The 112,101-nt window shown below is 37.5% G+C and overlaps 15 protein-coding genes, 1 long non-coding RNA gene and 1 pseudogene across 27 annotated transcripts; 7 read left to right on the top strand and 10 right to left on the bottom strand.

Moving 5' to 3' along the window:
- Positions 1-20,500: 20,500 nt before the first annotated feature.
- LOC103319731 (AmmeMemoRadiSam system protein B) lies at positions 20,501-23,520 on the bottom strand. Its single transcript, XM_008221317.2, has 8 exons — positions 23,326-23,520; positions 23,081-23,165; positions 22,867-22,935; positions 22,567-22,679; positions 22,117-22,228; positions 21,876-22,019; positions 21,366-21,540; positions 20,501-20,776 (listed from the first exon to the last, which is right to left on the bottom strand). The coding sequence occupies exons 1-8, from the start codon at positions 23,375-23,377 to the stop codon at positions 20,651-20,653; spliced, it is 876 nt and encodes a 291-aa protein (XP_008219539.1). The 5' UTR covers positions 23,378-23,520; the 3' UTR covers positions 20,501-20,650.
- A 740-nt stretch (positions 23,521-24,260) lies between these two features.
- On the bottom strand, positions 24,261-27,968 carry PHOX1 (Octicosapeptide/Phox/Bem1p (PB1) domain-containing protein / tetratricopeptide repeat (TPR)-containing protein). The gene is made up of 3 exons (XM_008221318.3): positions 25,324-27,968; positions 24,997-25,245; positions 24,261-24,625 (listed from the first exon to the last, which is right to left on the bottom strand). The coding sequence occupies exons 1-2, from the start codon at positions 27,338-27,340 to the stop codon at positions 25,097-25,099; spliced, it is 2,166 nt and encodes a 721-aa protein (XP_008219540.2). The 5' UTR covers positions 27,341-27,968; the 3' UTR covers positions 24,261-24,625; positions 24,997-25,096.
- A 1,206-nt stretch (positions 27,969-29,174) lies between these two features.
- On the bottom strand, positions 29,175-32,169 carry LOC103319733 (calcium uptake protein, mitochondrial). The gene is given in 8 exon segments (XM_008221319.3): positions 29,175-29,541; positions 29,774-30,070; positions 30,454-30,667; positions 30,765-30,848; positions 30,934-31,157; positions 31,574-31,618; positions 31,620-31,642; positions 31,729-32,169. Coding segments are annotated over 8 exon segments (1,410 nt in total). The 5' UTR covers positions 32,087-32,169; the 3' UTR covers positions 29,175-29,376.
- A 3,078-nt stretch (positions 32,170-35,247) lies between these two features.
- Positions 35,248-36,390, bottom strand: LOC103319735 (serine-rich protein-like protein). The gene has a single exon (XM_008221320.3). It carries the CDS (start codon positions 36,281-36,283, stop codon positions 35,606-35,608), a length of 678 nt encoding a protein of 225 aa, XP_008219542.1. The 5' UTR covers positions 36,284-36,390; the 3' UTR covers positions 35,248-35,605.
- Positions 36,391-42,912: 6,522 nt separating this feature from the next.
- LOC103319881 (uncharacterized) lies at positions 42,913-46,436 on the bottom strand. The gene is made up of 9 exons (XM_016791474.2): positions 46,184-46,436; positions 45,715-45,911; positions 45,082-45,263; positions 44,653-44,937; positions 44,495-44,553; positions 44,356-44,392; positions 44,149-44,220; positions 43,727-44,051; positions 42,913-43,545 (listed from the first exon to the last, which is right to left on the bottom strand). The coding sequence occupies exons 1-9, from the start codon at positions 46,314-46,316 to the stop codon at positions 43,168-43,170; spliced, it is 1,668 nt and encodes a 555-aa protein (XP_016646960.2). The 5' UTR covers positions 46,317-46,436; the 3' UTR covers positions 42,913-43,167.
- Positions 46,437-47,632: 1,196 nt separating this feature from the next.
- On the top strand, positions 47,633-49,561 carry LOC103319736 (small ribosomal subunit protein uS17). The gene is made up of 6 exons (XM_089045767.1): positions 47,633-47,773; positions 47,882-47,922; positions 48,120-48,220; positions 48,815-48,959; positions 49,037-49,126; positions 49,266-49,561. Exons 1-6 carry the CDS (start codon positions 47,762-47,764, stop codon positions 49,354-49,356), a joined length of 480 nt encoding a protein of 159 aa, XP_088901893.1. The 5' UTR covers positions 47,633-47,761; the 3' UTR covers positions 49,357-49,561.
- A 2,773-nt stretch (positions 49,562-52,334) lies between these two features.
- On the top strand, positions 52,335-54,355 carry LOC103319737 (flotillin-like protein 4). The gene is made up of 2 exons (XM_008221322.2): positions 52,335-53,306; positions 53,665-54,355. Exons 1-2 carry the CDS (start codon positions 52,380-52,382, stop codon positions 54,175-54,177), a joined length of 1,440 nt encoding a protein of 479 aa, XP_008219544.1. The 5' UTR covers positions 52,335-52,379; the 3' UTR covers positions 54,178-54,355.
- Positions 54,356-57,305: 2,950 nt separating this feature from the next.
- On the top strand, positions 57,306-59,837 carry LOC103319882 (flotillin-like protein 4). The gene is made up of 2 exons (XM_008221474.2): positions 57,306-58,298; positions 59,272-59,837. Exons 1-2 carry the CDS (start codon positions 57,372-57,374, stop codon positions 59,773-59,775), a joined length of 1,431 nt encoding a protein of 476 aa, XP_008219696.2. The 5' UTR covers positions 57,306-57,371; the 3' UTR covers positions 59,776-59,837.
- Positions 59,838-61,289: 1,452 nt separating this feature from the next.
- LOC103319738 (flotillin-like protein 4) lies at positions 61,290-63,058 on the top strand. The gene is made up of 2 exons (XM_008221323.3): positions 61,290-62,230; positions 62,358-63,058. Exons 1-2 carry the CDS (start codon positions 61,304-61,306, stop codon positions 62,877-62,879), a joined length of 1,449 nt encoding a protein of 482 aa, XP_008219545.2. The 5' UTR covers positions 61,290-61,303; the 3' UTR covers positions 62,880-63,058.
- A 2,112-nt stretch (positions 63,059-65,170) lies between these two features.
- LOC148919534 (flotillin-like protein 4 pseudogene) lies at positions 65,171-67,106 on the top strand (annotated as a pseudogene).
- A 327-nt stretch (positions 67,107-67,433) lies between these two features.
- On the bottom strand, positions 67,434-80,304 carry LOC103319883 (uncharacterized). Of its 10 annotated transcripts, none has more exons than XM_089046099.1 (20): positions 79,890-80,304; positions 78,463-79,126; positions 78,267-78,359; positions 78,077-78,168; positions 76,718-77,426; positions 75,484-76,578; positions 75,256-75,376; positions 72,853-74,669; positions 71,756-71,885; positions 71,465-71,585; positions 71,290-71,373; positions 70,402-70,833; positions 69,865-69,960; positions 69,355-69,519; positions 69,021-69,200; positions 68,517-68,630; positions 68,246-68,428; positions 68,000-68,068; positions 67,824-67,868; positions 67,434-67,662 (listed from the first exon to the last, which is right to left on the bottom strand). In XM_089046099.1, the coding sequence occupies exons 1-20, from the start codon at positions 79,983-79,985 to the stop codon at positions 67,528-67,530; spliced, it is 6,441 nt and encodes a 2,146-aa protein (XP_088902225.1). In that variant the 5' UTR covers positions 79,986-80,304; the 3' UTR covers positions 67,434-67,527. The 10 variants fall into 10 exon arrangements, with proteins under 10 accessions (XP_088902225.1, XP_088902223.1, XP_088902224.1 ...); XM_089046097.1 differs by having other exon boundaries at positions 78,077-78,175; positions 78,271-78,359; XM_089046098.1 differs by having other exon boundaries at positions 72,853-74,666; positions 78,077-78,175; positions 78,271-78,359.
- A 1,094-nt stretch (positions 80,305-81,398) lies between these two features.
- Positions 81,399-84,819, bottom strand: LOC103319739 (hydroxyproline O-arabinosyltransferase 1). The gene is made up of 8 exons (XM_008221325.2): positions 84,251-84,819; positions 83,603-83,670; positions 83,296-83,497; positions 83,113-83,210; positions 82,934-83,003; positions 82,678-82,749; positions 82,390-82,503; positions 81,399-81,995 (listed from the first exon to the last, which is right to left on the bottom strand). Exons 1-8 carry the CDS (start codon positions 84,659-84,661, stop codon positions 81,936-81,938), a joined length of 1,095 nt encoding a protein of 364 aa, XP_008219547.2. The 5' UTR covers positions 84,662-84,819; the 3' UTR covers positions 81,399-81,935.
- Positions 84,820-85,302: 483 nt separating this feature from the next.
- LOC148919533 (uncharacterized) lies at positions 85,303-86,395 on the bottom strand. The gene is made up of 3 exons (XR_016124424.1): positions 86,108-86,395; positions 85,932-85,995; positions 85,303-85,584 (listed from the first exon to the last, which is right to left on the bottom strand). It is a non-coding gene; the product is annotated as an uncharacterized LOC148919533 (long non-coding RNA).
- Positions 86,396-88,281: 1,886 nt separating this feature from the next.
- LOC103319740 (neurochondrin family protein) lies at positions 88,282-94,352 on the bottom strand. The gene is made up of 19 exons (XM_008221326.2): positions 94,217-94,352; positions 93,935-94,124; positions 93,675-93,837; positions 93,361-93,497; positions 93,001-93,104; positions 92,780-92,875; positions 92,457-92,550; positions 92,175-92,295; positions 91,830-92,029; positions 91,452-91,543; positions 91,329-91,384; positions 90,846-90,935; positions 90,645-90,744; positions 90,366-90,470; positions 90,212-90,284; positions 89,301-89,464; positions 88,979-89,033; positions 88,733-88,832; positions 88,282-88,595 (listed from the first exon to the last, which is right to left on the bottom strand). The coding sequence occupies exons 1-18, from the start codon at positions 94,217-94,219 to the stop codon at positions 88,777-88,779; spliced, it is 1,899 nt and encodes a 632-aa protein (XP_008219548.2). The 5' UTR covers positions 94,220-94,352; the 3' UTR covers positions 88,282-88,595; positions 88,733-88,776.
- A 2,292-nt stretch (positions 94,353-96,644) lies between these two features.
- Positions 96,645-98,182, top strand: LOC148919532 (uncharacterized). The gene has a single exon (XM_089046598.1). The coding sequence runs from the start codon at positions 96,907-96,909 to the stop codon at positions 97,783-97,785; it is 879 nt and encodes a 292-aa protein (XP_088902724.1). The 5' UTR covers positions 96,645-96,906; the 3' UTR covers positions 97,786-98,182.
- Positions 98,183-99,373: 1,191 nt separating this feature from the next.
- LOC103319885 (uncharacterized) lies at positions 99,374-100,146 on the top strand. Its single transcript, XM_008221478.2, has one exon. The coding sequence runs from the start codon at positions 99,494-99,496 to the stop codon at positions 99,935-99,937; it is 444 nt and encodes a 147-aa protein (XP_008219700.1). The 5' UTR covers positions 99,374-99,493; the 3' UTR covers positions 99,938-100,146.
- A 228-nt stretch (positions 100,147-100,374) lies between these two features.
- LOC103319886 (homeobox protein knotted-1-like 3) lies at positions 100,375-104,155 on the bottom strand. Of its 3 annotated transcripts, none has more exons than XM_016792154.2 (6): positions 102,960-104,155; positions 101,897-102,017; positions 101,621-101,814; positions 101,416-101,547; positions 101,020-101,156; positions 100,375-100,944 (listed from the first exon to the last, which is right to left on the bottom strand). In XM_016792154.2, exons 1-6 carry the CDS (start codon positions 103,680-103,682, stop codon positions 100,905-100,907), a joined length of 1,347 nt encoding a protein of 448 aa, XP_016647640.2. In that variant the 5' UTR covers positions 103,683-104,155; the 3' UTR covers positions 100,375-100,904. The 3 variants fall into 3 exon arrangements, with proteins under 3 accessions (XP_016647640.2, XP_016647641.2, XP_016647642.2); XM_016792155.2 differs by having other exon boundaries at positions 100,375-100,941; XM_016792156.2 differs by having other exon boundaries at positions 100,375-100,933.
- Positions 104,156-112,101: the final 7,946 nt, after the last annotated feature.

The following is a 112,101-nucleotide window of genomic DNA, read 5'->3' as shown; positions in this document are numbered from 1 at the left end:
GATCACCCTCAAATGTTCCTGTTGTAGAAAGTAGGATCAGATGAGACTTCATATGCCCAGTAATTGAAACATAAATTAAAACCAAAACATATGGTAAACCTAAACTGAATCTTAACCAATGATTCAGCGATTTTTTGGCCGAAGGTGAGTGTTTTTCTTCTTCTACAGCAGCTGTATTATCTTGCATCTTTCTGGGAGTTTTTGATTTACTCTTTTTGCCCATCTTATGGATCCAAAAGCTGCATTTCACCCAGATTACATTACTGAGAATTGATAAAAAAGAAAAAAATTCAAAAGAAGAGATGACCTAACAATTGGAGCCCCAGAAAGCAGCATACTCCTTTTGGGTCAGTTAACCAGACCAACTCAGCTTGTAAGAGAATATTTGTTCATCATCAGCTTCATAGCAACCATATTAACATAACACAAACCAAAACAGAAAATGGAAAATACTGATTTTCAGTTTGTATGGAGCTTAGATTCAAGTTTTCCGAAAATCGGCCGCCTAGGCGGGCTAGGCGGGTCCTTTTTATTTTATTTTATAAATAGTATAGCCGTACGGCTATACTCTTGGAATAATATATTTAAAAGGTATGCCGTGCGGCTATACTCTTTCAATAATATATGCCAACCGTATAGCCGCGCGGCTGTACTTCTTAAGTAATATATATAAACGGTATAGCCGGTCGGCTGTACGTCTTAGATAATATATTTAAAAGTTATAGCCGCTCGGCTGTACTTCTTAAATAATATATTTAGAGTATGGCTGGCCGGCAAAACCCTTATTTATTTATTTATTTAAAGAGACTTGTTTGAAGAGGACCAAAGAAGCTGCCACCGATACCAACAGCAATCCTTCAGGGCTTTTCCTGTGGCACCAACTTACCAGAATTGCCAATCACTTCACAATTCAGACAATATGGACCCAAAATGGATACCAAAATCCACTTCGAATACTCTCAAAAATTGTAATTATTACCCAAACTTCCAAGGTTCATCCTAATTTATGGAAACCGAAGAGTGGCTTAGAGTCACTAGCCTTGCCTTCTTGAACACTCTGAATGTACTAGTTTCTTCTCGTGCTGATGCATATTGGAAACTACAATTACTTTCAGACATGGCTTCTACTCTAATGTGAGTCATTTTGGCCCTGCAGATTTTTGTGTGGGGCTGCTGGGTGGGAAAAATAGAGAAGCAAATTGTTGCAGATTCCAGATGGGAAGGAGTTGAGATCATTGTCAGATACTTATATCCAAAGTCAGAAATGTGATTGAAATAGATGAAATAATGATCAAAACCAATATTCTAGATGTAGTTAACTGAAGAACTGGAGTCGAAGTTATGAAAAAAGAAACGCCATTCAAGTTTTCGAAAAATCGGCTGCCTAGGCGGGCTAGGCGGGTCCTTTTTTTATATATATATAATAAATAGTATAGCCGGTCGGCTATACACTTAAATTATAGCCGTACGGCTATACACCTTAAATAATATATTTAAAAAGAAATCTAAGAAAAAACGACATTCAAGTTTTCCAAAAATCGTCCGCCTAGGCGGGTCCCTTGTTTTAAAAAATAAATAAATAGTATAGCCGCCCGGCTATACGTTTTAAATAATTTATTTAAAACATATAGCCGCTCGGCTAAACCATTAAATAATATATTTAAAAAGGATAGCCGCTCGGCTGTACACCGCTATACTCTTTTTTTTCCCCTTTATTGTAATTTAGAAAATTATCCATTATTATCAGGTCATTACCCGAGTCTCTATTGTCCCCTTTTAATTTTTTTACCTATAAATTTGTTATGTATACATTGAATTACAGGCTTTGATATATGCTGGAATTTCTTTTCTGCATGTTTATAATTAAGTTTTGGTTATTAATCAGTTATAATGAATCTGGAAATTCTGATATGCTTTAATGCAACTCTTGTAAAAGGAATATAAAGTATACAACCAGAAAAACATACAAGGAAAAGTCTTAAACTGTTAGGGCTGTGCATCTAAAATAATTGATTTCAGAAAAACTATAAGGAATAGAAATTAAGGAGGATTAAAGCTGTCTAACAGGGTGTATAAATGAATTGGCTTGATTCTAAATATTGAAGTAGCATATAGCTTTGTTTTTTTGGGTGTACAGCAAGAGCACTTGTTACAGAATTTATTTTCATATCGTAATTAAAGAAAGATAATTTCATCACTACAGAAAATAAAATATGAGATGAGACATGTTGTGGTTTAGTCTTGTGATCTAGTTTTTATAAACAGGTTGTGTTCTCCTCAAAAGTGAGAATATAGCATACATACAGTTGTGGGAATAAAGATGTTTTAAATGACAGCCTAAAAGATACTTGAGCTTTTACATGACAACTCACCTTGTTAAAGAACATCAGTTCATCAGTTTTTAAGAACTCTATTCATTTAAATCCTCTGCAGTTTGTTTCAAGAATATCATATCGTTTTTTGTTTAAAGAACACTGACTTATTTGGTTTAGTTTTCAAGTGGTATAGGGTACATACAGTTTGGACACATAAGTATTTTAAAAGCACTTAAGGTACATGTCTGTTTGGATATTTCTTGTGTTGAATTAGTTCATGATAAAGTAGACTTTCTAAGTTTTCTTTAGACACTGATTTCATGTAAATTTGTTAAGAATTGAATTTTTGGTGGATTTATAAAGTTGATACAGATGCACAGAAATTTTCCTGACAGATTCTGGACAATGAGTAAAGACTAATGAATGACTCATCTGAAGCTTTTCAAATGAGCTGTAGTTTTTGCATGATGAACCTATATGTGTCTTCTCATAGACTGCAAATTTTCGTGGTTATTGAATATGGATATTAATTTTGGCAAATTTTTAAGTAACCTTTGTTCTGGAAAAGTTTTGTGCTGGCAGGTTTTATAAAGTTAAGTTTGTAGGTCATTTTAGACCATTAAATAGACATAAAAAGACTCTAAATTTCTGTTATGTGAAGCTTTATGTCTCTAGTTTGATTCTAAGTAATATGAGGTTAATCAAACTAATAAAGAAATTTGTGAATTATTTAAAGTAGTACATCTTAAAAGTGGTATGATATTATCTATAAGATTTTCCTGTGGTTCACAAACATGATCAACGAAAAGAGTCTTAATGACTGGATTTGGACGAGGGTCTTTACACTGTTTATGCTGCCAATTCAAGCTATCAAGTTAAACACGCAAGTCAGTCTCTCTCCCAATTACAAAAAACAGAAAGTGACTAAATCTTTTACTAAATATGAGAATAACAAGTACTCTCTCTCCCAGACATATGTATGAACATATGCAATCACAAAATAGAAGGGAAGACCAAAACTAGAGAGGAAGCATTACCTTTGGTTAATGAAAATTATGTAATCTATGACTTTTGATTCTAGGATACTTCAGTTTGCCACGGAAAACTGGATTTGCCTCAATTATTTGCCTGAGTTCTTTCATCATAGTCTTCCTCATAGACATGATATCTCCACACATAGAGAGTGCCTTATGATCCCTGTTGGATTGAACCCATACACATGTGATGCATTTCTTTGAACAGCTCCTCAGTACCTTCGGCGATAACTTTGAGATCCTTCATGAGGATATCTAACGCCTTGGTGCGACAATTGCTGTCAAGAATGAACCAAAAACATGCAGAACATGGTATTTTTTTAGAGATTGTTTATGTATAGATTATATAAGAAGCTTTAAAAAAATGATGTTCTCACTTGTCAATGGCCTCAAGGAAATTTTGCTTTCTGATATGGAAATAGATCTTCGTTGAGTAGCAATTGTTATTTCTATTTCATATTAACATATTGGAGACATCAAATCAGGTTGAGAGGAAAAATGTGAGGGTCATTTTTTGAAGAATTAAATTTAGTTTTCCTAGTCTGCAAAATGGTTCTTTTTCATTGCTCATAAGTTTGACTCCAGCTATTCAGTTAACTGCATCTTGAATATTGGTTTTGATCATTATTTCATCCCTTTCCAATTGCTTCTCAATTTGCTATACGTTTTATTTATTGAAAAAAAAAAAATAGGGACCCGCCTAGGCTGCCGAATTTTCGAAAATGAATGGCGTTTTTTAAGATTGCTGTTTAAATATATTATTTAAAATTTATAGCCGTGCGGCTATACTGTTTAAATATATATAATTAAAAGAGTATAGCCGTCCGGCTATACTATTTATTATATATTAAAAAAAGGACCCGCCTAGCCCGCCTAGGCGGCCGATTTTTCGAAAACTTGAATGGCGTTTTTTTTCTTCATAACTTCGACTCCAGTTCTTCAGTTAACTGCATCTAGAATATTGGTTCTGATCATTATTTCATCCATTTCAATCATATTTCTGGTGACTTTGGATGTAAGTATCTGACAATGATCTCAACTCCTTCCCATCTGGAATCTGCAACCATTTGCCTCTCTGTTTTTGCCACCCAGCAGCACCCCACACAAAAATCTGCTGGGCCAAAATGACGTCGTTAAATAACAGAAGTCACATTAGAGTAGAAGCCATGTCTGAAAGTAATTGTAGTAAGCATCAGCACCAGAAGAAACTAGTGGAAGACTGAAAAAAAATCTGCTATAGTCTTTAGGAAACTCACAATACCTCTTGATCACTTACATGATGAAGGCATGCTTGCTTCAATGACAGATGCTTTTGCAATTCTACGATCTCCTTATGCAGTACAATCAATGGGGCTAGAGGGGGTGGATTCTGCAGTGTGATCGAGAGATCAGGGACCTATCATATTTATAACTGAAGTGGCGTGTTCTTCACAGATTTCTTCCCATTAAAGAAATCTGTCAAGGTCTTTCTTGAGCACCCAGTCTTGTCTCCATGTTCTGCATTTATTATCACATAACATATGATATCCTTATGTTTAGTCTGTCTTTACACTCTGTATGAGCAACAAGGTGAGTTGTAAATGGACTCTACTTCTGCATTTGACTTGTATTCCACTAGGATGAGTGTAAAGCCCTTATTTATGCTTACATTCTCCCACTAGGGCTAACACTCTATCCATAGCTAAAACGCAGTTGTACTGTATGGCCATGAGTTCACAACAACAAAGTCCTATAATCAAATTCCTGTCGGATGAAAGTATTTATGCAAGACCAGAGGGAGTAATGTTCATTTAAACTTGAAAACATTCCCCAAGATCATGTACACAAATCTTTCATCTACACGGAACGCCATCAAGATATGAACTCATCAAGTTTCATATAAATCTGAATTCTGTAAAATATACTTGAAACTGTAATGAAACATCCACAGGTCCTCTTAAGACTATTTCTAGTCATTTCTTTGAGTTTTGATAATCATGGTTCCTTATCAAATTAACCATACTAAATATTATCAATAATTTTTATCAAACAAACTGAAATACTTGATGTACATTTAAACCAAATTCAATCTTAACGCAGAGATTTTTGGAAAACTTGAATGTCGTTTTTTCTTAGATTTCTTTTTAAATATATTATTTAAGGCGTATAGCCGGTCGGCTATATGGTTTAAATATATAATTTAAAGTATATAGCCGAGCGGCTATACTATTTATTATAAATAAAAAAAAGGACCCGCCTAGCCCGCCTAGGCGGCCGATTTTTCGAAAACTTGAATGGCGTTTCTTTTTTCATAATTTCGACTCCAGTTCTTCAGTTAACTACATCTAGAATATTGGTTTTGATCATTATTTCATCTATTTCAATCACATTTCTGACTTTGGATATAAGTATCTGACAATGATCTCAACTCCTTCCCATCTGGAATCTGCAACAATTTGCTTCTCTATTTTTCCCACCCAGCAGCCCCACACAAAAATCTGCAGGGCCAAAATGACTCACATTAGAGTAGAAGCCATGTCTGAAAGTAATTGTAGTTTCCAATATGCATCAGCACGAGAAGAAACTAGTACATTCAGAGTGTTCAAGAAGGCAAGGCTAGTGACTCTAAGCCACTCTTCGGTTTCTATACATTAGGATGAACCTTGGAAGTTTGGGTAATAACTACAATTTTTTAGAGTATTCGAAGTGGATTTTGGTATCCATTTTGGGTCCATATTGTCTGAATTGTGAAGTCATTGCTGTTGGTATCGGTGGCACAGCTTCTTTGGTCCTCTTCAAACAAGTCTCTTTAAATAAATAAATAAATAAATAAGGGTTTTGCCGGCCAGCCATACTCTAAATATATTATTTAAGACGTACAGCCGAGCGGCTATACCGTTTAAATATATTATCTAAGACGTACAGCCAAACGGCTATACCGTTTACATATATTACTTCAGAAGTACAGCCGCGCGGCTATATGGTTGGCATATATTATTTAAAGAGTATAGCCGCATGGGCATACCTTTTAAATATATTATTCCACGATTATAGCCGCACGGCTATACTATTTATAAAATAAAATAAAAAGGACCCGCCTAGCCCGCCTAGGCGGCCGATTTTCGGAAAACTTGAATCTAAGCTCCATACAAACTGAAAATCAGTATTTTCCATTTTCTGTTTTGGTTTATGTTATGTTATTTTGGTTGCTATGAAGCTGATGATGAACAAATATTCTCTTACAAACTGAGTTGGTCTGGTTAACTGACCCAAAAGGAGTATGCTGCTTTCTGGGGCTCCAATTGTTGAGTCATCTCTTCTTTTGAATTTTTTTCTTTTTTATCAATTCTCAGTAACGTAATCTGGGTGAAATGCAGCTTTTGGATCCATAAGGTGGGCAAAAAGAGTAAATCAAAAACTCCCAGAAAGATGCAAGATAGTACAGCTGCTGTAGAAGAAGAAAAACACTCACCTTCGGCCAAAAAATTGTTGAATCATTGGTTAAGATTCAGTTTAGGTTTACCATATATTTTGGTTTTAATTTATGTTTCAATTACTGGGCATATGAAGTCTCATCTGATCCTACTTTCTGCAACAGGAACACTTGGAGAGCAATGAGGGTGATCCTGAGTTACTTGTTTACATTCCGTGAGTATCCACTTTTGTTGTTTTATGTGTCATCTTCAGGACATGAGTTCAAGAATGCATATATAAACATGAAATGGATGGGGACATGGAGATCCATTGGTTGACTAGTTGTACCCTACCCATCTTTCCATTTTTTCATTCAATGGTAACATGTGTAAGATTATTTCGGTTTTGGTATATTTTACAGTATTAATATGGTTAAGATTATTTTTTGTAACATATAGAACAAGTATATGTCTAGTCAACATGTTCATATTTTTCATAAAGGAACTTGAAGGTATTAAAAATTAAAGTTAATTTATATAGATGTCCTAAGGTTGTGATCGTTACTAAGCTTTTAGACATGATGACTTTATGCTTGTAAAAGAAAAGATAAAAGAAGAAAAAGTTACATTGCTATTAAGGTTATGATATAGCAGATCAATGGGGGCTCAATTTCTTATTTGTTTTTTATGTTATCTATATAACTTACAACAATTCTTCTAATGTCATAAGGATTGTTTTTGATTTGCTTAAAGGATTTACAGGATAAAGAAATTTTAATAAGAAACTTTAATTTTGGAAACCAGTCGGAATGTTTGGCTAACTGAATTGGTTCAAGATTCTCTTCAAGGTTTCAACATTGAAACAATAGAGAATTTCAAGCTTTTAAATAGGAATTAATATGGTTTGTTAATTTCTTTAAAGATTTCTTGTGAATGTAGGACGTAATTAGTGGTATTACAGTTGCTAACATCACAGTTTATGCATAAAGTTTTATCCCTTGACCACTGAATGATATTCCCAGAAAGAATTTTCTTATTTGATAATTTTTGGGAGTCTTATGTATGCACAAGTTTTTGATAGGCCAGACTGGGCATTTGTCATCAGTGTGTTAACTAAATTCCGGTCCAATGTTGGAAACGCTCATTGGAATGCAGTAAAGAAAGTGTTTTAGGTATCTGCAAAAGGCGAAGAGTAACATGCTGGTTTACAAGAGAACTAAAGATTTATGCAGGATGTCCAGATAATTTGAAGTACGTCGACCTCTAGTTATGTATTCTTGTTGGATGAAGGGGCAGTTTATTGAAAGGAGTCAAGGAACAGTTGCATTTTCTTGATGGTTAAAGAAAGATCAAGGAGAGGCATCTCAAGATAGATTACAAAGATACAAAGTCTATGGTTAGATATCCACTTAATAAAGCTGTGCCAGTAGATGTTTTAAGAGCCATGTTGAAAGGATGAGGATCTTGGCAAGTATTCACTCAGCAGAATAGTGGGAGAAGCAATTCATATATACTTGACTTCGTCCAGGTTTTCTTATCTCTGCGTTAAGATTGAATTTGGTTTAAATGTACATCAAGTATTTCAGTTTGTTTGATAAATATTATTGATAATCATTTAGTATGGTTAATTTGATAAGGAACCATGATTATCAAAACTCAAAGAAATGACTAGAAATAGTCTTAAGATGACCTGTGGATGTTTCATTATAATTTCAAGTATATTTTACACAATTCAGATTTATATGAAACTTGATGAGTTCATATCTTGATGGCGTTACCGTGTAGATGAAAGATTTGTGTACATGATCTTGGGGAATGTTTTTAAGTTTAAATGAACATTACTCCCTCTGGTCTTGCATAAATACTTTCATCCGACAGGAATTTGATTATAGGACTTTGTTACACTCATGGCCATACAGTACAACTGCGTTTTAGCTATGGATAGAATGTTAGCCCTAGTGGGAGAATGTAAGCATAAATAAGGGCTTTACACTCATCCTAGTGGAATACAAGTCAAATGCAGAAGTAGAGTCCATTTACAACTCACCTTGTTGCTCATACAGAGTGTAAAGACAGACTAAACATAAGGATATCATATTTTATGTGATAATAAATGCAGAACATGGAGACAAGACTGGGTGCTCAAGAAAGACCTTGACAGATTTCTTTAATGGGAAGAAATCTGTGAATAACACGCCACTTCAGTTATAAATATGATAGGTCCCTGCTCTCTCGATCACACTGCAGAATCCACCCCCTCTAGCCCCATTGATTGTACTGCATAAGGAGATCGTAGACTTGCAGAAGCATCTGTCATTGAAGCAAGCATGCCTTCATGATGTAAATGACCAAGAGGTATTGCGAGTTTCCTGTAGACTAGCAGATTTTTTTTCAGTCTTACACTAGTTTCTTCTGGTGCTGATGCATATTGGAAACTACAATTACTTTCAGACATGGCTTCTACTCTAATATGACCTCTGTTATTTAACGACGTCATTTTGGCCCAGCAGATTTTTGTGTGGGGTACAGATTCCACACAAAAACAGAGAGGCAAATGGTTGCAGATTCCAGCTGGGAAGGAGTTGAGATCATTGTCAGATACTTATATCCAAAGTCACCAGAAATATGATTGAAATGGATGAAATAATGATCAAAACCAATATTCTAGATGCAGTTAACTGAAGAATTGGAGTCGAAGTTATGAAGAAAAGAAACGCCATTCAAGTTTTCGAAAAATCGGCCGCCTAGGCGGGCTAGGCGGGTCCTTTTTAAAAAATATATAATAAATAGTATAGCCGGACGGCTATACTATTTTAATTATATATATTTAAACATATAGCCGCCCGCACGGCTATACTTTTTAAATAATATATTTAAACAGGAATCTGAAAAAACGCCATTCATTTTCGAAAATTCGGCCGCCTAGGCGAGTCCCTTTTTTTTTTTTCAATAAATAAAACGTATAGCAAATTGAGAAGCAATTTGAAAGGGATGAAAAAGCTGGAGTCAAACTTCTGAGCAATGAAAAAGAACCATTTTGCAGACTAGGTAAACTAAGTTTAATTCTTCAAAAAATGACCCTCACATTTTTCCTCTCAACCATTTTGCAATTGTCGCACCAAGTCGTTAGATATCCTCATGAAGGATCTCAAAGTTATCGCCGAAAGGTACTGAGGAGCTGTTCAAAGAAATGCATCACATGTGTATGGGTTCAATCCAACAGGGATCATAAGGCACTCTCTATGTGTGGAGATATAATGTCTATGAGGAAGACTATGATGAAAGAACTCAGGCAAATAATTGAGGCAAATCCAGTTTTCCGTGGCAAACTGAAGTATCCTAGAATCAAAAGTCATAGATTACATAATTTTCATTAGCCAAAGGTAATGCTTCCTCTCTAGTTTTGGTCTTCCCTCTATTTTGTGATTGCATATGTTCATACATATGTGTGCGCACGTTTGTCTGAGAGAGAGAGTACTTGTTATTCTCATATTTAGTTAGTCACTTTCTGTTTTTTGTAATTGGGAGAGAGACTGACTTGCGTGTTTAACTTGACAGCTTGAATTGGCAGCATATACAGTGTTAAGACCCTCGTCCAAATCCAGTCATTAAGACTCTTTTCGTTGATCATGTTTGTGAACCACAGGAAAATGTTCCTTTGCCTCTACCAATTGAAAACAATTTGGAAGTAAGATATGTTCTGGTGACATAAATTTATTTTTCCTAAGTATTTGTCCTCATTAACCAATGATCCTGCTCAATCGGTGTCTACACGTACTTATTTTTGTCCAAATCCAGTTATTAATAGAACCCTTTTCATTGATCATGTTTGTGAAGGGCAGGTCCGTTTGTCTTTGTCTCTATCGACTGGGAACATTTTGCAAGTAAGATATTTTCTGGTAAACAGAAATTCTTTTCGTATTGGTCCTCATTAACCAATGGTTCCTGCTCATCAGCCACACTAGCTGATTTTCTTTATCTTTTTTTAAACAAGATTTTGTTTAGTATTTCTGGTTTCTTCTAAGATTGCTCTAACCTTATCTATGTAGCCTTCACAAGCAACATCAAATCCACTTCCAACTTCTTCTGCTGAGTCAAAAATTTATCTGTAACACAAGATGCGCTCTCTTTGGGAGCAGTATCTCTCAGTGCTGCAAAGAGCCCAGGTATTTTATTTTAGTTCTTCAAGTGATGTTGGGAACTGGTGCCCTCTAATTTATGTTTGAAGTGTATCGTCATTTTACACATTGCATAGTTGTTATTATTAACTTTTGATTGCATTTCTGTGGCTACAGCTATAGAGATTATGAGGTAATCTGCATCAAATTTATGTATAGATTTACATAATAGAACTTATGTTTCTTGACCTTGGTTTTCTTTCATTTGTTTAGGTAAAATCAACTCACTGATCCCGGCCAAAGTCACATGTCCACGGTTGCCATAGCCAATGGTTTGCCCACTACTGTTGCAGGCCGAGTAGTCCAACAGTATCCCATCAAACTCACTATTAAGTGTTATGCTTGTTTTAGGTGAACCACGGAGATCTAACAAAACATGTTACCATTGAATGACAATATGGAAAGATGGGTACAACTAGTCAACCAATGGATCTCCCTGTCCCCATCCATTTCATGTTTATATATGCATTCTTGAACTCATGTCCTGAAGATGACACAGAAAACAACAAAAGTGGATACTCACGGAATGTAAACAAGTAACTCAGGATCACCCTCAAGTGTTCCTGTTGCAGAAAGTAGGATCAGATGAGACTTCATATGCCCAGTAATTGAAACATAAATTAAAACCAAAATATATGGTAAACCTAAACTGAATCTTAACCAATGATTCAGCGATTTTTTAGCCGAAGGTGAGTGTTTTTCTTCTTCTACAGCAGCTGTATTATCTTGCATCTTTCTGGGAGTTTTTGATTTACTCTTTTTGCCCATCTTATGGATCCAAAAGCTGCATTTCACCCAGATTACATTACTGAGAAGTGATAAAAAAGAAAAAAGTTCAAAAGAAGAGATGACTCAATAATTGGAGCCCCAGAAAGCAGCATACTCCTTTTGGGTCAGTTAACCAGACCAACTCAGTTTGTAAGAGAATATTTGTTCATCATCAGCTTCATAGCAACCAAATTAACATAACACAAACCAAAACAGAAAATGGAAAATACTGATTTTCAGTTTGTATGGAGCTTAGATTCAAGTTTTCCGAAAATCGGCCGCCTAGGCGGGCTAGGCGGGTCCTTTTTATTTTAATTTATAAATAGTATAGCCGTGCGGTTATACTATTGAAAAATGCGTGGTCCTCCTCAGATAATAGCCGCGCGGCTGTATCCTTTAAATAATATATTTAGACTGTATAGCCGGCGGCTGTACTTCCTAAATAATATATTTAAAGAGTATAGCCGGACGGCTAAACCTTTTTATTTTTTTATTTTTTTATTTTTAAATTTTATTTTTTGTAGAGGACCTGTTTGAAGAAGACCATAGAAGTTGCCACCGATACCAACAGCAATGACATCCTTGGGCTTTTCGGTGGCACCAACTTACCAGAATTGCCAATTACTTCACAATTCAGACAATATGGACCCAAAATGGATACTAAAAAAAATTGTAGTGATTACCCAAAATCCACTTCGAATACTCTAAAAAATTGTAGTGATTACCCAAACTTCCAAGGTTCATCCTAATTTATGGAAACCAAAGAGTGGCTTAGAGCTGATGAACAATGACCTTCCCAGCACCAACCCTGAAGAGGCTATGTCCTGCTTTGATTTGTCAAAGAATGATTCATATCAGCAACATTTAAGGTAAACCCAATGCATATAGTATTCTTGAAATTTTCTTTTCCCAACCAAAACTTCTGTTTGCAAATTTTTCATGATATAACTCATTGTACTCATAAAAATCTGTTGCTCAAAAAGGCAGACGATGAAGAAAGTCAAGTTTTCTAAAAATCAGCCGCCTAGGCGGGCTAGACGGTTTCTTTATTTTATTTTATTTTAATAAATAGTATAGCCGGACGGCTAAACTCCTTAAATAATACATTTAAGCTATATAGCTGACCGGCGATACTCTTTTTTAATTTTTTATTTTTCTAAATTTTCCTGCACAAGGTTCATTCTTTCTTATGGAACGGATGTTCCTGGCTGCCAATCGCAACTAGTGTAAATTTCTATCGACACCCATTTCTCACCCACACTTTAGGTTCACTCTCTGGTTTTGGAACATGGCCGTAAACTTGAGAATTAAAACTTAAAATCTAAGCTCAATCACCTAACATATCAACCCTGTCAAGAATGGAGTGCACTTAAAATCTAAGCTCCATACCCTAAACTCTGTCAAAGATGGAGTGCAACTTTTATTTCGCTTTGCCACCACTCATCAGGAGCCACTTTTTTGTATGTATGTTGACAGGATTATTGCACAATTCAGAACGGCTGAACAATTCAAGACATCACGTTAACTGATTAGCCAAGTAAATCCTGTTGGCGTGACTTGTGGATATTGACTTACTTTCCTTACACACCAAGGATTCCTATTTTATTTGTAATTGATTTACTTTAATTCCTGATTTCCTACTGTAAATAGATTTAGGAATTTATTATTTACTTGCCCATTCAGGTTTTGTTATATTATAAATATGACCTCCTACAAGGAGAAGAATACATAGAAAATTCCCACAAACAAATATTCTCTTATAGTTTTCATATTTTAGCATGGTATCAGAGCGGCGATCTTGGAATTGCTGACTCTAGTTTTAAACCCCGCCGCCGCTATGGGGTTGATGATTTTTTCAACCCTCATGGAGGTAGCACCGCGACTCCTTTTCTCCTTCTCAACCAACCATACAGGTTGAGTGCCCAAATGGCTCAGCTCCTACAGATGCAGACTTTGGCCGAATTTGATCCTGAATCAGGATCCTATTTTGACGACCCCAACCCGACCTCGACTATGACGACGACGACCCCGACCCCGACTCCGAAGACGATCTCGACCCCAACTCCGATGATGACCACAACCCCGAATTTGTCTATGATTCAGACCTCGATCCCGATTTCGACTTCGACTCTAGCCCCGACTCAGGCTCAGATCCCGATCCGAATTCCTACTCTACCTATATCCTATGCATCTTCCGCTGCACAGATTATGACTTCTCGACTAACGACACCGACACATGGACTAGATTGCGCATATTGTGGTGATCCGAGACACACTCGTGAGACTTGTTTTAAATTGCATGGCTACCCCGATTGGTGGGCTACTCTTAAAGATCGAGGACAATGCAATACGACCAGTAATGGTACTGGTTATGGATTCCATACTTCCGATAAGATTGATTCCAGGAGTTGGATAATTGATTCCGGTGCAACTGATCATATGACGTTTGATCCTGATGATTTTCTGAATACTACACAACCTCGACGAACCTGTATTGCAAATGCCAATGGCGTTACTTATCCTGTGATGTGGCTGTTGCACTCTCATCCTCTCTCACACTGTCTAATACTTTACTTGTTCCATCTTTATCTACTAAATTGTTGTCCGTTAGTCAGCTTACTGAACAATTGAATTGTTGTGTACTCATTTACCCGAGTTTTTGTTTGCTTCAGGATATTCACACTAAGGAGATTCTTGGTCGTGGTACTAAGAGAGGGGGGCTATATTATGTCGATGACTTCAGTCCTGGCATAGCTAACAGTGTGACGCATCCCTTTGATAGCAAACAAAAGCAAATTTGGTTGTGGCACCGTCGATTGGGACATCCGTCTTTTAGTTATATGAAGCATCTTATACCAGATTTATTCTCAGGTTTCAAGGACTCCGACTTCACATGTGATACTTGTATTTTGGCTAAGAGTCACCGTGTGCCCTACCCGTTGAGTACGAACAAGTGTACTACTCCATTTACGTTAATTCACTCTGATGTCTGGGACCTTCACCTATCACTGCTCCCTCTGGTGTTAGATGGTTTGTCACATTCATAGATGATTGTACACGGATGACATGGCTTTATTTGCTGAAGAATAAAAACGAAGTGTTTTCCCGTTTTCAATCATTCCACAAACAGATGAAAACTCAGTTTAATGCTCAAATCCAGATTCTTCGCTCCGACAATGGTGGAGAATTTGTCAATCATGACTTTCAGACTTACTTCCAACAACATGGAATTATCCATGAGACGACTTGTCCTCAGACACCGCAACAAAATGGTGTTGCTGAACGAAAGAATCGACATCTTCTTGAAACCGCCCGAGCACTTCTGATTGGCGCTCATGTTCCTCGCCATCACTGGGATGATGCTATTGTCACTGCAGTTCACCTAATCAACCGCATGCCTTCTGGTGTATTGACTTTTAAAACTCCCTTACAGGTGCTTGCGCAACACAGACCTCTGCCCTCTGTTTTGGTACTCACACCCCGAATCTTTGGATGTGTGGCTTTCGTTCATCTCCACAAAAATCAACGTAGCAAACTTGATCCATGTGCGCTTCGTTGTGTTTTTGTGGGTTATGCCACTCATCAGAAAGGCTACCGTTGTTATCACCCTCCTACCCGACGTACCTATGTCACTTTGGATGTGACCTTTCTGGAATCTGAGCTGTTCTTCCATGACCCATCATCCAATTCTACGCTTCAGGGGGAGATACGAAATGAAGAGCAGAATTGGAGCAACTTGGACAACGAAGAAATTCTCCTATGTACAGAAATAATTGATCATCCCGAGTCTGGAGCACAAGATTACTCTCTGCCGAAAAGCGACCAATCGCCCATTCATAGCGATCAATTACCTGACCCACCTGATCCATACGAAGATATTTCTGATCCGAGTCTCACACCTACAGACAATACAGAACAACAAGATGAAGACCCCCCCTCTAACTCAACAGTACCAACAGACCAATCTCCTGAGAATATCCTTGAGGTAAGTACTCCTACTAGACTTGTGCATTTAGAGGATAAAACTATTGGATATCAATTACCTTTCAGGCAAAATCGTGGGAAGCCACCAAATCGCTATTCACCTGATATTAGCAAGACATCCAAGTATCCAATTGCAAATCATGTATCTACTGAGAAGCTGTCTGAACCACTCAAGGCTTTTGTGCATCAGTTGTCTGCTATCCATATTCCAACCAAGGTCTCTGAAGCATTGAAAGATCCTAAGTGGGTCCAAGCTATAAAAGAGGAGATGAAAGCTCTTGAGAAAAATCAGACTTGGACATTGGAGACTATACCACGAGAAAAAAGACTATCGGATGTAGATGGGTGTTTACTATAAAACACAATGCAGATGGATCTATCGAGCGATACAAGGCAAGACTTGTGGCAAAAGGGTACACACAGACCTATGGTATAGACTATGAAGAAACCTTTGCTCCATTGCAAAGTTAAACACCGTTTATCAGAGTCTTATTGTCCCTTGCAGCTAATTTGGATTGGCCACTACACCAGATTTGATGTAAAGAATGCTTTTCTACATGGCGAACTCACGGAGGAGGTGTACATGGACATTCCTCCTGGTTATAATACTACTCAGACTGGAACAGTTTGTAGGCTACGAAAAGCATTGTATGGGTTGAAACAGTCACCACGTGCATGGTTTGGACGGTTCACCATGGCAATGAAGAACAATGGTTTCAAACAGTGCAACTCAGATCATACTTTGTTCTTGAAACATCGGAAAGGGAAGGTAACAGCATTAATAATTTATGTTGATGATATGATTATTACTGGGAATGATAAACAGGAAATATCACAGCTACAAGACTATCTGGCTACTGAGTTTGAGATGAAGGATTTAGGTGGACTCAAGTATTTCTTGGGAATTGAGGTGGCTCGATCGCAGCGAGGCATATTTCTCTCTCAAAGGAAATATGTCTTGGACTTGTTGACAGACACAGGAATGCTAGATTGCAAACCTGCGGACACTCCTATTGTTCAGAATCATCATCTTGGAGAATATCCGAATCAAGTTCCAACTAACAAAGAAAGATACCAAAGGTTAGTGGGAAGATTGATCTATTTGTCACATACTCGACCAGACATTGCTTATGCAGTGAGCGTTGTCAGTCAATTTATGCACTCTCCAAGTGAAGACCACATGAATGCAGTTCTTCGGATACTTAGATATTTGAAGTCTGCGCCTGGAAAAGGACTTATGTTCTCAAAGCATGGTCATCTAAATATTGATGGTTATTCAGATGCAGATTGGGCAGGTAATGTAACAGATAGAAAATCCACATCGGGTTACTTCACATTTGTGGGAGGTAATTTGGTGACATGGAGGAGCAAGAAATGAATGTAGTAGCTTTATCCAGTGCAGAAGCCGAGTTCAGAGGCATGACTAAAGGGATATGTGAACTTCTTTGGTTAAGAAAGTTGCTTACTGAACTTGGGTATAAACCTACATCAACAATGAATCTCTTTTGTGACAACAAGGCTGCTATAGCCATTGCACAGAATCCGGTTCAACATGATCGTACTAAACATGTTGAGGTGGATCGACACTTCATCAAACAGAAGCTTGAGGCTAAAGTGTTTCAGTTTCCTTTTGTGAAATCCGAGGATCAATTGGCGGATATTTTGACAAAGGCGATTTCCAGTAAAGCATTCCACAATTCACTGGATCAGTTGGGCATTGGCGACATCTATGCACCAACGTGAGGGGGAGTGTTGGCGTGACTTGTGGATATTGACTTACTTTCCTTACACACCAAGGATTCCTATTTTATTTGTAATTGATTTACTTTAATTCCTGATTTCCTACTGTAAATAGATTTAGGAATTTATTATTTACTTGCCCATTCAGGTTTTGTTATATTATAAATATGACCTCCTACAAGGAGAAGAATACATAGAAAATTCCCACAAACAAATATTCTCTTATAGTTTTCATATTTTAGCAAATCCGATAGTATTTCACTATGGAAGGTTCAAGGCCAAAAGCTACTTATCCAGATGCAGTATTCTTCTAATAGGAACTCTCTCTAGTGTCTTCATTTTTTGTTTGCATGTTGTTGAGTCAATTTCCATTCATGTGGGGGATTGTTGGAAAATTTAATATTAGCTAATATTGATTTTCCTATTTGAATAGAAATTAATAAAATTCATTGGGTTAAAGACATGACCCTTGGGTTAAAGACATCTTCACATGGGGGGTGACAACTCTTCAAACCAAGGGATGCATTGTTTGCCTTTTCAAATAAGGATACCTTTTTGGAAAGGGTATTTCATCATCTATAAATAGATCAATCTTCTTGCAGTTTTAAAAATTCAGTTTAATTCTCTACATACAGACTTTCACATATACAAAGCATTAGAGTTTTCATAAAGAGAGGTTCCTGCATAATTAGGTTCAAAGCTCCTTGTGAATTGCAGTGCTTCTTTCACAATGAGGGGAGTCGTTGTATCCTGGGAGGCGAACGCTAGTGAACCATAAGCACCAATGTGGGGCGTAATTCGTCTTAAGGTCAGAGTGTCCAACACTTGCCTCGACTCAATTAAGGTTCTTCTAATTCAATTCTCCTTTTATAAAAATCTGTTTTATATACAGTATTTATTTTATAGCAATTTAGCGCTCATATTTCCAACAGAATACAAGTCAAATGCAGAAGTAGAGTCCATTTACAACTCACCTTGTTGCTCATACAGAGTGTAAAGACAGACTAAACATAAGGATATCATATTTTATGTGATAATAAATGCAGAACATGGAGACAAGACTGGGTGCTCAAGAAAAACTTTCGACAGATTTCTTTAATGGGAAGAAATCTGTGAAGAACACGCCACTTCAGTCATAAATATGACAGGTCCCTGCTCTCCCGATCACACTGCAGAATCCACCCCCTCTAGCCCCAGTGATTGTACTCCATAAGGTGATCGTAGAGTTGCAGAAGCATCATCTGTCATTGAAGCAAGCGTGCCTTCATGATGTAAATGACCAAGAGGTATTGCGAGTTTCCTATAGACTAGCAGATTTTTTTTCTTACACTAGTTTCTTCTGGTGCTGATGCATATTGGAAACTACAATTACTTTCAGACATGGGCATGGCTTCTACTCTAATGTGACTTCTGTTATTTAACGACGTCATTTTGGCCCAGCAGATTTTTGTGTGGGGTGCTGCTGGGTGGGAAAAACAGAGAAGCAAATTGTTGCAGATTCCAGATGGGAAGGAGTTGAGATCATTGTCAGATACTTACATCCAAACTCACCAGAAATATGATTGAAATGGATGAAATAATGATCAAAACCAATATTCTAGATGCAGTTAACTGAAGAACTGGAGTCGAAGTTATGAAGAAAAAAAACGCCATTCAAGTTTTCGAAAAATCGGCCGCCTAGGGGGGCTAGGCGGGTCCTTTTTTTTAATATATAATAAATAGTATAGCCGAGTGGCTAGACTATTTAAATTATATATTTAAAGGGTATAGCCGCACGGCTATACTATTTAAGCAATATATTTAAACAGAAATCTAAAAAACCGCCATTGAAGTTTTCGAAAAATGGGCCGCCTAGGCGGGTCCCTTTTTTTCAATAAATAAAACATATACCCGTTCGGCTAGACTAATATATTTAAAACATATAGCCGGCTGTACTCCTTAAATAATATATTTAAAAAGGATCGTGGCACAGCTGTTCTATACTCTTTTATTTTTTAATTAATTTTTTCCCTGATTTTCCTTTATTGTAGTTTACAAAATTATCCATTACTATTATACCATTATCCGAGTCTCTATTGTTCCCTTTTGATTTTTTACTTATTACTCGTATAAAGAATTCAGCATTTTCCTATTTAGTACTTATATTATACACGTAAGTATTTATTTTTCAATAATACTTTTATTTTCTGTACACGTCTTAAAGACTCAGTGAAATATACTTCTAAAAAATAATAATATATGGGGACAATAAAGCCTTTGGAAGATGAAGATAAATGGGGTATGTTGCCCGTTGGTTGACAGCAAGTTGGAGAGCTGCCAGCCTGTGGAATCCGATTGCATTGTCCCAGCTTGAAAAAAGCCCTTGGTGTGTGATCTCTAGATAATAGAGGCCTAAACATAATAAGATCTCATCTCTAGATAATGCATGTTATGTTGTCTAGGCATTAGGAGCAGTAAATTATATAAATCTAAAATAAATTCAGGACTTCATTGGAAAATTTGCAGTCATGATTTCTTGTAAGTTGTAACTATTCTTTCCTGCGCAAGGTTCATTCTTCTTTCTTATGGAACGGATGTGCCTGGCTTCCAATCAATGTCGTTGACCAATCGCGACTAGTGTAAATTTCGATCGACACCCATTTCTCACCTAAGCCCTAGGTTCACTCTCGGGTTTTGGAACATGGCCAGAAACTTGAGAATTAAAACTTAAAATCTAAACTCAATACCCTAACATATCAACTCTGTCAAGAATGGAGTGCACTTAAATCTAAGCTCCATACCCTAAACTCTATCAAGGATGGAGTGCAACTTTTATTTCACTTTACCACCACTCACCAAGAGCCACTTTTTTGTATGTATATTGACAGGATTATTACACAATTCTGATGGGTCGAGATTGGGTCCAGATGATCTTGATCACATTTCAACCTTGTCACTTGAGCCAGAACTCACCAATCTCTCTTTGACAAAGAAGAAAAGGGTCGGGATGATTGATCGGGATCACTAGTTATAAGTTTGGGCTCGAGTGGGATTGAATCTCTAAGAAAAATTAAAGATAACCAATACATGATCTGATCTGCAACTAAATATAAGAAATCGGAGGGTATCCATTATTAGTGGCAATCTACAAGCAGGAGGAACCCTAGGAGGGTTCATGAAATGCATATTTACTTGAGTTAAACATTACAGTCAATTTGATGAAAATTAAATTGCTTAATGTCACAAAGGAGAATACATCTTCAAGCATCTACCTTTGCCGCTGCAGATGCATAACTTACGCTGCTGTCCCTCATAGTTTTGCACTGACTCGACTGCTCATATCGGAGAAAATTGATCTTTATGCTCGTTGAACAGTTCTTCAGCATCTGAATGCATTGAAATATGATTGAAAGGGATGAAATAATGATCAAAACCAATATTCTAGATGCAGTTAACTGAAAAGCTGGAGTCAAACTTATGAGCGATGAAAAAGAACCATTTTGCTGTCTAGGTAAAATAAGTTTAATTCTTCAAAAGATGACCCTCGCATTATTCCCCTCAACCTGATTTGATGCCTCCAATATGTCAATATGAAATAGAAATAACAAGGATATCTTTAGGTTCCTTTCATTATATTTGCTGCTACTTATGACAGCTGCATCCCTCACATGTTTGCTAGCAAATGCCTTAAATTTGTCTAAACAATCCAGACACAGTAGTATAAAGGTCATTGAAACATGAATGTAACTGGTGTTTTTCATTGATAGGCATAGCCTTTCCAACTCAAAAGAGGAATATAATCCTCAAACAGGTACAAATCGCCTCCCTAATTTTTCAGGCTTTTACCCTGTTTCATCCTAGGGTGTCATATTCTCACATCAGTTATAACATGTAGTATTTTCTTTGCCAAATTTAAGGAACAATATTTGAACTTCTTCCCTTTCAGACACTGAAGCCAATACTTAAGGTACTTACATGCAGAAAAACACTAATTGGGTGGCGCCCACAAATGGTGTTATCAAACTCCAACAGATACTCTTTGAATGCATCTGGATTTCCAGTTTCTATTATATCCATTCCAATCCTGTCCAAAGCCTCAATAGATTTGTGTATGGCCCCATGTTTCTTGTCATAGTGCGTGTAATTAAATCTGAGAAAGAATAACAAGATCAGTCATGGTTAACAAGTATCAGTTCAATTTCATTATTTCAGTCATATGTTGAGCAGCCATGGCCAGGGAAGAGAATTAGCAAAACATGCAAATATCATGTAACATGGCAATGAATATAACCATGAAATAGCATCCATGAAGTAAAATTTAAGTCGAAGCCAAGCAATGCAATAAAAGTCATGTGTGTGTGTGTGTGTGAGAGAGAGAGAGAGAGAGAAGCCCAGAATGCATATGTAGATAGACACTGGCATTTTGGACAACACTCATGTTAGCTAACAAGGACTAAAATCTAGCAAACCATGAATGGAACATACCGAGACCCCCAATGACAAAAATCTGACGACACCGAGAAGAAATTTTGAGGATCATCCACATATTTGCCAAGCAACTGTCCATACATGGCTTCACTTTCAGCCTTAAGAGCACCAACGAGAATGGGTACAACTTTAACTTGGTGCCTGCATCAGTGTCGTCAAAAGTCAGCCATGCCATAAATAACTATAGAAGAGAACTGTGCTATGAACAAAATTAATAAGGATATATTGAAAAACATACCCCTCAAAAACTTTAGCAAGATACGGTAAGTGCATTTCCATGCTGTGTTCAGCCTCATCAACGCGAATATCCATCAGTTCAAATTTTCCAGTTGCTTTTAGCTCCTCAATTACTGATAAGTGAAAACAAACAGAATGTTAGAAAACCACAAATTAACAGGGATGAGTTAACTCCTATAAAAGAAGCATTTGGTAATTCATTGAGAAGATATTTTATGCATTGATTGAAAAGGGAAAATTAGCACAAACAATTTTGTGCTGCTTGAAACTGGCTGGTTTCAAGTGAAATTAACAATGCCCCGTAAATTTTGTTCTAAGTCATGCATGTGCCAATGTGGATTAGAAATTAATTAGTAATTGAAAGAAAAAAGTAAATCAACAGTGCGGAAGACCAAGACAAAAAAATAACAATTCCAAGTTACCCAGATTTAGACAATGAGATTCACACTACCTTCCAAATCGATAGTCAGATCCCCTATGGGGGTCTTGTAAACTGTGGCTGTTGAAAGAGCACACTTTGGAGTGTAATAGTGGTGAGATGGACCAAGAAGGAACACCCGGGTACTGAACAAGCAAGTTTCTCTCACACATTAGCAACAATTTGACAGCTCTTTGCCATACCAATCAATCTTTACAGGTTTAATTATGCGTCAAAGCACAATTACTAGAACATAATCAGCTCGCATTACGATCCTACATTATCAAAATAGCATTAGAGAACTAACGAGAAAACAACAAGAACACAACTCACATGTTTGTTGGGTCTATGTTGCCAAATGCATAGGCAGCAGCACGACCTGAATATGAATAACCTGCATGCCTGTAATTCCAAGGCCAAACACAGAAAAATACAAACAAAAACAAATTATTTTAAAAAATAAAATTTCAGCTTTTATTTTTATTTTTATGAATTATAAGCCAAAATGAAGAAGAGTAAGAAGCAAAGCAGGTCTATGTTAACTTACGGAGCAATGACACCTCGGACATCAGGAGATTTAGTGAGCCCAGATTCTCTCAGCCATCCTTCAAGTTCTTCCGACAACTTCCTAGCTGAAAAATGAAAAATGAAAGAATAAAAATGTATTTTTTTAACACAAATAATCTGATAAATGAATTTTCTCAAAAGCAACCAAATTTGGTTCTTGGGATTTCTCGGCAACCAAACAGATATGAGGAGGGAATTAGAGTTGCGCGAGAGAGAGATACTGACGGTTATCGGTGTACCAGGAACCAGCATGCGATGCTCTTCTGGCTTTCTCCATAGATGGAATTTCGGAGGATGAAGATGAGAAGGAGCTGAAACCCTAATTAATAATATGTGCAAATAATTGAAGTTGTGAGAGTGAGAAAGACAGAATTGAGATGCCTCTCTCTGTGTATGTGTGTGTGTGCAAGTTGCCTTTCTTTATGGGAGAGCTTTGGAGTTGGAGAGACTTGGAGAGAGAGAGTGGTGGTGGGGGGTGCGTGACGTGTTGAAACAAAATTAGAATTTTTTATTTATTTATTTTCAATTTGATTCCGCGGAGCCAAACTTTTGTTGTTTGCACCTTTCTCATCTCACTCCTAATTTTCTCTTTTTCTTTTTTGTTATTGGGTTACAAAGAGATATTCCATTACGGTTTATCTTTCTCATCACCACGTAACATATCATGTGATAAAATAAAAATATATATATATAATTTTAAGTATCAAAGATGAAAAAGTTTTTTATAATCACGCAACGAAAGAGATACAAATCTGTAAATGCACATGACAGCTCTCAGTTAAACCGAATTAATTGATGGTCGATTCGAGTCAGTTTTTTTTTACTCAACCTTTCGACTAATCAGTGTGGAGATACAGGCGTATATATACTGCAGTGTGGGTAAGTTTTTATCATCAGTGTGGACCAGATTTTTGTTTCGGCCTAGCCTGATCAATCGATCCAAAAAAAGATCGAAAAAATCAAACTCTCGTCATGAGTGTGGAATAAAGTGTTTTATCGCTTAAGTTATAAGCCCCAGTACGGATTGGATTCGAACGAAATCCCCAGCATTATGTAGGCTGGCGTCCAATGCCTGAAGCTTATACGATGGTATTCTTCTTAATGCATGTCCAGGGAAGAACAGAATTCAAATTCAATCAAACAGTTGGGGATGAACGAGGTAAAGGAATAATAGCATTCTCTGCTATTGTATAACAATCACAAATGTCACAACAATACAACTTACAAATGACACTCTATGATAAATGACAACAAACTTGGCCCAATAGGCCACAGCAAGCAGCAAAATAATGTTACTGCTGCTTATTCTTTGAATGAACAAATCCAATCATATACCCTATGCCCCCAAAACTTTGAAAATTACCCTAGAGAATCTTACAACAAAACGAAACAAATAAGCTCACTGGCATTTTGCAACCCAGTCACAAACACTCAAATTCAAACACTACGGAAAACTTTCTGTTTGCTCCCAAAGCAAACAAGATGCTGAACCTGAACACAAAAGTCCATTGACAGAAGAAAAGACCTGCAATCACCAAAAAGTAAAAACCAGAGAGGTTATGTTTCATTCAGTATGATATATGATTTTGCACCGACCACGAAGATTCAAAATAGTATAAATCAATGTAAAACATAACATAACCAGACAATGGTTGGTAAACTAACTACTTAGAAGCTAGAGGCATGGATTTTGAGTAATGAATCCGCTTGAAAGTTAAAACTATGTCTGTCTTCGGTTAAACAATGAGCTTTCAACATATTGTGCGGTCTCAAAAATCCATGTAAATTCTATTACAATTCATCCATCTTCTAAAGAATAGCAAGAGCATGCCAATGTTAAATAGTTTTAAAAGGCAGCATGATTATAAAATTCTCAAATTTAAAAAGACAAGTTACCTGTGCAACCACACAGCCTGTGAAAGTTGAACTAAGGCAACCTGAAGAATTTGTTTTCGTGGAAAGCCTCTAAAGGATACCCAACTATCAACAAAAAAATTCAAGCATGCTCCAATATAGAATGAAGTTTTGGAACCCGGCGACGCAGCAACGGCTCCAGCCGAAAAGAGGGAACACCAAACTGCCACCTCTTAGCATCATACATTTCATTCCACGCCTGTATTATCTCATCGATTTTGAAGCCTAAACCTGCATTTAAATGAAAATTGATCGTGTGTTTCAAATTCTAACAGTTGTAAAAAATTTGAATTAACATGTGTCTTTTACCTTCTAATGCAGTTTCATTGGAACAGTGGTTCTTCATCATCACAGCTATATCCGTTGGAGAGGCTCCACAAAGCTCAAACTTCTCAACAGAAACTTCTAAACATTCCTCCCAACTTGGTAGCCCTAGCTTATATTCCACAACAGAACGTTCATACAGCACGGTTCCCCATAAAAGGTATATCTGTGACTTCATATTTGCAGCCTGCTCTGCAGCTTCATCAGCAGATACCTCTTTAAATAGGCCATCCAAACCCAATTTCTGCAACTGCGCTTTATATTTATCTTCTTTGGCAAGTCCATTAAGACGCCGCTCTTCTATCTCCTCCCACATCAGCATGCCCTTCTCCATGCTGTCCTCAGCCTTGTTATAAAGCTGAAGCACCTCCGAAGAAGGCTCCGTTTCTAGCTCAATCTTGCTTCCAAGCGCATAGTACCAACAAAGCTTTGCTTGGTCGAACTGTTGTTGCCCGAGAGCAAGATAACCTTCATAAAAGTCGGGTTTTATTTTCACAGCTTCTTCATACCTACCCTCTGCCTTCTTATACTCTTTCTGTGCCCAGTCATAGCCAGCCTTGATCTGTTCAATAATGGAATCCCTCGAAGCATCTTCTGGAAAGGACACTCGCTTCCTTGCCTTAGACATGTGGACATTTCCCCAATTAAACAATGCCAAAGCCGCCATCTCTTGGAACTTATTTGCAGCAATGTCAAAAAGTTCTTGAGCATCCTCAATTGTTACAGTGTCCTCCATTGCCTCTGAGTATAGCTTCACTCCAAGCTCATGAAGATCCAAGTAAGCATCAGAATCGAACCCAACATGGTTCTTGAATAACCTTGCAAACTGGATAATCCAGTCCTCAACAGAAGTAAACCTTTTCTCCACTTCTCTATCTTTTTCACCATCCCCATTCTCTACAACATTGCTTCGTTCTCTGTCTTCCTTACTCAGCTCCTCATCACTCAATCCCTCATAAATTGGTTCTTGATCAGGACTAACTTCTGCTATAAATAACCTGAGTGACCCCTGCATATCACATGATGATTCAGCTATCCTCAACTCATCTGTAGTAGTGATTGTAACCAAATCGCCCTCTTGGTCTCTATACTTAACAAGAACACCCTTCAAACCAGGAAACCGATCCCTAACTATCCCCCTGACCAACCTCATGCTGCAATTCAATGGCAGTTGTGCCCACCTTATATCCTCTCCAAACACCAACTTGACTGTCTTTGTAACTACTTTTTCTTCCTTAACATGCTTCATAACCACTTTCTCTTCCTCAACATGCTTTGTAACTACTTTCTCCTGCTCAATGGTCTTTGTAACCACTTCTTTATCCTTATCAGCACTCACATTCTCTTCCACAACGACCTTATCCTTCCTCTTCTCCTCAACTTTCTTACCCTTCTTCTTGTTCTTTAACTTCTCTTTCACCACTTTACGAAAGCGGGCAGCAGGAGGCTGCGGTACATTAGCAATACCAATTTCTTTCTCATCAAGAACAATACCCTTTTCACTCATCACCTTCTTCACGCTTTCCAAAATCTCCAATGCACTTAGATTATTTGGTTCCATACTCAAAACAGTATTAACATCTCTCAATGCCAAATCCAACCTATTCAGAGCCTCATAACACTGAGATCTTCTTAAGAGTGCTTTACTGTATCTAGGTGATACCTCTAACGCCAAATTACATTCGTTGATTGCTCGAGGATATTCACCAAGGCCCATTTGCATATAACATGCAGCCATGCTGGTATGTAGATGAGCAACTTCAATATGATTCTGTGGGAGGAGTTTGAGGGCTTTTTCAAACTTTAACATTGCGCCTTCATGATCACGCTTTTGATAAAGTTTGTTACCTTCATCTTTGAGTTCTTGGGACATGTTGATGAAGATTGCAGTGTCTTCATCAAAAGCTTTGGAGTTTCGATCCGAGGGCTTGCTCAGCTTACTGCCAGCATTCCCAGGCTTTTGTACCTCCTCATCTTTCTTCTTCCCAGTTGGCTTCCCCATTGATATTTCAAAAATACGCAGACAAAGAAGAAGACCCCAATAACAGAGCTTTTAAAGCTCGGGTTTTTATCTTATCCAAAAACCCTTTCAGCAACTCATAAAATAAGGAACATTCAAATAGTTCCCTGATAATTAAGCAAAACCTTAATAAACTTGCAGCTGATAAAACCCAATTCAAAAGTATTTAAAACTGTGATTTAAAAAAAAAAACAACAACTCCAACAATTTAACACACAAAATAATAATAATAATAATAATAAACCAACCCAGAAATGGAAGCTTAAATCATTTTCATACACAAAGTTTCAATCAAAACACACTTCAGAAAAAAGCAATAACGAAAGAAAAATGAAAAACCCAGACCCCAAATCCTAATTCCAGAAATGAACTACAGAAAAAAACAATGGAAGGACAACAAAAAAATCCAGTCTTTTTAACCTGGCTTCTGTTCTCAAAGCTCCAAATCAGCAATTGGTGGATAGTGATCCAGAGACAAACAAGAACCCAATCAAAAATTAATTGAATTAGAATGATTGTGCTCTGGAATTGTTGAGAAGAGAGAGAGTGGATATCAATGGTGTCTCTGGCTGCAGAATAAATGCAAGGAAACGACACTTCATTTCATCCTGGAAGGGGAAGTTCTCTCTCCTAGGGTTTCCTGAACGAAAGGTCAACGTTCCAAAGTGGGGTGGTCGTCCCCCACCTTCCATGAGCGCGCGTCTCTCTAACGCCCCTCTCTTCACTCTTCAGTCAGCCTAATTCGTCGGATTTTATGCCCATATTTCTTTTTCCCCGCCATATTTCTTTTTGTCAGTTTTTTTTTTCCCGCCATATTTATTAATATTATTAAATAATTTTCTAGAATTTTGCACGAAAGTCCCAGAAAAATAGAATTCGAGCCAGTAGCGTGTACACCACGTGCCTGAAGGAGCTGGGGCGTTGGAGTAGCGCCCAATCCAGGGGCAAAACATTCAATTACTCAGCTGTAATTAATTTTATCGTCATTAAGGTTAATATAAGATATAAAATCCCAGTGGGCTCCACCTCCCTTCTAGACGACAGAGCATATTCCACTAATCCAGCAAAAGAAGCACTATTAATTCCTCACGTGGATAAATATTTCTCTTTTTATTTTAAGGAATAGTATTAGGTTCTCTCTTCCCATTTTCCGAAGGAATATTAAGCATCGAGACTACACATACATCAGCAAACAGAAACCATCACCTATGGAACTCGTTTCAACCAGTTAATATTCGTAGGTTGACACGAAATGACCTGTGAACGTAATGTAATAAATTTCTAACTGATTCACTCGAAGCGATACACTTCAACTCGGACATTGGTACACCGATATTGCCAGTTTCAAATTGTGTTTGTAAATTTGGTTTTGTAGAGCTTAAAAATAATCGTGGGATGTGATGATTGAGATGAGCTAGCGAGGGGTCTGGTTAGTGGTGGCTCGTACATTAGTTGTGGTTATGGTCGAGAGATAGTGCTGGGTAATAATGGTGGCAAAGCTGGCAATGGTGACCTACATGTGTTGGCAGCTCACATGGCACTGGAAATTTGGAAAGAGCAAAGCAAATGCAAATGCTGGTGATGATAGATCAACACTGAAAATGCATTAGAGATTATTGGTTTAAACGAAACGAAACTAAAGGAATCTGCGAATGAAAGCAAAATTGACAACTTTTCAGTTTCTTTTATTGACCAGCAAGCTAAAGGAATCTGCGAATGAAAGCAAAATTGACAACTTTTCAGTTTCTTTTATTGACCAGCAAGCTACATACATAATAAAGGAATGGTTGCTCGAAAAACATGCGAAACACACACAAAATGGAACTTTTACGTTTTACATTAGATATAGGGGCAAGAGGAGGAGCACATTACAACAGTTGAATGTCACTGTTTGAGCTATAACTTATCTAGCTACTTACAGGTTTACATTTTACGAATTTACAAGAGGATTCATCCCCTTGAACTATCAAACCATATCAACCTAACGTTACCCGTAGGGTCCATGCAGCCAAATCTAATTAGTCGAGAACCATGATTCCTGTATCCACGTGTTGAGCAATGTCCCTTCCCCGTTGGTGTAAAACTCTAACAAACTCGGCTAAGCTTAAATTTCCATCTTGGTTCGAATCAAACACATGGAAGATGATTTCAACCACATTGTCAGTGAGAGATACGCCACAAACCTGATATTCAATCAACACAATCACGATAAATAATTTGGATATGGAAATCTGTTGCCTATGGAAGATAATCAGAACCATATGTCAAATTAGAAAAAGAAGACTTATCAGTGACAACTTAAGGCAACAGTTCCAAAAGGCTCTGTAAACTTCCAAAAAGTTCTGGTAACCTTGTCAAAATGTAAAACATTAGCCATGGACCAATTAAAGAAAGTGACAAACAAGAATATCTTACATGAGAAGCAGCTCGCTGGAAATCCTCTTGTGTTAACATGCCATTTGCTTTTCCATAGCTGAAAAGGGCCAAAGACAATGGCTGCAATTTTTTACGAAGCTCAGCAAAACTTTTGAATTCCTCAAATGTGATGCGCACATCTTTGAGATGTGGTTTATTGTTCAATTCATCAACCCGATTGAGCAAATTGCTTAAATGAGTCATGTCAGCAGAAGCAACTATGGACAAGGCAAAGTCCTTTGCCAATATGGTTCCTCGTAATTTATAGTCATAGTGAGCAAACTCCAACCTTACCATCTACAAATAAGCTCAGTAGTCAAATACAGTGTGAATTTTGAATCAGAACAAATTTCTGGGGTAAAATGCATTCCGAGCATACCATAAATTAAAGGATGCATTATGGCTTACCTCAATTGAAAATATATTAACGCATCTGCTATTGAAATCCACAATAAAAGTTAAGAGTACTTTTTTCTTTTGGGTGGGGTAGCCTAAACCTAAATGAGTAGAAGGTGAGGTAAGTTCTGATATAAACTAGAGGTCAGGCAAAAGCAAAGCAATAACACTAGAGTGGAAGGATAGCACGCATATAATGCACAATGTCAATCTTATGCAATAAAATTGATGTAGTAAACTTAAACATTCTAAAATTCAAGGGAATCACAGAATTGGGAGCTTACTTCATCTTGTAAATCTCTCAAAAATTTGACAAATTTATCAAGTTGGAGGCAATCCTTCCCATCTTTACCAAAAAAGTACTCGACAAGCCCTCCATTTTCTACAGAACCATTGACTTTTAGCCCAGTTCGAAGTCCATGCCTGTGGTTAGCACCCTGTCTATTGCAGGCTCGCATCAAAGCCATCACTTTCTTGAACTCTTCCTTATCGATTTCTCTATGTATGGATATAAACAGTCAAAGTCAAAACCGTAGCGTAAGTAAGGAAGAACAAGAAGGAAAAGAGAATAGCCTCAAAGTTGTTTAATACCAACCCACTATCGTCTGTGTCAAACATTTTAAAGGCGACATAAAAACTTGATTCTGGGATGCTTAGTAGTGTCACAAAGAAAATATATCTGTTACAAAGAACATTGTTAGAGGGGAAAAATATCCTTCATTGATTCATTGTTTACACCAAAGGCCATAAAAGCAGCATCTTACTCTTTAAAAGAAATATGCCCATCATTGTTTACATCAAAAAGCATGAAAAATTCAGAAGGAGAACAGCGCAAATCTCCAGGATTTCTTTCCCCTCTCAAATATCCATCTCTAACAAGGTGGGACTCAGATGGAGGGAAAACCGGAACTACTGCCCTCATAAGATCTTCTGGCCTCATAAGTAACTCTCCCTCTGGCGTACTAGAGGATGCAAAATACTCAAAAACCTTCATGTAAAACAGCATATGTCATTGGACAAGAGGTAAATTGTTCATTAATCAAAGCCCCAATGGTTAAATTTTGCTCAACAAAAATTTAAACTTGACTGTCAAGCATATGCAAAGAGTTTAGGATTTGTAGTCAATAACCCCAGGACATGAGATCTACCTCATCAGCCATTGTCAACTTAACTTATAAATAGTAATCGAATTGTCATAGTTTTTCAAATTTGAAATAAACTTTTTGAACTGTATCCTAGTTCTTGTAATTCTTTTCGACACAAGGCACTTAATTTATAAGGCTTGCTTAACATACTGGTAAATTTGCCAATGACAAAATATGCAAGATTAGGCGCTAATAAACAATTAAGCAACAGAAAATCAATAATTATATAAGCTCGTGTAATCATATTAATATGGATTACCTTCTCAGGCGAACTTCGCAACCTAATGCGTTTCTCATAGTTGAAAGAAGATCTTTCTTCTATAAGCATCTGCAGTAATCCAACACCAAAATCAAACAAACAAATACGATATCCAAAAGAAACTGAAATGCTCAAAGTAACTAGAAATGACTTGCCTCCGAAGAGAAACCTAGCGGTAATTTCGGGCAAAGATAGTTTCTGAAACAAGGAACTCGAAGGCTGATCCTCCAAAGTTTCTCCCGGGACCACCGTCGACCAATCGGCGAAAGTCAAGACCGAATCAGGAGAAGACCAGTAGAGAAGCCCTAGCCCCGAGCCCATAGCGAAGCCCGAGATCCATTTAAGGAAGGAGCCATAAGATGGGTTTTGGTGACGGTTAGAGTCGAAGCTCGAGGCAGTGATCAGAGACGAGAGTGAAGATGATGATGGCTGTGGTGCGGTGGACAAGTGGCGGATTGAGAACCATTGGTGGATGGACGGTGTGGATCTTGTTAGGGATTGTAAGCGGGACATGGGAAAAATTGCACGAAATGTTGCAGAAGTGTGGACGGAGACGACGACGTTGTGAAAGTTAGTTGGAGAAGGTAAGGTGATATATGGGGATTTGGGCTATCTGATTTTAGATTAAAACCAGGGGCCCGCGCGCGTAGTATGAAGGTCGGTCGGTGATTTGGCTATGAGCCTGAAAAGGCCCACGTTTGATTGAACCGAGCCCGTACATTTTAATGTGATTAGCGCTTTTAGCCCAACCCATATTTTAATGCCCTAGCCCAACAAGTTTGACATGTTGTGCCCTAAATGGTAATTTAGACCCAAAATGGAACACTTAGAGATTTTCTCTCCCCTTTTTGAACCCGCGTGAGCCACACAACACACGTTTGAATTTGTTGTCCCTACTTCTAAATGATGGCATTTCTTTTGGGAGAGTACTTCTGAAATGATTTGAAAGCGTTTTAAACAGCCACAAGTAATGTTGCATGGACCCATGTATGTGCAACATAGACCACAAGTGCTTCTGATTGCATTTGATATGAAAATTTAAAAAAAAACCTTACGAAAAATAAAACCACTTTTTAGAGAAGCACCTAATATATGCTTATTCATAAAATGCTTATGAGCATAAGTGTTTTCTTTACAAACTCAAAGAAAACAACCCGAAATAAATAACTTAGGAGGTTTTATGTACTAATTTGTTGAATTCATAAAATCGTATAGCAACTTAAAATCAACCATACATATAATTTATAAGATTTTATCGATTTAACCCTTTTAATTATGAAATGAGAACAGGGGATCGTCCTCCTAAGAACACAAAACTGGGTGGTGTATATGTAAAGTTAAAGATTTCATGAATGTTTGTTGATGTTTTGGTAGGTAAAACATCCCAATATGCACAAAAATACATTGGTTGTTGTGGTTCCAATTCTTAGACCAACGCTTGTGTGACGAGGGGAAGGGCCACAACGCTAAATATTTAAAGTCATTTTCACAACTGTGTAGGCAAAATTGCTTTGACAGTTGTCAGATTCTAGCAAATTAGATTTGATTTTAGTAAGAGTGAGGGTGAGTTATGGGTTGTCGTTGTTGAACCTTTGGGGGACCATGTCAGCATCTAAGCCTATGATGTCTCCATATAGTCGGCTATGTGACAAACACAGAGCCATTATCTTCTCACAACCCAAAGGGGCTAGGGCTTATGAATAATTTAAATCAGTCAGTTATCCCCTAACTCACGTATTGTGTGTACATTTGTATAGATCCATGGAGCAATTCAGTCAAAATGCATTCAAAGTGCATGTCTTGTTCATTCACGTCAATTCGATTTCCACATTTTTCTTACTTTTCGATTAACAAAAAAGTTGTCTTTTAAGAAAGCATGTTTGTTTCTTGTTGTTCTTATCATCATTATTGATATAGTCTAGACATATGGTAGTAAAATTTGCTACTCTTCTCTTCAATTAACTTAAATTATTAAAATTCATACCTAATAATTTCAAAGTGTTTAACGTAAAGGCAGGGCTAAGAGTTTTATAAGAGTTGACTATGATTTTATTTTATTTTTCGTTTAAATGTATGAACTTGCTAAAAATCACTGCTAAGTTCATATTTTCTAAGTATTTGCATGCGTAAAGCACACTATAGCCTAAAGGTGTTTTTGTCCTTGATTTAACGCATAAGAGGATTTCTATAAACGTACAGATGATTTCTAGACATTGATGTATGTGAACCACAATAAATCAACAATCAAAATCTCCCACACGTGTGTGACCAATTAACCGTAACAAACCTTTTTTATCTGAAGAAAAAACGAAGTAGGAATTGCATGTAAATCCTGCGAGTTTGCCTTTTGTTGTGTAGCCAGATCGAAAGGGTCTTAATTGGTAAGCTGTCTTGTTTGGTCCAATTCGAGTTGAGGTAGATTTATTCAGTAACTAAAGATAGGGCGTCGTCAACCTCAAAACTCTTTTAAACATCTCGAGTGACCCCACATCCGTTCCATACAAGAAAAGAAACATACTATCCTTTTCCTATTCCTCCCTTATCCAACGACGTCGTATCGTGGATGCCACTTTCACAAGTAATTCAATGGAAAGAATTGGACGTGTCAACAACCACTCAAAAAAGTTTTGAAGATGCTTTCTCAATCAAAGGTCTGGTCCACATTGAATTTTGATGGTCCATCCAACTCATTCGTCTTGCTTTTCATTTTTTCCTCTTTTGTTTTCTTTTTGGTCCTTGTATTTTCACTTTTTTCCAATCATGGCACCGATCACGCTTGGCGTCAGATTCACGTAAATAAATGCGGCCAGGTCATGCTCTTTGGCCTGTACTTCCTTTTCTGCTCCTCCATCACGTGAGCAATTAACTGTACTTTCACTGAATGTTTTCATTCAATTTCTCCCAAATTGATGCTTTCCTTGCTAGTATTGGGAATTTTTACTGTTTTACTTGAACAATTTGAGCCACATACTCCTCACGGTAACTTTGCTTCATAGAGTAAATATTTTTGTTATTTAACTGCGATTTTTTTCTTTTATTTTATGTTTTAAATGAGATTTTTTATTTTTTTGTAAATAGTCATATAATATTTCTTTTAAAGTCAGGAGTGTTGTAGAAGGTTCATTTGTCCATTTCGTCCTTGGCTTCCACAAATTGAGTTCAAGGCCATATTTTCAAATTTGAAAGCCTTCAAAAGTCCATGAAAATTAGTCAATAACTTCACACCTGCAACAGAACCGCCAAAAATAAAAACAAAAAGTTTGAAATTTTCAAACCAAAGCAACAAATAAGTTAATAAGTCTACAATATAACAAATAATAAACACAACACAAATAGTATTAACAAACAGTAATAATTAACGGAAAAAGAAAGAATATACCTCGCAAAGAGAGTAACGCAACCTTGTAAAGCACTACGGCAGACTGAACGGAACACACGTAACGGAACACGGTAACGATGATGACGACGGCCAACGGAACTGAACTGGGAACGGACGGTGACGGAAACGGCAAACATAACGGATAACCCCAAATGCTGCACACACAAATGGAATGAACGGCTGTCACAAAACCAAACTGAACCAAGTCTTTGCAACTTCTGAATGCAAATTATTACTCTGTTAATTTTCCTTAATCCAGTTTTAATTGAGAGATTTGTTTAGGGAAAAGATTAAATGTCCGAAAACTGTCCTTCCAATTTTCCATAGCAAATCATATCATTCAACTGTACAATATGGAGTTTCTCTTTCATAGTGTTTCGGCGTGACGCTCCGTATCCCAGAGCGCAATACTCGCCGGCTCGACTCGGCCCCTCCGCTTCGTGACTCGCCCGAGTTGAGTTGAGTTGACCTCAGCTAAAACCGTCGGATCTGCTCGGATCAATAGCGGCGGGGCTGTGTGGCTCCGAGTTGACTCACCGGGTTCAAAGATCGGAAAAAAATGAAGAAATGACCGGAAATTAACCAACCTGACCTGTATCTTTCTGTTACTCTGTAAAACAAAATCAGAGAGATCATCGCCGATAGTAACTCAGTCACTTGTCGTCGGTGGTGGACATGGCCGAGAGCCGGCTCGGCCTCGGCTGGAAGCCGGCTCTTCGCCTCTGCTGGTGGGCGCAAGGGCGGATCAGAGCGGTCAGGGCTCGCTTCACCCACTCACCTTCGACTCCACCGATTCGAACCAGCGAGTTCGTCATAGCAGATCTGCGCATGTTCAGCCTGTTCGTTGGATACGGAGCTGCGTTGTGACCTCCGCCGACGTTCTTGTGAAGGCTGCAGCGAAACGACCCCGGATGCGACGTCGGCGAGCACATACAGGTCTTCTTAGGCATCGAGATCGGGCCATTTTTCTTCGAAACGGTGATGGATCGATTCGAGTGATTCGGAGAGATCGAACGGTGGTCGATGGAGAAGCGGACGGATGGAGAAGGGGCGGAGGAGGTGTACAGGTTGACACGTGTCGGGGAAGCGGATCGGTGGTGATGGTGGTGGTTGATCTGCTGATTGTAGTAGTGGTGGTCCTTGTGGTGGCTGAAGAAGGCGGAGGTCGGAGATGAGAAGCTAGAGCTTGTGGACGAAGCAAAGCCCGAAGCGGAAGATGAGATGGAGGCGTTTGAGGCCGTGTAAAACCTTCCGGAAGGTGAGAGCGAGCGCAGAACTGGTCCGCTTGACCTGGTTCTCGCTCTCGATGATGAAGACGATGCTGTAGCCATTGGAGAGTGTTTAGAGAGAGAGCAAGAGATCTAGGAAGAGAGAGGAGGGAGAGAGAGAGAGAGAGAGAGATTGTTTTTTCCCCTAAGGGCCCCTTAGGGCGTTTGGTTTGGCAAACCTAACGAGTCTCAAGGGCCGTTTTTATAGAGAAGTTGAGTGCCGGTGGATGGTAATTCGGTTGAAGATTAGGGGTGGTTTGGGGTTTTCACGTTTGGTGGTTTTTGTAGGCGTTGGGAATCTTATCCAACGGCTGGAGTGATAGGGACTGCGGGAAGAGGACGAAAGTTGGAGCCGCTTGCCCAACAGCTTTTACTGGGGCCAGTGCAGAGCCTGCCACGTATAAATTCTTTGGGAAACGCTAGAACTGAAAGTACGAGAAACCCAATTATGTTCTCTTAATTACGGCTTGCCATTGGCTTGTTCTTCGTGTAATGCCTCAACTGACCCGGACTTTTGGGTTTTATGCGCCCAGGTCCTTAGGATTTATTATTTTTCTATTTATGAGAATCTGTATATTTTACTTTATTTTAATAAGAAGACTGGTAGTTTTCTCAAGGAAGTTTCCTTTTCTTTTTCAAACTTTGGTATGGAATATAAAAAACAAAATAAAATAAAAGTGACTAGAATGTGCTAATTATGGAGTTGGTCTTTTTAGGTTGAATTTCAATTTCATTTCGTTCGGTGAGTGGCTCTGTTTTCCCAAAATAGTTTGTGCACATCTTAGAGGTTAGCATTTTTTTATCACCACATTAACCAAAGATACATGCCCATATATCTCATTATTAATCATAATTAACTTTTATGTGAGAATAAATTTAAACAAAATTAAAAAGGACCCACAGCCCACCCCGACTCTTCTCTCTCTCTTCTTTCTCTTCCCCGCACTCTGTATATGCATTGACTTCAGGAGAGTGGTTTTCATTAGGATAAATTTGCACTCATTTATTAGGTTTTTTTCAATGCTTAAGCTGTGAAGGTTTGGTTATACTTTCACATTTGAATCAATGTATTTCAAACTTCAATTCTGGTCTTTATTCGGATTTCCATGGATTAAGTGTATTTAAGCGTTTAAATATTGCACTGGGAGATTATTTACAAGGGTGAACACAAACATCGACGTCCTCAGTCCAAGCGAGTAAAGGATTCTGGTGGAAATATTGAGGCGAAGAGTGAGAGAGGGAGAGATTGCGGGGGAGGGAATCGAGGTGTGTACTGGGCTGCCGGCTTTTTTTTTTTAATTTTTTATTCTTACCTACACCTTTAATTAATATGGTAAGTAAACATACTCTCATTTAATTCATATGGTGAACAAAACTATTCCCATTCATTTGGTTCTTGTTTTCTTTGCCATATTTCTTTTGGCTCTTATCTTTGTTTAGAGAAATTGCAATCTTCTGATTCACTCGAACAATCAAGAAATAAATTTTATAAGAGGAATAAATAATTATACACGTAGGGTTGGATCAAGACATGGGTTCAAATAACAATGTTGATATCATAAGATTACGAAAATATGGTAACTATGTTAATGAGGTCTAGTCCAGTGAAAAATTATCTTAACTTGCAAATATGTGGTGTTGGATCAGCACTTTGAGTTGGTTCAGTAGTTGGTTTACAAATTTGAAATCAGTAGTTTTCTATGCAATAGTATTTCATTGGCTTCCCTGATCACTTATTATACACTTGCTCACCTTAGATCACTCCACCACATCAGATTTAGATCTTAGATCTTAAATTTTGAAACCCTAATCTTGTTTTCCTCTGTTGCTCTCTATTGTAGTCAATTCTCCTCACTTTTATCAAATGTCACAGTTACACATCTATAATCAACCTTCCACATCACATGATTTGATTTGATCTCTCTAGATGTGTCGAGTCTCATCGAATTTCAACATATTTTACAATACTGAACCATAACGAATTATTATTTTATAGATGAAAAAATAGTTATTATAATAAATGTAGTCTTTAGTTTTTTCGCGAGAACCCCAAAAAAGGGCCAAACTTGTGGAGTGTGACTAAACCTCAAGTTGTTTTGGATGATCCAAGTCATAATTAAGTTGATTGAACAATTTTTGACCAATTTGAATCCTCCCGTCCATACAATTTCATGTAGTCCAATAATATTTCGAAACATGTCATTTAATTTAATAATAAGTATGCAACTAAACATCTATTCTCTATTTATTGTTGTTAACCCAACAATGACACTTGTACTAATAGTTATTGAGTGTGAAAACGATAATCCAAGTCGCACCCTATGATCAAATCGGACCATAAGAACTAGCGTATCCTCACTTTAATCAGATTGGACCAAACTTTGATTTGGTATGGCGGGCTGGCCCGAGTCGAGCCCCATGTCATGGCTCTTTCTTGACTCCGTATTATTAAGTGTTTTTTTTTCAATTTTATAATGTGTACGCTATAAAAATAAGTAACGGTGCTTGTACGGGTACCAAGAAAAGTCCATATATAGCTCCATTTCCAATTCCCCATGTGATATTGACCGTTGGATGTTTAAATGGCTGCTTTCATAGACCGATTAAAATTATATTGGTCAAATACGTCTTATGATTGGAGGGGTTTCCTATTCTGCCGGCAAACACATAAACAAGAGAGAGCAGCGATTTCATTGACGGCCTAATTTATTTGATTTATTTTGGAGTAACTTAATTTGCACACATTTGTCAATGGGTCACCGTCCTATAATGGAAAAATATGTTTCGCCTAACACTAGTATTCGCATATTTTGAAACTCCTAGACACCAGTGTGCGTGAGTAAATTCTCCTCCCTCTTTATATCTTTTGACTCAAAAAAACACACACACACACTTAATCTTTGAAAAGGTCTTAAGGCTAAAGGTGGCTATCTCTCTTTTCTACAAGAGAAGTTATATTTGTATATTATTTCATATTTGACCTTCATTATTTATAAAATCATCACTAATGCTAATGATATAACGTTGGAATTTTGGAAGAAGGTTAAGCTAATTATTATTTCCAGTCTTCACCCACTTGAAAATGGATGATGACTCATTTTACAACTGGCAGCATGTATTGAGGATGTGATGCTCCACCACCTATGTGCTATATACTCAAATGACATTGAGACGTGGTATAAAAGAAAAGGGAGTATGTCTTTGATTTAAAACAATAATTGTTTTTTTCCTGTCAAATAATTTTACATGGTATCATTATGTCGTTAGATTGTTAATCAAAATCGTTAGTCAAATGCAATTACATAGAATAGGGTTTAGGAGTTGAACCTAAAGTCTTTGAAGGAAAGGTACCTCTCTAAGGTGATAAGGTTAGGTGGTGATGACGATTGTGAGGTCAGTTCCCAATATATATGCAGCACATATAGCTCATAGTGATGGATGGAAAGCTCCATAAAAAAATATTCAATTCCTAACCCACATACAACCTAGCCTTGGGGGTCCTAATTAGCATTTGGCAGCTAAAGCTTAATAACAGCATCAATTATAGCCCACTTGCAAGTTTTGCCATTATATATGGCTTCAACATTCAAAGGCCAACGTCAAAGCTTAATAATTTGCTTAAAGATGAAAAAGATGCACTGATCAATATTTTTATTTTTTATTTTTTGTGTGGCAGTAGTATTAACTGTTTGATTTATATCTGTCTTGATATGAATGAACAATCAAGTTAAAAAGTGCATACATGAAGTTAGTTAGAATGGATGTGCTTCTCATTCTGAACTCAAGTTCGAATTTCATCCCTATAGTTTAGATTAAATTAAAATAAAATATCGCTTAGATTAAAAAGAAGATATATTTAACTTTGAGTGATCCAATCTATTAGATCTACTTTTTGCATATGATCCATTTGAAATCTCACAAAGGGTTAGCTAATCATTGAGGGGTTTCAAAGGGATAGATTTAACTTGTCCTATACACACAATAAGTCACTTAACATTTGTCAAATATGGATTGAGTGAAGAGGAAAAAAAAAGTTATTTTAAAACCAATTAACTTGGTACACATCTTTCACTACGTCTTTGTTGTCACTTAGTGCACTTGAAGGATAAGATTATTATGAGTTTATTATAAAAACAAAGTTGAGCAAACTGCTACTATTATCATAATAATATAAGTTGAAATGTCCAAAGAAAGAGATGTGAAGGAGATAATATATTATTGAAAATATGACAACTGTGGTGATGGAAGTGACCCAAAGAAATTAAGTAGAACAAGGTTTTATTGTTTATTGTTGCATAGGGAGCATAGGCTAAGCTGTTTATTGTTGCATAGGGAGCATAGGCTAAGGCTAAGCTGTAAGTTGTTGAAGATGTGGTCTAGAAGAAAAAAGAAAGCAGCCTTTTGTTTTTAAGTGTGACCTTTAACTTTTAAGCATGTCCTAAACTTTAGGCAGCAAGCCCTTGTTCTGTTCCTTCATCAATGGTTTTCATAGGCTTCTTTGTTCATGTCCAATACAGAAGTTAGGGCATATACCATATTGATTGAACAATTCCCTGAAGCTAATTTCTTTCCTTCCAAGTTCAGAAATGGGAATAATATATCTTTCTTGCCTTAAAAAAATAAATAAATAAAATTGAACAGATGATGCAGGTCAATGGGTATGACTTGGTTGCCACTTTGCCCTTTGGCATACTCTAGGGTCAAATGGCTCTTAAATTCTTAATGATGCTACAAGTAATGAATTGATGGAAGCAAAGAAACTTTCTACCATCTGCTACTTCATCAGCTTTGGATATTTTGGTGGCATAGAATAAGATGTTGCATTATATCACCATAACAGCAACATGGGTTGTCTTTCTTACAATATAAGAGAATTAATAGATACTCAATATAAAATTGGTTGGTGGTTGGGAAGGTTCTAAGGTGATTTGTTTTGGAAGAAAAATTAAAGATCCTTAAGGTGATTTGATTTGTATGGCCAAATTGGCGGTTACAAGGCTTGTAAAGGAGGCAACTACTGCCTATTGGTAGCCAAATTAAGAAAGGCATATCATATCAATACATTTATGAGGTGTGTAATTTCTTTGTAAATTGGCTGTCAAGCACATATTCTACTGATAATTTAAACTTCAAGAAAAGAAACTGTGCAAATGTTCTTTTTGCCTTAACCAAGCTGTATTATTGATAATTTTTTTTTGGGCCTGAAGCTGTGTATTATTGAGAGTTCTCAATTCAAACACCAGAGTGGATGAATTGGAGATCATGGTGTCAATTTTGTGTTTTTATGAGACATAAGTGATAATAATGAGTTAAATAAAGGTGGTTGCCCATCCTCAATGTTTCTAGTTTTAAGGACAGGGAAATGATTGCAACCAAAGCAGGTGACATCCAATGATTCAAAGATAAAGAAAGCCAACTACTTTAGGGGAATTTTTCACATACACACTATTAAGGTGCAATGAGAATTCAAACTTGAGGGACCTGCAAGTGAAATTCATAAAAATTTAACTTCCCATTTTATTGTAAAAGTTATTATATATTAATGGGGCCTTTGTTCAATGAGTAACCAAAAGTTAGCTTGTTGATAGAATAATAGGGTTGTGTTGCATTATTTTTTGAATAATTGTTTTATTTTTTGAATAAGTATATTTGAAGATTTATTTGCATTATGTCACAGAGGAGTGCACTGCTTGCAAGCATTATGACTTGTACAATGTACTATAGAAACACATCATGGCAAATCATTCTACTGAAAAATTCACCTTTAAGCATAAGATACAATTGAAACACTAATTCTTTTATATTAATAATTGGTCCCCAAAAAAAATAAAAATTATTGAAGTTATATTATAATTTAAAATTGTTGATTAGGTCAACTCACCAGTACCTGCCCCCACCCACCCTCTTAACATTGAGAGTGAAGGTTGCATCTGAAAGTGGTTAAGCTGATTTTACAGAGATACTTTAAATTCTCTGATCTTGATTAGGCTGCTGTCTGTTTTTAAAATAAAAACATAAAAATAGTGTAATGGAAGGCATAGTTGGGCCAATCAATCCTCCACATGTTGGAGCTACAATAATGGGAAATTTGCTGAATTTTTTTCAACTGAGCACATGGATGGCTGCAGAATGGGTGACCAATTGGAGAAGACAGCTGGGGCATGCATCAACTTTCTAAACCACCACATGCATTATTGAATTTTGTTATTTTTGCTTCTTGTCATTGAAGCCATAATTAACATAGAAGTTTTCACTCTTTCTTTTTTTCTTCCCCAAATCTGGAGACAAATGGAACTTTATCACTAGATTTTATCCATGAGGACCACAACATTTGGTTCATAATTGTAGATTTGCACTTGATTTTGATGGCTTCTAAATCTAGATAAAAATTTAATTAGTAAATTCAAAACACTGAGAATTAAGAAAGGGCAATGATTTCCCCACTCTTATTTTATCCACTTACACTCCTTTTTTAGTTATAAACTAAAAAGGAGTATAAGTGGATAAAATAGGAGAAAAAGGAGTGAGGAAATCACCACTCTTAAGAAATAAGATGTAGGGGGGAAAGAAACCCACATTGGGGTTTCGATCTTGAATGCCAAGTAGAGAGGAGAAGGGGGAGGGCCACAACCATTGTGGTAACCCCGCTCCATAAATTTTCAATCTTTTTGGGTGTTGAGTGAACTGATCACTTTGTTGGGTGCATATATGGAAAGCCCGCTAGATTTTATTATCCATATAACCAAAACATTTGGTTCATAAATTCTGGCTTGCAATTGGGTCTTAAAAGAGTTGGGCCTTCTTAATGGCAAATTGGCAAAAGAATGCAATTGCATACAAAGAAGCAGAAGTACAAAACTAGCATTCAATATGTACAAACCCTAAACCGAATTGAAACCAAATGCCATGTTATAATTTTGAGCCGTGGAATGCTGCAAAAACTTCCATCAAGATTCCTTCTCCCCTTCAGTACCTTGAGCTGATTCAGCCATCAACCCTTTTGTATAAACGCGGTGGCGTCGTTCTCTCCCATATATCACCCACAGTAGGAGTGAGAGCATAACTGAAGTAGAGACCATGACCAACCCAATGTAGATCCATCTACTGTATCGACTTAGACCGGGACAATGATCCCTATAAATGTCACTAAATGTTTCCCTAACAAATGTGCAGTCTTGTAGTTCAACGAGTATAGGGGCATAATTATTCAATGCATTACTCAGGCTTACTCCAGTACTCATCTGACTGTAGAAAGTAGGGGTCAACCGCCCCGTTGTGGTGCAAATCCCGTTTGGTGAAACCTGGCAGACATAGTTCCCCCATACCTGCAAAAATTTGAGTTAAGTATTGAGGTTTCTAAAGTCTTAGCAAAATTGGTCTGTAAATGTAATGCAAGTAGTGCAAAATTAGTCTATGAATGTAACCTCTACTTGCATTACATTTGTAGACCAAACTTGATGCATCAAGTATTTATGTACTAATGTTGCAGAGTTTGGTTGGTTTTACCTCCGTTGCATTGTTTAAGTTCACTTCGCCAGCAGTGCAAGTTCGATCAGCCATGTTAGGAAAAAATGGGTTGCAGAGGATTGGCACCAATGGACCAGATTGATTGAAGTACATTGGCACGAAGTTGGCTGCGAAATTTATGTTCGAAACATTGGTGATGACCTCGTTGATCAAGTTGACTAGTTGAGCAGTTACTTCCTTGCTTCGCAACAAGGTTTCTTGGGTAGTTGTACTGTCAACGCAGGGCAATATATCATCTAATGCTGTATGTGCAGTGGGGTTTTGAACCCATTCATTCATTGCAACACAAGTGTCAGCAGCCACACTAGTATTTCAAAGGGAAGAAAAAGTTAGCTTTCTAGTTGTAAGCCATGCAGATATATCGAAGCAGAAAAGCATCATAACTAAATCATAAGGCTTACTTATGAAGAAGAAGGAATGTGCCACACAAAATGAATGTTCCAGCCACAAGTATCCATCCTGTGATCACCAGGCTGCAACAATTAAATTATAACTGTTCAGTGAGGGAAAAAACAGAAGCATACATTTAATGCAAGTATACTCAACCAAAAAGAAACTAGGCAGTGATAGAAGAGGAAGATGAGGTATTGGAACTAATTCTCACTCACATGTACACAAGTGACTGCATGCCGAAGATTGAAAATACTGGAACAAAATGTGACAATAGAGGAATGAATAAGTACCACAATCTAAGATGTTTGGAAAACCAGAATATAGTATCTTAATAAAGATATCAAAGCAACTCACAGAATCCCAAGAATGTCAAGAGAAGCATGATGGCAGCAATTATGATAAGCGCCAGTCTCCTGCATGTACATTGAGATAATCCAATTTATGATCAGATTAAATCTCAAAGAACCAGGAGAAAAAGAAATGGAAAAAGAGGCCTTTGATTTTTATCTTACACGGAATCTAAGAAATCGCGCATGTCATCTGCGTTCTCCTGTGTTTGCTCAGCAAGGGTACTAGCAGAAGAATTAAGCTTTCCTCCAATCTCATCGATGTCAGTTTGAATGTTAGAAGGTAAAAATACTTGGTCCACTCCAAGCTGCTTGGCTGCAGCGAGATAATCTGATGCATTCTTTAGTTGTTCAACCGTAATATCTGCCTGATGTACAACATACTCCAATGTACTTGTTGTACTACTGTGAAACCTCTTTTGGCCAATGTATAACACAACACATCCAATCCTGTAACCAGTAACCAAAAAATAGCACATCAGTTTTTAAACAACTGCAGCTAAACACCAAGCAATAAATATTATACATACATATATATATATATATATATATAGAGAGAGAGAGAGAGAGAGAGAGAGAGAGAGAGAGAGGTACATTGCCGCAATGGTGAAGAGTATGAGGAATATGAGAGAAAGAGCATATGCCGTCCGAGAATAGCCATAAGTCTGCCTTTTACAGCAAAAGTAGCAGACACAGATGATCAGCAAGCACAAGCCAAAACTCAGGAACCAGATTGCAGCAACGGCAAAGAGGGGAGCTGCAGTAAAACCCACAGACTGCATTCGAACAAAAAATTGAACCAAAAAAAAAAAAGAGTATATGAAAAGAAATTCAAGATTTTAGACTAAACACAAATGAAATGTTATTAAGGTAATAAAAAACATACATGCCAGAGAAACACTCGAAGAATTAAAATTTTACTAGGATATCAGAAAATCAGTTTATATATTTGAGAGTAGGTGATTGGATGCTACGAAAATGGCATTCTTAGTCAACATGAAGTCATTAAGTGCTGAAAATAGCAATTTCGAAGAAGTAAATTTCTATATCTTGTTTTAACTACAAAGCAACAAGGGAAGTAACTTTCTCCCTGATTTCAAAAGCACTTTTATGATATTAAAAGACATTTAGTACAACAAGACGGCAACATTAAAATTCAGCTTTTTTCATATATCTAGAAGAAGAAAAGCAAAAAGCAAAGTTCTTAAAAAAGAGTGATGAACTTACAGCCCAGTAATGATGGTCACTGATATTCCAGCCTCCTGTGTACCTCTTGAACCCATTAAGAGGATCTTTCCTTTGTGTTCTCTGTGCAGCTAACACAATCGATGAGCTCTCAACTGGTTCACCAAAGGGCCCCTCCACAAGGGACCTCCCACTCCCCCATTGAAATCCCACTTCATATTTCTCCCCAAAATCCCACCCTGCAAAAATAAAATAAAATAAAAATAAAAATCAGTACAAATAAGTAAAATGGAAAGGAAACAAATTTGCACATTGATTATAAAGGGTAAGTATTGTTATAATTTTCCACTAAAAAGGAACACTCCATTCAAAGCAAAAATTACAAATGAAGGAGCTTGATAGCAGAGGACAGTGGCCATTGGCCAATGTCCAAGAATGAACAACAAAAATAGGCGCAGCATCAAAGAAACAAAGAACCCAACTGAGGAAATGCGTGGCAAAGTGAAAGTACCTGAAACGGGTGGTGTTTGGAAGGGTGAAAAGTGAGAATCCCCATGAGAGAAGAAAATGAAAGTTGGAGAAGAAAGGAAGAGGAAAATCACCAGAAGAAGAGAGGAGGGCAGAGAACAATAACATAACATCATGAGAAGTATAAGAGAGAGAGATAGAATGGGGAGAATGGAGTGGGAGGGAGGGAGGGAATAGTAACGGTCTTAGAATGGGAATGGAGGGAGAGAAACGTTGGATGCTTTCAGCCCCCAATTAATAATACCAGTGTGGCTTGTTGCTTTCGGTTTTGTGCCGCGAAATATTTTGACAAAAATACCCTCACCATTTATTATTTCATAAGGACATCAAAATATTCTTAGGATAAATAAAATTTAGTTATATTTCTCTTATATATATTGATTATTAAGAAAAAAACCAACATAATTTATTATTTTAAAACATAATGAAAGTGGGATAACTACATTTTTCTTGAAGAATGGTAAATTTTACTCATGAAAAGTTTATAGGGGTACAAAAAATCACGTGATTCACAAGTACATTCTTTAAATAGATGAAATTCATATTTGTTGTTTTGGTGATTTATTTTTTAAAACAAGCAATAATTTTTTATTTTACAATACAAACAATACTAAAAGCCTCAAATACGGTTGATGCATATTTAATGCTCTTAATTATTTGAACTAAAATTTATTTGCGTATGTATATACAGACTTTTAAGTTGGTTAGAATAGATGTATTCTTCTATAGTTCAAATCTCCCTTCACATAGTTTAGATTATATTAAAGTAGTATGTTTGTATAAATTTTTATTTTTATTTTTTTTGCTTATCAATTCCTAAGATTAAATTTGTGAAACAAACAAAAATTTATTTTTTGCATAACCGTAAATAAACACTTAAAAATGTAGGAAAATAAAGTAAGAAAATGTTTCGTGACAAAAATCATGGAATTAGATCCACCGAATGAGAAAGCGTAAATTCGTCAATGTACATCGAGTTTAAGAGCATGAAAAGTGGTCTGCTGCGGAGGTGAAGAAATTCAAAAAGGCAAAAGGGGTTGGGTCCCAAAAACCGCGTCAACCTCTAACGGCTCGCTCCCCAAGGAATTACCATTTTCTTGAGTTTCTTTCTCTTTTTCCTTCTCGTGGGCTGTAATCCACGGGCACGGGGGACCGCAATATCAGCCTGTTTTGTCGGCTTTCTCTTCTTCCCGCCTTCCAAGTCTGGGCCTTAACTGATCACCACACCAAAGCTCTGGATCAAGCATTAAGGTGTTTGGGTTTAACTTAATATTGACCCAAAATTTTAACTTGATTATGTTGTCCCTCCTCTCTTTCTTCTCAAACCCAAAATAAACAGTTGTGAGCCCAAAAGGCCGAAATTAAAAGAAGAAGAAAAAAGGCCCAATTCAAGTTTTTCTTATTTCTGTTCCAAGGCCATTTTAGTCATTGCAGCGATTAGGGTTCCACATATATTCGCCTCAAGCATCACCCTTTTCGTTTCCGCATAGATTAGGGTTTTTGCTCATCAGTCTCCCTTCACGGCGTCGGCTTCAACCAGTCTCCACAAAGCAGCTTGAAAATGGCGGAACAGGTAGATCCCTCTACTTCTCTCTCTAAGCTTCCCTCTGTTAGAAATAGGCTCTAATTCAACTCACTTCGCTGTTACTAATTCATCGTTTTATGCGTGTGTGTGCTTCAGACCGAGAAGGCTTTCTTGAAGCAACCCAAGGTTTTCCTGAGGTAAGCCAGTGGTTTCAAAATCTTTTCTTTTTAGTTATTTCAGAAATTGAGATCCGATATAGCGCGTGTTCTTGTTTATCTGCATTCAGCTGAAATCTAATGATTTTTTTATAGAAATAAAATAACTGTTAAGTCGTTGAGAGAATGAAATGGATGCGGTGGTGGCTAACATATTGATGTGATGTAAAATTTTGCAGCTCAAAGAAGACAGGGAAAGGAAAGAGGCCAGGGAAGGGAGGCAATCGCTTCTGGAAGAGTGTTGGGTTGGGGTTCAAGACACCCAGAGACGCTATTGAAGGTTTAATTTAACCCTTATTTGTTTTACAGTTTACTTTTCTCATGGTTGCTATTCATTTTTGGGTTTTGGCTGTTTCAAATTGTTGTGCATATGGTCCAATTTCCTGTTTTTTCTTAGTCTCTTTGAATAGTGAAGCATTGGGCTATGTTAGCTAGATGTTAGCAGTGGGCTACGATTGTTAGACTGAACTCTTATAATTGGTTTAAACTTATGTTTCTCTACAATGAGCTTAAATTTCAGACATCAAGAGTGTGGATAATGCCTCTAAACTGGAATTGACATCATGTTTTGTTTTGGAATAATGTAGTAAATGTCAATGTCGCTCAATTTAATAGGTAACATCTGCTACGTTTGGTTCATGTCTATGCTTAATTAGATATACCATGAAGTGCTCTGGACTATTACTTATTATTCAGGGATTGAATGTTGCTTGTTAGCATTTCGTGTGTACAGTTTGAGTGTTCTGTGATTTGAGTGGAGTGGAAGGCAGAGTCTTGTTTGAAGTTGTTCTGTAAACCTTATGGTCAAATGACTTGGGATATCAACTTTGGTGTTTATCTTATGGCTAAAAGGGTTGCTTGCCTGTAACTGTAGGAACTTATATTGATAAGAAATGCCCTTTCACCGGTAATGTCTCCATCAGGGGTCGCATTCTCTCCGGTACTTGCCACAGTGCCAAGATGTCGAGGACTATAATTGTTCGACGTAATTATCTTCATTATATTAAGAAATACCAAAGGTGAGGTCATATTACTATGAAAAGGTCAAGTTATGCTTTTTCTTAGAAACAGGAAAATTGATCTCACTTATTTGTAGATATGAGAAGAGGCATTCCAACATTCCTGCTCATGTGTCACCATGCTTCCGTGTGAAGGAGGGAGATTATGTCATCATTGGCCAATGCAGGTTAGATCCTGAACATGTTGGTTGTTAAATCTGTTGCAACTGTTGCTGATTGGTTTTCATATGTTTCGTTCTTTACTTATTTATTAGTCAAAGGGTGTTCTTTTCTGTAATCTGTACTTATGGTTGTTAAATTTTGCAGGCCATTGTCAAAGACAGTGAGGTTTAACGTGTTGAAGGTGACTCCGGCTGGTTCTTCTGGAGCTGGAAAGAAGGCATTCACTGGAATATGAGCTTCTTGTTTTGGGCAGTATTGGTAGTGTTACGTTTGTGCAAGAAGTACATTTAGATTGAGCTACTGTTGACAGATGAACTGTTTTTTGCCATTTTATTTTTATCCTTAAATATTTAATCCATGTACGGTGAATTTTAAGGTTTTTCTTCTGTTGAACCATTATCCTGGAGTTTGATATCCATAATGTCATTTTCTATTCACAATGTTGCCATGCTGATGCTCACATTCCTACTATTTCAGAATGTCCAAGTGGTTTATGTTGTGGATATAGTTTTAGATCGTTTAGTAATCTTGAAGATATATGGTATATGGGTATTTGTTGTCTAATGTGGTCATGTCAATAAGAGAAAGTGGCCTCAACATGTTTCCAATAGGCTTAGTGTAGGTAGAGCTGTGAATGGGTCGGAGATGGAGTGGATCAGCTTGTATCTGATCCTTCACAAGCAAATCCACATACGATATGTTCGATAATTGGATATCTGATCAATCACTGGGAAAAAGAAAGAAAAAACATTGATATGTTATGGGTTGGGTGGGATTGTCTGTTCGATTAGGTGGTGTGGGGATGGATTCTGTAGTTGAGTGACGTGAGAGAGAACTGAGAGAAGAAAACAAAAAAGTTGAAATTTTGACCAAAAATAAAGGAGAAGACAGCTGAAATGAGTGAGGAGTGGCATTTTTTTATTATAATTTCTTCTGTGTTTGGGTCTGGCGTGGTAGGGATTAGTTTAGAGTGGGGGAGATGTGGGGTTATTAATTGGGCTTAATGTATACAATATTGGGCTTAAAAGTAAATTAATTCTATCAATGAGAAGTGCGAAATGTATTAAGTAAGTAAAAATATAATATAATAAATGTTACATAAATCTGATTGGATTATTATCGGATCGGATTAGGGCAAATTCAAATTTGTTTCGTTAACTTAACGGGTTAACGGATTCAGAACATAACCGAATTATTAGATTAAGCTACTAGATACGTCTCCCATTAATTACATTGGATTCAGATAATCATGTTGATGTGGATGATGACTGGTTACCGACAAAAGCTTAGCTTGGGATCAGACCTCAAAACCAACCAATCTTATTGAATGAAATTGAATTAAAACGGGAAAATCTCACTTACAATGATGTGATTTAGTTCAATACAAAAATAACACAATGAAAAACCTGCCCAATTTTTAATTCATCTTTCAGTTTTGTGTGCACCAAGTTAAAATATTTGAGTTCTAGAAAGTTGAAACACACTTGCCACTACAGCACAGTCCCAACTTGTTTGGACTGAGTAGCACCAACAACAAAAAAAGAGACATACATGCAGGGGCCCGTTACCACATTTAAAAGCATCTGTGGCTAGAAAAAACAAAATCATTCTCTTTGAATCATCATATTCATGCATTTTTAAACTATTGAAAATATAAAATAATTTCAAGATTTTGTTTTTAACGTGCCCCTGTCATTGGGTCTGATTTGATTGATCCCTGCACCACATTTAAAAGTATATGTGCTTGAAGTTTTGCCGTAAGTACACCGAGAATGGACACAAATTAGTTCCATAATCTCATGTTTCCCACGTCATGTCCATTGTGCCTCGTGTCCTTCAAGTCCTAGTCGTATCTATAGGAGTGGTTTCGTGCACTTCAACCAACGGTAAGGAAAATATCACAGTTGGTACATATTTACGTCTGCGTTTTCCGTTGTCAAAGTCTTGTTAAGCTTTTTCTATTTGATCCCTGCACCACACGGCAATTTAGATAATAAATTCATCGTGATCAAGACCCCTTCATTAGTCTTCTGAGGAGTTATACTAGAGCTTAAGTATCAAACTCAGCGAAATTGCCTGTCCTGTTTTAGGTCTGCAGACTTGTCCTTCATATTTGTTCTAATTTACATGTCTAGATGAGTTGAGGGAACCTCTCCAAAAGAATGTACCAGCTTTCCACAGCCGTATACATGAATTCTTACCACTATCAAATCCCAATTGTTGGCTCGACGTGAACAGGCCATGCCAGTTTGCTAATTGATTCATATTAGACAACTGGATCGCTTATGGCTTCCTGTACAACGACATCAAGTTTCGATTGCAATCGACGAACCGTTCGTCGTTGACGGTTTCGACCCAATAACAGAAAAGGAAAAAAAACAAGGGAGTTTCACTAAAACACCCAAAATGGAGGTTGAAATTATAAAAAAACCCAACACCAAAACACTTATAAACACACCCAAAACCAATCATTACACACACTCAAAACCCATTTATAAACACACCCAAAAAGTTGACTTTGGAGTTAATTTTGAGTGTGTTTCTATGTTTAAATAGTGCTTGGGTTTTTTTATAAATACATGTCTAGAATTGGGTTTATTTATAAATTTGTAAAAAAACAAATACCGTGCAATTTCGGCTGTTAGACAGGACAACAATCAATGCATATTTTTTAAATTTCGCTGACAATTTCCAGTACATTAAAAAACAGGATTAGAATTCCCCTTGAAAGCTGGAAGCCTGCAACAAGTCGTATGCAATTTCCTCACAATCAATCTATGTTTTTCATTGACAATATCAGGAGATTCACATAACATGTACTCAAATGACAAACAGTTAGTCTACTACAAACAACTATATTTAAACAAAAAAAGATTTATTATGAACAATTCAAAGGAAACTTGAAATCGCTAAAAAGATATTAGCTAATGACATAATGCGGCAGTTGATGTGTATCTAGAGTATAAATTATTATGAATTTTGTTGTTCTTTACCATGCCCCCTCATATGTCTAGAAGTCTATAGACTAGGACTTTACAATAAGAGTAATGCTAAATTAATTTTAAATTGATGTGATTGTCCACTTCATCTGCCACTTAAGGTGTGGGAATGTGATATAAAAATATGGTAAGAGTAGCATTATAATTAATCATTCCTTCCTTGTGTATTGGCTCCTCCTTGTTTATGTATAAATAAGTATCCTAAAAGCCTGACCTTAAATTAGCAGGAAGAACCAAGTAAAAAAGAACAGCCATCACCATGTATAGAGTAGCAAGCCCTTCGGAGTATTTAGTAATCACTGGGATCGGGATAGACGACATAAAGCTTGCGAAGAAGGCATGGATCCTCCCGGGCCAGTCCTACATCATATTCGACATGTCCCCAGTCAACTACACTTTCGAAGTCCAAGCCATGAGCTCCGAGAAGCTCCCCTTCATGCTCCCTGCGGTCTTCACCATTGGCCCCCGCATCGACGACACCCCCAGCCTCCACAAGTACGCGAAGCTCATTTCGCGTCACGACAAGCTCTCCAGCCACGTGAAAGAGCTCGTCCAGGGCATCATTGAGGGAGAGACGCGTGTCCTCGCTGCCTCAATGACCATGGAGGAGGTGTTTAAGGGGACAAAAGAGTTTAAGCAAGAGGTGTTTGAGAAGGTTCAGTTGGAATTGAATCAGTTCGGGCTTTTGATATATAACGCAAATGTCAAACAGTTGGTGGATGTTCCTGGACATGAGTATTTTAGTTACTTGGGGCAGAAGACACAGATGGAGGCGGCCAATCAGGCTAAAGTTGACGTGGCTGAGGCGAGGAAGAAAGGGGAGATAGGGTCCAAGGAGAGGGAGGGGTTGACGCTGCAGAACGCGGCGAAGATTGACGCTGAGACGAAGATCTATGCGACGAAGAGGGAAGGGGAGGGAAAGATGGCCGAGATAAAAGTGAAAGCAGAGGTGAAGGTGTATGAGAATGTGAGGGAGGCTGAGGTGGCAGAGGCGAATGCTGAGCTGGCGAAGAAGAAGGCCGGGTGGGCGAAGGAGGCGCAGGTGGCGGAGGTCGAGGCTGCGAAGGCGGTGGCATTGAGGGATGCGGAGCTGCAGACGCAGGTGGAAAGGATGAATGCCTTGACCAGGACGGAGAAGCTTAAGGCTGAATTTTTGAGTCAGGCCAGCGTTGAGTATGAAACAAAGGTATGTACCTTGTTTTGCTTTATTCTTTTTTTGGAAAAAAAAAAAAGAATATTGAATACACTCATAATACAAATTAAGATGGTAAAATATTCTGAAGATGTTTACTAATCATATATGATGTTCGTACATAATAAGGGAATGAAAATATTGAATGCTTATATTAAGTTGTGAATGTGACGGGCTAACTCTTAGTTGATATATACTTTTCTTTTTAATATTGGAAGAAGAGATTTCGAGTTCAAATGTCATTTCTTTATTGATACAAGAAAATTATAATCAATGTGATTCATAATCACATGAATATAGAAGTGTGATCAAAAGCTATTTTTGGTTAATGGATTATTGTTCATAAACAAAGGTACAAGAGGCAAATTGGGACTTATACAACAAGCAAAAGGCCGCCGAAGCAATTCTTTACCAAAGAGAGAGAGAGGCTGAGGCACAGAAGGCAATTGCAGAAGCAGAGTTCTATGCTCGTCAACAAGTTGCAGATGGAGAATTTTATGCAAAGAAAAAAGAGGCTGAGGGTCTCATAGCCCTTGGACAAGCCCAAGGTGCATATCTACGCAATCTTCTGGACGCAGTTGGAGGCAACTATGCAGCCATGAGGGACTTCATGATGATCAACAGCGGCATGTTTCAAGAAATTGCTAAAATTAATGCCGAAGCTGTGCGTGGACTTCAACCCAAGATCAGCATTTGGACTAATGGGGCCGTAGAGGGTGGCGATGGTGGCAGCAACGGGGCCATGAAGGAGGTTGCTGGAGTTTACAAGATGTTGCCACCATTGTTCAAGACAGTTCATGAACAAACTGGAATGCTGCCACCGGCTTGGATGGGCACTTTGCCAAATTCTGGTTCTAACAATTGAATTCGAGAGTGTCACTATCTGAACTAGCCATTTTGTGTATATTATGTCTTTTAGTACATGTGAGACTAAAAGTAAGTGTGGACGATATCATTCTATCAAAGAGATGACACACAATGTGGTCAGTTGAAATGGTACCGCGTATAATATTGTATTCATATAATTAATTGATGTTGCTTTCATATGGGTATACATTAGCCAAATTTGAATTGCCATTGTAGTACAACCAAAATTGTACCAGCTAGGCTCGTCTCATGATGCTCTTCACATTTGAGGATTTGCATAATGTGGAATCCAATGGAGTCATGCCAATATGAGAAAGTGACCTCAACATGTTTCCTTTGTCCTCCAAGTCCTAATAGTATCAATTCTTGCCCATGTTCGTGCCTTAAAAACTGTGTGAGCGGGATTTATAGTAAATATTTTATATGAAACTGATGAAAGTCTACAAGTCTTGCTAATATGAAAATGATCTCTATTTGGATAGTGAAGTCGTCGTCATCAGGAGCTATATCTTTTATCCTGCTGCTCCGGAAAATGAATTGCTTTTGCTAGTGAGTTTCGTAGCTTTTTTTTTTTTTTCTTTCTTCTTTTTTGATCTTCTTGCATACAAGAAATATTGGGAAATGAAAAATCGAAGCTTTTGCTAGGGTTTTTTTTTCCTTCTACTTTTTGTATACAAGAAATAGAACACAATAATCTTGAGTGCAAGGATAAATCATGTTAAGCCCTTTATATAATGTACAAATCATGTTTTGATTACACGGGAGTGAGACTACTTTACCAATAAACACATGATGGTACAATCTGTCCTCTGAGCTTCATGTCTATATTTTCTTCACTTAAAAATTTACAAGTAGTTAGTTGACCAAAAAAAAAAAAGGTAGTTTGAGTTGGAAGACGAAACCGTTGGCCAGCGTTCCTGGGCCGATATCACATATCCCAAAAGTTGGCCATATATATAAATGAAATCTTTCATCGCAAACTATATGCCAAATTTGCTAATTGGGATTCATTGAAAGAGCCAAATTTCTATGCTCGTCAAAAAGTTGCAGATGGAGAATTTTATGCAAAGAAAAAAGAGGCTGAGGGTCTCATCATGGCCCTTGGACAAGCCCAAGGTGCATATTTACGCAATCTTTGGGATTGGACGCAATTATGCTGCCATGAGGGACTTCATGAGATGATCAACAGTGTCATGTTTCAAGAAATTGCTAAAATTAATGCCGAGGCTGTCCATGAACTTCAGCCCAAGATCAGTATTTGGACTAATGGAGGGGGAGATGAAGGCGATGGCGGCAGCAATGGGGCTATGAAGGAGGTGGCTGGAGTTTACAAGATGTTACCACCATTGTTCATGACAGCTCATGAAAAACTGGAATGCTGCCTCCGACTTGGATGGGCACTTTGCAAAGTCTGGTTCTAACAACTTGATTCTCAATTGAGTTCGAGCGTACCACTATCTAAACTAAGCCATTTTGTGTATCATGTCTTTATTACCTGTGAAACTTCTGTAAGTGCGGGGTACATCTCCATTTCTATTAAAAAGTTGGCACACAATGTGGTCAATTGAGATGTGATACGGATTGCGTAAACATGTATCATTTTGTATTCATAATGTTGCCATTGTGTGGGTATGTATAGCCAAATTTGAATTCCCATTGTAGTGCAGCCAAAATTGTACCAGCTACGCTCGTGCCATGCTGCTCATGCCATGATGCCAATAAGAGAAAGTGGCCTCAACATGTTTCCTATATATGGTCTTTTTATATTACCTACCTTGTGGCCTTTGTCCTCCAAGTGTTAATAGTATCTATGACAATTGAATCCTTGCCAATTTTTGCACCATAAAACTGTATATTTCAGGGTTATTGAGTTCGGATATTTTGCCATATTGGTCATAAAATGACTGCTTGAGGTCCATTTAGTAATGTTTTCGTTTTTTTGATTTATTATAATTTTCTGTTAGAGATATATAAAGGAAATATATGGGAGAAAAGGAGTGATGAAGGAGGAAGGGTGATGAGAGGGAGGAAGAAAATGTGGATGGAATGGTACACAAAATGAAAACTAGAATTGAAAACCAATTAAGTTGTTTTCATTTTCTAGTTTTGGTTTAATTCATATTCATTTCTTTCTCCCTCATCCTCCACCATTCTCATCTCTCTTTTGCAACATGTATTTTCTCTTTGATTCTCTTTAATTTTAAGTTGTTTTCGTTTTCTACTACTTGCATCCTCCTGGCAATTTCCGTGTGGTTTCTTGTTGGAAGAAACTGATGAAAGTCCAGAAGTCTTGCTAATATATGAAAAGGATCTCTGTATGTGGATTGTAAATTCGTGATAATGAGGAGCTCTTACTTTTATTCATTAGTCTCTTGAGTACGTTATCAAGCTGGAAAATGAAGTGCAGTTGCTAGTGATTTGTGACTAAAAAAAAGTGGCAACAATCACCATTATTTGGTGATATTTGGTGACTAAAGCCTTTAGTCACCCTCGCATTATTCACCAAATAATGATGACTGTTGCCACTTTTTTTTTTTTGAGTAGTGTGCAATCTAAACACAAAAATCTTTTTATTTTTTTTTTTTTTAATAGCTTCCTCCGTATAAAAGCAATATTGAAGAAGGAAGAATAAAAAGGGGCACTTAAAAATTTGAAAGTATTTTTAGGTTGAGAAACAAAACTATATCGGCCAGCTTTCCTAGGCCGTACATATCATGCGATATCAAATCCCAATTGTTGGCCGTATATAAATGAAGAAATAATTCATCAAACTATGCCAAATTTGCTAATTGGATTGATTGATCGGTACAGCCAGATTTGTATGGCTTACTTGTGATATAAGAAACCCACCAATCAACCCTCGTTGACATTTCAGGCAGACATTAAAACATATATATATATATATATATATATAACATTTCCCTTTATAACCAAAAACAATTGAATGGGAGTATCACAAGTTGGCGTGTATTTCTTGAAAACAAGGAACAAGGGCAAGTACCATGCAATTTCCACCGTTATTTTTGTCATTGACAATATCAAGCATATTTGTATAACATGTACGTAAGGGCCAAACAATTAATCATGTTTCGTGGCGGACACTATGCCACTCTCAGTGTGTGTGTATATATATACATACATGTAAAATGGTCTTCAATATATCAAAAAACAAGTACCAAACAAGAAGCAAGCATGTATAGAGTAGCAAGCCCTTCAGAATATCTGGTGATTACCGGGGCCGGGATCGACGACATAAAGCTTGCAAAGAAGGGATGGATCCTCCCCGGACAATCTTACATCGTCTTTGACATGTCCCCCGTCAACTATACCTTCGAAGTCCAAGCCATGAGCATCGAGAAGCTCCCCTTCATGCTCCCCGCCGTCTTCACTATCGGCCCCCGCATCAACGACATGCCCAGTCTCCACAAGTACGCCAAGCTCATTTCTCTCCACGACAAGCTCTCCAGCCACGTGAAGGAGCTCGTCCAGGGCATCATAGAGGGCGAGACGCGTGTCCTCTCTGCCTCGATGACCATGGAGGAGGTGTTTAGGGGGACCAAAGAGTTTAAGCAAGAGGTGTTTGAGAAGGTTCAGTTGGAATTGAATCAGTTCGGGCTTTTGATATATAACGCAAACGTCAAACAGTTGGTGGATGTTCCTGGACATGAGTATTTTAGTTACTTGGGGCAGAAGACACAGATGGAGGCGGCCAATCAGGCTAAAGTTGATGTGGCGGAGGCGAGGAAGAAAGGAAAGATAGGGTCCAAGGAGAGGGAGGGGTTGACGCTGCAGAATGCTGCGAAGATGGATGCAGAAACAAAAATATATGCCACGAAGAGGGCCTCGGAGGGGATGATGGCGGAGATAAAGGTGAAAGCAGAGTTGAAGGTGTATGAGAATGTGAGAGAGGCTGAGGTGGCTGAGGCGAATGCTGAGCTGGCAAAGAAGAAGGCCGGGTGGGGGAAGGAGGCGCATGTGGCGGAGGTGGAGGCCGTGAAGGCGGTGGCGTTGAGAGATGCAGAGCTGCAGACGGAGGTGGAGAGGATGAATGCCTTGACTAGGACGGAGAAGCTTAAGGCTGAGTTTTTGAGTAAGGCCAGCGTTGAGTATGAGACAAAGGTATGTACTTGACTATAACGTGGGTAGCTTGTTCTTTTTGTGTTTTGTTTTGTTTGGAAAAAATGATGTTACTCATAATGTTTATTAAGAGTAATGCTACATTTACCACATTTTTATCCCATATTTCTATACCATATGATGTGGAATGTCCATATCATATGTCACATCAATTAAATGAATGAAGTGTATTTTAATAAATAAAATTAGAAAAACATAAACTGGTATTTTACATGATGTGGTATGTATACATCAGCTGCCACATTATTTGGTATAAAAAATATGGTAAAACTAGTATTATTCGTTTAGTATATTATGTGGTATCTGACCAATTAGCTCTTAGTTTGGAGAGATTTTTGAATGTTCGGGGTATACTACGTGGTTGGTGTACCATCTACACATACGACATGTAGATATGTGGATATGTTTTATTTTTATGTCCTATATGTATGTTATACAATATTTCCACATGTTCCATGCGTATTGGATGGTACACCATCCATGTGGTGTATTGGGAACATACAAAAATTACTCGTTCATTTGTACTTTTCTTTCAAAGGTGCCAGTGGATTCTATATTTGAATATATGATCATTTTCTTATTGATAAAAGAAAACTTTCATCAGTAATCATTATACTAACCACAATATTGTATAGCACCATGATTATAATCTTTGTATATTCTTTAGTATATAATCTTGAATATTTTAGTATGTAAATATAAAATCTTTGTTCTCTCAATCTAGGTATACTTAAGTTTTTACTAAAAAAAATATGATCAATATATATGATGCTAATTGGTACATATTATAAGTTAGAAAACAAGAGCTTTATATTTTGTTTAGGAGGTTCCCAAAACATGAAATTTTAGATGACTTGCTTTCTAGCTCGTTTTTGTATAAAGGTTACGGATAATTGTTTATTAAGGCAATGCATGATATCAATGCTTTATCTAACACCAGTGTTCATAAACAAAGATACAAGAAGCAAATTGGGAGTTATACAACAAACAAAAGGCCGCCGAAGCAATTCTTTACCTAAGGGAGAAAGAGGCTGACGCACAGAAGGCAATTGCAGAGGCAGAATTGTATGCTTGTCAACAAGTTGCAGATGGAGAATTTTATGCCAAGAACAAAGAGGCTGAGGGCCTCATGGCCCTTGGACAAGCCCAAGGTGCCTACCTACGCAATCTTTGGGACGCAGTTGGAGGCAACTATGCAGCCATGAGGGATTTCATGATGATCAACGGCAGCATATTTCAAGAAATTGCTAAGATTAACGCTGATGCCATGTGTGGACTTCAACCCCAAATCAGCATTTGGACTAATGGAGGCGGAGAGGGCTGCAGAAATGGGGCCATGAAGGAGGTTGCTGGAGTTTACAAGATGTTGCCACCATTGTTGAAGACAGTTCATGAACAAACTGGAATGCTGCCACCGGCTTGGATGGGCACTTTGCCAAATTCTGGTTCTGACAACTAGTACTCTCAATTGAGTTCCAGAGTGTCGCTATCTGAACTAGCCATTTTGTGTATCATGTCTAAGTACATGTGAGACTAACATAGGGGTGTGAACGATGTCTTTCTATTAAAGAGATGACATACAATGTGGTCAGTTGAGATGGTACAGTGGATTGTTAGAGTATTGTATTATTATAATTAATGTTGCCTTTGTATGGGTATATGTATAGCCAAATTTAAATTGCCATTGTAGTGCAGCCAAAATTGTACCAGACCAGCTAGGCTGGTGTCATGCTGCTCTTCACATTTGAGGATTTGGTTGGCATAATATGGAATCTAATTGGAGTCATGTCAATAAGAGACAGCAGCGACCTTAACATGTTGAACTCTTGCCAAATATTTCTTTTTAGTTGGTACATTATGTGAACGTTTCAGGTTATTTGAGTTTGTAAAATGACTGTTTGAGGGCCTGTTTGGAAACCTTTTTGTTTTCCATCTTCTGAATTTTTTATTTTTTTAATTTATTTAATTTTTGCTTTTTTGAGATTAGAGATAGAGAGGAAATATATGAATAAAGGTACAGATATGAAGGAGGAAGGGTGGGTGTGAGGGAGGTGGAATCAATTGTGCATGTATCAAATGCTATACTTTAAATGAAAACTACTAAAGCTAAGTGTCCGTTTGATAATCATTTCAATTTTAGTTTTTAGTTTTTATTTTTTATTTTTTATTTTTTGTGCTAGAGTATAGAGGAAAAAGAAGGAGAATGGAAGTGAGAATGAGAGTGGAGATGAGATTGAGAGGGAAGATGAAAGGGGAGGATGAGAGGAAGAAGTAACAAAAGTGAAAAACAAAACTAAAAACTGAAATCTATTTGAAATTGTTTTCACTTTTGTTACTCCTCCTTCCCATCCTCCCTTCCCATACCTCCTGCTGGCACTTTCCGTCTTCTTGGAAGAAAATGATGTGAATGTCGACAAGTCTTGCTAGCTAATATGAAAAGGATTGAGTGCAAGCAATCTGTCCTTGTGAACTTCATGTCTATATTTTTCTTGAAAATATTTACAACTAGTTTGAGTTGGGAGAGAAAACTGTTGGCCAGCTTTCCTAGGCCGTGTATATATATATATATGAAATATTTCATCGGAAACAATGCCAAATTTGCTAATTGCGATTGATCGAAAGAGTCCGATTTGCAGTCTCAGATGTCTGGACACCCAAATTAATGTACATAATTAACAAGTCGTATGATACTCAAAAGCATTTCAAGCCGACAAAGAAAGAAAAAAAACTAAAACATCGCCTTTGATAGCGGATAACAAGGAACAAGGGAAAGCAACACGCACCATGCAATTTCCATCGAAGAGCAATCCAATTTTCTCATTGACAATATCAAGAGATTTGTGAAACATGTACGAAAGGGCCAAAGAGAAAGTTTGTTCCAAACAATTATGTTGCGTGGAGGACACGCCACTAAGTATATATATAGTTATAAACTGGTTTTCAATATCAGAACATAATTAGGGGGAACAGAAAGAAAGCAAGCAAGCATGTATAAAGTAGCAAGCCCATCAGAATATCTGGTGATCACCGGCGTTGGGATTGAGGACATAAGGCTTGCAAAGAAGGGATGGATCCTCCCCGGACAATCCTACATCATCTTCGACATGTCCCCCGTCAACTACACCTTCGAAGTCCAAGCCATGAGCTCCGAGAAGCTCCCCTTCATGCTCCCCGCCGTCTTCACTATCGGCCCTCGCATCGACGACATGCCCAGCCTCCACAAGTACGCCAAGCTCATCTCTCGCCACGACAAGCTCTCTACCCACGTCAAAGAGCTTGTCCAGGGTATCATCGAGGGGGAGACGCGTGTCCTCGCTGCCTCGATGACCATGGAGGAGGTGTTTAAGGGGACCAAAGAGTTCAAGCAAGAGGTGTTTGGGAAGGTTCAGTTGGAACTCAATCAATTTGGGCTTTTGATATATAACGCAAATGTCAAACAGTTGGTGGATGTACCGGGGCATGAGTATTTTAGTTACTTGGGGCAGAAGACACAGATGGAGGCGGCCAACCAGGCTAAAGTTGACGTGGCGGAGGCGAGGAAGAAGGGGGAGATAGGGTCTAAGGAGAGGGAGGGGTTAACGCTGCAGAATGCCTCCAAGATTGATGCAGAAACAAAAATATATGCCACGAGGAGGGGAGGAGAGGGGAGGATGGCGGAGATAAAGGTGAACGCGGAGGTGAAGGTGTATGAGAACGTGAGGGAGGCTGAGGTGGCGGAGGCAAATGCTGAGCTGGCGAAGAAGAAGGCAGGGTGGGCGAAGGAGGCGCAGGTGGCGGAGGTGGAGGCCGTGAAGGCGGTGGCGTTGAGGGATGCGGAGCTGCAGAAGGAGGTGGAGAGGATGAATGCCTTGACTATCACGGAGAAGCTTAAAGCTGAGTTCTTGAGTAAGGCTAGTGTTGAGTATGAAACAAAGGTATAATTTGTTTTGTTTATTTTATTTTATGGAAAAAGTATTGAATAATTATAATAAAAATAAATTAAGTTGGTAAATTAATATTGTGCATTATATCATCTAACATGATCAGTGTTAATAAACAAAGGTACAAGAGGCAAATTGGGAGTTATACATCAAACAAAAAGCCGCGGAAGCTATTCTTTACCAAAGGGAGAAGGAGGCCGAGGCACAGAAGGCAATTGCTGAGGCAGAATTATATGCTCGTCAACAAGTTGCAGATGGAGAATTTTATGCAAAGAAAAAAGAGGCTGAGGGTCTGATGGCCCTTGGACAAGCCCAAGGTGCATATCTACGCACTCTTTTGGACGCCGTTGGCGGCAACTATGCAGCCATGAGGGACTTCATGATGATCAAAAGCGGCATGTTTCAAGAAATTGCTAAGATCAATGCTGAGGCCGTGCGTGGACTTCAACCCAAAATCAGCATTTGGACAAATGGAGGCGGAGAGGGCGGGGATGGCGGCCATGGGGCTATGAAGGAGGTGGCTGAGGTTTACAAGATGTTGCCACCATTGTTCAAGACAGTTCATGAACAAACTGGAATGCTGCCACCGGCTTGGATGGGAACTTTGTCCGATTCTCATTCTACCAGCTCGGCTCTTAATTGAGTTCGAGATAATTCTAGACACCAAACGTGGCCTTGCTTAAAACTTTGTTCTATGTACTTAATTCTACTTTGACATGTATGTGTTTAGGGGCAAAACTGTTAGCCATAGTGCAAGCCTTTGGGAAGAGTTGGGAAACAAAACTGTCGTTGGCTGTCTAATGAAAAATTTATAAGACCAAATCCCAAATTTTAAGAAATTTATAAGAAACAAAACATGCCTGTGTTGGCCATGCATAATAAATTGGGAGTTTCACTAAAACACCCAAAATGGGGGTTGAAATTATAAAAAAACTCAAGCACTATTTAAACATATAAACACACCCAAAATTCATCATTACACACACTCAAAACTCATTTATAAACACACTCAAAAAGTTGACTTTGGGGTTGATTTTGAGTGTGTTTCTATGTTTAAATAGTGCTTGAGTTTTTTTATAAATACATGTCTAGAATTGGATTTATTTATAAATTTGTATAATAAATTTATAAGACCAAATCCCAATTGTTGGCTGTATGCAAATGCTCGCAAACATATGGCCATGTCCTGTACAATGATACATAATATAGAAATGAAAAAATCAAATGTCGTTGACAATTTCAAGCCGATAACACAAAGGGGAAATAATCCCTTGAATTACTGAATCCAAAAACTCGCTACTAGAAAACCTCATTATAGGACACCACTAGTACTGATACACTCGTAGCCTATATTCTTGTTAATCATAGACAACCCGTAGTTACGAGTTGGACACAAACCAAGTGATCTACTGCGATAGAAGCGGGTGTTGCTAGGTTAGGGCTTTTTTTAATATGTATTTAATTTAATGTACTCTCTAGTTGGTTGTGGGGCCTTGGGCTTAGAACACTATTTTGACATCTATAAATGAGTTTGAGACTTGAAGGATGAAATCCCAATTTGTCATGTTTATTAATCCGTAATTGGAATGAAAATAAGGAGTTGAATTCCTATTACAAATACTCATGTGTTTACTTCATATAGAGGAATCAAAATGCAAGTGGGACCCACACAAAATCATGGATTCAACTCCTGATTTTGGAAGAATTGGATTATGGGTGGGAGGTAGTATTGTAATTCATAGACAACTAATCCATTAGAAATTCATCTTTTTTTACCCATTATATCCTCACACAACTTTTAAAATTCCAAACTTGTCATCTACTTTAACCTAACACGATGACATTTTAGTAATCAATTTGGTTTCAATCCCAATTCATGTGAATTTAGTAAACAACTTATAAGGAATTAATACCACTCCTACTCCAATTTCATATGATTTAATAAACAACTCCAATTCAATTCCTTCTAATCTGATTACGGATTAGTAAACATGTCAAAATGAATTTCACGCATAATCAGAATTAATGTGCCAAAATTTGCTAATTCGATTTATTTCTATAACCAGGTTTGCAATCCCGTTCTCCTGGTCCACGAGGACCAAGGAGTTTTTTGGTAATCCAACGGTGGATAAGAGTCTAAACAATAAATAGTTTTGAATGTCAATATTTTTAGGGAAATAATTTCTAAAGCAATTTTTCAATCAAAAGTAGTAAGCCTCCCAAGTTGATAGAAATTTTCTCCATCAATTCTCTTATCGAAGGGTTTAGAGTCTTTCGTTTCTCTTCTTCAACCGTAACAATTTTTCTCCATTTACAACCCTTTGAAAAGTAGGACATTTATTTCTCTAATATGTATTTTGGCATCCTTATATTTCCTGTTTGAAAATTGCTTTAAAGATTTTTTACCGAAAAATATTGACATTAAAGCTATAAACTGAGTTTATTGTTTACACTCCTATCCACCGTTGGATTTAATCCAATGACAGTTGCCCAAGAAACTCCTTGGTCCCCCTGGACAAGGAGAACGGTACTGCCAGGTTTTGAAGGTTTCCTGTCCCATCCCATGCACATGATTATCAGGTTTTGATGATATAGGAATCCATAAATCAAACACATTGTTGACAATTTCAAGCCGTAAAAATTGGAGGAGTAAAAGAAGTTGGATGTGACAGGAACACCTTGCAATATGTCGACGTGGTATTACAAGTCTCCCATTATTAATGTGCAAATTCTTATCCTAAACTAATTGAACCTTCATTGTAGCCCTAGTACAAATTAAACTCTGATTGTCCAAGATCTCAATCACTGATATATATATACGAGTATTCTTTTTTCATCTCTCTCGTAGCTTTTTTTTCGTGTTCAACATCTCTCATATCAAAACCCTAATATCTACTGCTGTCTACAAACAAGAGAAACACAGAAGAACCAACCATGTGGTACAGAGTTGCGAAAGCTTCAGAGTATCTAGTGATCACCGGGGCAGGGATCGACGACATAAAGCTTGCAAAGAAGGCATGGATCCTCCCCGGACAATCCCACACCGTCTTCGACTTGTCCCCAGTCAACTACACCTTCGAAGTCCAAGCCATGAGCTCTGAGAAGCTCCCCTTCGTCCTCCCCGCTGTTTTCACCATCGGCCCCCGCGAGGACGACATGCCCAGCCTCCATAAATACGCCAAGCTCCTTTGCAGCCACGACATGGCCTCCAACCACGTCCAAGAACTCGTCCAGGGCATCATCGAGGGAGAGACGCGGGTCCTCGCTGCCTCGATGACGATGGAGGACGTGTTCAAGGGGACCAAAGAGTTTAAGCAAGAGGTGTTTGATAAGGTTCAGTTGGAGCTGAACCAATTCGGGCTTCTGATATACAATGCGAATGTGAAACAGTTGGTGGACGTCCCCGGGCATGAGTATTTTAGTTACTTGGGCCAGAAGATACAGATGGAGGCGGCGAACAAGGCTAGGGTTGACGTGGCGGAGGCGAAGAAAAAAGGGGAGATAGGGTCCAAGGAGAGGGAGGGGATGACCCTGCAGAACGCGGCCAAGATTAATGCGGAGACTAAGATCTATGCGACACAGAGGGAAGGAGAGGGGAAGAAGGAGGAGATAAAGGTGAAGTCGGAGGTGAAGGTGTATGAGAACATGAGGGAGGCTGAGGTGGCGGAGGCGAATGCTGAGCTGGCTAAGAAGAAGGCAGTGTGGACAAAGGAGGCGAAGGTGGCGGAGGTGGAGGCAGCGAAGGCTGTGGCGTTGAGGGATGCGGAGCTACAACAGGAGGTGGAGAAGATGCATGCCTTGTCTAAGACAGAGAAGCTGAAGGCTGATCTCTTGAGTGAGGCCACTGTTGAGTATGAAACCAAGGTACGCCTTGTACTTGTCCTTTTTCTTTCCTTTCTTTTGAAAATATAAAATTGAATGCATATGCAAAAATTGAGTTGGTTGGTGATCTGTATGAAACAAAATTAGTGTTACATTGATCGTTGAAAAATATATTATGTGACAGTGGATGTATTTAATTAATATCGAGTGAATCACAATCACTATTAACCCTAATAATTTATGTTGTGAGTACGAACATGATCAATCGATGATGAGTAAATGTGGTTGATATTGTAGAATTAGTTCATGTTATTAATCTGTATGCTTGTGTTGGATTGGAATATTCATTGCCTTAAAAGCAATACATGCAAGTACGAAACAAAAGTCTGAATCTAATGCTGCTGGATAATTATGTATTAATTAGTATAATGCTTGCTTTTTCTAACATATATTTATATATTTATGAACAAAGAAACTAGAGGCAGATGGAGCGTTGTTCCAAAAACAAAAGGCAGCAGAGGCAGAGCTTTTTACCAAGAAACTAGAGGCTGAAGCACGACTCTATGCCAAGAAACTAGAGGCTGAGGCACAAAAGGCAATTGCAGAGACCCAACTTTATGCCAAGAAACAAGAGGCCGAGGCACAGAAGGCAATCGCAGAGGCACAACTTTATGCCAAGAAACTCGAGGCCGAGGGGCTCATGGCTCTTGGGCAGGCTGAAGGTGCATATCTTCGCAGTCTTCTGGAAGCAGTTGGAGGCAACTACAATGCCACCAGGGACTTCATGATGCTCAAGAATGGGACGTTTCAAGAAATCGCTAAGATTAATGCCGAGGCTGTTAGGGGACTTAAACCCAATATTAGCGTTTGGAATAATGGCGGCGGAGACAGCGGTGCCAATGGGGCCTTCAAGGAGGTTGCTGGAGTTTACAAGATGTTGCCACCATTGTTGAAGACAGTTCATGAACAAACTGGCATGTTGCCTCCGTCTTGGATGGGCACTTTGTCCAATTCTCCTTCTACCAACTCGACTCTTGATAGCACCTAAATTCTCAATTCATCTAAATTCTCCATTTTTGTTTCTGTTATAAAGAGATAGTACACAATATGGTCACCGGTATAACTAGTTTCGCACAACCTTTTCTATTCTATGTGTAGTTTGGTCCATGGTGTGTGGAACCTTTTCTGACTTTTAGTACACGAGATTGCATGATGCAATGGATTTATGAAAGAAATTAGAGACTTGGGAAAGAAATATTCATGACCTAGACTAGAGAACCCATAACTAATAATAATATTAACATGGGGCATGGCTGCCTGGTGAGGGGAAAAGAGAACAAAGGCAGCCAACAGGGATTTTGCATTTACGCCTTACTTCCGTCATAAACAACTGCAGGTCATTCTTTGAATTGATAGTCTTTCCAGTAACATTTACAACAAACAAAAGTTATTAATTACACGCATCCGCCTCAATTCAAGTAGCGCCTGCAATTCTTTGAATTGCAAAAACATGGAATCTTCTTACCTTCATCCTCATGGTTAAAATGGTAGTCATATGTTATCTCTTCTCCAGGAAATATGTCCCGCTCCGCAAAAAATACCACCTGCGGCAAATTGGTAAAATCAGTAAATACTCCCAAAGAACGTTAATTCTGTACATCGCAAAATTGAGAAACCACTTCTACTAGGTGAACTCAAGTGGCCAGGCATAGCCAATTTTCAAAAGAGAAGAAAAAGTCAGTATCATAATAGAATTTCCAATTACCTTCTTCTCATTCCTCACAGATATCACTTTGGCAACGCAGTTTGGCTGGTCCCAGGTACACCAACAACAAAGTAAGAAAACTGAGTGAAGTAAATAAAGCTAAGAAATTGCTCTAATCTTTCATAAATCCAGGAAAGCCAAATGCAGTCAGTAACATCGAAAAATAATAAATACACCTCTAAATTCTTTGTTGTGCTTTCCATGCTCAGACAAAATTGCTTCCTAAGTTTTCTAATTGCAATGAACTGTAAGATTATCCAAACCCAAATGCATAAGCAGAGCCCGACAAACATCCTTCATTCTTGAACATGAAAATTTTGAAAAAAATAAAAATAGATTGGCTCAGGGCTTAACAAGAAGCTGAGACCCAAGAAAACCAGCAACAACTGGTTCACAACTCAAACTTAAGAAGTGAGAATTACCACGCATGAATGGTTAACAAAACGAGCAATCCCTCCTTTGCATGTAGCATCAATAATATGCTCTTTATCTATCCTGAAGAAGTAGCAAGCGCTCTTGTACTGAAGCTTTTTCCCAGATTGGTATTCATTTTCCCTTTTATCGGCAACACGTAGCCCCACAATCTCTCCAACATACTCAACAACCTACAGAACAGAAGCACAAGGATACATCATATTTGGAATTATAGGAAGAATGTATGTGCCTCAATCTTTAAAGATGAGAACATCAAACCATTTCACTGCGGGAAATGAACCGAGACGTGTAAAGGCCAAGGGCATGTATGCCAGACTTGTACACTACAAGATGCTTCCAAAACTTTGCCTGCTTATAGCGTGCATATTCTTTCTGCAAGAGACAGTAACACTATGTGGTTAAGTAGTCTTAGAAAGGTAAAATAAAAGATCATAGATGCAACACAATCAGCTGAATCGTTTTATCTCACCATTAGACTGAACAACCAAAAACTGGGTATCTCATTTAATTGCAAACTTTAGCATTAATATGTTGCATGGATCATATTAGTCAAATCACATAAATGTTAAGTTAGAATAAATAATTAAAAACTGAGACACCCTGTTTTCTATGTCTAACACTACCATCAAGAAATGAAACATAGTCTACATTTACAAAAAGTGTTAGCCATAGAGTTTTTTAATACATCGCTCTTTATACAAAACAAAATGAATAACCAAAAACAATCATGAGGTAAAGCAGCCTCATCCATCATGAACATACCCGACAATCATGCTCTATATCTGATACTGGCAGTTTTGGAAGCCCCTGAGTGGATGATTTCTGCCCATTAATATGAACCCAAGCATTTAACTGCTCCTGAGGAACAAGGCATCCACCATTGCCCTTTGACTGATCACAATAATTATGCCTGAACCCATCACGTTTACGGCCCTTGTAACCCTACTCACAACAAAACAGCAAAAAACAAAGAACCAATTTAGAAAAAGCACAATATGAAAGCCTTTACTGCAGGTAACCCAGTGACACCCTCGCACATACAATACTGACAAAGAAAAATAACAGAACAAAAAAGCCTCAAAGAAAGGTCAAATACCTCAGTTCTAGCGCATGTTAATTCTTCTTCCTCAATGCAACCAGCTTCAGTGTTAACAGGATCATGATCTGATTCACACATTGGGTGTGTAGCATGAAGCACACATATTCCATAAAAACCAATATTTTCATTGTCAACACCTTCAACTTCACTTTGCAACAGACCCTGAATGGGGCATGCACAAAAAACCAATGACAACAAACACAATGAGTAATGTTAATATTGACCAGTCAATACTTCAACGTCTAAACTATTAAAATAAATTGCCTTTTAAAAGTACACACTAATAGCGTATTTTAAAGAAAATGTTAGATGCTTAAGCATGACAGTTGACACTTGCATATACTTGACAATGCCAATTCAAGAATAGCAGCATTATGTTGGATTGACTCTATATCAATCAAGCAAAGTTTTTTTCATCTTCATATTCTCAATTTCTCACTCAGAACATAAGCAAAGATCATGAATGTTGTGTGAGTGTGAGGATCAACAATTAGGAAGCGTCAAGACCTTCTGATGAGCACACCAAGGGTGAAATTGAGCAGAACAATTTGCAACTCTGCACTGTATACATGATCCGCCTGCCCGCTTACATATACAGCAAACCTGAATGAAAAAATAAATGAAAATGAGAACTAATGTCAAACCACACATGACAAAATCCCCGGGGAGGGGGTTGACATAAACATAAATAATTGGTAATTAATACTAGGAATGTCTTCTTACTATATTGTGTTTATTTTTGTATAAAATGGTATGTTTGGTAAAGGTTAATTAATTTCAAAGGGTTGCAATAGGTTGTCATGTTATGACTTCTTTTCTCCCAGGGAGTGACTCCCTAAACCAAATTGTGATTTACAAGTTTTGCCATGCCCAATCCTGATGGTCTGTCTAATTTTTCTTGATTTCTAGTCAGACTGAAAAAAGCACTCTAATGTGCCAAACTCCAGTTCCATTTGTTACATATCCAGAACCCAAGTCTTCCAAAGCAAAGAAATCTTCATTGATACATCTATTTTTGCCTCAATTATTGATTTTAATGCTTACCACATCTGCTCTAGGATGTGCACCAGAGACATCAAAAGCACTCATAGTGTCAACATTTGGGCATCGTGTTCCAGGAGTCCAAAGCCCACAAACCATATGAACCCACTGCTTAGTTGCTGAATGAAGTAATCCCACTGTAATGCTGTTATGCATGACATCAAATTTGTAGGACATACCCATCTTACAGACAGCTGAGACCAAGGGCTGATCGTTTTCACGTTGGAGCACAAAGAAGGAAGAATTATCCTGATGTCCATAGCCAGAGCAATGCAACCCTCTTGAGTCCTTTTGCAAAGTTTTAACAGAAGAAAGCTTGTTCTTGGCCATGCATTCTGTTTCAGCATTCCAAGCTCTCAGAAGGCTTTTCACAACTGTGCGACTTCGGAGTGCTTGAGTCATGGCACCACCACCATAACCACATAGAACGCAAACCTTGATGAAGAAACAAACACATTACAAAACCACAAGTTAAAAAAGGTTAAGAGGAAAGAATATCCATCTTCCACTCTCTCCCGTGTCTCACAAATTTTTGGGCTGAAAGCAAAAGTTTCTAGCAGTAAGATGGGCAAATAAGATTTTAGTCCAACTCAACCATGAATTGTCCAGATCACCTATTAGAATTATCTTTTGATTTCCAATTCAATTAGCCTTAACAACACATGTAATAACAAAATTCCTACTGAAAAAAGTTCACATTTGAATCACTGGCAACAATAATTTGAACAAGAAACAAAAAGAAAAAACACAAAAATAGAAGACAAGAGTCTTATAAGAGTAGTCTCAATAAAATAAGCAACTTACCACTGGCTATAGTGTGGGTAAGAAACCAAACATATAAGAAGTTTTTTCTAAATGAAAGTTATACTAAAATAATAGCCTTCCTCTTACAATATCTTTCGAACTGGTCCGGCATGGCCTGCAACACCAATGGCCTTTAGGTAGTTTTGAGACACCGTAACAAGCCTGATGCACCTGTTCATCATGAAACTTCTGAATATCACCAAACGATTGCATAAGAAATAGGATTAAATTCAAGTTGAATATGCTCTGGGGAGCCACATACTTTAATAGAACATTGACTACACGTCAGTAAATTATTGATTTCATCTTTGTTTGAACTACCACAAACACAGCAGAATGCATCTGAATCCAAATCAGAATGGCATCGGTGCTCTAGAGTAGAACTGTAACAGAATTTATCAAAACCAATCATCAGTATTTATAATTTACATTCTTAATCACCATTTATATAAGGTGCCAAGAAAAGGAAAGATTGGTATTTATACTGCCTTCCAAGAAAGAAATAAGACAACTTTTGAAGCAAAATAATTAGAGGATCAATTTGCTTGCTCACCTTTTAGAACTAAGTTTGCACAATCCAAGCTTACTATCTTCAGCAGTCTTTAGAAGTTTCCCTTCTTTCTTTGCTGGCAGACAATTTGAAATTTTTGAAAGGGAAGAACTTTCAAAGCTGGGATCCTTCCCTGATGAACAAGTATCATTTATGTAAAACAATTAGAGCCAAGGACAAACAGCCATAAAAAAATAGAATAGAATATGAAAAGGTTGATAAGCATGTCTATTAAGTATGGAACAATTAACAAATAAGTATTATCACACAGCAAAATAGGCATCAATTGTTCTTCCAAAATTGTAAATTACTGGACCTTGCATAAGTACTATTGGAAGAATTATGTTTTTATACGCAGGTGAACAACATTAATTTGTAATCATTTCACAAGGCTCCTTTCTTAACCATCACAATTCGTACAACTGATTCCAACCCATGTCAGTGACTTTATATTACGACTCTCGCAAAAGTTACAAGAATACACTACTTTTGAAATTCCCTTCTATTTCATCCCTTATATGTCTTTTTGAAAGGAAATAAGATAAACAATACTAGGAATTTCATGTAGATTATGATGTTTTAAGGAAACCAAAAGTAAAAAATATGTGAACTAAGGTTATCTTATCAAACTCAAAAGCATACCCACATCGTCCCATATTCTGGGGTAAGTGGTGTACCACATTCCCCTTCCCATTCTTGTTTTGCATACCAAATGAAGGTAAATGTATTGCTTAACTACAGCTCATTTGCATGCACTTCACTAATGAAGGAAACTCTTAATGGTTTCTCAATTTACCTTGCAGACACAATTAACACCACTCAACAAGATTACAATTTAAAATATGTCGAAATATGGGGACTTACATGTTCTGTTTCCTTTTCTTTTTTGCTAATACAAGCTACAATCTTTAAAAAAGAAAAGCTTGTGCCATGGCTTTCCACAAACCATACAGGTAGGCCACACTTGGGACAGGATGCCTTATAAGAAGCTTAGGCTTGCATTTCTACCATAACCTAGAACTCTTTCTATATTCAGGGGAGAATTTTGAATTTCTAGTATATTAACTAACAATAAAAATGGAATACATTTGTATGATTACCGTTATCTGTCAACTCATAAATGCTGCGCTTGCGAATTTCCTTAGACTTCAGCTTCAATTGAGCATGGGCAATACCGCCTAGCTTACTATGATCTTTTTCACTTTGATCATCTCCCAAATGCTCCAACTTGGTCAACTCTTTAAGATTTTTTTTATCTCCATGGGAGCATTCTATCTTCATTTTTTCCACGGGAGTATCATTTATTTTACCACAACCGGAATCATTATGGCATACATCAGAGGATACAACAGCCCGATTGGGGCTTGTCTTCTTCAAATCCCTCATGGAAGTTGATTTAGGATTACAATTTTTAGGGAGTGTGCACCTTCTGGCAGAATTCAGCACCCTGCTGAGAGGAACAACTTTTGCTGGTTTTGGCACGTCTCCATCCAAATTACCATTAGCTAGTTCACCATATTTTCCACATACTATTGGTCTTGCCTTCCTATAACAAATATTCACCTGCTGACTAGAACATGATTTCAAACCTACAGAATTGTGCTTTCTTTTTCTAGCACCTTCATGACCTGATTCTTGTGTCAGGAACAGACTAAAACCATTAGAACTGAAATCCCTTTTACATTTCTTTCCCCCAGAAACTTCGGAAATTTCACAATTGTCAGTTCCCCCATTTAGTTCTGTCTGGTTAACACCATTTACCTCTCTGTCATTGTCATCATACAGTCTGCGGAGATCTCTTTTACGTGAAAGCTTCTTTGCCGAACACGTTTTAGGCAGTCTGGGTTTGGAACTGGGCTGAGTAACACAGGTCCCAAAGGTACGAGTTTTGGATTGCCTCAATGGAAAGAGCATCTTCACACTTTTTGATGGACAGGAGGGGAACTGTGCGCTGTCATTACATTCAGGGTTTTCTTCTTGTACTGTATTAGGACCTGAAGTGGGACACGACTCGGAACCCATTTCTCTCTTCTTCTTCCCATCTTCCAAGCCTCTCTCAAAGTTCTGGGGGTATTCATCTTTTTCATGAAGGGCAAGCCCAGCTGGGAGTTTATTTTGACCTTTCAGCCATGTTAAAGAATTTAACAGTTTAAGCTCGTCAAGAAGACTACAGGATGATTGATGATTTAAATTCTTAAAAGAGCCAACTTTTCTCAAGCTGGTATTACCAGTAGAGGTAAGAAGCTCAGCACTCTTTTCACTTTCAAGTGCATCATCTGATGACCAGCATTTATCAACGCCTGATCCTTCATCAACAATAAGATTGCTTACGCATCCAGTATCCCCAGCATCAACAGTTGAAGAGTCCATCTTATTAACCTCAATTGATGCCTGGGTAACAGCCGGTGCAGAACCTCCAGAAGAATTATTATAAATTTCATGCTCTTTCGAGGAGTCCACCATCTGCACAGTGCCATTGAAGCGCTTAACATAATTATCTCCAAGCTGCTCACTATCTCGTCTTCTCGCATCAAACAGATTAGCTAAACGATCTACACGTGTCACATCAGAAACCCCTTTGACCTTACTCGGAACATCTCTCCACTGTGAAGCATGACAGACGTTCTTGGGTATTTTCCCATTAACCTGTCCCCTGGGATCTAAGGAAGTAGTTTTATCCTTTGGAACTATATGGTTGTTAGCAAATTTTGGAGCAAACATCATGGAGGCTTCACCATTGACTGTTCCCATTTGTTCCTTAAAGGCATCAGGAAAACATCCAACTCGTGACTCAAAATCCCTTCCTAAACAGTTTATGCTGGCTGCACAACTGCAGCTTCCACGAAAATAACCATAGGGAACTTTGTGACAGCACCTTTCATGCTCACTAGGCTCAATGATGTTCTTCCCACTTCTACTGTCACAAACAATAAAGGAAGATGACTGTTAGAGAGAGCAAATCTCGCATTGACTTGTTTAAGGAAAAATATATTGTATATGCACAGTAAGATAAAAGCAGGTGAGTAAACGAAATTGCCTAAGAGAGCACATCTGAATTGCAAAATATAAGACACTCAGGACTATCACTGAGCTTATAAAAGCTAACTTGCCAAGTATTTGCTAACATGATTCAACATCTTCTAGAGCACCCATTCACATGCAGCTACAAATGTAAAGCCATTAACAGATAAAAGTGTGTTCAGGCGTACAATGCCCTCTGACAATCAAATCAATACCTTCAAAATTTCAACAAATTTTTTCACAACAAACTGCATGAGATCTGTACAAGTTCACCTCATTTAACAATCTTTAAGAACTTTCAAATCTTGCAACTTGTACTTGACGTCAACAAATTCCACCAACATTTCAGTATCAAGAAACCATAAAGCAGAACCAGTGAAATCGTCCCAGTAAAAACAATAAGAACAACTCCAATAAAATGAGATACAGCACAAAATGTTAAAACTCTACAACCAATTTGCCATTCTAGATACTAAACTAACCTCAGTGAAGGTTGCTCATTACATAGAGGAACAAAGGAAAATTGATGTTTCAGATCAACTTCTTTAGAATGTAATGCATTTCCTTGTTTCAATGTTGAGAAATGGCAGCAGGTGTTAACACCTGAATAAACAAAGCCATTGTAAGATTCACACTACAACGGTGAAAAAAAAGATTCCTTTTCAAGCAAACTTATACATTGGCATTCAAAAAACAAATATTGCACTTGCCAGTCAGGGAAGTAAAACCTTCATCACTTCCAATCCTACAGCTAGCACCTGATTGGTGTGATTTAATGGTAGCTTCAGAAACAGCATTTTTACTGGTAAGAATAAGTTTTTGCTCTTGCTTCCCAGATGCTGACGTGTCCACAAGAGAATTATGCATATAAGAAGAGCAATCAAATATCCCTTTCCCTCGGTTCATCGGAAGGGAAGGCAATGCATGGTGTTGCTTCGATAACTCCATTATTTCCCTCAGTGCAAGCAATCGTGAATTATCATCAGGCAACTGAGCGCTTACTTCAATTAAATTTTCTCTAGACAAAGAAGGTGTCTGATCTGATACAGAGATTGACGCACTCACAGGAGGAATACCTTTCGAGACTGTCTGTGATGGAAAAATTAGGCCAGATCCTACTGATGAAGCCAAGGGTCGATGGTGAACATGACCAACTTGTCCTCTATTTCCAAAAGAAAGAACCTTGTCAGGAAAGTTGGAATATTTTCTGGAATCAGGTCCATCAGGTGCTACACCAGACAACTTGTGTGAGTAGCAGCTATTTTTATGTGCCGTTAAGAAACGAGGATCACTTGTTCCACTCAATCCACTGAAAGAGCTTGAGATCTCCATCTCCTTGTGAATTCTATACCCTAAATCCTTTGAAAGGTTAGAGTCGTCATTAACAAAACTCACCGCCTTATCCTTGTCAATCAGTCTATAGGAACCCAACTGAGTCATGTCCAATTGCCCTTCTACACTATTACTTCCATTCCTGGGGACATTAGCGATGCCATACTTGGCAGACTGAGGTTCATAATGTAGTGTATTTTGCATAGCAAGCTCACCAACATTACATATGTACTTATTGGCTTTTGGTCGTGTATTATCCTCAGGTGGAACATTGAGATTGGTAAGAAATGAAATCACAGAATCCTGGCCCAGGTTGCTAGTGGATTTCTCTACTCTTGCAGCATCTATGGCATTACCAATTACAAATGCATTATTTCCACGGTTTAACTGTTTGTGATCTCTCTTTGTGCTGGGAGATGGAACAGCAGAAAAATAAAGAGATTGCCTAAATTCCATCTCTTCCCTGCAATTGGCTGGAAAAAAAACACTGAAGTTAAATGTTATATGGTTGATTAGCCATAATGGGCGGGAAAGAGAATAAATAATAGAATAAAATATGCACCATAGGTATTAGGCTTAAGGGGAATAAAAAAAAGAAGAGCTTTGACGCACTGTTAGGAATCATCTGTTCGGGGATTAGAGACTTCAGTGGATTTACAAGTGTGTCCAATAGCTGTGGACCTACAGCCGGAAGATTTGAATTTCCTGAACTTTGACCCAACTGGTATGGTTGACCAAGCCTCAGCTCAATATTTGAAATTGCAGCATCCCGGAAGGCACCATCCTTCGCATTTACAGTTCTGCAAAAGTTTGACTCTTTACCCATGATTCTTCGATCCTTTAAAGAGGGGTGGGTAATAGATGAATTTCCAATTTTCATGGCGGGGTAGATAATAGATGAATTTCCATTTTTCATGGATTCAACGTAAGCAGAAACAGACTGACCACCATCTTGCAGTCCACTACCAACCAATTTTGACATTGACATAGGGCGCTCCAATATCAGGTTGTCAGCTATACCATGCAAATTGTTCTGTGACGTGCCAGTAAAACCCTTGAGAAAAATGGTGTTACCATCCTGAATGTTCCTTTGCTGTTTATTTTGTACAGCACCAACAACAAAATTTTGGTTTGTAAAAGGGTTCTTTGATAGTGCAACACCATCTAAAGACTGTTGATAACTTGCTGAACCTCCAGATGAACGAACCATATGAGACAAGTCATTGGATACGTTGGGCATGGACACAGATTTCAACAAACCGGCAGTTGCTGATAATCCTTCAGGCCAGTCCCATTCACTCCGATCTCCCGGAACCCTAATCTAAAGCATCATAAAAATATCACGATCCATTGTTGTCGTTGCTTCAAAGTTCAAACACATGCAAATAAGAAATCCAATTCTCAATTCAAAAGACAATGAAAAATTAGTCAAAAGATGGGGACAAAGCATTGTAACTGACAACATGGAAATAAATTTGTAAGCTCAATAACTATGATTCTATCAAATATGAAAAGAAAAACACCACCATTTCATACTCACCTCACCCCTTTACCACTTAATCCAAGGCCCTAAGGGTAAGAAGGTAGGCACCGTGTGGAAAAACCTAAGAATACTTACACACCATTGGATCTACCTTAGGCAGAAAAGAGTTCGTAAAACTCCTAATTCATAAACTTAAAGCAAATACTATTTTGCTTGTGGTAATGTAAAAGAAAACGATTATTCCTTTTCTAAGTAGGACTGTATATGATGGGTCTTAGTGAAGTGGATATGATTGAGGCAAACACCTGTGATGTGATCTTACCTACAGGAATAGTCTTTGCATCACACACACACAAGGGAGACAAACCCACTAATGTGCCCATGCATCTACACATATGTACATAAGCATGCAGGCACTTGCACTTGACATACACGCAAAGGTGCCCGCACAAAGAAATAGGGCATAAAGCAATAGGGAAAGTATTTACCCCAGAATTTAGGAAGTAGAGCTTGCACCACTGGGCAATGGTCTCTCCATTGTCCATACGAACGGCATCCCCTGGGTTGACACCATATAATCCTGAATGCTACAAAAAAAAGTTATAGCAATTTTTAAGCCAAATGCTTTGCAAATACATATCACAATTAGCAAAGCTGTAGCATTATGGAATCACTAACCTACCTCGCAAAATTTCACGACAGACATGTGGAGACGATGGCATGAGCAAACAATACCAACAAGTCCTGTATTGCTGAGAAGTAGATAACCACCTTTTCAAATAATAAAAATATCAACTCAAATTTCAGAAGAGTATCAACCAAATAGGGCATCGATATATTTCAATAACAAGATCAATGTCCTTAAAACACTCACTAGTAGTCGAGCAAAAAACACGAGGGCAACCATTCATAAAACTCGATGCCTGGTTAGATATAACGAAGTTTCCTTCCACTGGCAATTTTTTTGAAATTTGAATATTTGCTCCACAAGCCTTCCCAGTATGTGCAGGGCTAACACCACGCCATTCCCCACTCAAGGAAAAAGAACCCTTTACTTTCTCACTCCCCAGAACCATGTTACGGGTGACTACTTTGGCGAGGTCTGAACTCTGCAGATCGTGCAAAACAGAATTGCTCGCACAATTGGAACTTGGCACTGACCTTGATGAAACCTTAGTACAAGAGTCTGCTCCACTTTGCAGGTTTTGCCCACTCAGATTTTCTGACAATACCCCACTGGATGCCACTGGAATGGCACTTCCAATACCATTCACTATAAAATTATTACTATCGGGCAGAATCTTACAAGATGTACCAATAGGTTTCGGATTTGATAATTCTTGGAAATCACACTGGAATACCGATGGTGACCCAGATAGAAGAGCTAGAAAAGAATTTCCTGAATTGGCATGTTCTGATCTCTGGGAACCTGAATACAGCTTGCTGGCAAGTAGGGGATCTTGTAACCTACCAATCATTGTGGGTCTTAAATCTTGTGAGCCATGTGGATAAGAATAATAACCTGTATTGGTCTCCATCTTAATTGCAAATGAAAATCCATGTTAGTAATGTGAGAATAAACATGCCAAGGTCACAAAATAAGAAAATTTAAATGCATAGAGGAATAAACATTTTCACAATGGTATATAGTACAAACTAGTAAATGGTCAAAGCATATACATGTTTCATGTCCGATATCTCACAAGCACAATTACACCAATGACTGCCACCTTCACAATTCCATGGACAAAATTCAAAATTGGTGCCACAAGGATAATTTCATATGAGATGTTGTTTCCACAGGTTACTGTCATGATTGATAATCGCATTGTATATGCGCATTCCTTGTCCTAGCAAGCATGCGCACAAACACATTTTTGTTCTAAGTGTGTAATAACATCAGAAAATCAGAATTACAGTTATTGGGCAATGAAGCTACTAGAAGCACAATATCCTAGTTAAGAAATATATAATTATAATACTGTTACACACTCATTGCCAAGTAGAGATGCTTTGGAAAAAGAAGAGAAAAGTTTCACTAAACAGAATTTTTGATAACTAATGTAGTAGCCCCCTCACATTGTCTTAAACTTCATCATTCCAACACCTTCTATCAAATGCACTATATGCACATACTACTTTTTTTTCTTTTTTCTTTTTTCTACACTGGCTGAAATGTGCTTCCTCTGACAATTTAACACAGCCATCTCAATGTACAACACATTAAAGCACAAGAATCAATCAACAGCAACTACAAAAGAAAAAGTAAAGAGAAATTATCATCAAAAGGACACAGAGTACCCGGTTCCGATGCTCCTGAGATGAAGAGGAAGCCATTGACAGTGCCGATGACTGCAATGTCGAACTACATTTGGTCCGCCACGAGTTCTCCATCATTCTGAGCTCTCAAAACCCTAGCCTCCTTCCATCAGAACCATCAAATGCAGCGAAACACCTCCCAGAAATGAAAAGCGGCGATCAAAGACCGATTGTGTACTTTTAACGGCTACTAAGACAAGGTCACGGCGGTCGAGGAAATCGGTGAGGTCAAAAGCAACAGAGAAACCCTAGGTTTCAACGGAGAGGGGAGAGGGTAGAGAGTAGAGAGAGAGAGAGAGAGAGAGAGTTGCAGAGTAGCAGAGGAGCTGTGAAGCTTTGAGAAGCAAAAGCTGAGAGTCAGAGAGAGAGCATCTCTGGTAGTGTAGTGGTTCGAGGCAGGGCTTAACATGGCACTGACACTCACACTTCGACGCGTGTGCTGGGTTAAACAATTTTGAACCGTTAGATTTGCTGGTTTGGTGAAGGGTGGGAAAGCGGGGTAATCTGGACCGTCGATTGTGAAGACAGCTTGGATTCGGTGATTTGCATTGGTTGGGATAAAAACGCAAGGGTCTTGTTCTGGTCAGATACTGTAGTGTCACAAGGGCCCACTAATACACACTGAAAGGGGTGGACACGTGGGCGGATACGATTGGTGGGGTAGGAGAAGGGGTGGGGACCACCGAAAGATTATGTTTGTGTTTGGATGAGGGGGAGCATTGCAATTATTAAAGTGTCGTCCAATTTTGGGGTGGGAAATCCAGGTGTTGGATTTGGATAACCTTTTTCATGTGAGCATGATGCCTAAAGAGACTAGGACTAAAAATAGTATTTTGTATCCAAGTCATTTTAGGTATGCATTAACACCACGACTAAAAATTTAAAAACTTGAAATCTTAAAAGTTATTAGTACAGAACTTAAATAAGGGCGAAATTAAAAAAATTCACTGAACTTGAGTAAGGTAGGTTACTTACTGCTAAAAGGGGTTAGCTGTGATTTCAAGTAAATAGGGTGAAATCACGATAAAATTCAAGTAGGCGGTGGCATTACTCGTACTCGTAGTATATGTAATGGCATGTGAATTAGTAGAATATGAAGAGGGTTTGATTAACAAAAGTGAGTTTTGCTAAAGCAAACACTAAGAATTGCTCCTATACATATTTGAACCGTTACAGACATAAAACACACTTGAGTTTACTGGAATGTTGCAAGTAATATTACACGTGTGTTCAAGCCTTGTATACTTTGATATAAAGAAATAAGAATATTGCTATAAGCTCTGTTTGTTTTTGGAAAGGAAAATAAAACACATACGCATCAACCAAAGTGGAAGAATTGAATTGAAAGATAACTTTAATTTTTCTGAAACTGGGTATGCCAAATTGGCCAGGCTGAAAGCCCAAAATGTTGGGCCGACCATCATTTGACCCATAGCCTGGGGATGCGCCGATTAAAACCAGCACCATCCGATCATTCTGAACTAAATTGGGTTGTAAAAAGGGATTCTAAAATTAATTGAACAAACGTATACAAGGAGATATAGGTTCATACATGATACAGCCACACAATTTAAATCAAATAAACTCGTTCAGGTGTCAATTCCAACAAAGATGAAAATCCCAACATTTGTAAGCAAAGCTAAACAGAAAGCGTAGCAAGGGAAAAAGAAAATTTGATTCGCGATTTTCTTATCGATCACGAAGTTGTGGCTCGATAACTCATCCAGCTCATCCATCGACCATGTAATTTGGTAATACAACGCAATTGCAAGCATTTATTAACTTTGTTATTCTGCTATAAACCAAAGTAAGATACATTTCTATAAAGTGTTGTGCCGAATTTCACACCCGCAATCGGGTCATGTGTGCAACTGAATTCGAGAGTGACATGAAGTGTGCAACCCAAGTTGATAGTGGGACATGACAACTTTCACAAACATTTTCATAAGTGGCATCTGTACCAAGCGGCAGCACAGCTTTGTATATACAGGCTCTGTGTCTACGTCAGCTCCAAACCAGCTCTTTTACCTATTCCCCCCAATTTGGAATGTTTGCTGTGGCTTCATTGACCATTCTCACCAGAGTCACCTGTATGTTTAAATTTTTTTCTACAGGTCAATGAGATGAGATGGAATATGCAGGGGGAAAGCTCATAAATTTAAGGTTATTCTTTTTCTTCCCCTTTTTGATTTCTTGGTAAGATTTGAACCAATTGACAACCTACCCGAACCACATAACACCACTTATCACTCGAGCTAAAGTGCAAGCGGGACTGGGTACTGGTACAATAGTTCACATAAAATTTATCGGTCATACCTAAATGCTAAGCGGCACTAAATGATTCTACACATCATGTTTCAGCAATTTTTTAAATATCTGGCCAATCTCTTAAACCAAAAAATCTCGCCAGTTATATCAATTATTTTCCATTCACTGGTGTAACCAATTATGCAGCCACACTACTAGGTGAGATGATACATACCACGCTTTCTGGAACACCAGCCGGAGGCATAGGAAGGTTTCTAGGCGGTGCAACACTATCGTAAGATCTTTTGTCAAATCTCCATTCTCCAATCTTTCCGTATGTTAATTCACCCTGATATCAGAAGACAAAAATCAGACATTATCAGTCAGCAGCTAGCTCTCATTTCTTGAAAACTGAAAACAGATATTGGGCATTTAATCAAACTGTCAGAAACAAAAAATTTCCCCATATTCTTCTCCTAGACACTGCACATTAAAGTACACAACTGCTTGTCGAACAGGTTACCTTCATATTATAGTCACATCCATAAGTGTAATGAATTATGAACTTCTTGCCAATCTCTTTATCCCATGGAGGCTGATATACATCAGAAAAACAGTAATACTAGTAAGTTAAACAGTAGCACAATCAAACTTTGTAAAGCAATCAATTGATCTTGTAGAAGGTAACAAATGGCTACATTTAGAATCACATAATAACTTGCAATTATGAAGACTATACATTATAAGGAAAGAAAAGGGGAATAATATCCCAGCTAAACCTGAATCATGAAGTCCTTGTACAAGATATTACCAACACCATGTAGAGCGGATGCAACAGCATAAGCATACCTATATCATGATGCAAAGTTAGTCAGGAAGCTTTTTGATAACTAAGTTTAAGAAGTCGGGAACATGCTGTAAGGTCACCTAAGAACTAAGCTAACTAGTGAGAGCTCACATTTCAAGCACCCAACCAAAAGCTTTGTCTGTTTCAGGATCCTTCTTCATTGCCAAAGAAACATTCATCCAGGTGGGAGCAATCTTCTTAAGAGATTCCTAACAATGATGGATTTAAAAAAAGTCAAACCACCAGAAACCTAAAGAAAACTTATTATAACTGAGAGATGACAAGTTTAAATACCTTCCCAACAATGACGGGAGAATTTCCAATAGGATCAATGTTAGTTATTGGTCCCTTGTTCTCAGGGAAGTATTTCCGGAGTACTGACTCGTACTTTTTAGGTTCAATGTAAAAGAAAGGAAATGCAGCTCCAAGCCCATCAGTGGACAAGTTTGGTATGGGCTTGACAATTATATGATCTGGCTCAGACATCAGTATATAACTGCAATACATGTTAAGAATAGCAGGATATAAGTCAAACCTAACAAAAACACTGAAGATGATTGATTTATTGAATTCAGAAACTAGGCAGTGAAGCATCTCGTACTCTTCTTTGATGTCTGCTTGCTGAAGCCATTGTACAAATGCCCATGGTCTATTCAGAACTATATAACCCTGTGATTACAAGATGGGAGGTAAGCAACAATTCGAAGGTAATTTCTAGTAAGATGACAGTTACAGAGGATTTATACTCAATCACCATGAGAACTTATCCATTTCTTTCTTAAACAGGCTGCTTGAAGGAAAGTTTAAATTCTTTTGGGTTCTGTAATTTAAAACTTTAGATTGAATAATATATATCATGGGGTAAGTTCGTGTATAACAAAAATGCCTCACTAAAATAACAATGTCTCCAAAAGCAACAGCTCAACTGAGCTTAATTTAAATGTAAACTGAACCAAGCTACTCTGGCTTATATAAATCACAGCGCTCTAAATTAGCGTAGTTATAATTTCTTATTTTGCTCATAAACCCTTCTTATTCTGCTCATGAACCATAACAATGTTAAGAATTAGAATCTAATTTCTTCATTTGCGACATTTGTTCAGCAACCCAAAATACCAAACCAAAGAACAATCTTCACCAAAATAAAATAAAAAATTCAATTCAATTAACACCTTCCAGAAAAAAAATGGATGAACAACATTCATAAATAAACAAAAATAAAAGAAGAGCTAAGCATAGAAAGACCAACCCGATCCATTCCAGCAGGCAAAGGCTGAGCAACAAAGGTTGGGATCTCATCCATGTACTTGTCAGGCTTCCCAGAGTGCAAGATCCTAGTGAACCCACCCATCCCTGAATTGGGTTCGTTCTGAAACTTCTTGAACCAGTAGTACATGATCCTACACTGCCACGTATTGTACACAGAGTCGGACGCTGTCACTGCCGTGTGGAACAGTCTCTTGGAGCTCCCTAATTTCCCTATCGATCTGTGCAATGGCATCTGGATTATGGGGTCCACAGAAATGGACGACGACGATGATCTTGATGGGCCTGGGAGGTCTTGCTGGAGTGGTGAATTAGCTGAGATTATTATGTTGTATGTTATCAGAGCTACAGAGAAGGTCACAAGTATCGTGAAGAAGAAATTGCCGCAACCCATTTTCGTCTCTCTGAAGCTTTCTCTCTCTATTTCCTGTTTTGCTGTTTCTCTGTCCCGGATGAAGAAGATAGAAAAATGGCGACTTCAGAAAGTCGTCGTTGTGTTGTGTTGATCAGTAGCAGGTGAAGAAAGTGGCTGGCTGGACCATCTTTCTTGCCAAACATATTATTGGGCCTGGGCCTTTCGTTTGTAGGTTGGTTAATTAATTAATTAGAGATGCCTAACAAACACTTAGGGCCCGTCTGGTAACGTTTTGAGAGATTTTAGATAATGTTTTCATATAATGAAAACAAGAAAATGAAAACGCATTTTCAGAGAACAAAAACGCGTCTGGTAGCTTAGTTAAAAACTGTTTTCAGAGAACAAAAACAGTGAAAACGCGTCTGGCAGTAATTTGTGAAAATGATAAAAAATAGTGAATATGCGTTCGGTAAGAGGATTTTATTTTATTTTTTAAACTAACATTTTCACACATTTATGTATGTAATTAGTCCAACACCTTTTTTATTATGCACACCAAACATGTTTTTCTCGTTTGATCTATTTTACTAAAATTAAAGAGCTTGGATTAAGTTAGATTTAAGAAAAAGTGATATATCTATGCATTTGGCTTAGTTTAAATTAGTCGATTGAAACATTCATTGGCTTCTAGACCAAATATTACAAAAACTTGTTCATTGACACACAAGAACAAAAATTAATAATAATAAAAATTAAAAATTACAATTATATAATCAAGAGCCTTGGGTGAAATCACGCCATAAATCTTGTGCAATCTTATCTCTAATGTTGGTCATTTGTGCAATATTTTCCGGAGACATATCTAAATTTGGTGTAGCCATATCTTCACCCTCAACAATGATGTCTTCTACTTGAAACTCTTCGAACAACCTATCACGACGTGCTTCTCTTCCAAAAGTAAACTGAATAACAGACCACCATATACAAAACCCAACTCAAAACTATGAAAATCATTCTCAAAGATCCCAAAAAAAATACACTACAAGATATATCTCCATTAATAATGGCATAAAGCCAAGGGCTTTGGTATCCATTATCATGCGATTTTTTTAAGCAATTATCATGCCATAATTTCATTATATCAACTCGTGGGTTTGCCCACCATATACAAAATCCAACTCAAAACTATGAAAATCATTATCAAAGATCCCAAAATTAAGCACAACAAGGAACCCAATTGAGAAAATTATAAAGCTAAATTGCCCAAATAAATAATGAAGCACCAATGAGAAGAAAAATGAGGAATTACCTCAGTTAATGTGAGGTTTGCGTCACTCCTCTTCTTCCCAGTAATTTTTAGATGTATAAGAAACCTAATTTACAAAATACAACAATTATTTTTAGAACAGCCACGAACAAAAAACCCTAGATCTAAAGGCACAAAATACCCAAAGCTAGAGAAAGAGGAAAAATATAGAAAATTACCAAGATCTTCCAAGAGTGGTTGTGGTATGTGGTGATGAAGCAATCGGACAGAACAAAAAGCCTTAGTTGTGAAGAGGGGAAGAGAGACTATTGCCAAAGAGAGGAGTGAGCCAAGCCAGAGAGAAGAGTGGTCAAGAAAGGGGGAAAGAAGAGAAGGGTGAGTGAGGAGGAGAGAAGAACGATTCTGATAGGGAGAGAAAATTGAGAGAGAGATTGAGCAGAAGTCTGTTTTGAGCGTTTGTTTTCTGGGAGAACAAAAACATCTTTTTTATGTTTTGTAGAAGTAAACGTGAAGTCCAACTCATTTTATGAAAACGTTTTTTATGTTTTCTATTTTTATTTACCGAACATGTTTTTGCTCTGTTTCTGTTTTTTAAAAACAAAAACGGGCCTTTAAAACATAAACGTATAGGCCCTTATTATCTTAATGAACTTCTCAATGCATTCAACAACTCAAGGTCGCATTAAGAAAAAAAAAATCAACATCTCAGAGATAGCATCCAAAAGAAATTATTGTGTGGTAATGTAGTACCGGATATAGTCACGTATATATTACAGTATGAATAGATGAGTTTGACTCTATTGAAGATTTTTTTTTAAATACAAGTGATTGTCTAAATTATAAGAGGAGGGAGGTTTCTTACACACACACTACTAAGATGCTATTAGAGTTCGAACCTGACTACTGGTCTGCAAGTCAAAGTCATTTTTCACTAGGTTAGACCCCGTTAATCCATTAAAGATTTTAAGTTAAAATTTTATTAAGAACTTCTAATCTCAGTCATTGAATTGCATATGTGGATATTAAAAAATATTTAACTCACTAACTATATGCACACAAACATATCTAGTGAATGCCTAAAATTATAGAATTCCTTAACTAATTCTTATGAAAAATCTTTATTATTGGAGAAGCTCCCCGAATGGATTAGTAAGGTCAATGTGCTATACAAAGGGTTTTTTTATGGGTCATGCTAGGGAGACCAACTTTAGATACCAACTTGTGTATCAACTCTCTAATAAAGGTGGAGCTCACCAATACAATGGGCCTCACGCTAGAGTTGGTATCTAAAGTTGGTATTGGTACACAAGTTGATATCTAAAGTTGGTCTCCCTAGCATTTTCCTTTTTTTATTTATATAATTCTATTTTTTATGCATTACTAATCAATAGTTAAGTGCCTCGAAAAAAACAAAAAATCAGTAGTTAAGTGCACTTAGAGCACTTTCAACGCTGGAGGCTGGGTGGGGCAAAAGGGAGCCTGAGCTCCATATTGCAATTCTAGCGGGCCAAAGTAGTCCGGGCAAATGGTGAGTCCCAACAAACCAGGCAAGCCCACAGACAAATCTAGTCCGTGCTGCTGCTTGGTGATGACAATAATTAAAATAATTAAAAAAATTTTAAAAAAAAAAAACCAAAACATTCAGAATTTTTAAAAAAAAATTATAAATACCTAGCCATATTCTTTACTTCCCACACCAAAACCCTAGACCATATCAAAATTAATTGTTTATATATAAAAATAAAAATAATTTAAAGTGAATAGTAATTGCCATTTGCTATGGCAATGAATGAAAACACACTTTACCTTTTGTAATGGCTAACACTATTCATATGAATAGTAATAGCCCTTCCCTCCTCTTGTCCTTGCCATGACAAATGAACTCAGCAGCTAACAGCCATAAGAGCAATTAATTATTGAAAATTTTGAAAATGAAATTGTGTGCATAGGCAGGCATAAAGGCTCATTCTCATAAATAAGTATGGGAGAGTCACGAACTAAAAGATCCACTAGAATCTTTGGTATGTGATCTGTCACCTCTTGGTCCATAAATTTTGCCACAGAAGGCAGATTAGCTTAATAGAGCCACAAACATCTTACTCCAATTTATTTATTTATTTCTTTTAAGTTGAGGAACTCGAATACAGCCCAAAAAGAAACTCAAGCATTAAGTATTAACCAAGCACTCTGATTTTTTTTTTCCTCATTGTCTTGCAATAGTTGTGTTTATCGTTTATATCTTTTATTGTTTACCAGAGCTCTTTACAATAGTAGTGTTTATTGTTTATATCTTTTATTGTTTACCAGAGCTCTTTGTGGATGGGACTATGTTCTTGTAATGCTATTTTATTAATGAAATTGTTGCGGCTATAAAAAACACTAAGCACATGTGTAAGTACTAACTTGTATTTATTTAATATATAAAAAAATCGCAACTTTTTATTATTATTTAACTTTATGAGGCAAACAAAACACTACTTATAAGTCATAATTAATTAAACATATACAAAAATCCTAACTTTATAAATTGAAGGCATACAGAGGAAATTGATACATGCAACTCGCAAAAACAAGTGAGCAAGCCATCGATTATGGGGGGAAGAGAGAGGAAGCTGAGATAACGACGTGGTTATCCTTCGTCCGGCCCATTTGATTGCAAAACTAGGATAAATCCCCTTCCCCATTTTCATCATCCATCTCATCTGACTGAGTTCAACAAAGGAGAAACGTCAATCAAACTAATTCCCCCATTTTATAGAGCTTCTCATCTATGAAATGTCTAATTTATAAAAATAAAAGCATCAACCAATAAATGAATGAACTACTAAAGTATTGTTGCTAACCATATTAGTAAACTTCAAGATCAAGATTTCACTGAAGGATCATGCTATCTCTCAACGGTTTCCCTTACACGAGGGAACCGATCCACCCATTGAGAATATCCTGCAACACATAGAGAAGTAAAAATCAGACTTCTTAAAATATATAAGGGAGAGAATTCTTGCTTCAAGGATGATGATACTAAAAAATTTATCCCCCACCCGCAAGAACAGATGAGTAAATTTTTTAAAAGTTCCAAAGAAACAAACCTTGCGTTACAATCTCAAGAAGATCCATTTCTGATTTAGCAGCATCAGACATACCCTACAAGGAAGTTGACAACGTAAACAGCGTGGTAAGATCCAAGCACACTTCAATTTGGCTACAACAATATAAAACTCTTGTTCAATGAAATATAAGAATGTGCCGTATTTACAATGTCCAAAAACCATCCTACTACTGGCCAGAAGTTGGAGGCCTAACTGCCTCAGTCGCTATCTTAAACATGTACACATACATATAAATATACACATATATTGTGTACATATATGTATACATAATATGCAAAGCATATCACATCATGCAGTATACCTGTCCCCATGAAGCCAGACTTCTTGCAATGAGCCGAGACAAATTATCAAGAGTGCTGTCATCAAAGTTAGGATGCTTAAGAAGAGCCTTCTCTGATGTAAAATCAAATAGCAGTGCGCATATGCTTGAAGCCATCATAATAGTTGACGGGTCATTTATACCCTCTGAAATCAGTGTACAATAATGATTAAGATGCAGACCTAATGATACTTCTTTTGCATGAAAGAAAGCTGAAAATATAGGAGGTTAGAGCACACGTAGAATGAAAATGGATGCTGATAATACATCCTAAGCTCACTATCAACTTTGAAACAACATAATGGGCCCACCACTGATAATGAAATACTTGAAACAAATAAACAACCCCTTAAAAGTAGGGAATCTGTAAGTTAACCCAAAGATAAAAAATGAATCAGACTCCAAAGACAGAAAGACATAACAAGAAAGTGAAATTAAGACAGTTTGGCAAAAGAAACGGATATTTGAGATTGAGGGCTTCTAATTCAAAGACAAAAAGATGTTTCCAACGTTTTTTTGGTTTTCAAGAAGAAAAAAAAGGTTTTTTGGTTCTGTTTTTCTGGATTTATCAACTCTTTTGCTCCTGAAATCACATATCAGGTTTAAGAGTTGAGAGTAAAAGGGGTAGTCTCCAAAATGTTAACTAATTTCATGAGATGAAAAAAAAAGGGGTACTCTCTCTCCAAAACTTAATGCTTTCAAAAGATGAACTGGATACCTATCCAATATGATCTTAATGCAACACACCAAAGGCACAAGGTATCAACATTATTAATGTTCCAAAAACAACAATACCACTAGAGCAGTACGGAAACCAAAGAATATCTGATTTTCACAACAATAAGCCGTTACAATTCACGTATTAAAGGTAAAGGAAGTCAATAAAATAGTACCTGTCCAAAATGCCAACGCTTTCAATAGATTAACAAGAGTTGAATCATCCAATGGGATTCGCAATTGCTCTTTCTATTTATGAAAAGAAACAGAAGATGTTCATAAGTTGCAAATAATAAGTATTATATTGGTATAAAATGATGATTACCATACCTTTAAAAGAAGATTCAACATTGTGTCACATGCCAAAAAGATGCAGCCATTATCCTTGACCATATAACCATGTGGCCCAATCAATTTTTCAAGGCAATCAACAACCTGCAAGTAGATTTAATATGCTGCTGAATTGCTTTTGTAGACTTACAATATAAAAATATAAAAAATTCGAGACTACTTGAATATGCTTGTTAGGCCATTACACAAAATAAAAATAGCAAAATGGAAAAAAGTAAAGAGCAAGGATTTTATATAGGATAAAAATGACAGACTTACAGAAATATGGCCTCCACAAGAAATCAAAGCTTTACATCCTTCAATCTCCATTGTCATTTGGCACAGCAAAGGAAGCAAAAAGCATATAGAGTAGAAGGGGCTGTCATTTAGACAGTATTATAAATAAAGATCATTTTCCGAGATTATAAACCCCTAAAGTTTATCCGCCTATTAGACAATAACTATTCAGAGTTAATATACCTTGGTTCATCTTCACCTTCAATGGAAAGCATATACTCTAAAAGTTCTATAACTTTCTCTTTGCATGCAACAGGTGTTTCTGCAAGATAGCTGAAACACACATATTAGCTCAACAGTATAACATTGCTGATCCATATATCAATTAATTAAGGACATAAATTCGTCTTGATCAGAGACATATACTAAATGGGTCCTCATAACATGTATAGGCAGAACCCAATAATTGCCCCAGAATGGATCCAACATGAATGCCATAACTCTCAAAGCTTAGACTGAACTTTCTTGGTTGTTTATTTCAATTGGACCGTACTAATATTAACATTATTTTAAAACTCGGCATAATGTGAACATACATATGTGCAGAAGTATAGCGACCTCTGATATCAGTACCAGAAGTTTTCCAAATAAAAAATTTAACAAAACAAAGTTGCCTATGTTATCCATGAATTTCGCCAATATATTAACTGATAGACGCAATAATACCTCCCAATAATCCGCACTGAAGCAAGAAGATCATCTCCCTTCCTCTGTCCATGTTCCTGTAGAATCATAATGTGCTTAGAGAATAGAAAGTAATCTCTAATGCTACAAAATCAATACACTTACCTTTGCATCTAGTAAATACTCTAGAACTACACCAATTGTCTCATTAAGGCCCTTAATCACCTTCATGAAAGTATTTTCATCAATAATGTCCCCTGAAATTGCACAGAGATTATTAACATCATTGTCTGAAACAAGAGAAAATGTATACTGTTTAAACACCTCTCTTGCAAGTCAACAAAAAAAATGAGGAGAGAAAACTGAAGAAATTACTATATATAAAAGGCAGAGAAACTATAAAATTAATGTTTCACAAACATTCCCATGCTTCATAGTTCAGAATCCTATAAAAGAATAATGAGAAGATTATGATTGTTTTCCTCAAAAACTTTAGATATTGACATAACTTCCAAGCATGCAAATCTGGCAAATACGGCATACCTTCATTCTCGCTGGCATTTGATATTAAGCTAATTATCTTTTCAAGCAAAGAAAAGGCAATAGCCACATTCCGTTTCTTTGAAACAATTGTCTCTGCAGGGGCTGAAGACCTCTTGGATGCTTCATCTTTCAACTGGGCAAGCTCATTAAGGAGAACCGCAACTTCAACCCTGGATTGCTCCAGTACAAGCACTAAGCACCTGAAAAATTTAAGGCACAAGAATGGAGAGTCAGGCCGGCCCAATAAAATCTACACACATAAAGATAATCCACACTTGGGCATGCAGACATGTATATATAGATTTGTGCAGATGGCTTAAAAAACCATCACCAGGCAAAGCAGACCTGTCAGCTGGAATAGGCTCTTTCACGCCAGGTAAGTTGATATGACCTATTAACCATCGTTCCCCGAATATTGTCATCATAGAATCAGCCAGTATAAGTGCCTGAAGCTTTTCAGTAGGTGCTGCCATTAAATCAAAAGAAAATAACATCAATAAGCCTCCAACTTTTATTCAAATTAACAGGGGAAGAAAAAAAAACGCAAGTCCAGCTAAAATTTTTATTTAAAAAAAACTAGGGAGAATGCCAAATGCCAAAGTATTGAAAACAATTAGTTCAACATACCAACACGGTTTTGTAGAATGGCCGCAATACCATCACGCATATAATTTGGCAAATCTTTTTCTGGTAGTACACGAAGAGAATCATAAAGTGGTGCCTGAAAATACCATAACTAGTTTTAAAACTACTGATATCAACAGCACATAAGGCATAGTTAAGGATTACAAAAGAAAACGGAGAAACTTTGCACCCAGTAATTTAATTGAACCTAAAAGACCTTATTTTGTCCAACAATCAAACGTGAAAAAACCATTCATCACTTAAGTTAGAATGTTCAGACAAATAACTTTTTTTCTGGAAAAGAGAGATGCACAATGATTGCATACCGAATATTTTGATGAGAGGATGGCAGACAGTAGGTGGAGCGCATCAAATTTTACAGCATTATGCAAGACAGCAAATTGTCTTGTTATTGCAGCCACCTAAATTAAAACAGAAATAACTTAAAGATCATATACCACTTCAGAAAGACTACAAAATGAAGGAGTTAAACAAATTCAATACTAAAGAATAGTAAATTAAAAGTATATCTAGAAACTGAACTCACAATCTTTGAGAGCTCTGGAACGTAGTCTTGGTTAATGATTTCAAGAGACAGTTTATTTAGTATCAATTGCACGAGTTTCATAGAAAGCTCCATCTGATGAGAACCTGTACAAGTTTTTCATCTCATCAGTCCTTTGTAGTTTGAGACTGATGAAGTAATCTCATAAATCACCAAGGAAAACTGTTTTCTTATCAAAATGGACAAAAAGATACTAACAGTATAGCAGATAACTATCACCAATGACACATACGTTACAGTTGCCCCCATTTCCATAATGCAATAGTTGTAGCATGCAATAACAGATCATCAAGATTCCTATAGGGTTGTTGAGCAAGTCCAGTAGAAGATAAAAATAATTACCGTCTGGGAAAATGGACATATGAGAAGCCAGCATATTCATGCCCTCAGAAGTGTAAAATGTCATGATTCCGTCTTCGGAAGCTGTTGACACCAAATACAGAAATTCATAGCATTCTTCAAGAACAGCTGATCCTGGCCTGTATTCTCGCCAAATAAAATGATACGGTTAATTAAGAAAATGAAAATCAGCATTAACCAAATTACGAAAACAACAAAGTCATTCAGAAATCAATGTCATATTAAATGTTGATCATGAATCCATTTTGAATAAATATAACACCACTCTAGCACCCAATCCAATATAAGAACCTTACTCTGTGGATAAAACTTCCAGTACCAGTGGAATCTTCGAAACCATGTCGTTTGAAGCAGCAATTTCCGGAACATGACAGAATGCAGCAAGAACAGTAACAGACAACCGCAAATATGCATCGCGATTTTCACTTCCGCTGCTACTAATGCTTCCTTTTCCCATCCCTAACCAAACAAATCCAAAATTCCACTTATGATTCATCTAATTTGCAAATATTTGACAGCAAGTGATAATTTAACAAAAAAGAGTTTGTAGTTTTACCAGTCCTGAGCAGACGATCGAGAAAGCCGACGCCGACGGCATTGTAAATGGTTTCGAGAGAGGATAAGTCATCGCCTTTGAAAAACTTGGTGACGAGAAGAAGGCCGGCGAGTCGCTGTTCGTCTCTCTCGCCCTTCAACAGCTTCAAGCAATCTTCGAGAGGCGGAGACTGTTTGTCTTGCTGGGGCTCCTGAAATAGAGAGAGGCATGAAGAAATTTGAGAGGGTAAGAGAGATAGAAATAGAGCGATAGAGAGATGAATAGAGGGATTAGCTTGGTTACCATGAGAGATTGAAAGCGGAGAAGCTAGATGGCCGAAATGGAAACCAGAAAAAAAACTGGAGATTTTTGGAGGGTTTTTTGAACTTCAGGAGGCTTCCAGGCTCGCCCTATACTCGATTTTTCAATTTGTTTTGTAAAAATCATATAGCCGTTCGGCTGTACTGGTTTTTAAATTGCATTTAATAAATCGTATAGCCGAGCGGCTATACCTATTGTGACATGCCACCTTTTTTTCTTTTGTACACGTCTTAAAGAAAATTCAGTAAAATTCACTTTTTTTACAAAAAATAAATGTACAATACTCATATTGTACATGTACGTACATATTTCCCATGTTCAATATACCTTTGGATATATTGAAACTAGCAAATTAATATCTATAAAGTATAAACTAATGCAACTAGGAGGGTGCTTTTTGCTTAAATAGTATAGCCATGCAGTGATACTACGATTTTGTTTTTAAAAATAGTATAGCTACTTGGCTATACGTATTTTGACAAGTGGCGCCTAACTGATAGAGGGTCCTTTTTTAAAAATGGTACAGCCACGGCTCTACTTGGTGTGTTTAGTTTTTATTTTTTAAAATAGTTACTAGACACACCAAGTAGAGCCGTGCGGCTGTACCATTTTCTACAGTACCGTGTACTGAATGATCCTTTATTGGACTAGGCCTGCACGACGTAATGGGCCATAACAAAGACGTCTAAACGACCAAAATTTCCTTCAAAAGGACCATAAGAAAGACTTCAAAAGGACCCCAAAAAAATACAGGCTACAGCCCATACCAATTGCTGTATGGTAGATTAATTTGTTAATTCAACAACAATTTTTTTTTTTTTTTTTTTTTTTTTTTTTTTGCCAACTTTAGAGCATTTCCACTTGGAAGGCACAGGCCCGAGCAAGAGGCCCACCAGGTCCTTAAATGTGTTTCCAGGGCCCAAGTCTTATCAAGGCAAGAGTTGGGCTCCATCAACTTGGCAAATCCAAAGGCATGACTTGCATGGGCAAGCTGATCTACTGTTGATGTTATTGTAACGTACGCAGCCAATTTAAATAATAAAAAATTTGAAAAATGAAGGAAAAAATACCAATATTTTCATAATTTTTTAAAAAATAAATACCTAGCCATATTCTTCAATTCTCACACCAAAATTCTATACAAATTCCTCATCATATTTCATAAATAGTGGTTGTCATGAATGGTGAAAAACCAACCAAAAAAAAATAGCATACACTATTCATGTAAATAGTAATTCTTGCATCTCCTTACCTTTTGCCATAGAAAATGGATGAAAATGTTCTTAGGAAGGGAATGAGGTTTTCTCACACACTACTAAGATAATATAAGGGTTCGTACCTAATGCCACAGACTAGATTCTGTTAGCAAAATTATACATGTGTTTATTACATATACTATTTAAATCGCATTCGTATCCTTATTTTTTGTTTAGAATTTCAGAATCATTTTTGTGGACTCATATCAATGTATCCGTGGTTATTAGCTAGTAGAGCAGTAGCTAGTTGGTTTAGCATCTTAGCGAACGAGGTTTTTTATTTTTTTATTTTTTTTGTGCTATCCTTTGCATATCTAGGAGTAGCAAGTATGTTCCACGCTGCATTTGAGTTGTGAACGTACCAGTTTTTACATCTTCAAAACTGCAAGGTGCATCTTAATGGAACCCTAGTATAGAATGATGAACGATTTTATCTGACGGCTACAAACGTGTTCCCATACAAGCAAATTCGCGTTTGATCTAACGATCAACCATACTTGGACGGCTGAACTGCAGGCAAGTTATGAGCTAAGAGCCTCACGACAAGAAGAGGCTTCACCTCCACCTTCATGGCATGCGGCGCTGATAATTTATTCCTTGCTTATCCATTGAATATAATATCTACAAATCACATCCCAACACCTGGCATTAAGTGATAAACTTCATGCTCATGCATGCACATGATCCAAAGGGGCAAAAACCATATAAGACAAAATAAGTATTGGTTGGATCATGTGCTTTTGGCCACATTCGGCTGGATATCATTAGTAGATAAGATAAGGTTTTAAGAAGCTGACTCCACTAAGAAAACCAGTCCTTGGTTTCTCATAAACCAGTCAATCCACATTTCTTATTTCTTTCTTTTGGTCTCTACCTAATATATTTTGTTTAATCAGCTTGGTAAATCAACCTATAAACCCTCTTTCATATTTAGCAACTATATCATAAACTTCAGTACACATATTAACAACTGACTATAATAATTTGACGTAATTTTATCGTTACATAACAAGGGTTGTAAATGTGATCTTTTTAATATTTGCTTTATTCGAAATAATGCATTCTTAGAAAGTAATTTCGATATATTTAAATATCTAAACCCATAATTAGTTTGTCTATTCTTTTTTAAAACCCATATTCAAATACAACCATGCTTACACAATGATTTTCCAAGTTTAGAGACTAATAAAAAGGCAAAAAAGCCAGATACATAACAAATACAAGGTAACTCCCCGACTCCACCAATTCTCCAAAACGCGGCTTTTACACCCAAAAATAAAATAAAAGTTCAAAATAAATAAAAAAATCATATAATTTTTTTAAAATAATTAAATAAGCAAATAAGCAAAAACCCGCTAAAAACCACGCACGATCCACGGCTTCTCCGCTTGTTCCAGCTACCTTCCCAGACCGCAAATGCCGCTACCACTCAACCATCAACCTATAAATACCTCACTACCCGCTACCCCTCTCCATCAACCGAAATTCAAAATTCTGTTTGTTTGTTTCCCGAGAAAAACCAAACGAAAAGAAAAGAAAATTGCACTCCAATTCAATTCAATGTCGAACCAGGGATATCGATCTCAATCTCCGACGAGCACTCTGCGCCACAAGCGTCAATCCAGGTCGATTTGCCTCCCGGCCTGCTTCTCCAGCATGAGCACTCACCCCTTCGATGTTCTCCAGAGCGAGGGCGACCACTGCAACAACTGCAGCAGGTCTCGGTCGCCGTTGCCGGAGATCAAAGACCGGTGCTTGAACCTCATCTCAAGGATCAGCGGCGGCGCAAGGCCCGGAAGAGGGCGGCGCCGCTACGTCTCCGCCGACTTCAGCTACGATCCCTCCAGCTACGCCCTCAACTTCGAAGACGACACTAGCCGCGCCGACGATCAGCTCCTCTTCCACGGCTTCTCCTCTCGGCTCTCGGCCTCGTCCATCCCTACGACGTCGCACGAGAAAAAGACCAGCCCCAACCAGCTCGACGAAATTCTGGAGAACGAGGAGTGCTTTGTCGCGACGGCGGAGAGCAAGGGGACGACGAGCCAAGCAAACGGCGTCGCTTCAAGGAGGCGGGGGAGCCGGCACTCGTCGACTTCGGTCGACTTCAGCTACGAGCCGTCGAGCTACGCGATGAATTTCGAGGACGATGTGAACCGAGACGACGAGCTTATCTCTCTCAGGAGGTTCGGCGGACTGCTGGCCCAGCCATCGCCGTCGAAGATGGCGGAGGCGGCGGGGGCTCCTCCTCCTGCCAAGTGTTCGACTTTGCGTCCGGAGATTGCTGCGTTTAGCTGAAGCTCAAATGCGGTTGCTTTCTATTTATATGCTCATATGATCAGGCCAGTGTGTCATCGTCGTCATGTGCTTCGGCTCTGCAAACTGTGTTGTGAAAATATTTTTACTTTCGAGCTTCCAGAAAGGGAAAGAGACTAAAAGAAATGGGGAATGGGTCTGTCGGGGCAGATGCTTATTGGTCCGGCCCATGGAAACGAATGTTGACCCACATTGACCAAGGCAAGCACAAGCAAGCCGATGAAGGAAATATATTATAAAGCCTGTTCCTCTTCAATTTTATAATCTGGGCTGATGAGGCCATGAACTCGTCTTGTAAACTTTTATATTATATTTATATATTTATATTATTCTTTAGTTAAATAAATTTTGGAAGATAATGTCTTGATTTGAGTCCAAATGGGTCAATTTCAAATTTCTTTTAGTTGTTTTAATTTGATTTTTTTTTTTTTCGGGCCATTTGGTACTATATGTTTAGGAGTACTTCTAAAAATGCTAAAAGTGTTTCTAATGGCGTTGGAAAAAATATATATATATAAGTGCCTTGGAGTCACAAATGAGCTTTAAATTATAGGTGAGTCACAAATGAGCTTTAAATTATAGGTGAGTCTTCAAGAATCATTTCCAAAAATTTGGATATTTAATAAAAAATTTGACGTTCTTTAAACAAAAGCGTTTCTAAAAAAAACTCTTATGAGTAGAAATGGTGCCTAAAAAGTAGTCTCAAATGAGCAAGTTGTTTAATTTTTGTTTATTTTATTGACATTACCCTATGTTTGGATGGAGGAAAATAATTTGGGATTTAGCTAAAAATCGGGAATTGAAGAGCAGAAATTGGTACTTCCATTTTTTTAGCAACTTAAGGATGAAACCTAATAAATGACAAGCGTAAAAAATTGTGAAAATTAGGGATCAAGATTCTCGAGTTTAATTTCCTCTAAAAAAGGCGTCATTTTGCAATTTCTATTGAGCCAAAATTCATTTTTCACTGTAGTTTCTATCATTTACAAAATTCGACATACATAAATCCGAACACTGAAATTATTAATTGCCAGAAATTTAAACTGATGAAGATTTAAATTCCGTCATTTAAGAATTTTATGCAATTTTCAATTCTTTCTTTCAAACGGAGGGATATTTAAATTCCGTCATTTAAGAATTTTATGCAATTTTCAATTCCTTATTTCAAACGGAGGGTTAACGATGAGTGACAGGTAGAAGAGAAATTAAACAATTAGTGGCAAGCACGAAGAAATCAAGTACAAGACAGAGCATATTAACAATCAATATAAAGCTTTCTGTTGGAGAACCACTATTTCTAAGATATTTATCAGTAGCACTGATCCCTTGTAGAAAACAAAATAGCAGTTTGGTGTATTTAACTGTCAACTTACAGATGCCATGCAAGTCACAGCTGCAAATGGGGTGTTGGCAAATGGCAAAGTGGCAATTGGCAATGGCCGGCACACAAGAAGACCGACCCAGAAGATACTCAATGATTGAATCTCTCTGATCTGTCAAAAAAATTAAAGACATTAAAAAGAAAGCTTCAAACTCAAGCTCAAGCTCATAGCTAGCTAGCACTTCCGTGGTAGGAGTGCAAGTGTTTCATTATTAATTCAATACGAATATAAAGACTCACATTTCTCTTCAATTTGATCACCCCCTTTTGCATTAATCACAACTTTGATCTCAAATTCTCAAGCCCCATATGGCAAACCCACCTGAGAAATTGGCCTCAATTCACGAAGTTTCTACACCGCCGGAAGAGAGTTATGATGACTTTGATGAGGAAGAAATAGCTCCATCTTCTTCTTGTGGTTGTTTATGGGGAAGAAGCAACATTGGAACACAGAGATATCTACTGCACCAACAACAAGAAGGAGATCAAATAAAAGAAAATTGGTTGGTGGAGAATGCGAAGAAAGTACGAGAGTTTTCGGAGGTTTTGGCAGGACCAAAGTGGAAGAATTTCATCTGCTCCTTCAGTACAATTTACAAGAAAAGAAGGGTGCAATTTCAGTATGATCCGCAAAGCTATGCGCTTAATTTCGACGATGGGGGGTTTGACAGGAAAGTAGAGGGTAATTCGTACCTTCAATTTTCGAATGCCGGAAATGCAGCTTCTCCAGGGATGAACAATGCCAAGTTCTGATTTGCTAACTCTCCCTGTCCTCATGTTTGCTGTTGTTGCTCTTGCTCAGTTGTATATGTGTTTCACGCATAGATGAAAATGAGCTACTTGTTTGTTTATAGAGATTGTTTATTATTCACTCTTTCATTTGATCTGTTTCTGACAAATTTATGAACAGCTAAATTTTGCCAGTACTTGATTGTTTTATGTTACTTCTTGTGTATAATTCTCTGGGCATATTTTCTAAAGTTCTGTTTCTTGTTATGTTCTGTTATCTAATTTCTGTGGTAGTTGCCTCAGCTTCTCCAAACCAATCCACTCTAGAGAAACTGGTGCATGGTTTCTGCATATACTTCTGCACCCATATATACCAATTCACTTCACAACACAATCAAAAGAAATGGAAACCTGGAGCAGCATGATCCATGCCATCTGGTTGCACGAAAGAGCGTCAACGATGCCACTCTAAAAATTTACATACCTTTATTTACTACAAATTCATCTCTACAACAAAATGCCATAAAGAAAAGCTATAATTTAATTTAATCACCAGTGTGATGTATGTAAGGAACCATGCTCAGGTCATTGCACTGTACACCCACCACAACCCCTCACTGTTCTTATTCACAGACATGAAGATCATAAACAAAAAATTGTAAGCCCTCTAGTGGACTATCCAATTCAGATTCAGTAACATAATTCCTAAATACTGAACTCCTAATGATATATGATACTACATGCATTTGATCCATCTGCAGCCTTTGAGCATACCTGTATAACGGCTCATATTCGGTTTATCATCCCAATCTCATAATCAGTGTTAGCCTTTTTCTTTCTGTAGAATCAAAATATGATTCTTTCACTTCAACCCTGTTGTCTTCTTCCATGAAGTCCTATGCTATCATAGTTTCTATGTTGAAATTATGGATGTAGTGGAAGCATGAACAAATAATCATTCCAGGAATGGCTCTCGTTTCCTTTTCTCCATTCATCCGAATCGATCACCGCTGTTTTCACCTGCATTACTTCTTTTTGAATTAAGGTTGGTGGGACGCTCATGAGAAATTTAAAGTTGAGAATAATGCAAGGTTCAATGAACATACCTTTTGCGTTTGCTCTTCAAAACTGTGGAAGTTGAAGGATTGCTGTGCCAGTTCCTCTTCCTCTGATTGATGAACCAATTGTTTATCTGCTTTAATTGCAAACCAGTTTCCTGTACCAACCTAGCCTTGTCTTCCTCCTGAAAATTTATATGAAAACCATGGTAGTTAGGTATCGAAGAGCAAAATGTGAATGCAGTTGGCTTACTAAAGGATTGCCAAAGCAGTTTCAGCTTGTAGGCTAGGCTACAATTTTTCATTTAAACCTGTTTATATGTGTTCATCTTTAAGTAAGTATTCTAAAGACTCCCACAAGCCTACAAGCATGGCAGGAAAGCCAAAAGACTTTCAAATGATAAGCATGCAAACTCAAAGAGGTTCTCATTAACCTATACTTACAGTTGGATATGGCCACTTTGAATGTGATTGCCACCAAGCTTTTAGCACAGAGGTGGTGTCACCAGGAAGCTTTCCAGCTCGTCTCTTGCGCAAAATTTCCTCCCGTATGTCTACGATTTTCTCCTTGTAACCCTGTGAAAAGTTTGCTCAGATTGGTAATAGAGGAAATGCAACAGATTTACACTCAACAATTCCATTTTGTTACCTGCTTCAGCTCATGCTTCAACTCTTGCCTCACACGCTCCATCAACGACCTTTCGCTCTCTGTCGGGATAAGAGGGCCGAATCCCATGCTGTCATGACCATCCATGCTTCCATCAAACAAGTTTGCATCGCTGTCGACTTGGTCGTCTTCATCATCAGACATCGTAGCACCCGTGCCTTCACCGGGGGAAACTCCTGTTCATCCAGTTTGTATAAGAAACTAAAACTTCGGTGCTCAAGAGCCATGATCACTACCATTACAGAAAAAAAACATTACCTGTTAAGCTTTGTAGTGATTGCTCAATCTCCCAGCAAGCCATCACTGCTTCCATGGCATGCACCCGGACATGTTGTTGCAGTTGTTCTTTAAAAGAACAAAGCAACAAAACATAATGCCTCTATAAAATCATCAACAAGCAGAAACAATCAGAAACTATCAAAATTAAGTTAACAGATTGTTAATTATGGTAATTGGGTTTAAGCTTAAGGATCAAGAGAAGAACATCAGCAAATGACTTTGCAGAGAGCAAGAGTTGTCTTCTTGTGCCATGAATATCAGCTTTTGTCTTCCCGCATGTTTATTTTTTTCTGTTGTTATAAAAAGTTGGGTTTGTGTCACCCGAGACTCGCTTTTATTATGTTTAAACTTTAAATTATATCTGTCAACTGTAACAACAACAAAGATTTTATATATATATATATATATATATATATCTGTCAGCACCACCACTGTTCATATCTTGTAGCCTTAAAGCTTTTTCAGATCCCTACACCCCTATTTTTTCAAAATCTTCAGGAATCTCATTATTTCTTCTCATGGCCAGAAACATTTCAACTATGCCAAGTCCTTCCCTTGTACCACTAGACTAGTTTCCTCTGCTTTAGTAAATCCACCATCTCCAACCCATCTTGAAAATTAAATCCCATAACTTTTTTGTTTTAAATTCAACAATTTAAACTTAACCGCAATAGTTAGAACTTGTTTGAGACTGATTCTGAAATTCTTAAAAGCGTTTTTTGACAATAAAAATTGCTTTCATGCAACACAGAACAAAATTTCTCGATTCTCATTAACTCTACCCAAAATTGAAGAAAACTTTCTCATTTCCAAAGTGCAGAATTTGTAAATACTAAAATTCGTCTGTCCTACTATAATCTTACTAATTTGTGTTTTGATTGAAATTATGATGCTTAATAATTGTTCGAATTTTTTAAATCTTTTTTATAGTCGACTGGCCAAATTTGATGACTCATTAACAATTCAAAGCCAAGAGACACAAGTCAGCAAATTAAATCATCACAAATTCACACAAGCAATTAAAAAAAAAAAAAAGGCATACCATGAACTGATCGAGCTCCTTATCATCGCCGACCATGCCGTGGCCCAAAGCCGAGTACTTAGCCACCACATTCTGCGACTGAGCCAGCTGGGCGTCGATCCTCGGCAGCTGGTCCACCGGCGTGGCGATCCGCAGGCACGCCACGTGTGCCGACAGCAGCGGCTCGTACAGCGGGTGGGCCAGAATCTCCGCCTTGTGCCTTGCGTTCTGCCAGTTGATCATTCCGCCGTCTCCGCCGCCGCCGCCGCTCTCCACGACGATGTCCGTCTTGTTGAGGCTGCTGTCGGGCTTGAGGTCGGCGGAGTCGTGGGAGATGGTGGCGGCGATCATGGAGTCGCCCGCGACGGCGGTGACGTCATCGATGACGTCGCTATGGTTGCGGTGGAGGATGGGGCGGTGGGGCTGTGAGAGCCATTGGTTGGAGGCCTGGGAGGTGGTGGAGTCGGAGGCGGTGACGTGGAGGTTGAGGAAATTGGAAGCCCCGCCGCCGCCGTTGTTGTTTGGGCTGTTGTTATGGTTGTTGTTGGCGTCTGCGTTGGTGTAGTTGCGGAGGAGGGCGGTGTTGAGCCAATTTGGGGCGGGCTGAAATGGGTGGTGGGGCTCCGTGGGCTTGGAGTTCGGGTCGGGTTGGTCGGATTGAAATGGCTGGTGCTGTTGCTGGGTTTGGTCTGTGAAGTGGTGGAGAGGAAGGTCCTGCTGAGAGAGGTGGTTGTGGTACGCCATGATCGATGATCAGCTGGGTATTAAAGTAATTGCAGAGACAGAGACAGAGGACACTCTGTTTCTCTGTGTTTTACAAATTAAAAAGGAGCAATTGTAGACGATGATTCTGAGGACATGGATATGAAAATTTAGAAGCTTTCTGAGAGTCTAAGAAGATAGGAGAGAGAGAGAGACAAGACAAAGATATATGGCTGGATTTGATTATATCTATCTCTCTGTAGAGAGAAACTACACGGTCTGTGTGTGTGTAGAAACTTAGAGAGAGAGAGAGAGAGAGAGAGATGCGAGCTTTTTTGAGTTTTGAGGAGAGAGAGATTGAAAGGGTTTAGTTAAAGCTTTGAGAGCTTATATATGGGATGGTACCAAAAACGTATATGAGGAAATTGAGGAGCTGTTTGGAGAGAGAGAGGTTTTTGGACAGAGTGGTTTTCAGGCAAGCAAAATGAGCTAGAGAAACTGCTTTAGCAAGAAAAAAAATGGTGGGATTTTGTGGCAGGTTTTAATATTAATTAAGGAGCAAAGGAGTCCAAGGGTCCCCTATTACTATTAAAAGAATATTTTATTATTATTATTTCACAATATGATATAGGAGTTGAAAAAATAGAAAATTCGGATCAAATAGTTGATTTTAGAATATAATGGTATTTTAATTTCTTTACAAAGAAAAATAATGGTATTTTTAATCTAATTAAGGGTGGCAAAGATTTCTTTAATTAAAAGCAAAATGTTTGGGTTGAATGAGTGAAATTTTATAAGACCACTTATTATTATTATTTTTTTCCAATTTAGCATAATATATGAGATTTACTATTCGGATAGGTTTTTTTTTGACGGACTACTTGGGTAGTTGTCATCAATCCTCCTTTTACTTGATGGGAATAGTATTAGTCTCACCAAATTTTTATATTACATGATGTAACAGCTGATATATACATGTCATATCACCTAATTAATGTGATTAATACTTATTTATTTATCACATCATATAATATAGAAATATGAGATAAAAATATGGTAAGTATAGCATTACTTTAATTTTAATTTTAATAAAACTTAAAACCAGAAGTTAGCATAGGTAAAAAAGAACAAAAAGTAAAATAACTCAATGAAAATCTTGGCATATTATTATCGTTGATGGGGATTATTATCGTTGATGGGGATTAATTTAATAATCACTGATATGATGTTTACTTTTGTATGAAACCCCAATAAATAAAGATGATAAAGTTTTGTCCATTTGCGTAGACTTTTAAACATCCATAAATCGTATGCGATTTGAAATTAGATGAACTATTAGAATTGAATTACGTATTTGTCTAGAATGATACAGAATATTAATCCTTACAAAAATACAAAATATGGGTTAACAGATTAAAATAGCTATTACAATTAGAATGGACAATAACCTAATCTCATATAATAACCCAAAACATGAAATAATACTCTAATTAAATGCAGCTTAATCTAAAATTATCGCCGGTAATTAAATTTTGGATTAGATGAAGATGAGGCATGGGGAGACTAATTTAACTAAAGAAGTTGCCTACACAATCCTAAAATGGTAACAATTGCATCAAAGTAGAACCATATAAAACATTTCAACCCTCTCAATCAATAGCAAAATTAAAGTGGTTTTGTGAGAGGACACACTCACCACCCCAAAGTCACTCACACGTGACCGTCATACTCGAATATTTTGATGCCAAAACAATTTAGATTATAGAAAAAGCGATTTAACACTCCCTCCTCTCACTCCACTACCATATGCATGTAAAAGCAACTTCCCAACAACGAAAGTACACAAACTGTATCTAGAAAACGCCCTTATTAGTTTATATTTGTACTGATTAGTAGTAGTATCCCACAACTCTTGGAGCGTGCCGTCCACGTCACCCTAGCTAGCGTGACCAACTACCAATCTGGACCGTCCAACCACAAAGGCGATGTATTGCTCAAAACGGCACCGTATAATCACGGGCTTACTGGCTACTGGCTACGGCCGGTGAAGGGGAGAAGAGGAGCCGAGGATCGTAGAAGGAGGGGACCATGAATTACGTCGCTCCTCTCTCCGGCACTCGCGGGAAAACGACGCCTCGACACGCGTCGTGCGCTGCTAGCTTGGACCACGGCGATGGGACCCGCTCCAAGCACGCGCCAAAACAAGAGAATCGCAACCCTACACGTGGCGTGCTGTGAGCAGCGGGACCACTGAGAATTTTTGACTTCTCTGACAGCCGCCGGCTTAATCAATTCGAGATGTGGTCCCCTTTGTGGGATGCGGTCCCCACTTTCGAGCCCCGTGGGCCCCAAAATGGCAAGATTAGGGAAAGGGTTCTAAAAAAAATACAAAATAAGAACGGTGGGGGCCCACTTGGGGGGAGAGCGGGTGCTGCTGTGTGTGGCGTTTATGGCGAACTGTTCACCTACATGGCTAATAAAACTAAAAGGCAAGTGGTCCCCTACCTAGTTGCTCTCTGTATTTTTCAATTTTAAATTCATTTATTGTTATATTTTGTTTGCGGAAATCCCAAAAGAATAATGCTATTATTACCGCATTTGTATACCACATTCCCATACTACCTTATGTTGCAAGTGAGATAAACAACCACACCAATTAAATTAATTTAACATTTTCTTTTCTTTCATGATTTATTGATACTTTTTAATTGATATAGTTATCCACTTCATCTGTCACATAAGATGATATGAGAATGTGGTAAGGGTAGCATTACTCATCCCAAAATTTGAACTCTATATATAGAGTCAGCTATTTACACACAATTACAATGAAATTTACTTTCTAAAAGGCCCGTATGATAATCATTTTTAGTTTTCATTTTTTGTGCTATGATAAAAAGGAAAATAAGAGGGATCATGAAAGTGAGGATGAGATAGGAGGATGAGAGAGATGATTAACAAAAGTGAAAACAAAAACTTGAAACGAAAACAATTTCAAATACATTTCAGTTTTTAAATTTTGTTTTCACTTTTGTTATTCATCTCTCCCATCTTCCACTCTCATCACTCGACTCTCCCATCTTTCACTCTCATTTTTCCTCTCAATGTGATATACACTATCATTCTCATTTCCATTCTCACTTTTGTTTTCCTCTATATTATAGAACAAAAAATGAAAAATAAAAACTAAAAACTAAAAATAAAATGGTTATCAGACATGCTCTAAATTTGTCTATTTGGTTATAAAAGGACAACTAATAGCAGAAATATGTTTGTAGATAAAGTCAACGCAATGTCGTTGACTTAAATATACTTCAACATCCTCGTTCCACCAAACCAAAATTGAAGATGTAATGACTCAATTAAAGTGTTTTAATCTTATTATACAACTTTACTACATTATTGTTGTACATAACGAATACTTGTCCTCATTTTTCTTTTTCACCTCTACGACCTCTCAATTTTATTCATTTTAAATATAAGGGATTCGAACATAGAATTTCAGTTGCAAGAATAATTATTTAATTGCTTGAGTTATAAGCTCCTTGTCAATTTTATTTATATTTCTTTGACAAACAACACAATTTACATTCTAGTGATTTAATTAAAATTAATCTCAGATCAGCAGGAAAAAAAAAATCAGCAAAATCAATGAATGGGTGCTTCTATTTGCACCCACTACCAATATTATCATATCATATGGTTCTTACCCATTTTAAAATAATTTATTTAATTTGAAAAAAAAAATGAAGATAGATACATTTTGTTCTATCTCTTGCTACTACCTTTTAAGCTCATAGTTCTATATATAGATAGATATTGTGCGGTTCCTACGTACGTACCTTCACTTTATGGGACATAATCTTATACTAAGATAAAGCCTCGAGATGATTAAAAAACAATTAGACCCTAAACCTATTTTATAATTATGAAGCGACAAAAGAAGAAAGTATATTCTATGGCATACGGTCTTGGCTTTGGATAAGGACTAGTAGAAAATAAATGTCCAGTATGACTTTAATTTTCCTAATACGTTACAATATTATGGTTTAAAATAAGAGCCATGTATGTACATAGGCCCTACATTTACCTCATTGTCTTGCCTTCTCAAGCATCTTAATTAGTATTGAATTACCTGCACTCTTACTCTTTCCATTCTCAAATGTTTTTAGTTGAAAGGTCGATGAATGAGTAAATTACTTCTAGGGTTTGACTTAAGTATGAATTAAACCATTTGATTATAGCGGGTTCGTAAATGGTAACTATTTCTAGTAGTAAAGTCTACTTTTGGGTGTCAGGGATTTGTAATTCAAGTATTTGAGAGCAGTTGTTTCCAGTATCGCTTATATAAAAATATACTTTTAAGGTTTTAATCTTGACATATGATATTATATATCATCATACTAGGAACTTCATATCTATCCATTAGTTCTCAAAATCAACTATAATTATTCACGACACAATAACATAATATGTCAAATTGTCTAACCTATGAGATTATGGTCCAATGCTTTTGTCACAAACTAATTGGAAAGACAAATCTTCTCCGGTCAGAAAGTTTGACATATTCGACAAAAAATTGTTAACATAAATCATTGATTAGATGATTAATATGTGTATTAGTCTATGCACTATAATTAGACTCGAATTGAAAACGAAAACTATCACGGTTTAAAAAAAGAAAAAGTAGGGGGTCATATGAATGGGACAATTTTACCAATATGAAACCCAGCTAAGACGGCTCTTGTCGCATCTCAAAGAGTCAGTCGCTGTTCCAAGCCATGCGTGCCTTTTATATTCATATGTCATTTCTTAATTTTATTTTAATTTTAATTTATAATAATAATAATATTTTTATTTTTTATGTCTAGACCACAATCTCAATCGCTTGTCAGATACTATTTGTGTTTGGTTTGGCAAAAAGAAAAAGCAAAAGAAGAAGGCACTATTTCTCTTTTTGGCATCAACCCAACAACGCCAACATTAGTTGGGGATTAAGCAGATTTGTTGATAGAAGTTTCTTTTGGTGGTGACACCTAATCCTTGGATTAGAGATCTTAATCACCATCCTTTTTCTGTTGTGGCACCCAAAAAAAAATCAATCGAGTGTACCTGCAATCACCAAATTCCTATTCATTGCTTTGTCGATCATGACTTGGAAGTTGGTTCATAATAATAATATTAAGGGATCATATGCATATATATATATATATATATATATATTTCATTAATCATTTTCCACCGACATTCAAATTTATAAAGCTAAAAGTTTTGGTTTGGAATAAAGGGTATTTCTCAACATTAATGGCTTGGTCGAGTAAATATTTGTGTTAAAAAGAATACAAAAACATATGGGTAGTAGGATGAGTATTTTGAAAATGGAAAAAAAAAAACCATCACTAAACTAAATTCGTACAATTAGCTTATGATAATTGTGAACACAAAACAAGTTGAAAACTTAAAGTCATTAGTTGTTTACGGAACAAACAAACACATAAGCAAAAGTTTTTGTGGAAACAATCGCATACATGTATGTGAGTAATTATTAGCCGTTTAATGTGAATTTCACAATAGAATTCACACAAATATACAACTCACAACTACTCATGCGCACATGAAAATATGATTTCTTGTTTAATATCACATAAGGGAATCAAATAGTTTGTGAGCTTCACATTATTATCTGTAATATAACGACTGGAAAAATTAGACTATGAATGCGTGTTGCATGCAATTTAAAAGGGTGTGAAGAAATTATTATTATTTTTTTCCAAGGACAAAAAAATATATATATATATATATAAACAGTTCGTGAATGGTTGTGCAATCTACACGTGTCATGCTTAAAGCCCAAACGTTAAGAATCCAGTGAGACGGTTTCGTAGGGCATCCGTTGCCTGTGACCTGCTCAACGTGCAATTGGCGGGGTTGTCAAAGTCCAGCGAATCACAGCCCGCCACAAGCTTCCGCTAGGGACCTGTTTCACACGAGGGCCCACACGTTTTACACGAGGCAACAAGTGAAACCCCAAGTGTGGTCCCCACATGGATGATGCATGCATACGACACACTTTCACACTTACTAATTGTATAAAAAAATACAAGTCGTTTTGGCCAAATGGATTTGCAAAAAACGTGTGATTAGTCGTAGGTTGATTGGTAGATTGGTAGATTGGTTGATTAGGATTTTGTGTGCGTTGATTGTCTGCCAAGATTAAGGTTCGTTATTTTTTAAATTCTAAGTGGAGCCCACTTAATTATGGAGGGGACAAGATTTAATTAGGGATTTAGGAGGAGAGTGGAAAAGGTCTTGTATAGGGTTTTTGTCTGTGTCCTTGTCTTTTATAAGTTTTGGATCCAATTCTTAATAATTAGGGCGTACGTGGGATGGGAGATGGGATTTGTGATGACTTGGATTTTGTAGGCTTGTCATAAAGTTTATCGAGCTGTTATTTGTTTTTTCATTGTATGTCGACTACTTCTACTCTAATCCCTTTTCAAAACATCGTTTCTAAAATCATACTGTATTTCAATTATTCCAACTGTTTAGTTTTTAGATATTTCCTCAGTGACTATCTTTGTAAAAAATCACTCAAATTCGAAACCATTTGACAACTCAATTAGATGGTTGTTGTTTATTCTAGTTTTTCCTCAAGACCGTTTTCGTTGATTTTATTGGTTCTAACTAGATGTCTTAATGATTTTCAACTTGCTTGATTTTTTACAAAGAGGATCTATGAATGAATACTTGAGAAATAAACAGTTTTGATCGTTGAAAAAAAATTCATAAGGGACTAAAAAGAGTGTCCCCTGAATAAAATTATTTAACGAGTCCCTTAAAGAAATTGTACTCTATATATATATATACATATATACAAACGTGCAACATATTTACACAATTGTGCTCCTAGAAGAGTCGGTATGCTGCACTCCTAATTTCATTGGAGTTACAAGGTGCATGTTTCGTAACACAAATGCATTACTTTACGAACTTCATTCATACTTGTTTGAAAATATGTGACATGACTATTAGATAATCTAAATTATATTTGGCATACATCACGTCTCGATCGATACCCTTGTCAAATTCATATGTAGTAATTTTTGTCACCGCAACATCTTTTTCTTTTATCAATGGTTCTACCAATTGATAGGTTTCCATAAATAATTGAAATTCACTTTCTTGATCTGTATCTTCAATTCTAGGAACAACCCTCTTTATATATGCCAACTTATCTAAACCTAAATTAGAGATACATGCATCTTCATTAGAGCAAGTTTGGTGAGGCGAATCGGGCTCCCTCAATTAGCCCGAACGAAAAGATTCTGAATTTGACAGATCCTCTATCTTTATATATAAATATATAACATGATATACAGAGTTTCAGTTGCGGATATCTCAAATGAGCTTATTTGACAAAATTTGTTACTTGTAATTTTCAAATAATGCTGGAAAACAGTCCTCGTTAGTTTCCAAACCCGTAGTTATCAGACGGTGTGTGTGGGGTAACATTCTTTTGGAAGAGACTTGGCAGAAAGGTCAAAGGAAGCAAGTAGGAAAAGCGAACCCCATTGTCAATTGATGTTTAGGAAAAAGAAAAGAGGAAAAACCACTCGTGGATTCTCATTTGATCAAATACCCCATTATTGGTTCGTTTTGACCACTCCATCTCTCCATGCATGAATTTATGAAAGTAGTTCATGATCTGACTGACGAAAATATATCCAAAATCATTGTTATGCTTTTTCTTTTCCCATTTGTGCCAAATCGTTTTCTCTCCCATTCATTCGCATCACCAAGCTACCCTAGCTAACCCTAGCTAGCTAGCCGAACAGATGAAATGGGCATTAAGTTTAAGTGGAATATTTTGTGCTTGATGCATAGCGTGATAATTAGACCAACAGTTGTGATCACAAACTTTTGTGATGCGCTTGCCTTCCAATATTTATTGGCATTGAGTTGTCATCGAACCCTAAAATCAACAGGTAGTCAGTGGAACAACTCAGAACATTATGTGGAATAATACTCTCAAAAAGACAGATGTACAATTTTAATTAGTTATGGTGCGCGTGACGATGATGTTACCCCACACAAAGGATGGGGTGGCCTTATCCAGAGTTTGAAGAAACGTTTTTCTGTGTTTGGTGTTGAAGACATTTTTATGTTGTACCTTGTTGATGCTTGCTTATCGAGGCGCACTTGTGGCTGAAATCATTGAGAGGAAAATGGTATCATTTGGGAACAATTATAGAGGGGAGAATTTGGCAAAAAGTGAGAGAGTCCGGGAAAAAATGCTCACAATAATTATAAATGATACAGAAATCGCATAATTGAGACATGCAATTTGCTGTGCTTAGATTAGATACGTGTAATTCAGAAGATGCTCTTCTACATCTTCACACACGGTCAATGCATGCATGCAATTAAGGATTGTAATTAGGATCATGTCATCTTGTTTGAA

Source organism: Prunus mume, linkage group LG2 (assembly GCF_029339155.1).
Source record: "Prunus mume cultivar Tortuosa linkage group LG2, ASM2933915v1, whole genome shotgun sequence".
Classification (NCBI taxonomy): Eukaryota; Viridiplantae; Streptophyta; class Magnoliopsida; order Rosales; family Rosaceae; genus Prunus; species Prunus mume.
Note: the sequence above shows the minus strand (reverse complement) of the source record. Positions and strands in the feature narration are given on the sequence as shown.

Excerpts from the sequence above, each read along its gene's own strand:
- LOC103319736 (XM_089045767.1), top strand. Across the intron at positions 47,923-48,119 it reads CAACCCAAGGTTTTCCTGAG|CTCAAAGAAGACAGGGAAAG; the intron begins GTAAGCCAGTGG and ends AAAATTTTGCAG. Across the intron at positions 48,960-49,036 it reads TATATTAAGAAATACCAAAG|ATATGAGAAGAGGCATTCCA; the intron begins GTGAGGTCATAT and ends ACTTATTTGTAG.
- LOC103319738 (XM_008221323.3), top strand. The coding sequence starts at position 61,304 with ATGTATAAAGTAGCAAGCCCATCAGAATATCTGGTGATCACCGGCGTT. Across the intron at positions 62,231-62,357 it reads GTGTTGAGTATGAAACAAAG|GTACAAGAGGCAAATTGGGA; the intron begins GTATAATTTGTT and ends TAATAAACAAAG.
- LOC103319881 (XM_016791474.2), bottom strand. The coding sequence starts at position 46,316 with ATGATGTTATGTTATTGTTCTCTGCCCTCCTCTCTTCTTCTGGTGATT. Across the intron at positions 44,938-45,081 it reads CTCTTCACCATTGCGGCAAT|GATTGGATGTGTTGTGTTAT; the intron begins GTACCTCTCTCT and ends TACTGGTTACAG. Across the intron at positions 43,546-43,726 it reads ACTTAAACAATGCAACGGAG|GTATGGGGGAACTATGTCTG; the intron begins GTAAAACCAACC and ends AAATTTTTGCAG.
- LOC103319883 (XM_089046097.1), bottom strand. The coding sequence starts at position 79,985 with ATGATGGAGAACTCGTGGCGGACCAAATGTAGTTCGACATTGCAGTCA. Across the intron at positions 78,360-78,462 it reads TGTTTTTTGCTCGACTACTA|GTGGTTATCTACTTCTCAGC; the intron begins GTGAGTGTTTTA and ends TTATTTGAAAAG. Across the intron at positions 74,670-75,255 it reads AATGAGCAACCTTCACTGAG|TAGAAGTGGGAAGAACATCA; the intron begins GTTAGTTTAGTA and ends TGTTTGTGACAG.
- LOC148919532 (XM_089046598.1), top strand. The coding sequence starts at position 96,907 with ATGCCGCTACCACTCAACCATCAACCTATAAATACCTCACTACCCGCT.
- LOC103319735 (XM_008221320.3), bottom strand. The coding sequence starts at position 36,283 with ATGGCTACAGCATCGTCTTCATCATCGAGAGCGAGAACCAGGTCAAGC.
- LOC103319885 (XM_008221478.2), top strand. The coding sequence starts at position 99,494 with ATGGCAAACCCACCTGAGAAATTGGCCTCAATTCACGAAGTTTCTACA.
- LOC103319731 (XM_008221317.2), bottom strand. The coding sequence starts at position 23,377 with ATGGAGAAAGCCAGAAGAGCATCGCATGCTGGTTCCTGGTACACCGAT. Across the intron at positions 23,166-23,325 it reads TTCCTGGTACACCGATAACC|CTAGGAAGTTGTCGGAAGAA; the intron begins GTCAGTATCTCT and ends TTCATTTTTCAG. Across the intron at positions 22,936-23,080 it reads GTCCGAGGTGTCATTGCTCC|GCATGCAGGTTATTCATATT; the intron begins GTAAGTTAACAT and ends TTGGAATTACAG.
- LOC103319739 (XM_008221325.2), bottom strand. The coding sequence starts at position 84,661 with ATGGGTTGCGGCAATTTCTTCTTCACGATACTTGTGACCTTCTCTGTA. Across the intron at positions 83,004-83,112 it reads TTTGGTTGGGTGCTTGAAAT|GTATGCTTATGCTGTTGCAT; the intron begins GTGAGCTCTCAC and ends ATCATGATATAG. Across the intron at positions 82,504-82,677 it reads GATGTGACTATAATATGAAG|GGTGAATTAACATACGGAAA; the intron begins GTAACCTGTTCG and ends TTCTGATATCAG.
- LOC103319882 (XM_008221474.2), top strand. The coding sequence starts at position 57,372 with ATGTATAGAGTAGCAAGCCCTTCAGAATATCTGGTGATTACCGGGGCC. Across the intron at positions 58,299-59,271 it reads GCGTTGAGTATGAGACAAAG|ATACAAGAAGCAAATTGGGA; the intron begins GTATGTACTTGA and ends TCATAAACAAAG.
- LOC103319886 (XM_016792154.2), bottom strand. The coding sequence starts at position 103,682 with ATGGCGTACCACAACCACCTCTCTCAGCAGGACCTTCCTCTCCACCAC. Across the intron at positions 102,018-102,959 it reads AGGAGCTCGATCAGTTCATG|AGGCATTATGTTTTGTTGCT; the intron begins GTATGCCTTTTT and ends ATGATTTTATAG. Across the intron at positions 101,815-101,896 it reads ATCACTACAAAGCTTAACAG|GAGTTTCCCCCGGTGAAGGC; the intron begins GTAATGTTTTTT and ends CTGGATGAACAG.
- LOC103319737 (XM_008221322.2), top strand. The coding sequence starts at position 52,380 with ATGTATAGAGTAGCAAGCCCTTCGGAGTATTTAGTAATCACTGGGATC. Across the intron at positions 53,307-53,664 it reads GCGTTGAGTATGAAACAAAG|GTACAAGAGGCAAATTGGGA; the intron begins GTATGTACCTTG and ends TCATAAACAAAG.
- LOC103319740 (XM_008221326.2), bottom strand. Across the intron at positions 91,385-91,451 it reads AGTATTTACTAGATGCAAAG|GAACATGGACAGAGGAAGGG; the intron begins GTAAGTGTATTG and ends ATGATTCTACAG. Across the intron at positions 90,936-91,328 it reads TCAGTGCGGATTATTGGGAG|CTATCTTGCAGAAACACCTG; the intron begins GTATTATTGCGT and ends TGTGTGTTTCAG.
- PHOX1 (XM_008221318.3), bottom strand. The coding sequence starts at position 27,340 with ATGGGGAAGCCAACTGGGAAGAAGAAAGATGAGGAGGTACAAAAGCCT. Across the intron at positions 25,246-25,323 it reads CAATGAAACTGCATTAGAAG|GTTTAGGCTTCAAAATCGAT; the intron begins GTAAAAGACACA and ends ATTTAAATGCAG.